General features: G+C 40.5%; 1 protein-coding gene across 5 annotated transcripts; it reads right to left on the bottom strand.

The window, feature by feature from the left end:
- Positions 1-54,910: 54,910 nt before the first annotated feature.
- On the bottom strand, positions 54,911-100,225 carry WDR11 (WD repeat domain 11). Of its 5 annotated transcripts, none has more exons than XM_054206316.1 (29): positions 100,031-100,225; positions 98,579-98,690; positions 95,311-95,464; positions 91,518-91,691; positions 90,163-90,349; positions 88,054-88,219; positions 87,208-87,322; positions 86,019-86,214; positions 84,011-84,111; positions 83,211-83,390; positions 81,312-81,396; positions 75,965-76,071; positions 73,762-73,837; positions 71,859-71,967; positions 71,408-71,532; positions 70,832-70,979; positions 69,807-69,913; positions 69,444-69,558; positions 67,701-67,872; positions 66,056-66,164; positions 65,199-65,261; positions 64,053-64,118; positions 63,128-63,299; positions 62,766-62,861; positions 61,232-61,397; positions 60,212-60,309; positions 59,049-59,194; positions 58,290-58,369; positions 54,911-57,191 (listed from the first exon to the last, which is right to left on the bottom strand). In XM_054206316.1, exons 1-29 carry the CDS (start codon positions 100,114-100,116, stop codon positions 57,034-57,036), a joined length of 3,669 nt encoding a protein of 1,222 aa, XP_054062291.1. In that variant the 5' UTR covers positions 100,117-100,225; the 3' UTR covers positions 54,911-57,033. The 5 variants fall into 5 exon arrangements, with proteins under 5 accessions (XP_054062291.1, XP_054062292.1, XP_054062290.1 ...); XM_054206317.1 differs by having other exon boundaries at positions 83,211-83,387; XM_054206315.1 differs by having other exon boundaries at positions 54,912-57,191; positions 83,211-83,387; positions 84,011-84,114.
- Between the last annotated feature and the right edge of the window lie 43,954 nt (positions 100,226-144,179).

Genomic DNA, 144,179 nt, shown 5'->3' with positions numbered 1-144,179 from the left:
GCGTGAGCTGAGACTGGTTTCACTTGTGCCTGACTCTACCACGCTGCCACACACCCCTCAAAAAGCTGCTCAACCCTGTTCACTTGGTAGACGGCAATATCAGGGAAAACAGGAGGTGGCATTATACCCGGAACCGAATGTCATGCACCAGGCTGCTGTGTCTGTGGTCCCCCATGGCAGGCTCTTCTGCTTTCATCTTCCTGAACACCTGTAGACTCCAGCACTCTCGCTCTTCCATTTCTCTGGCACACACTTGCAGTCATACTCCTCCTCTGTTCAGTATCCTTTCCTCAGAGATCTCACCCTGACGTTGTAGGGCTTCAGGACTGGGGGGGTAAATAAAAAAAAAAAAAAAAAAAAAAGAATAACCAAAGCCAAGATGCCACTATTACATCAAAGAACCTAAGAACCTTCTCCCGTATTTCTTCCTATTGTGGTGTCCTGTTTGACAGCTCTCGTTCAGCCCTTCAGAGACACCAGCTGCGGGAAGGCTCCACAGCCGATTACGTTCTACTTATATCTACATAAGGGATGTATAGATATAGCAAAACAGTAGCACAGTCAAGTTCCTTCTACCCAAATTCTGCTTTTCAGTTTGGGGCTGTGTCTTTCCAGGATCCTTTGTCCACGTCCCCTTTCCAGTGTACAGCACCCTTCCATTTTACCACCTAAGAGCTTGGTTTTTTTTAAAAAAGAACACCTTTAAGAAATACCCACCCCCCGTTTTCACAAAAGATTTCTAGTTTCTTTTTCAGCTGAACACCTTTAATTAGCAGGCCAGTGTGGAATAAAATGGAGCAGAAATCCCTGTTACGCTGCCATAATGACATAGGCCCTAAACACAGCAGGAGGGCACTGATTAAGAACAACCGCTTTTCTAGACTGAATCAAAATCTTGCTATTCTGCTGCTACTGCTGCCACAAATCCAGACTGAATTCAGTCTCCGAAACCTAGAAAAAAGGTTTCTTTAAGTTCTGCTCTCTGGCTGATATTATTTCCAGGAATTAACGAGGCCCATCCACGCTCTGCAGCTGAGAAGTGTGCAGCGAGACCTAAGGTAATGCTCCCACAAGATGTGAAGCCTTAGAAGCCGGACAAAAGGATCCATCTGACTAGTGTCAGCTCAGGTATCTCTGCACTGAAGTCTCTGGCTCTGGGTTGTTAAATTACATCTCTGTGTGTAGGGATACCTGACGTGGTACAAAGCTAGAGCTGGGCTCTCCTGAAGTCTGCCGGTTTGCTCACAAATCGGGATTTATAATTGCTAGAACCTCCTTCGTTAAGCCCTGGACGATCATCAGTCACGCTGATGGATGATTCCATTACACACAGGCATAACACTGGAAAAGCTGAATTGACTGTTATTTCATAAAAGAGGAATCCTGTTTCAAAAAATTAAACTGGGTTAAATGTCATGGATCTTAACGGGCTTCCAAAGTTTTAATATGTTACTTTCTACTTGGTATGGCATATGTTATAACTTATAAGGATTAGCTCATCTAATTTCTGTCCAAAATCTTCATTTAAAAAAGAATTTGGGGGGAACATTTACGTCCACAAAGTTGAACTGCTTTACAAAACCCGCCAGTGGCTGCCTGTGAGAAAGGATCCAAATCCCTTCCATACCACCACTTATGGTGAGCTGGGAGCCTCGGGAAGAACTGTCTTATCACGTCGCTGTGCCACGCACTGCTATGAAATGCTGTATTTGTATCATCCTAGTCAAGAACGAATAGAGCAGTCACTAGGGAATCCCTTGCCGGGCTTTTTTCTGAATGTGTAGAAAAGCTTCTGACAGTTCCACACCATAAGCCCTCACCAGAATATAAAAATATAGAACAGCCATGAGAACATATCAAAATAACTAATAAATCACTCACTTTTGAGACCATATAGCATATTGCAGCTGGAAAGGACAAAACTATACTGGTAAATCAGTATTGTCAAGTGATGCGTTTATTAAGACTTTTCAATTTGAAAGAGTTGTCTTCAGAAGGTTTTCGCAAAGAAAATGCTAAGGACGTGAGTAGTCGCTGTATCATCTGATAACCCAAGCCTTTTGTCTCCAATGGGACATCCCAAAACTCACCAGCCCTGAATCTGTGACTGCTTCCTGAGAATTCTGGCTTAACAGTGGAGTCCCAAGTGCACGTACGTGAGCGTCCTTTGAAGACTAGCATGTCACATTGAGAAGGAAAAGCCTGGTTCATACATTGTTTTAAATTTCTTCTGTGCCTCCTAGAGAACAGACAAACAAAAAGAAAGTAAAAATATACAAATGAATCTCCCAAGAAAATATTGCAATGAAAGAAAACGGCAAAGAATTTCCTTTGTTTGGAATAGTAAATACAAAGAAAATCTCCACAAACAAACTTCTTTCAGTAATGATATGAGTTGAGTTCACAGCGTAGGTCATGAGATCCTGAACCATTACTTCCATTTCGGGAGGAATTCCTGGAAGAAATTCCTCATAACCCTGGTGAAGTCTGTTGTATTTGTCAGTATGGCAAGGCCTCCAGCTGACTATAGGATTAACACACCACCACCGTATCTGCTTATTATAGTTTCTTCAGGAGAAAACAAGCTCAGCATGGAAAGCTGGAACTCTTCACAGATAAACAGGAAGTCTCTGTTATTTTAGATATCGGCCGTGCAACATGGAGACTGCCATCTTCAGGTCACTAGTTAAACTATTATAAGACAAGAGCATCAGCTGGATCTGATGGCCGTTGTGAAATCGACTGAGGGTCATCGCCCTGGGTCTAACGTGTCCAGCAGCCTGCCGCAGCAGGAGGTTCAGCACACAGCTGTGAAGGTCAAGTCCATCTGGCAGCTTGCTTTATGCCCATGGTATTTTTTCCTATGCTTCAATATCCTCTAGTTCACTGATTTAATCTTGGTACTTTATCCAAGAGCACGTAATTATTAAACAGCGTACGCTTGAATTTGTCCCAACAGGATCTTGCACAAACCCAGAGTTTTCTACCAACCTTTTATCTGCGATGAGTAAAGTTGATATCTATATGGATGGCGTATGTGAAAAGGAGCTTCTAGAAGACGCCAGTCACGGCCGCGGTGCCAGTGCCAACACTGTAGGCTCGGTGCTGTGTGAACGCAGCAAACCTATTGAAACGTAGAGGAGATTTTTTTTTTCCCCTGAAATACCCGCAGAGGAAGAATGTCTTCACTTTTACTCTGCATTTATTGGTTTAGCTGAAAAAATGCAAAAAAAGACATTTAAAACCTGAATATAACAAAAAGGACTCAAGCAGTGTCTTTCAGTGCCGTCTGTGTAAACCTCTGGACATTTTCTATACAAAGTGTCTGAAAAATTATTTGTTTTTTTTCACGTATTTACTTGAAAGCTTTGTTTTTTCCAGCCATTTCTTCAAGTCAACTAGCTGTGAGCACACTAATGACCTATTTCTTCTGTATAGCTGGTATTTCACTACAGCGCTCCGAATGGACTGCAAATCCAGGCAGTACGCGGCAAATGTCAAAACAGGGGATTAAACTGTTAAAAATGCCCAGAACGTCTTCCTTTCTTTTTCTTTCTCTCACCTTTTCTCTTTCTTTCTTTTTTTTTTTTTTTTGAAAATCAGAACCAAAAAGCGGCCAGAGCCCATACCCCAACACTATTAAAAGGAACATGCAAAGGGCCCTTTGAATGTGGAGCTTTTAATATCTTCATATTTTGTTATATAAAATGAAATGTTTGAAAGCTTACTTTCTTACCTGGTTTTGTTTGGTTGGTTTTTGTGGGGTTTTTTAACTTTATTTAAAATCACTGTTGTCACTGTGGTTTTTTTCCCTTGATTTTCCATTTGGGTCACTGGTACCACCAGCATTGCGAGCTCTGGCTCCTGAGCAGAAGACATGGGAATAGTGAACTGTATAAAAAGTTGCTTTAGAAACAGTTTCTAACGGTTAGCTTCAAAATCTGTGCCTGCTCGCCAAGAACATGGATGCTTTTTGAATACAGTGGAAATATCTAATTTTAACAGATGAAATAAATGGAACTAAGCATGTAATAAGGGTACTATGCAGTATAAATACAGCGGAGATGGTCCAATAAAGATTACCTAATGAGCATTAGATTGCCTCCTCTGGTTACAAAGTAAAAACAAATAGCTTCTAACATTATGCATTAGTAACAGGCCCTCAGGAAATGCCCAAACCCAAACTTTAAAACATCAATCTCCAGTGTAGAAAATTTAATCTTCTATTTACTAGCAATGATGCTACTAGGTGCTCCTTGACTGAACATCAAGAAATCCTACAGCCTGGTTTTTCACTGTCTTGAAAGCAAGTGAAGACAGCCATGAGAGTACTTCCAGATGTTAAACGAACCCGCCACATTTCACGGATTCAGGCTTTTCTTTTTAAGACCATTTATAGAACTTTGGAAAGAGCACAGGGTATCGTGTTATGAAAAGGTAGGGAGGAGCGTTTTATTTTTACAACAAATTAAAGACATGACTTAGTTTTTTTTTTGCAATCGCTATTAACATCTGTAGTCCAAAAAGGAAATAGCTCTAGGTACCTATAACTAAATAAGTTTCTACCATTATATTAATGGATTTGCACCAAAGAACATGTCCTAGACTTGGATGTAGCAAGTTGTAAGGCATCCAAACATTCAACTGGGTCTGATACTATTGTGAAGTTCACAGAATTTTTAACTGCCATGTTCAGCGCAACAAACTGTGCGTTCCCTTAAGTATTAAATTCCAAACAACGACAAAAATTAGAGAACGACTTCTCAGAAGTATTGCAGAAAAGGGATAGCTCTGTGCAGCTGTAGGGAAACATGCTAAGGTCACAGAACCCGCCTAGAGCAAAGCAGGAGAAGCAACCACTGCATTCTGTTACAGTGCTTCATACAGCATTTACTGTCTCAAGAAGAATGGGAGAGTATACACAAACGATAAGAAGGGAGACAGGAAGATTAGGAATACCCGCACGTTAAAATAGGCGTATCGCCATTTAAAGATGAAGTTGAATTCATTCCTTTACTCTAAAGCTGGGTTTAGTGTGATGAGAACTGGAAAGAATGACCAGCATATTTAACAATTAACGTGGTCTGCATTTTACATTAATGGGCTGTCGCTAAGCCAAGTCAGTTTGGTAGCCTTGAGCTTTCCTAGTTCTGATTAACTTATATCGTTTATGCAAACACTAACTCACTCCTGGCACGTACGGTTCTTGCAAATACTAATCATGGCAGAGATTGGATGAACGTGAGACAGATTCAGCATATCAAGTTCTACCGAAGAGTGTAGGTGTGCAGTCAACAGCAAGGTGCTTGCCAGAGGCAACAAAACAGGGAAAATAATATAGAAAACAAATCTTGGGCTGCTTAGTTACACTGCACCATCGTCCTACTGGGTGACAAAGAACTGTTATGGCACCTGGCAAGTGACCAGGAGTTTTAATGATCGCTCTGTGAGACGTCTCTGTGTAACGACCACGGTTATTCAAAGCAGGTTCTACTTCATGAAGCCAGTGACTATAACAAAGTCCTCCACAGGTCCTAATCTATAAATTATTCTTGTTCGATGATGAAAGTAGCTGCATTGTTTACGCACACATTAGTTCTGCTATACAGGAGCAAAAGTTAGTGCAGGTTCTTACAATGAGATCAGTAAATCACACTCCAGCACTGCCTTTGTGGCAGAGACAAGAGTCCCTCCTGAAACTTTACATAATCTGGGACCTTTTGGAAGCTCTGAAAGAAACCAGAACACCAGGATAGAAATCTACCGCTCTAGTTATTAATAACTCCGAAAAGATTAAATTGTGCTGAAGAAAAATGACAATACCTGTTCTTGCCTTCCAGGTGCTTGAAACAACATCGTTGCTGAGCTTCGGGGATTAAGGGAAGAAACTGTATTTGCCTGCTGCAGTTAGATACGGCTTCTTTAGGGATTCCAAAAACTGCATGAAAACGTGGAGGAGAGAGGAAATAAATAACTTTTACGGAAAGAAAATCAGTCAGACCATCTTTATAGTTTTCCACTCAAACAAGAGCGCACACATGTAAGCCCAGTTGGTTTTTGACAAAGAATATTATTAACAGAGGTGATTTTTCAGCCAAGTATTAGGCTTGGTTTAGGAGACAGAAATCAATATGATTTACAAGATAGAGCCCATGGACCTTTATGGTATAGCTTCTTACCATGGCAGCTGGCTAGGATGGGCACTACAGGACTCAAAGGAATCTATCATTCCGTCTCAAAAGTTGCAAATCAAGCCGTTCCTCCCATATTGATTTTAATGAAAGGAGTTTTATCACCTGTTTTTATCCCATTCACCTGCGAGAGCGGCATCTGATCAGTAACCATTGCCTGTAAATATGTTAATAGTCTCTGTACTGGAAAGTTTTTAGCTAGTGTGAGTGAAATCCTTCAGCTGAGACACAAGAACCCCTTTTGAATGGGAAAGGTTACTTTCTCATCGGCGCGGTGGGAATTTGGCAACCTACTCCCTTAAACAATATGAAAAAAATCCCAACCTGAAACGAACTCAGATATAAATCTAACAGCACCCAAATATATCACATGATGGAAAGCTTTTAAGATCGCAGCATGAACAGTAGCAGATAAAGCAGATGGACCAACAGCATAACCAGTCAATGACATGGGTACGAAAGTCTTGCGTTTATACAGTGCTTTAATCAAGAGAAGTTTTACACCACGAAGTGGTGCACAAAGAAAGGCTGTGTGCTTTCCTTTTGCAAAAAGGGAAAATGGCTCTGGAATTGAATAGATGGGTTTAGGCTTGTTGCCACAGTAAATCTCTCCTAAATCCTTTCACCCCACTCCAAGGGTGGGAGTGGGAGGTGAAGGACACAGTAGGGTTAGCCAAGACTTCCATTTCTCCCAAGAGGACTGGGATTGCTTCAGCTGCTAGGACAAGGAGCATGCATTTATGCAGCATGTTTGGAATAGCACTTGTGTTAAGTAATGTATGTTACTTTTAAATTATAAATATTTTTTTTTCTCTAGCATGTGTGACATGGCTATACTATTTCTGGAGTAAGGCAAAAACCCCACACTTTGACTTGTTTAAGACAAATTCACACAAAATTTCTGTGTGATGCTGCCGCGCTGAAGTCACAGGGAGCTGGTTGTGTCTGAGGATCCCGGCTGATCTCTTGTTTTCCCTTTTGATAATGACGCCAGGTACTCCGAAGGAAAGGAGTCAATAGAGTTTTGCTGATTTGCACCAGCTGTAAATTCATGCAGGCATTTAGTGGCAATACCACAGGCTTCTCGTAGTGGAACAAATAAACTCAGCATTGAAAATGATCTCTGCGTTATTCAGGCAGTCTGTATGTACACAGAGTAACGCGATGTCCCGTTGCTCTTTACAGTTCTAAGAAATTAACAGGTGTCTTCAAGGACAAAAATTCCCCTCTGTCCCTCCAAGAAAAATCACGGGTAGTCAGCTACTATGTTTTTCCCTAGAAACATTTTTAGAATAACGGATGAAGTGACACAGAACCTGTAGGTGAATTCAAGTTATGAAGTTATCGCTGTCTTTATGTATGTCAGGTTATTTATATCAAGTTTAATATAGACACAGTTTCAATCACTGTTATTTTAACTTATTTATTAAAAAATTAAAGAATGCGTTAGCTTGCCTGCCAGCTGCATCACAGCCACACAGGCTATCGTGCAAGAGATCAGTCTTTTAAAATCAGTGCATGACATAGTGTAGGAAAAAGAAATATTCCCACAAATGCAAACATTACGAGGGAAGTGCTTTCTATGTTGTAGGCCACATAGTCAGCTGGCTGTTTTAACTGAGACGTTCACTTCTCTCTCCATGTTTATAAATAGCATTACGAAGGGTGTGTTATATGCTCTCATCTACCCCAAGAACATAATTTTAATATTCCACAATTCATATGTTCATTTACAGATGGTGAGAGAGTGTAATGTTAACATTCGGATTTGGAAGCCTCTAAAACCCATATTGTCCTGATGGAAATAATTATGATGAAAGCAAAGCGACAGCAAAACTGGCTTCCAAAATGCTGGGTGACACAAGAAGCCACTGAGCTCCACCACGCACCAAAGCACAAACGTTCACCTCATTCGCTTAACTTCTTCAGCAAGGTCTCTGGAGTAAAAAATGGGCTCGTGCCTTGGTTTCTGTGACAGGCCCGTTCGGTTTTAGTTTAATACTGCTGGGCAGTTACCTTTCAGGCTGATCAGAAGAGACAGAAAAAATTAGTGAGAGAGAATAACTAGACACAATCCAATTAGTCAGTCGGGAGGTGATGTCAAAGGCAAATTTCAATTACAGCACGATTATTAACTGTGGTCATGTTAGCCTAAGATAAATACACTCAGTCTAACACTAGACATGCTAATTTAAGCCTTTCTTGAGGGGTCACTATAACAAAATGTTAGGCACAAAATGCCCAGAGGAAGCAATCAGAGCCGCTGGCGGTGGCTGACGGGCTCACGGTGAAGATCACGGTGAAGGTCACAGTGAACCCAGCCCAGTATCGTCCTGTTTCAGCAGCCCTGAGGGGATCACACCAGGGATGAGCCAGGACCTGACCAGCCCCTCTGACCCTGGCAATGGTCCCTGCACGTAAGACAGGGGAGGAGCAGACACAAGGTCATGGTCTGCCTAGAAATATCATTGTACCAAGGTGACCAGGCCTGGGGACACCAGCTCAGCCAGGCTTTTCCGGCGCCAACCAGCAGAAGAGGCTTTCTCTTCAGGCCCTGATGTGTTTTTCCATCCGCAGGATAAATCTCTGTTCCAAAGCACAAATTTCTGTTCCTCATGTAAGTGACAGAGATGCAGTGCCCAGGTAAGAGGTCCAAAGCTTTGACCAAATTCAAGTGCAAAGGGAGGTTCACAGATGGAGAACTTTAGGAAAATATGAATGAAGTGGGAAAGGTTTGGGAGTGACACCTCATTTTTAGTGTTAGGAGAGGAAAGAAGGTCCTAATGTGCTCTGGTTGAATGTGGGAAATCTGATAATGAGGAGACAAGAGAAAAATCTACTGGGATCACAGGAAAGGGAAGATTCTTCCAAACAAATGAAGGTGGGTTAATGGGCAGGATAGCTCATGCTGCATGAGTACAGACCTGAGTCTCTGACATCCAAAAGAGCGGCCTCTTATAGAGAACAATGCCATGCACATAAGTCATGCGTGAGGAATTTAGCATCCAAATAACTGGAAAACGTAGTGGATTTCAGGACAGCTGAAGATTTACATTTTTCCAAGTGAGTCAATGGGATCGCACTTTGAGAGTCAGACGCTCTGTCTATCGAGATCTGAGTAGCCCCAGCGGGGGAGGAATCTGCTATCGCTCTCAGAGGAGCTGAAATGGGCTGATTACTGCTAATTGTTCCACTTCCCACCATATTATCTCCATATGTTTTCGACAGAAGGCTGTGTGAGGCTCTTCCACTTGGGGTGTGCAACGGACCTGAAACAGCTGAATCAGGGTCCTGGATTATTTAAATGTGACTTAGAACACGCAAAAGTTTTAAATTCTTTTCTAGGAAAATTCAAGGTAACTAAGCATCCAAAGAAACTTCAGTGCCTGCTTTCATGTGTAATCAATCACATGAAAAAGCGTGTAAAGTTTGGACCCGAGGAATACAGAAAGCAGAAAATGCCAGCCAACAAAACCAGATCCACTAAGACAAACAATGGGCATCTCTTTTTCTAATTACTCCTCAAATTTGTCAAAGTTAAATCACCTCAGCAAACCATCATCAACCAACCATCCGATTATTTTCTGAAGACCCCACGATTCTGCCTTTTTGCTGATCTCTAAAAATTCCATTTCCGCTGCACAGGACTTGAACCTGGAAGTCTGTAATTCTTGATGTTTTCCAGAACTAATTATTACAAATAAGAATGGTCATTTGAGAAATATGAAGCGTTTGAGGATTATTTGAGGAACGCTGAGTTTCTCAAGGCACAAAGAGTTACTTAGAGGAATAAGGTTCCCCTTGTACGTTATGCTGATATTGTTTTACAAGATTACATGTAAAAGCAACTGAACATCTAATGCACTTACAAAACCAGCTTTGGTAAATTGGTGTTGAAAAGGACATTCATGAGACTGAGACACACAAATCATTTTGAGATCGTTCTATTGAAATATGTCACTCACTTACCTTCTGTCAAAAACCTAAAAGTTTTGCTGGTATAATTTTACTCATTAGGAAGACAGAAAAGAAATCCCTGCCTAACCAGCAAAGCTCAGCCGACCAACAACCTAAAATCAGTATAATCATTGCAGCAAACCCCACACTTTTGACAGTTTAATTTATTTCCTTTGAGGATCCTGTACAGAGAGATATTATTTTGCCATTTTAAGTTCCGTTCCTCCCAATAATGTTGCTGCAAAGCTTAATCGATATATCCTTTCTCATTTATTGTTATGTGAAGGCACAACAGTGAACATTCCTTCCAATAAAAAAAATCTCATACAGTGTTAATCTAAATAACATCTCCTTAATCTGAACAGTTACAATAGACTTAGTTGGCAATTATGGTCTAGAAGAGATGTAAGAATTAGCCTGCTTTACAGGGATAAAGTTTTGTAACTCCCATAAAATGACCTTGAGAAATGGCAAATGACAAATCTTACCCACGGCTTCTCCACCAGACTGACTGTAAATCCAGCTGTGGTGACGCCAGGGAGGTGACAAAACAGCTCCTTTGGTCTCATTAACTGACACTGAGTAAGCAAAATTGAATTAATTTCAGGAATGCAGGCACGTTCCTCTACAGCAACCACATGGGGACTGCAAGACAAAGAGCCACCGGTGCAACCAACAACAGCTTGCGTCTGGTAGAGAGGAGGGTCATTTAAATCAGAAGACTAAGCTGGAAGTTCCTACACACCAGCAGAAATCCATTTCATGGCCAAGGTCAACCCTGTTACACCATCTTCCATTGTCACCATTCTGTAATGTTATACTTAAATTAGATCCTGGAGGAGCCCTGCTGGGCCTGTCACAAACTTGGATCACACTACCTGCTATGTAAATGAGCATTTTAGTTTGATCGGCAATGACAGTTAACAAGATTGACCTTTGAGTGAGTTGTCAATGTCCCTTCTGCCATCATCTTCTCAAAAATGGATGCAGCTGCCGATCCTAAGGTTTGCCAGGTTGCAGGGAAATATAGAGAAGATGTTTTTTAAGTGATGTCTTTAATTCAGTTAACGCTGTCATGGGTCGGAGCGTTAAAACGAAGAGATGATTTTTTTGTGTTGTGTGGTCAATAAATGATGCATCTTTTGCTTCTGAAAACATACTTTTTTTAATAAAAAAAAATATTAATGAAATCTAATAGTAGAGGGATGCTTTAGATCATGTCATCTCTTTGTGTGGAGTTTTATGCTTTGTATTTGTGATGTAAAACCAAGCAAAGATACCAAAAACCTTGTTCCTGGGTTCCATTTTCTCTTCAAAAACCAATCTAACACAAAGTGAACCCTTTCCTCTTTATACAGTTCCTTTTCACGAATGTGATCTCCTTGGAGAACACAGAAAGATTACTTGCCAGCTCTTACTAACAGAGGTTCTCTTTGTTTCAGTCATGTCTCCATTTTACTATTTATATCTATTTTAAAGTTCTGAACAAATATCAGCACATCACATAAATTAAGAAGATTAAATAGGGGCAGAACTAAAAGAAGCAAGCCAGGCTTAACCCTGGTGTAAAGGATGAATTAAGCACAATGACATCGAACAGGGACAGGAAACTTTGAAAAGCAGAAGGTGATTACTGTCTCTTAATTTATGAGAAGGATTAGAGAGTAAATGCTTGACGAGAGTACACAGACGAGAATAGGTGCTTTTCACAACAGAGTCATTATGCGGTGTAAGACAAGGACATCCTCTGCCTACTCATCTTACGGCAACGCACTCATCTCTAGCCATAGAGAGCCTAAAAACTTTTAGTGTTTTAAAGACTTTTTCCCCATTACATAGTAATGAGAAATTCAGCCCTCCCAATAAATCACTCCAACCTGCCCCTTTTGTTCAACAGCGCGTTCCCTTGTTCCTCTCTTTATTATTAACTTCAACTCCACGGGGCATTACCGTGTTTAACACCAAGGACTTACAACCTGTACTCCATCACTCGCGGAGCTGACAAAGGTGCGACGAAAGCCGCGCATTGCTGATGTTGTGCCTTAGTGATTTTTCCTCTCTATGGTTAAAGCTGTAACTAGTGATCGATGTGGCCCGGCCTGACCTCTTCCCAACCTGTCTTAGCAGCTCCCCTCTTTGTATGGCCCCTCTGACATTTCTTGATTTAAAAGCATAATGCGCAGCCAGGCTGTTTTCTCTTCCAAAAAGATTAAAGCATGAACAAGGGGAGCGTGAGCGTTTAAAGTCAGGGCATATCTGTGATATTTCGAAACACACCAGAACGTTAGAACATCACCAGGAATTGGAGATTGTCATTATGGAGCTTTCTACATTCAAGAATTTCAAAAGAACTCACCACAAGAACTGCTGCAAGAAGCAGCCACAGCTGTATCATTGAGAAGCATCTTTTTTATCTTTTTTTTTTTTTTAATAAATAAATATCCAACTTGGACACACAAGCCGTCTCCTGAAACTGCCCAAAGGATCTTGTAGGTCCTAAGCTTTCTTGTAACTGCTAGCAGAAAGTCCTATGTCTGACATCTCTGTACGTCTTGACATCTCTGTGGTTGTAGTCGGCTCCAAACTAAAAATAATAATTCACAGGAGAAAATGAAAAGCATCACAGAAGTTCCCTGCCTTGATCAAAAATGACGCTGATCATAAAAAAACTTTACTTTTGTTCTGGCAATTATTACCTTGTATTAAAACCACATTTCTATCCATTAATTGCAAAGTGACATGCTTATTTTCTTTTTTGGATTGGATCGTCCTTATTGAGGCTTCTGGGAGTACTTCAAGAAACAAAGGAATATTGATTTTTCCATTTATTCATATCATTCACATTCAGACCACTAACTGAAATGTTTTGTTTGACCACATCAAATTCACGCATTCTGATAGACTACTGCAAATATCTCACTCTTGTCTCAGCATGCCTGAAACAGTATATCGAAAAGTGTCCTTAAAAAAGGGGAAAATCACAACATGAGGGGGAAAAGAAAAAAAAAGAAAAAAAGAAGGGAAAATAGAAATGACATATTAGTAATGAAAAAAATGCTACTAAGAAGAAATATATTTTTGCTTGGCACAAATAAGCAGCTTATTTTTCATTGCCAAAGTAAAGTCAGATTATTTTTCAGAGTTATGCAAACCTCAAAGTTTTGCCTGGAGGAGATCCTGAAAGAGAATTTGAGGAAGGTTCATTCCAATTCCTGCTATTTGATCCACAAAGGAGAAATACTGCTGGCATTAGCTCAGCGCGCCCTGGGATGCTATTGGCCTGTCAGCCTTGAAAGAAGAGAAGTATTGCTGGTAGGGAAAAAGGCAAGTGGTCTCCACGCGTGACTTCCAACGAGCCCCAGACACGGGTTTTTAGAAAACTAGACCTTCACCAAGCAGGATTCAAAATACGGTCTGAAGGTAGCTGGCTATTTTACATCAGTGCCGCTGTCATCTTCAGTATTTTCTTTTGTATTTCAGCTCGAGTTACAGATCGGGAGCCTTTCATGCATTTGATAAACATAACCAAAACATCAGTTTCTGTGCAAAGAGCTAGAAATGACCTGTCCTTTCATAGTTCCAGCTTTTAGTACCAGTATGGCAGGCTTTTGATACCAACGGAACATGTTTTGTTTGTTTGGCATTCCAGTACTTTACTGTGTGACACCAAGAAAGATGGAAAAGATGCTTTTGGCACTTGCATACTTGTATCATGCTATAACTTGCCAGCAGGAAAGGAACAGATCCTGAGCCTGCAGGGACAGTCTGTCTTAATGGTCCATTAATCCAAACAGAGTCATCAGTAAACTGTCAGACGAAAAGAATTTTGAAAACATTTTAAATAGCTTCTCTGCTTATCAATAGCATAATGAGCACAAATCTGCCGTTTTCTGCAGTCTTCTAAACCAAACTGCTTTTAAAGCAGGAGAGCAGTCATTAAACTTTTGGGATTTTTGTAATAAAACATTAGTGCTCCTTAGGCAAAACAACGCTTTCCCCGAGCAGTGTCCCCTGTAACTCTTTCTTCTCCCCGACAGAGTGGATGGTTATCGTGTCACTGACTACAATTTGAGAACAATCTGCCGAAGGTAAAGAGACGAAGAAATTGTCTAATCCTCTTAGTTCCTTTTCATCCTGCTTTTAGAATTATTATTCTTTTCTGATTTGCCTTTGTTGTGGCGTACAGCTCCAACTGTAACGTTGCCTATGGTCACATCATCCCAGGAGCGAGAGCAAGAAGAGCTCCATTAGTGCGGGGACAGTTAACTCACCGCCGCCATCTGAGAGATTAGTCTCTGGACTGCAAATTCAGCAGTGTTTTACGGGACACAGATGCCTAGCGCTGCACGTCTCTTCTTTCCGCAATACAACAGAAGTGGAGAGGCTACCTGAGATGGAACACTTTGAGAAGAAAAATTCTCCGACTCTTGTAGGACAGTGAAAATATTTGAACTAATCACAATATGTGACTTGAACCCATTTCCTAGCATGGGATACAGGCATACACGCTGTCTTCTCTCTTCTTTCTTACAATGAAATATCAATACAGAGCCATATGTGACTTTTCCCTACGAAAACAACCCATGGAAGAAAACTTCCAATGGTTAGACATTTAATCTCCGTAAAATCCCAGGGTTTGTAAATATCGCCTCAGCCTCAGCTGATCTCTGCAGGTTTTTCAAGTCTGTTTTTTTTTTTTTTTCATATTATTCCAATAAAGGGAGGTGATCTTTCTTTTGCTGAGAAAACATACGTAAAACAGTAGAAGCTCAATGATGTGTGTTACAGTGGGCTTCTGTGAAAAGCAAACTCATAAAAATTGCATCCTGGGGTTCCCTATTTATTACCTTGCAATTATTTCTCGATCAAACCTATCCAGTTTAGCACTGAAAGGATGGGTTTGCTACTGCCTGTCACTGAGAGCTCAACAAAGGTAAAGACTGATATTTTTCTGGGTCATACTCTCCGAAAAGATCTTAGAATGAGAATGTTGAAAAAACTCCCTCATAATACGTGAGCCAGAACCCCGGTTACCTTCCACTTCTATAGGACTGAGAAAAGCCCCTAAAGAGGAGCAATAGGTTATTTAAAGACCAAAGTAAATAGATCTGAGTCTAAGCAGATGCAGGAAAGAGATCAGTGTATCGTGATGGCGAAATCTGTACAGTAACTTTTGACAAGAGGCCCAAGACGGGTCTCATCCAACAAGAGTCTTTCCACCGAGTGTTGGTTTAAGCCTGTAAAGATGTAGATTAGCTTCAGGCAACACAGGACAATCACGTATTTTTGTATACCCTAGAATCTTATTGTTGGGGAGGCGTGACTACAAATATAACCCAATTCAAGCCCTATCCCAGTCTCTCTGTGGTTTTTTTTTCCCCTTAGAATTATTCCCATACCAATCATGGCTACACAACCTCCAGTTTGCTTGGGTTAGGGGGAGAGACAAGCCATGTGCGCCTGTAAAACATGATGCAACTACATGCTAGAGCCTGCAAATAGAGTCCAGGAAAAGGCTTTTGACAAAACAAACACACCATGTGGTCCGAGACCTCTATAGCTCCAAGCCGTGTTACTGCCATCACTTTAGATCACTGCTGTGATGGGTTTTATAGGGACGCAATGACATTAACTAGGATTGTACATAACCATGGTATTTTCCTAAATTGTTACAGATGTAGACAAGTTTAGTCAAACCTCTGCATAGCACAGGGCTTTGTGGGCATGAGGCTCCTTCGGTGTGATCCCATTTATTCTAATCTACCGTACTTTTGGCTGTGTTCATGAGGATCGGGACACCCAGGGGCTCAGGGAGCCCTGTTTTCCTTTAATTTCTCCTTCAACCTGGGGCTGCGGCAGAAGCTGCTCTGCCTTGCTCCTCATGGCAGCTCATCAGCTGGGAAGGCATCAACCTTGTTACAACCAAGGGGCAAGTTTATAAAGCAATGTAGAGAGAATAAGAAATTAAAAGACCTAATCTGGAAGAATTGTGTGTATTCACAGAATTACACAGAATCACAGAATGGCAGGGGTTGGAAGGGACCTCTGGAGATCATCTAGTCCAACCCCTTGCCAGAGCAGGGTCACCCAGAGCAGGTGGCACAGGAACGCGTCCAGGCGGGTTTGGAATGTCTCCAGAGACGGAGACTCCACCACCTCCCTGGGCAGCCGGTGCCAGGGCTCTGCCACCCTCACAGGAAAGAAGTTCCTCCTCATGTTTAGATGGAACTTCCTATGTTCAACTTTGTGCCCGTCACCTCTTGTCCTGTCCCTGGGCACCACTGAAAAGAGCCTGGCCCCATCCTCCTGACACCCACCCTTGAAGTATTTATAAGCGTTGATAAGATCCCCCCTGAGGCGCCCTTTTTTCCGGACTGAAGAGACCCAAATCCTTCAGCCTTTCTTCATCAGAGAGGTGTTCCAGTCCCCTCATCATCTTGGTAGCTCTTTGCTGTACCCACTCCAGGTGCCTCTGTTATGGAAACTCTGGAGACAGGCTAAAAGACAGATAAAAGAATAACACAACATTTGCAAAATCATGAATAATTTTAGAAGCTAGATTTATTTAAAATTCCAAAGATGACCTGCCACTATCTAGACCCCCAATCTAGAGAGAAATGGATTAAAAAAAAGTAATATCTGATATTAAAGGATATTTTTAAAACATGTTAGACAAAGCCATACTAAGATTGAGGGACTGGAAGCTGAAACTACATAAAAGGTGACAATTTTTACTCAATATCAGTCAATCACTGCAAGAACTTCTCATGCATGGTTTCCCCAAAACTTAATTTTTTTTAAACAAAAATGGATATCTTTCTAAAAATATATCCGTTTGTGCAGTAATGTTGTCTGCCCTGTACTATGTAGGACATCAAATATTCCCTTCTGGCCTTAATCTACAAATGATTATAAACTTGCTATATAAATTTACGTGTTCCTATATGCTTGTCTTCTCCCTATTCAAGGTGATGCTATTTTCAAGACATCAAATGAGATGAGCAGAGACATGGTGTGTTTGATGAAAACGTGCTGTTAGCTTGACATCTGTGAATCACAGCTGTACCTCTGGGGATGTTATTAAGTAAATCTTGAGGCTGAGATCCTAAAACACACTAGGTCAACAGCTGGTGCTGTGTCACACAACTGGCTGCAGGTGTGTCATCCTGGGCTGGTCTGGAGGGGACAACAACCCCCTTTGGCCCTTCCTCTACCCCACTAATAAGGGGGCGGAAATTTGCATTCACGTTTAAAGTGACCGTTGTGTGCACCCGTGCTCATTTTCACAAACAAAACGTGCCCGATCAATAGGTGCATTTTTTTCCCCCTGCCTCGCAGATGTTGTTGCAACATCTTTGCGGAGAAGGTCCAGGTGGGTTTTGCGCTCCCATCGGGTCCCGCTGTAGAGAGTCCCATACAACAAAGGCTCGCAGGTGTTTCCCATCTCTTTGTGGTTATTCCTTTTGAAACGCATCTGTTGAAATGCATCTTGCCTACTGCTTACAAAAATATTGCTTGGCAACGCGGGTTGTTTACCTTAGCTTTAACTGCCCACCCACACTGAACCAGAGCGCGTTTTATGTTATTTAGAAAGGCCACGGGTACAATGCGAACCTTTGAAGAGCGAGGCTTCCCTCCAGAGTGGGAGGCTCGGAGGGGAAAGGTGACCCAGAGATGTGGTAACGTTTTTCACCTCGACTTCATTTTCCAGAAGGGCAGCGCTGTAATAGTTGGCACCGGCTGCTTTACCACCTGCCGCCTCCTCAACGTCCCAGCAGAAAACCTCACAAAACCCAGCTTGTCTTTAGGTAATTGCACTTGTAAAGTAGAAGCAGGTCACTTCAGCATTACACATGGCATCTTATTAAGCACCTCCTGATACCTAAAATTAAGGCAAATGAAAGAAAATTTCCTAAAACACTTCTGTGGTCACAGACTGTATAGTTTACTTGAATTTAGTAAGATTTCCTGGGCTATGAGTCCATGCTTCCCTTAACCTTTTGGAAAAAACTTGGATTTAATTTCATTTTGCTTCCATAATAATTACTGATATCCTGTGAAGCAATCAAAATAAAACAAGCGATCAAAGTAGGGCAGAGGAAAACAGACCCAAAAATATATCTAGCCTAATGCAGACGGAGGCTGTACACAATTTGCTTCTGAACTCTTAACATGAGCGAAGTTGGACTTGCAGAGTGGTCTGGAAGGGACCTGGAAGTCAGGAGGTTATATTGGAGAGTAATAATCTACTTTGTTCTGGTAATTTTATTATAAGAGCAGCATAAGATCTTTTTTATTTTTCAAGATACAGTTTAGAAACCACTGGGAGTTATTTGGATGCTGCCTTCCAAACTCAATGCTTTTATTTTTTAATATCGTCATTCACTGGATGGGCCAGAACTTGCCAAATTCTAGCCAGTTCCTTTAGAAGTAGTGCCCAAAACAGGCAGGACCTCACTCGCACCTAATTGCTTTTGGAAAATAAACATTTTACCTCATATTTCCAATGTTCTGCCTAACAACATGGTAGGTCCTCTGCTTCTCAAGCATGAAGAGAGATTAATGAGGACTTTAGTACCCACCTCCTCCTCAGGCAGCCATCCACAAATAGGGAAGAGTTGCTACCTGGTGCCTACACCTTTCCTCTGCTGAAACTAGACGGTTAGTTTGGTATAGGATCCGAACATTTGAACAGTTAATGGCTAGTGCAATAAATCCCATCTCTACTGTGAAGTTGGAAAAGTTTTTTTCTCGGAAAAGTTTTGCACAGAAAACAGCACTTGTAACCGTAGAAGTCTACCAGCATGCTCCTGACCTTGAAGACCAATTCTTTAAAGTTTCCATAGCACTTTGCCTGCTAAAAAAAGGAAACTTTTTATATTCTTGGTACAATAGATTCCTTGAAGTGCACATCTTTGTAGCCAAATGCTCTGTACAGCACATTCCTGCTATTCTGTGCAAAAATTATATTTCTTTGCTTGCAGTTTGGTTAATTCTAAGCAGCAGTAAGGCTTAAGAATGATGACTTTTAACGTACTGCTATGTTGTGCATAGGAGTCCTGAATTCCCTAAGTCTTTTATGATTTCCAGTGTCCTAGCAGTAATAATAGAAGTTTCAGAAGAGTTCCATATGAGCAATTCTAAGCCGAAGAAATTCTTCTGGTTGTACTAAGTTGGTGCAGGCAGCTACCACGGACGAGCGGGTCTAGTCCATATTCCTGAAACTAGGCTGCTAACTCAATGTATTTCTTTACATTACGTGCCTGAAATGCGAACTTTCTTAAGCATTTTAGTACTTTCCGTACCCTCCTATATAACTGCTCTTAAGGAAGCTCAAAACACTTGATGTATGGCAATAGATTAGTGAACGACACTGCACTTTCCAATCTCTCTTATTCATCTTTTCCCCCTAGATACTATGGTCTTCATGCCACAGGGAACCAAGCAGTTTTCATCTTTCTTCTGTTTTCTTACCTTGGACACAGTAAGCGTTTATGTGGTAAGATACACCGTCCCAGTCCCTTATTAGAAGCTTATTTAAATGTCCCTTTCCCCACAAAGTACAGGTCAACTGCATTTGAAATAATTGCTCTTAAACAAATCCAGCATGTTCTATTTGCTTAACAAAGTTGTTCTGCGTCATTGTTAATGAAATTTTGGATGGGCAGGGAGAAATAACGCGCTGCATAAAATTTTGAGCTACAGAACGACATGCTTGATGCCTCCATCTGTAAACACGTTACCTCATTTCCAACAACCGGTGACACAAGGCTGTACCAAGCGCAATGCAGGGCCGTGTGATTACCTATTTAAGCAAATGAAAGGTAGCGTTCATAACCAAAGGCTCTTGACCTGATGATGACCCCCTTGCTCCCTTTCTTAAGGGACTTCTATGAGGAAAGAAAACACTAGAGTGCTTGTTTGGGTAGTTTACTGAGGAGAGGCAGAGGGAATCTCGTTAACCTTGAAAGAGATTTTCCTGAATCTAAGAAAGGCTCCTTCATATTTTTCAGATTCATTATACTGGTCTAGTTAAATTAAGCAGAATAGCTTTCAGATGCCTGTGCAGTCATTTATCAACAATACCGGTCATTCTGTCCTAAGATGCACTGAAAACGTGGAATGGCTTTTTCTTTAGCATGAAAGCAAACGTAATACTGAAGCGGTCTAGACGAACAGAGAAACACGTGGAACAATATAACCCGGGGGTTACCTCACTCATTTTAAACACTGCAAAATCTCTTTTGGATGTCTGTAATTGGAAAAAGAGCAGAAGACAAAGAAACCAAAGAACTATCGGTTCGGAGGCTAACCCAGGTAAAAACAAATCTAATAGGAGAAGATGGAATTGACTTCATTGTAAAGCCAGATGATTTAAATCTTCTGCTTTAAACTCCCCGGATCTCACTGGTGGAACAACAAACAAAAGAGATGAAAAAAATTGAATGGGAAATATATGAGTTAACGCTGTTTGAATACAAAGTGAAATCAGGCGTCCAAAGGTGGCGGTGTCATTGAAAAGGGCACTTTTACAGACATGTCACCTCAGAGGACATCCTATTGTTATTTCTGAGTGACTCACCCAGGACTCATTTCACAGAATGGGCACGTACCTTACAGAAACCATTCCCAGTGAAATGCAATGAAAATAGAGCAACGTGCTCCACCAAAGGAGGGCTGATGGACGCCAGCTGAGGTCCACCCTGCACGAGGCATCTTCAGCTCCAGGCTGCTGCCACCCAGCTCCACCTGCACCCAGTAGCCACCCACACTGATTATTTTTGTCTGGGATTTTGATTGATGGGTGCTAGGAACCAGAGGGCTGCATTAAGGAAAGTGGGAGACAGAAAAGGAATGAAGCAGAAATGTAAGAACATTAGAGGCTTACAGTAAAGATTTAGTAGACAAGGCGGGGGGGGGGGGCAGGAAAACGCAGAAAGACAAGAAAATTCCTCGATATGTTAAAACAAAAGATCTATATAAAGGGATATAGAGCCATCAGATGGTTGAAATCAAACAAAGGTTTGAACCTTTGTTCAAACTTTGGTTAAGAACTGTATCACTTCAACAATCTAGAAAGTAATTGTCTAATGCTGTTGAAATCAGTCCAGCTGAAGCTCCATGCTCAGGGTTGAGAAACCGTGAATATAGTTGTTGACAAATACTGATAGAAAGAAAACCAAAAACTGAAATCTAGGTTGATGTTTGCCATTATTAGAGAGTAACATCACTCAGAGGTCATCAGCATGAAATAAAAATAGTCCACCTAGTGCTACCTCAGACAACTTAGTTCATTTATAATTGGGCTTAAATATCACCTAAGTCTTTGGTATAGACACCAAATTTGGCTCCACAGATGCCAAAAACATAAGTGAAATATTTTCAAAACAATGTTTGAAACAGTTGGGACGGAAGAAGACGATAGTACAAAAGAAGAAGAGATAGTACAAAACCAAATAGAATTGTTTTCACAGGTAGCACCACGCCCCCTTTTCTCAAAGAGTTTTTAATTTGATCTCACTATAGCATTATCGCCTAGTCACCCAACCATCAGCCTTGAAAAGCAAATAATTAATCAGTCCATTGGTCTTTCAAAGCCTTTAACTTTGTGAAGAATACATTAAGTCCTCTGCGGAATGACGTTACACTTATGTTGTATTGGAACTGGAGCAACACTCTGCTTTTTCCCCATTTCCGAGCTTTATGAAAATAATGGCTGGGTCTGCAGGCTCTTACCCTCCCACGAGTGCTGGCCTCTTCAGCAAATTCTTGTCGCTGTCTTGTCTTCAGGGAAAGCCTTAGATGTACAGGCTTATCTTAGTGATTTAAACACGGCTACCTAAGGATGTGATGGATTCCTTTATTTGCAGTCTTCCAGTCAGGACTAGATGGATATCTCAGAGACATGCTATAGCTCAAACAGAGAGAGAGGTGCCTGATGCAGAAATTACAGGGCCAGATTCAAAGGCCTGTGTTATGGGGGAGGTCAGGCACGGTGAGCTTGTACTTCAAACCAGTGCATCTACACAATAAATTTCAAAGATGGCTGTAAAAGCATGAAATGCACGAGGAATTTACTGCAAAGCATTTACCTTTTTCTTTTATCTGAGCTGTAACCCAAGGCTTTGCCTTTCCACCACATCATTTTGCAAGGAAATTAATTTCCCTACTCACTGGTTTTACTGAAATTATTTAAAGCAAATTCGCAGCTACCACTTACTTGAGCATAGAAACTTTCTTAACCCCAAAGCTCTCTCATTTCAACACTTCCCTCCAACAAGACCTCCACCCGAAACAAAAATAATTTCTCTCCCTAACCTTTCAACCCAGAATTCCCTATTCGGTTTTAAATGTAACCCTAGGGAAAAGGATTTTTCTCTCCTTTTTCTTCATGTTGGATATTTACTCACCTGTTTTCATCTAGTCTTTCCTCAGACCCTGGTCCTCAAAGGAGTTGGTTCCCAGGACAGTCTTGGAGCACCACTGAAAGGGAGGAGGGTCTACCTGCGGGAAAGCTCCTTGAAGGGTAGGTCTGCATTTGGGAACTCTTCAAAGAAACGATGGAGTGGATACACACACATATAGCACACTGGCATTATGGAGCTTCTGCCTGTTCAGCGCATCTTGCTGCTATAAGAATATAAATTTTTAAACTTGTTATATAGTGTTTACTACATGGCCATGGGGCAGAAGTCCTCAGTAACTGCTCCGGCTCCCCTAAACTTCTCAGTTCTCTATAGCTTTGTGGCTTTTTCTGCCTCTTTGGGGAGGGGTTGGAGAGAAGAGAAGGGGGCAATATAAAGTGGGTCCACTCAGACTGCACCTGTTCAAAGGTGATAACCAAAGGCTGAATGAACTCGGCTTTTACTGTCCCCACGTAGAACCAAAAGCTGCATTTTGTTACCACTTTCCTCATCTAGAGCCAGTCTTTGCTCCATACCCAAGACTGTCAGCTTAGAGGAAACACTGACCATGTACTATTAAAATCATCATAGAATCACAGAATGGTTTGGGTTGGAAGGGACCTTAAAGATCATCCCGTTCCACCCCCTGCCCTGGGCAGGGACACCTCCCACCAGACCAGGTCGCTCCAAGCCCTGTCCAGCCTGGCCTTGAACCCCTCCAGGGATGGGGCAGCCACAGCTTCTCTGGGCAACCTGGGCCAGGGGCTCACCACCCTCACAGCAAAGAATTTCTTCCTGATACCTAATCTCAATCTCCCCTCCTTCAGTTTGAAACCATTCCCCCTCATCCTATCACTACAGCCCCTGACAGAGTCCCTCCCCATCTTTCCTGTAGGCTTCTTTAAGTACCATAAGGGGCTCTAAGGTCTCCCTGGAGCCTTCTCTCCTCCAGGTTGAACAACCCCAACTCTCTCAGCCTGTCCTCACAGCAGAGGGGCTCCAGCCCGCTGATCACCTTTGTTGCCTCCTCTGGCCCTGCTCCAACAGGTCCATGTCTTTCTTATGTTGGGGGCTCCAGAGCTGGACGCAGTACATTAGTTTCTTAGCTCCTAACATCTCCTGAGGATCAGGCAAGGAGAGCATGTGCCACATTTAACTTCTGTACAACTGAGAAGGAAAAGTAGGCACGCAGCTTACTGGGTCTGCCTGTAGGGTCATTTCTGGAACTTGAGGAAGCACGAAAAGAGAAGGAAATAACACTAAAAAAACCAAGTCTCCTGCTCTGTAACAAAACAGGCTGAGGAAGTGCCAGGTTATCGTGAAACGGAAGCAGCTGAAAAAGAGTAATAGAACTGATATTTGCAGTATCGACAAAAGAGCTCATTCAAAATACAGTGTTAAGGGGGAAACTGGAAACTGAAGTCATGTAGCTCTAAATAGAAATGCGATCATGTTGGCTACCTGCAAAAAAACACAACTGTAATGCAAATCTCGGCAAGCGAGAGCTGCGAGCCGAGCAAGCCTCCGTGGGGGTGGTGGCAGCTGCCCAGATTTCTTCGCACTGGGCCTTTATGAGCTGAGCACTTCACTGAGCATGTTTTCTTTAATATTTATTTTCACAGAGTCAGCCTGATCTCATGTTCCAAGAATGAGACCCTGGCATGGAGGTGGCATATCTGCTAGTTAATGTCAACATTTGATGTGCAATCAGAGAGCAAACACGATTTCATATTGCGGTAAAAACCGAGTTACTATTTGCTTTAATTCTATTTTCTTTGTGTCAGATGCATTAAGAACCTCATAAAATAGTAAAAGAATTTCATTCTTACTTGAAAAAAAAAAAAACAAAACAAAACAGAAAAAAAAAAAGTACCTACTTCTACAAGTTCAAGCAAAATGTAATATGTAGCTAGTAATGAATAGGTTGAAACATCCTTTGCAGAAAATACCATAATAAAAGACTGCAGTGATTTGCACAATACTAAACTATTAAGGAGGGGAAGAGCACACACAACTGTGAATGAACTACCTTGTAGCAAAAGGAAATGCCTCCCTAACTTAAAAAAAGGCAAGACCAGGCTGAGGTATCCCCCGAGCGGGTACAGCTAGCTGTTTGACTCTGACCAGCTGGAGAAACTCTGCCCTGCATGAATAACCCAGTTCATCCATGTGTTTTATTGTCCTCTGCTCTTCTGGACAAAAGATCACAGGAGATCATGTTTCAAACCATGATCTCCCAAGCCCGGGAAGAACTGAGCTATTGGGACTCCCACTTGCTGTAAGGTGGTGGCTCAGAAGCACCAGGATTTAGTCTTGGGATCGCAACTACAGTAATGAATGACAGCCACCACTGGCACAGCACTTCCGTAAGTCTTAGAGCAGAAACACCTGCGGCATATCCCACCCTGGCAGGGAGACGGAGCGGGTGACCTAACAGTCTTTTCCACCTCTAACTGCTGGGGTTTTATGAATTGTCAGTCACACCTAAGTTTGATATTGCTGTAAAATCCCAGCCACGTAAGAAAGCTGGCAGAAGTCTTTGGCTGAGCAGCTCTGTGGTTTCATGCTTAGCTGTGTCCGAAAGACTGAAAGGAGGTAGAAGACTTTAAGGATCAGTGTTGACAGTTGCCTTCATATTAGAAGACTTTAAGGATCAGTGTTGACAGTTGCCTTCATATATTCAAAGACAGAAAACCCAGTTACATAGACAACAAACTCACCTGCAGTTTGGGCTGTAGGACAGATGCAATTTGGAAAAAACAATAAAGGAAAAAGAAAAATAAAGCAAACTCCCTCTAAACACCACCTGTACGGAGGAGAGACTGATACTGCTTTGGTGTTCAAAAGGTTGGCAAGGACTTCTCTGTGTTGCAGGAAGCCCCTAGAGCAAGGCAAAGGGGCTAACACAGACACCGTACCCTCTGCTGGCTCTGCGCTGAGACGTGGCTGCGTAAGTCAATGGCAGTGATTGAACACGGGCTAACCATGACACCTACCCGGCCACCGCTCCCCTAACACTGGGTCAGATCTCATTTTCAGTACATTTTTCTGCATAATATGCTGCAGTAGGAAAGTTTCTTTGTTTCAAGCACGAGGACGGTTTAATAAAGCAGTAAAAATATGCATGGCAAAAAATATGTATGTAAAAATATGAGAGGCGGAACTTATTTCTTCTCCCCCTCAAAAATCCTGTAATGGGAAAAGAAAATGCTGAAAACCAGGACTTCAAATCATACACACCAGTACTCTAAACCTGGGACTGTCCTTCATCTCACTGTATAATCATCGAACAGATTTGGTTGTATATTGTATATATGTATATGGCACCTGTACTTTTCTGGATTTTGGAAGCGGTTGTTCTGTAGTATGATTTAAATCATGCAATAGAAAAGGGTCGCTCAAAATGTAGAGCTGGAAAGCAGAACTACTGAGGCCTCTGAGGTATTTGTAACAAGATTTCGGTCCAGGTCGCTCTCCACTATGTCCTCATGTTGGGAAAGTACATTCAGAGCTGACATGGCTTTCCCAGGTGTTTTCTACTGGGACGGAGCGCAGAGTGTGGCAGTTAATCATGAGTGCATTCAAGTGTCCTAAGGTCTTCGGGTGAAAGCTGTTACAGACACTGAAAAAGTGTTTAATAATCAGAGCCCCATGTCCTGAGCGCAGGCTGGGTTCACGAAAGTTCACACACCTCTTAAGAAGTTTAGGCCAAAAAGTAAGCAGGCCAGAGTCAAGGTGGGATTTCAGATGGCAGCAGGGACTGCACATTGCCGGGACTCCCTCCCCGGAAAAACACAGCAGCTGTGTCCAAACTGCCCTTTGGGGTGACCCACACAATGCACTTGAGAGGGGAGCAGATCCCAGAAGGTGCACAATGCCCTCAACCCAGAGCAACACCCGTTCAAACCACCACCGAGCGATCTCGAGGTTTTCATTTCGTTTTGAAAGGAGGGTGCACGCTGAATTTCCAGGGTCATGACTACATCGTAAGGTGTACGCTGAGTATTGCTGCCATGACAAACTGCAGGCACAAAGTTACTGTGTGCAGTTGCTTATAGTTGACAAAAAATACTTTTTATCGCAACTACCTCACTTTTAAATAAGTTCAGCTGAAAATACATATAACGGCCACCCTCATGAGCAATCAGCATAGCGTCTTAGAACTGGAAATGCCTTGGCTAGTCAAAATACCCCAAATCCTCATTTGCAGTATGCTCTCATAAAAAGAAACTAGACATATGAAGGCACAAGGATGAAGACTTTCTCTCTCTCTCTCTTAAGCTGAGGGTGGAACAGATTCAGCAGGTTCTTCTCACAAATCCAGACAAAAGCAGAGCTCTAGTCCAGTGGGATAGCAACGAAAGGGACACCATATTCCATGCTATTACACTATTTTTGCCAAAATAAAGGAAAAGATTATTTATATTTGTATTTTATGTAAATAGAGGCAATGGGAGAGCTTGCTTCTAATTCTTAGAAGAAGAAAAGGATAAATCACCTTCATTGAAAGTCGCACCCACTGTAACAATTTTCTAGGGTTTTTTTTCCCTAGTTTTGTCTAACGTATGTTAAGCCTGTATTTGCAAAATGTTTTTGTATTATGTAAAAATCTTGGACAGGACTTTTTTACTTCTTATTAGACAGGAATTACCCAAACCACCCTTAGATGGGTGAAGATGGGTTTATTCGCAACTTCTATAGCAGTTAGAGAGAAGACAAACTTCTCGGTTCTCCAGGAAGTAGGCATGAAAAGACACTATTACCTGCTACAAATCAACATACATGCAAGGAGGTATGTGCAATAAGGCTGGCTTACAGACTCATGTTGAAAAAGTATGGAATTCCCATCATACTCTCAAGTTGGAAGTTCCCGACACAGGTAGAGCCTCATGCCACCGGGGAGGGGGCAAAAGCAGGCCTTTTCCTTTCCCAAACGGGTGGCAGCTGCCTGACTGTCCCTATTCTGCCGAGCAGGAGCTCTCCCACGTGTCTGCAGCAGGGCTGGGACAAGCGGGACACTGGCCTTGGGACATGCCGAGGAGGTGGCACGGCCTGGTGCAACCATCTCAGGTGCACAAGGACATCATGGTCCACATCCAGTGCTCTCTGTTGCAGGGTGGAGGCTCGCTGCCGCCCTCCTCATCCTCCTGTTCTAAATGCTCTTGAGTATTGCTGGCATGCGTTTTTTGAAATATTTACTTGTATGTATTTATTTGAATCATATACTCCTGCACACCAGCTGTATGAAGTTTTTGTATCACTTCAGACAGTGCAGCAAACTCCTTAACACAATGGTGAACCAGGCCATGGCACCGGGGTCTTTTTCTACCGTAAACCGATTAAGAGAAGTTAATCATTAGACAGCCAGTTGTACATTAAGACAGACTCCCTTCTTTGTCTTTCGGCGTTATTAAATGCCTTCTTCTTTGAAATGCCACATAAAAGTGATAGATGCCCTTTCTTTATAAAGCCAGGCATCTAGTCGAGTTATGTTTTATATTAGTTCAGCGACAAAGAGCCCTCCTTGTTTAAATATAGAAGCGTACAGCAGATAAGGCTGAGTAATCTGGCTGCTGGGAGCGCGCCGGGGCTGCTCTCTGCGCCGATAAGCGGCTGGAGGGGCTGGGGGGGAGGTTCTCGCTCTGCAAGATTGCGCCCGGCGAGCTCCGGCCTGGAGACAAGGGTACGAGGCGAAAACGAATTAAGCTAAGGCCAAAGATGCCAATGGTCAAATATATTCGTGATGCCACGGTGGAAGGCTGCTGGCGTTTCCTAAGGCCTTCTAAAACCAGCTTTACAAACAGAGCGACCTCTCCCCATGAACACTGAAGGGGGGGGGCGCGCGTATGTGCCTGCTTGCACGGGGCGGGGGGGGGGATTGGATTATCCTTCTAGTTAACTTTTGTTAACCTTTCTAGTTAACTTCTAGTTAACTTTTGTGTTTAGAGAGCGTCAGGAGTGCTTTCAGCAGGAACGCCATCTCCCCAAAAACACACCCCCGCAGTGCCAAACAGGAGACGAACGACCAGGGAGGCAGAAAAGCAGAAGTGAGTGAGAGAGCAAGCAAATCCCCTTCCCGAATCACCAGGAAAAAAAAAAAAAAAAAGCTTTCTCCCTAGAGGAACGATAAACTATATTTTTGCTTACCAGCTTTTACAAGGCAAAACTGTTGAGAATAAACACCTGCTTTGTGTGCCCCCCGTGGAACCATGGGGCAGTCAAGTCAGGGCTCAGCTAATGCATAATCTATATTTACATGTCAAAAAAAGCCCTTATTTAAGTTCTTGATTTACAGTCCCTAGTTTTCATAAAAGTCAGTCATTCCCAGTGAAAGAATGCAGAGTAGATTTATAGGATCTACATTAAGCCTTAAATCTTAATAGCATTTTTAAAGCATTTTTATGAGTCATCCTAAGCAATGTTTTCCCTCTATTTTCAAGACGTTTCTGTGTAAAAACAGATCTAAGCCTTTACCTTAAAAACAAGAGCATTTTAGCCAACCATGCTGGCATCAACCCTACTGCAACGCTAAACTTTGTCAGCAATGTCCTTATAAGCCTCTGTTTTCAAGGGTTCATAGCACGAACGTAGAACGTGCTTTGTGCTAAGGTTTGCCTGATAAGATCTCAACCTGCATGAGCGGTGAATTTGTTTTCACCATCACAGTCAAAATAAAATAAATCTCTGGAGGCTTCTATAAGTGCGATGAAGGTAAAGGGTGCTGTGCCTTCTCCCCCATGCTCTTTTGTTGTTTTTGTTTTGTTTTTTTTTTTTTTGAGAACTCTGCTTAAAAGGTATGTCAGGTCAGGTTCAGTCTAGTTAAGAGTGGAAAAATCCCATGCACATTAATTACACGTATACACACATACGAAAGTGCTGGCTGGGCACTCGTGTTTGCATCCACGCGTGGACGCAGCGATGCAGTGCCGATTGTTAAGCAGCTCTCTCAAGAACTAATGCCCTTTAGACAGAAAGTCAAATACAACTGAAGAAGCAAACAGTTAAGTGAAGTGTTCTGAAATGTATTTGTAGACAATGGGTTTCTTAAACTTTTTTTTAAGAAGCCAAGCAGCAAGTAGCTTGTGCTAATATGCTATTAGAAAATACATATATATATATATATATATTTATGCTATACTCACTAGTAAGATCTTTCAGTGGGACAGCAAGCACATTTAGGAGACACACGTGCAGAAATTAGGTCCTCAGTTAATGATGGATTGCACAGCACGGAGACCTCTGTATCATATCTAAACTGTTGTTGCCAAAATCACCTAACTCACAATGGTTGTATCTTTTGGAAGCGCCCTAAGAGAGTTGACTCCACCTGACAGAAACAACAGTGACGGGGACCAAATGGGCATCCCCCAAATCTCCTCGCCACCCGTCTCACTGCCTCCCCCTTTCCCTTTAGCTCCATGAGGTTTGTATTCCTGGCTGCGCAATCATTCAGCTGCAACAAGAGAGATGGGCGATAGATGATTCATCACCGAATAGTCAAGAGCTTGGAGTGATTTGCACAATTTTGGGAGAACTAGGAACTGTGGAGGCAAGAAAGAGCAGTTCACCTACCTCTGAGCTGATGCAGTGGTCATGAGCAGCCATGGAAAAGGTGACCCTTAGTGACACTGCCCAGAGCTACAGCAGACGCGGTGCCATCCCGGGAGGCGGCAGGAGCTCCACGGAAGCAGCTCGGCCAGGCGCTGGGCACTTCATTTCAAAACCTGGGCAAGACACAAGAGAGAAAAACAAACTGTCCAGGTCACTTGGGATTAGGTCTCTAACCTCTGGTAAAATGCCAAGTATGTATATTTTTCCCCTAGATTTTGCCATAAGTGTCTTCAAATTTTCTTTTCGGAAATACTGATGTAAACATCTCAGAATCCGTTTCATGGGTCAGACTAAACTTCAGTGTTTTTATTTTACTTTTTATCTGTAGATCGTAGCCGTTTCTTCATGATGAAAAAAACTGAAAAGGTTTGGGGTTTGTTTTAATTTTAAAAAAAGGAAAAAAAGAATGTGTTCTAACCTATGGCTACTTAAGCAGAAAGTGTTCAAAATGATTGGAAAATATCTGTTATACACTGGGCTATTACAAGGTAAAGTATACATCAAATACTACCAACAGAGAAAGAAAAATAATTTGGGAACAGCAAACATTTCGAGTAAATTATTAATATGCTTTAAAGTATCCTGAATAACATTTCAAAGCACTCAGAATATTATCAAGTATTTAATCTGGATCCAGTCTTGCAACCTTCAGTCATATGAGTAGTCTCATCCACAGTAACAGGGTTGCGAAGGTAAAGACCACTCACTTGAGTACACACTTTTCAGAGCCTGCTGTTATTGCCTTAAAAGCTTTAAAATTAAAATTTTCCATTTACAATAGCATTTGATATGGAAACCAGTTTTTAAAACATCAGTCTCCACTCAAAGCTGGTCAAACTTTACAGCTAAAATCAGTCGTAAACACAGCTGTTACCTTGGTAAAGATTTAGATTTGTCAATAGCCTTTCTCCAGGTGTCAGAAAACAAAGCAATTAATTTAATTTTTACATGTAGACAATAGTAAAAAATCTGTATCTACTACGAACAGAAAAGAGCATCAAAATATACCATCGCATTACGGCTCTTTAGATGAAACATGTCTCCTCCTCAAAGAATTTATTAATCAGTAGTCACAGAGCCTAATGGCTGGTGGACGTTAAAAAGAAAATCGTATTTTGGATACGTGCATGCCATTTCTAAAGCCACAAAAGAGGTCAGTAGCAACAAGAAAACAAACTCAAAATTCCTACCTCCTACGTTCCCACCGACAAATAAACACGGATATTTGTATACAATCTACTAAGCTAAATTCCAAAAGAAGAATAAATAAATAAATAAATAAATAAAGAATAAAGAAAACCCTGGGGACTTATCAACAGAGCTTAGATTACTTCCAGACACCCAGTATAGACAATACATACATACTTTAAGAGGTATCACCATGAGATGTGATTATACAATAGTCGGAGCTCTTGGCTTTGGTCAGCCGAACAGTTAAATGGATGCTTAAGCTGGAGATTGTGTGGAGTCCTACTGAAACATCCTGGAACTCGTGCCAAACACTTCAGCTCCATGGACTGCTGCTCTTCAGCTATTTTCAGTCTTTGAAGTTAAAACTTAATTTGAGTGCAGTTCCTGTCCTTTGCTGCATCTTTGCAGCCTGGGAAGTGAAACAAACAGCAAAACTCCCCTCTGCCGTCCCTCGTGCAGACCAGAGAGTGAGGACCACAACCTGGCCTGAAGAGTCACAGCTGGCAGCTCACGGAAAGCACAGGCTTGAAGCCTCTGAAACCCTCATCAACTGTTCAGCGATGGTGAAGGCACCTGAAGCCCCTAGGAAAGCTCCTTGGGTCTAGACAATGTGTAGACTCTACATGAGTTTTTGACTCTAGACTGCAAAACCTCCACCTGGCACTATGAATCAGCTTCTCTTTTCTTGGAGTGGGACTCCTCTTGGAGTGCCATCAAGGACCTTGATGACCTTTACAGGTCCTTTCCAACCCAACACATTCTATGATTCTTCCTGCCCTACCTGATGGACTCCATCTAACAGGCGGCAGCAGAGCAGCCCTGCAGGTGAGACTGCGTGGGAAATATAGCAAAGCAAAACATCAGTGAGAATTCCTGTCTCCTCTCTTCAACAAGGGTCCAACCAACAGACTCCTACTTGCTTTACCTCCCAGAAATATCTTATATTAGTTGGAATAGCTCCATCAGGACAGATTGGATAAATACTCTCACAAAACAGATTGTTCTAGTGACAAATCTCTGCCTCCAAAGACCAATGGCGTACATTCCCATCTTCTCACAGAAACAGAAGTCTCTCAGAGGCTACTAATGGTCACGTTTGTCTCATAATTCCAAATATCTCGAGTCAAGCGGCTTCATATGCTGGTAGAAAACTGTTCCTCATAAGGCTGGTGAAGCTGGTTGCTCCAAGAGGCTCTGAGGTCTCCATCCTTAGAGGTTTCCAAGACTGGACTGCAGGAAGCCCTGTACAACTGGGTGTGATCCCTGGAGCTGACCCTGCCCAGAGCAGGAGGTTAGACTAGCGCCCTCCCGAGGCCCCTTCCAGCCTGAATTATCCTGGAGTGCTAAGAATTCATTCTCCCTCCCTCCTTCGTCCTCCCTGGGCCCCCAAAATTAAGCTTTCTCTAGGAATATTTACACTTGTGCCTGAACGTTTTCTTCAGAAAGTCTGCTGACCCCAACGGAAAGGCCAGTTTAAGACAGAATTACACCTTTATGAACACTGTTAGCTATCTCATACATACACTGTTATTTTGCTACTGTCAAAGCCACAACCATTTTCCCCCCCAAAGTGAGAGCTGCCAGCTGCAGCTTCCAAACGACCGTTGTAATGAAACGCTTTATTTTCAAACGTGTCATTTATAGAAGCAGGAAATGTTTTTCACCTCCTGAACTTTCCAATAGCTCAGGAGCACACTTTTTTCCCACTTCACAAAAGCTTTTAATAGTTCAGATGTGTAATCTGTGTGGAGGAGTTATGGCTGAACACACTGGAATACCTGGATAATAATTGAAACTCAAGAAGCAACATCTTTTAGGCTAAACTAGAGAATGTATTTTATATAGACAGCAATATATTTTATGCAGACAGAAAACTAGAGTGTAAGAGACCATAAGAAGCCAGTCATTTAATCTTCTGCCCTTGGACAACGAACCCGTGCTGTTCCTAGCATATATGTGCCTTGGTTTCCTTACAAACAAACCCCCTCTGGTACAGATTCCAAAATCTCCCCTAGCTATTTTTACTTCAAGATGCTAAACGACAAGGATATTATAACATGCTCTGATGTTTTTGGCTGTCATTGTTAAGTGAAACGTGTCTTGTTTTCAGTCTGATTTTTTTTTTTTCTTTGTCATGCATATATCATCCTACTGGAGCTTGTGCACCAAGCGACCTTGTGCTAAATAGACATGTTCAGGTGGTATCTCACTAACCCACACGTGTGAGGAAACCTCTTCTCTGACAGCTTAGGAGTTGTTCATTTAGGCATTGAATCTCTTGACCACTAAGAGGTGAACATTCATTTAGAAGGAGATAATTAGCATTGACAAGTAGGGGCAAGTTATCAGCCACAGACACAAAAATGCATGTAACTTGTTGAAGCATGAGTTACTCTTGCTCTAGGACTGCATTAGCTCATACATTCCTCTCTTGAAAGCCTCCTTTTATTAAGTATACGCTCTGTATGCCTTAAAGCTAGCGCTCCCTTTTTGGCTTCATCCAATTTGGAATATGGATAAACCACTTCAGAGAAAACTTTTCTGGAGATGATGAGGATAATACTGGCTAATGCTGTGTAGTCCCTACCTTAACTTCATGTCCCGCTGCTGGCTCAAAGTCTGTTGATCTGGTTTCCTTGTTGCATGACTATAAGCAGGTGTTGAGAAGGTCTTTGGTGAGATACTGAGTCAGAAAAGATGTAGCAGGGTTTAAGCCTGAGTCTCCACCCCAGATACAGAGATGCTGTTGCAGGAAACTGCAGGGGAGAGAGAGGTCACGGAGAGGGTTTTGAATTAGGAGTGACAAGACAATAGCAATTAGTTCTTCAATAGTTTGTAAAAGCAAAAGGTTGTCCACGGACTTCTGCCCCTAAAAAAGTGCAGTGGGAAAGCAAATACTTCTGGGTATTTAACAGCTTTGTGGCCAGCTACTCACTTCATGGTCAGGTGTTCACAGGTACGTGCGACCTCCAAGCTGCTGACTTGACTCTGATGTCCTCATTTGACCGAGTTCCATCCTAGTCATGACAATACTAGCCATAAGATCTGCTTTTGGAATCAGATGGATTTCTAGAAAAATTTCGGTACAAACAGATTACAGTTTCTAGCAAACGGAAAACCTTTTATTCAGCTTTCACCTTCTGACCTGCTCCAGGTGAAGCCTGGTTACAGGAAAGATGACTTCTTTATGCGGGCCAATGGGTCAAACAAACATCTGTCAACAGAAATGCAGGCTCATGGACTGATCAGAAGTTATGATTACTTTCCAGGGCATAATGTAAGAGGTAATAACTTGTTTTCAGAAAATGGTAAAGAAATATGTGGGACTTTAGCAAACAGAAATGGAAGAGTCCCCTTTTGAAAAACCAGACCTCTACAAAACTCTTAGTGTGCTGTGGGCCAGAAGCTGTCCGAAGGTCACACAACTTCTGTCCTACCTGAACTTAGAAGAGGAAGTATAAAACAGCCCTGTAAATCAAACACCTGTGGATGACAAACATATTGCATTCCTCAGTATTGCAGCTACCATAATCAATGGGAAACCTCAGAGTACAGCATGGACGTCCCTGACAGGAGAGTTTATTTCTTCTTCCTCATGTGATAGGGTAAGATACTGGAGTGAAGGCTTAGTAAAGAGCAGCTCTTACAATTTCTTTCCCTGCTGTCATACAATGAAGTTTCATGGACTTTAGTTGAGATTGCCAAATTCCTGAAATAAGGACAAACTCATCTATTTATGCTGGTTAATTTTTTGATACTGCTTCTGTATATCACAGAATCTCACAGAATCACAGAATGGTTTGGGTTGGAAGGGACCTTAAAGATCATCCAGTTCCACCCCCCTGCCCTGGGCAGGGACACCTCCCACCAGACCAGGCTGCTCCAAGCCCCGTCCAGCCTGGCCTTGAACCCCTCCAGGGATGGGGCAGCCACAGCTTCTCTGGGCAACCTGGGCCAGGGGCTCACCACCCTCACAGCAAAGAATTTTTTCCTGATATCCAATCCGAATCTACCCTGTCTCAACTTGACGCCATTACCCCATGTCCTACCATAACACTCCCTGATCCAGAGTCCCTCCCCACCTCTCCTGTAGGCCCCCTTTAGGTACTGGGAGGCCGCTGTGAGGTCTCCCCGGAGCCTTCTCTTCTCCAGGCTGAACAACCCCAACTCTCTCAGCCTGTATATCCAAATGGACTTATAAGGGAAAAAAATAGTAGCATGGCTTCTTTTTTTTCCCCCTTATTTATATTTTTTTAAAATTGAGATTCTGATTTGTTACCTTTTTAGTGAAAAAATTAAAATGTATGAACAGATTTTCTAAATTAGGCCTGGGTCTTCAGCAGGATCAAAGAAAATCTAAAGCAGTTGTCAAGTAGTTCATGGTTTGGTTTGCGGTTGGTATAAGCAGTAACTCCCGATAAAGTCAAATCTATAAAGATCACCCATGACAATTGTAGTATATTGCACTCACACTTTGTTTGTATGAATAGATTTTCATAGAAAATCTATTTTTCAGAGGAAAAAAAAAAAAAATCACTAACCTGTTGTGCATTTGTGTTCATCAGAATTAATGATGATGAACACAGGTCAACTTCTTGCATTTAAACCAAAGCCTCAAAGGCTTGAGAGGGGTAGATAACCTCTGAACTGTATTCAGCATGATTCAAAATCGTATGCACCAAAAAACTCACCAGGCCCCACTAACTCATCTACCTGAAAGTTGTTACTGGAAAGCTGTCTTGCTGCTTTTACTGCACAGTTAATTTTGGTGAATTTTGTGTATTTTTGTCATCAAAGTTGAGCCAGACAACACTGGAAGAGTCGGCAAGGACAGTTTTATGCGTACAAATTCTTCCAATTACTTAATAATTTGCCTTGCCCTAAGATGATCCCTGTTTATTTTTAGTGAAATTTTCCTGTTTTTCCGGAAGCCAACCTACTTTATGTCTGTTTGGAAGAGCCTGACTGGTCTTCTCAGAAGACCTGTCCTGCTTTGGAAAACTCATCTGAGCAGCTTTGGGCGGTTCAGCCACAAGAACTGACAGATCAGGACCAGCTCGTACGTTTGGAGGCTGTTGACATTGCTTTCTTATGTTACTAGTTTGCTATGGAACCTAAATTTCTTCACTTTGGGATGTTTTAGGTAGCATTCAGGTTTCTGCACCACAACCTGTGGTTTACCTACAGTAAAGGTTCAGTAAATACGGCCACGACGGTATTTTATCATCTCATGATTTTGTAAGAGTAACAACCATTTATACACTAAAGTACAGTACATGGTTTTCCATCTACTTCGTTTGTCTTTTCCGTGCTGAACCTGCCACTAGTCTCCTGTAAAATCACAGTCTGTTACGTAGCATTTTTTTAACCTACCGATTTCAGAGAATTTGCTATAGAAAGACAGAAATCACCCTCACTTTACAGACAGGTAAGCACAAGAGGAAAAAAAAGCAAGTGCTTTGCCCCCAGAGCAGCTGCTCAGGGGCAGCGCAAGGTGTAGAACCCAAACCTCCGCTTCCTCCTGCTCCTCCCAGGAAAGGCTGGGGCATTGCTTTTGAGACTGTGCGGTCAACCGTCCTGAGGAGAAACCTTCCTATGGTGAATAGTTTATTGATATTTACTCAACTTTACCTTACTTAAACTCCTCTCCTGTCACACGTAACCGAGACAAGTTAGCCCAGCCTTTCAGCCGAAACTGCTCTGTGCTGCAGGCAGAAACTACGAGCCACACCAGGAGCGCTCCTCCAGCCTTTTCCTTCAGCTTCGCGTCTGACTGACTTAAAACATTTCTTACAATTTTCCTGGAAACTCAAAGTTTAATTTGGAAGATGGTCACGGTAAAAGGATTCTGCCAGGTACATAATGTGAAAATATGATAGGTAATAAAAGATGCTGATTTACCAGCAAGAAGAGATGACATCTTCTGCTTTAAGGAAAAACCGAAACAACCAACGAAATCCATCAACAAACACTAATGATTCCACAATGTTTCCATTCAATTTGAATTCAAGCTCTGGATTTCACTTGATAGCACGGGATAAAGCCAGCCCTTGCAACGCGCAAGTCATTTGCTGCCCCATAGAAGGGAGCAGTGAAGGTTTCCTGCTTCTGACCATCGTGCCAGGAGACCACGCAGAAATGGGGAGAAACATTATGGACATGAATTTAGCTTTCGTTTTAACCACTGATCTCCTTTAAAAAGAAAGAAAAAAAAAAACCAAAAAAACCCAAACAAACCAAAAAACTCAGATCAAGCTATTATTTAAGTCTAAAAATGTCACCAGAATGTGCAACCAAGGACACATCAGAGCCATCACTCTCTCTCAATTAGCAGCATGGGAAGTATTTTGAGTGTATCCATGCCTGGATTTTTCTGCTTTGGGTAGGTAACTTGCCTGGTATTACAAAAGACTGCTTGATGAAAGTCTTTACTGCAGGAATCCCTACTGCTGGGAAGTTCAGAAATGATTTTCCGAAACCGAAATCCGATCGCAATAAAATCTGCGTTCAGCTCTCAGACAGACAGCGGGAAAAACATTTGGCAAAACTCACAGGCAGCGTTTCAGTGGGGGGTCTTCAAAAGAAACGGGATAACTCCGTTACACAAAAGGCACCAGAAATGCTGAATTTCACTGTGCGCATTGTCTTAGAAAACAGCCCTTTGTATTTGGAGAAGAAGTGTAGCGGACAATGATTAAACTGTGTAAACCGGAGGAGATTGCAGTGAAAACCCTGGGGTACGTGTACATCCAGAACTCCATCCCGCCCCGCGTCGGGCGCTGAGGGACGCTGACAGGGCGACACGACGTCTGAGGAAGGGGGTCGGAGCCGGCCGGCATCCCACCGCTCTCCCGCTTTGACGTACAGAAACGCCCTCTTCGTGATGAATGGCGAGAAGCTGGGGCTAGACTCATTCAATGTGGAAATACAGCACACGGGTATAGTTGGGTTTGTTTTTTTTTAGCAGAAGCTGTAATTTTAAATGAGACTCTAAATCTGGAGTGGGCATCCAAGAGATGACCTCCTCCCTAACCAGCAGCCGTGGGGCAGCTGCAGAATCAGGTGGCACCTTGGGAGACAAGCTGGCTTTTCTACCTTAAGAATTCATGCATTTCAAATACGAACTTCATTTTTATCCTTTCCCACTGTCCAGAGATGTCAGAAACCAGTTTAATTGCATAGACTGTCAAGGCTCCCTGGGATTATGTGTATTTATTCTTTCTCTCTCACACACACAAAATCCATCTTTGCTCTGAATAATTACTGCCAGAGCTGAATCAGAACCTGCCAAAGTTGCAGAAAGGAATCCAACCCTTTTCTACAAGCTTTCAAAGCAAATATAAATTTGCTTTGCCGGTCTTTTTCTTCCCCCCCGCGCCCCCCCCCCCCTTTTTTTTTTTCTATTTTTACATGCACTGTCATTTGCTTCTCTTGAATAACTTAGCATGAATGAACTCAGCGAAGGTGTGGTACGCGAGAACTCTTTGGGCAGACCCTCAGCTGGTATACAATCGGCTTCAGAAAAGCCACACTCCGTTACATCCTGAAGATGCATCACAGTGAATTTGAAAAGCTCTCTTGGACATTATTCACCTCATGTGAATGCAAGCGTTCCCATCGGCTATCTCATTTTAAGGATTCCAGCTTCTGAGTCAGAGGACAGAACAATAGCATGGGATTGAGCCCAAGCAATTAACACTTCACTCGTTTTTATTCCTGAATCCTGAACTGGACTCCCACAGAGAACCTGTAACACTGTTATTGAATGAAAAAAAAAACCAGCAAAGTTTTAAATAATTAAAAGTCTGTAAGGCAAAATTAAACAGCAGCCCAGGATCTGCACGTGGAAAAATTTCAAAAACCATAAAACCAAAAGGACATTAACCAAAAGCTTTAATCGCAACAAAGTACTCATTCTGAGATAATTACTGCCACAAAATCCTCTGCCACAGAGACACTGACAAGAAAACCGTCTTCAGAAGTTACATACGTAAGCAGCATGGAACTTGAGAGAAGAGTTGGCAAGGATGAAACTCTACAGAGCCATGAAAAGAAGGAAAGATTTTGGAGGGAATTGAGCCTTTCGGCATAAGTCATTCCTCTGTGAAAATATGTTATCATTTAGCAGGCTCTGCAACAGGAAAAGCGTGGGGAAGATTTGCTAGCAGAAAGCCAGTTCCTCTGATAAATAAGAAATCAGTGGGTAAAAAGAAATGAATGGCACCAAACTGGGTCTTGAAAAACAGTTGAGTCAACTATCAGCAATACAGGTGATTAAAACGGAAATCGTGCAATTTCTTACTCATGGTGCATGAGGTGCCATAACCTAAAAAAAAAAAAAAAAAAAAAAAAGGAAGGTCTTCTGCTAATTGGATTCCCCCATTCTTTCCAGCTACAATAGTTTCCGCGATGCACGTAACGCCATAACGACTGTCACTGTCCTTTGCTCCAGTCGTGCTTGCTTTGGCACTTACCCAAGGCTGACAGCAACTCTTGGAGCAAAGCGATGTTCATTCCCTGCCACGGCCGCGCTTCATAAACGTTGGGTTGGGTTTGTGCTAGTGGGACAACGACACGTGCTTTTCAATATACACGAGGTTGGCCAATATCTTAAATCACTTGCTCACTCTCTACATAGTGGCTAAGAAGCTTTAGACTGACAAATAAATACGCTTGCAGAGATCTCCAAGGTGCTCTTTTCTTTGCTCTTCTCTCTTTGCTTTGCTCTTTTCTTTGCTCTTCTCTCTTTTCTACATCCCAGTAGCAATGTCGCTACAAGCTCCCGAAGAGCGATGCCCATCGCTACTGCATGTTGTGCCAGCAGCTGCCCCAGGAACACGCTCCAGCCCATGGCTGTGGTTCTTTCCTACCGATCACTTGCTCCTATGCACGTTCAGATAAAGGTGGCTTTGACATCAGTTTTTACTGAAAATTCTATATGCCAAAGGGCTTTACTCATCACGGATAGTTTTGTCAATATGTTTTTTTAAAGTTTTTAACATCTCAATGCTCAAACATCTCTATAAACAAATGTAATTGTTGAAATTTTAAACTCTTGGTCCATATTCCCTTTTTTCCCCATAAAGTTTAATTTTGTATTTTGGAAGACACATATATACTTGATACACAGAGAGGCAGCCCTCTAAAAGTTACATTTTGTTGCTGTGAAAAATGTTCTTGCTCTAGTAAGGCCAAAAAATACATATAGTACATAAAATGTTAGCAGCTGATTTTTATTTTTTTTTTTTTTCATTTATTCATTTTGCCGACTCCCAGTATTCTGAATATTAAGCCAAGTTATATGGGCAGGTCCAGAATTTGGTAGTCATTCCCATGAATTTAATGCAAAGCATGACATAGCTGCACTGCATATTATAGCAAAAAAAAAAAATAATTGCATAGCTCTTACATGCATAGGCCCTTTCAGAAGTCTACCTGGAGAGACAAGATGTTTGGCTACCAGCATTGCTCTGAGTACCCATCACGATTAGGGTTGGAGAACAAAGGCAAAAGTTAATTTGAGCCCTTGAGAAAAATCGCTTCAGCTTCCTCTGCCACAGGCTTAGAGACGCAGAGACTGAGCAGGCAAAGTCAGGAGGAAAACCATTCCCTGATGTTCATTTCTCACTGCTGCTGGTGCCGGGGAATTGCTCTAATTCCCACTCTCCAGACACTCCGGCTTCCGCTACCCGCAGCTCCCCAGGCATTTCTCGGTCCGGGCTGTTCTGCAGAGAGACAAATTGCAGCTCCATTCAACGTGGGCACGTATAGACACAGCGTTCAAGTGTCCGTGCACCAAGCATTACATACAGCGTTCAAGTTTGGTGTAATTATTTTTGTGGAAGTCTGAGTAAACTCCTTTTTAATCACGCTGCTTGTCTTCATGGGCATCCTGGCCTTTCAAGCCGTCAAGGATGAATTGCGACTCTCATACTTAGCTGTGAACGTATCTACCAAATGCCTCTTTAGAAGTTCTCAGCCACAGAGCAAGAAGCTATCAGAAATATATGTTTTAAAAAGAAAATGAAACAGAATCTTTCAGAGCAGATATTTCTGATTCACATGAGGATAAATAACAAAACCCCGGAAACAGCCAGACCTATATTTAAAACCCGGGTAGACGTGGTGCTGAGGGACATGGTTTAGTGGTGGTTTTGCCAGCATTAGGTTGACGGTTGGACTCGATGATCTGAAAGGTCCCTTCCAACCCTAGACGATTCCATAAGCACAGGTCCAGGGAATCGATGGCGCCCTGCCAGCAGCACCCCAACTTTGCTGCTGGGCTGAGAGAGGGAAATGAATTTCTCAGATCACGTTGAAGGGGAGAGCTAAGCACAGGCTGCACCAGCGAGCCCAGAATTGCTTTTGGGAGGGAGTTCCCCTGCCATCGCCAGCGTTTACATCATCTCTATTTATGTAAATAATTTATCACTCTCCTGGGGTGCAACTGCTGTCAGTCTGAGCTAGCTTCCAACTAGACCTGCAAGTGAAAGATTCAGTAACGCTCATTACTCAGAGCATCTCATGACCTCCTCAAACTCCCGGGCGAGCAAGCCCAAATTGCGCACAGCTCCCAAGAGCCAAGAGAAGGCAGCCCCCAAACCCGTGGGGCAAAGGGGGCACCTTCCCTCCCTGCGGTGGGGGCAGCAACAGCCCCCCGCAGAGAAGTGATGCTCCCGCACACTGCCGTTCCCCCCGTCCCTCGGGCAGACACCAAACAGGACCCCAGCGTCAGTTAAGAGCCGGGAAGAGGCCAATTCAATAAGGGCTACAAGCTCTGTCTATATAATCATTTCTTAAATCCCTAGATCCGCGATGCGAGGATGAGCGTGCCTTAAAATAGAATTGCTGCCTTCATAAAATAAATCATCTGTATTCAAAGAAAGCATTAGCCAATACTTACCTTCACATTCACCGCAAACCCTCTTGTCTAAAGACGTTGCACGGTAGGTGTCTTCAGGATTTTTGGTGCATTTCCTTCGTGATAAGCTCTGCTCTTGTCGAAGAAATGGTGTGAATGACACACAAGGTACAAATGTACCTCCCTTGGTCCCAACCCATACAATTCCTGAGCCTGCAATACAAAAAGGACAAGGAAATGAAGGGGATTTGGAGAGGCTGGAGGGTGGCACAAGCTCCTCAGAGATGCTCTCAGGGTAAAGGAGAGTCTTCTCAATATCAGATTCATCGCTGCCCTTGTTTTCCTGCCAGTTTTGACCATGCTACCTGAAGAACTCTATCTAGCAAGTGAGATGCTTTGCTTTAAGCGCAAGAGCAAACCTCCCCGTCCCTGTCATCCAGCTAAAGCTCCAAGGGGATACACACACGGTTCGAACAAAACCATGTCCTTGGTGGAGCTGAGCCTCAAGAATCAACACCAACATGGACTCCCATCACCAGGTATGAATATTATATGCTTCTACCAAGTAATAAACCCATTTCTGTGTCGGTTTTCCAACTGAAAATGCAGGGATTGCTTCCTGCTGAACTAAACCTGCTCTGGGCTCAGAATCATCTCGCGCAGCACCATGACAAGTTTGCACATTGAAAGAGAAATAGTTCGGTTCCGTTTCCCTTCAGAGGGGATGCCGTGAAGCCGACAGGAGTGTTAAGTGCACGATGCAAAAGTTGATAAACTTTAACAACAATAATAAAAGATCATTTCAGCGTATCTGTTGTCCAAAACACACCGGTGCCTCTGGTCGGTTGTGCTCCCAGTACTTTTTAGTTCACTGCAATATGCTAAAATCATACTAAAATTCACAGACAACAATTTGCTGCTCCCCAGAAACACCCATACCGACAAGTGCTGAGGTACGTATCTTCAAAAACCATCAGAGAGAACTTTTCCTGTCGTAAATTTTCTCTGCTCCTTTCTTCTTCCTACACACACGCGCAAAAAATAAGCTACTGTGATCTCTGCTGGTAGGCAGGAACGCTGCCAGCGGTTTACTGTCGTTATTGGCACAAGCATCCTCTGATCCTCCAGGTAAATGCAGAAAGCGTTTACTTTTGTCACTTAAACACAGGATACGCTCGTTGCAATTTCTTTGTGCATCAGATCTGCTCTAAGTATTCTCTAGAAAGCAAATCTCCCCGTTATTGTCAATAATTAGGAGGCGATCCTTCAACACGGAAACAAACTGGACTAGACCTGAGCACAACCAGCCACCCAGTTTGGAAACAAACCCTGCCCTGCCTGCATTAGATGCAAAATAATGTTGTAAATCGCACTTATTAATGCATTTTCAAGCATTTCTTACTTGCCAAATCAAAACAGATTTCAAGCAAGGTGTGGCCCCGTGTTTAATAACAACCCTAGCTCCTACTTCTTATTCTTTATAAGAAAACTGAATAATCTCAATGTCCTTCCTTCCAAACAGCCTGCAGCGATTTCTAAACGACACTAAAAATCCATAACTGAGATTGCTCCTGCTTGGCTGGCGCCTTGGAGCGGCCGCTCTTTAAAACCGAATGCAAGGAAAGAAGAGTCCCCAACCCCGAGGTTCACGCCGTGGCGCCGTGCGGTGACTGTCCCCCAGCCGCCGCATCTCCTGATCTCTGCTGCCCTCTCCTGCAGGAGCTGGGAACTCGCCTCCCAGGATTTTCGTGAAATAACACGTTATTAAGGCAGTTAACAGTGACTTGTTTAAAGCCCGAGGGGAGGGGGCAGGAGTTTTGGGATGAGGGAAAACTGAAGCTGAAAAGGGAAAGTGCTCATGACAACTTACTGAATGGAGTAAGGGGTAAAATAATAATAATAAATAGAATAACAGAATGGTTCGGGTTGGAAGGGACCTTAAAGATCATCTCGTTCCAACCCCCTGCCCTGGTCAGGGACACCTCCCACCAGACCAGGTTGCTCCAAGCCCCGTCCAGCCTGGCCTTGAACCCCTCCAGGGATGGGGCAGCCACAGCTTCTCTGGGCAACCTGGGCCAGGGGCTCACCACCCCCACAGGAAAGAATTTCTTCCTGATATCCAATCTGAATCTCCCCTCTTTCAGTTTGAAACTGTTACCCCTCATCCTATGGCTCCACTCCCTGATCCAGAGTCCCTCCCCATCTCTCCTGTAGGCCCCCTTTAGGTACTGGAAGGCTGCTCTAAGGTCTCCCCGGAGCCTTCTCTTCTCCAGGCTGATCAACCCCAACTCTCTCAGCCTGTTCTCACAGCAGAGGGGCTCCAGCCCTCAATCATCTTTGTGGCCCTCTGCTGCACCCGCTCCAACAGGTCCATGTCCTTCTTGTGCTGAGGCCCCAGAGCTGGAGGCAGCACTCCAGGTGGGGTCTCCCCAGAGTGGAGCAGAGGGGCAGAATCCTCCACTGGCCCTTCTGCCCACGCTGCTTTTGATGCAGCTGAGGATGCAGTTGGTTTTCTGGGCTTTGAAGCACATTGTCAGCTCATGTTGAGTTTCTCATCCACCAGCACCCCCAAGCCCTTCTCCCCAGGGCTGCTCTCAAGCCATTCTCCACCCAGCCTGTATTTGTGCCTGCGATTGCCATGACCCAGGTGCAGGACCCTGCACTTGGCCTGGTTGAACTTCATGAGGTTTGCACGGGCCCACCTCTCAAGCCTGTCAAATATGCAATAATAAGAAGAAATACACCTAGATATTGATGTGTATTTGAAGGGTCTGCTAGGGAGTGATCCAGCAAGAGACTAGAAAATTTAATTATGTGTATATAAGGAGGTGAATGCTCTGTCGCTCACGTGAGAAGCAGAGCAGCTGTTTCTCTGCTTTGACTGTCTCCTGCAGCCACAGAACCAGGCTGAAGCACGCACTGGTGCCGACCCCTGGCCTGCCACAGCAGCCCGGTGCTTTGGGAGTGGGATGCTCCGCTCTGCTGTGCGCCCAGTCCGTCAGCCACCGCCCCCGAGATCCTCCAGCTACGGCTCAAAATGGAGCATCCCAGTCTTCATGCTGCCTTCAGGTGGTGGAACATGAGTTCTGGGGCTCCTTCAGTTTGTAGAAAAAACGTCCACCTTATTCTGCATACAGGATCTGCATACATCTCTCCTCTCCTTTATTTTCCCCCTCTAGTCTCAGCATTTCATCATTCACTGACCTGCACTCTGCATACTGTGGGTTTGGTTTCTTTTTTTTTTTTTTTCTTTTTTTTTTTTTTTTAAAATTTTGTTGCCTTTTCAGTTATTTAACTCGTTCAGCTTTTATTTGAATAAAAGCTGAGGAATACCAAGGATGAGATTGCCCATGGGATCTGCTTGAGATAATAATTTCTAAGGCTCTGATTTCTCACTACCTCTTGGGCTTGAAAGCTGAAGCCACCGAAGATATTACCACAAAGCGCTGGAATTTCACAGGAACACAAATATTTCAAAAGTTCGTCAAAAATGAAAACGCGGTGGAACGGGAAAGAGGTAAAACGTACTTTGCAAATAATTTTGTGGCTGAGGAATTTGCCTGCAAAGCAGTCAGAAAGGACAAACAGATGATTTCAGTTCATTTCAGAGAATGTGTCTTGGCTTTTTGATGCGCCAGTTGCGGCATAAAATAAAAACAAAACCCCCTACGCATTGGCTTTCTCCTACTGGGAGAAAAAGCTGCTACCAGAAAACATCGCATCCAGGACCAGGCGATCACTGACAAATTACCTTCCTGTTCTTTTTTTTTCATGTTACCAAGGCTGCTTTTTCTTGCAACGCATTAATCTGCCTTTCAGCTTGCTTTTAATCAAAACCAGGCTTAACTTCGCAGAGTTGGAAAAGAAAGCAGATGCTGAGGTAAACCACAGAATAGAACTAGAAGAAACAGTCAGAAAGCAAAGTCATTTTGGCTTGATAAGTATGTAAGAGCTATTTTTCTAGAGGGAAGGGAGAAAGAAAATACTCCATTTTGTTCCAGTTTGGAAAAACGTCTACGCCTGCCTTTTTTTCCCAAATATAAGAATGAGCTGGTTCGTACAGTATTTTGCATGCAGCAACTCCTATTTAGTTGTGTAACGTTCAAAAAGCAAAAAACCTATGGGGATAATGTGCAAAACAGTCCTAAGATTGGGGAAATAAAATTTTGAGGTTGTCAGGAGTTAAAAACCAAGCAAACAAGTACTCCAAAGTAGTCGGTTGTTCTTGTGCTAGAGAGGGATTGTGCACAAGAAACCAGAAGTCGTGATACAGTAGTTCAATTACCGCAGGTACCAGTTAAAATTTCAGATGCAAGAAATTACCGAAATAAGAACATGGTAAGGTAAGAGAGACTCAGATATTTCCAACTTCATACCTTTTTTTTTGTTTGTAGGTGGGTTTTTTTTGTCTTTTAACGATTTCCCGCCACTGCTGGTACACACCATGAAGATGTGATGCACGCTGCCTCCGATGCAAATCATTGTGTTGGTAACTTCAAATACAGACGTTGCAAGTCAAATTTTGTAATTCAAACTAAAAACCAAACCTTGTACGTATCTTTCTCTCCCCAGAGGTTTCGAATCAAGAGTTTTCACGTCTGCACAGACAACCCAAGGTCAGGCTGCGCTAACCCCAAACCCTCGCCTTGGCATTCACCTCTTGGGGCCTTAGTAAGAGTACGGTGAACCTGGCCAGGGAACTGATCCAGCTAAATGTTAATCTAAAGAACCCACAGAGACCTTAAAAAAAAACCAAACCGCATTATTTCCCAGGCAGTTCAGCCTTCAGACCTCTCTCGTGACCCGGCCACAGGAGCGCCAGCGCGACGTGAGCGAGAAGACGCGGGGAGGAGTGTGGGTGCGAGGGAAGGGGACACGGGCACCAGAGCACATCGTTCTCTGATCCAGCTCACCAGGGACGGGCTTCGCCCTGTGCTTGTGCGAGTCTGTAGTTCCCAGCCAAGAGGATGGACAGTGCACGCTCCTGTATTCCTGAAAAAGACATTAGGTATGGCCAAAACGCTATATAAAATAAGCCAGATTTTTCAAAGGATTAAGAACAGAAAAGGCGTTTGGGGCAATTCTCCTACCAGTCAAAGGGAAAAGACTAATTAATACCATTTATAGCCAAGCGCACTGGCTTATCTCAACTTGTTCAGGAGAAACTTGCAGAGTAATGACAGGGTGTCCTTGGCTCAGCGGAGACGTGGATGCTCGGAGAAACCTTCCTTCAGCACGTGGCTCCGGCTCCAGGTTGAAACCCTTCCAGCCAAGGCTGCCAAGTCTCTCTCTTTCCAGCCAAAAAGCATGTTCTAACAGCACAGCTCATCCCTCTTTGTCCTCGGCCCCAAACTGGGGAGCACAGCAACAGATACGCAGCAAGAGAAGTGTCAAAAGCCGCTGACCTCTTTAATTAGAAAAACCCTGCCTTGTGATCCTGAAAGGCCAAGAAAAGACTTTCTGATTTTGTTTTCAGTCAGCAAAGGCCAAAAATAATTCAGAAGTTGTAAGGGTGCTTCTGATTACGGGCAAAGATCAAGTTATTCTTAAAATATGAACTTACGTTCATATGACTCTCGACACGCGTAATTCTCTGGTTTCAAAGCGACTTCCTCTGGCGGCAGGAGGAGTGGAAATCCCGCACAAAAGGGAGTGTAAAGCTGCTGTATTCACTCAAATCGTGCGTACCAGTGCCCTGGACGTCCTTATCACCCAGCGATGAATTTGAAACCACTTCCTCACAAGCCTTTTCTCAGGCAAATGGAATTCTATTAAAGTGGACAAATAACTTCTTATTTAATAAACCGTACTTTCCATCCCTAGCTGTTCTCCAAATCTTGTGTTCATTGCTTTAATATGTGTCCTCTTGCTCCCAGGGCCATTTTCTTCAGCAACAGAAAGGTGGCTGGTCACCAAACCACCAAGTAGTACACAAAGAAGAAGTTCATCTAGAAGCCACAGGAGAAGAAATTTGATCAAGGCTGTGTAAAATCTGTTCTGACAAAAAAAAAAAAAAAAAAAAAAAGGGATGAAAAGACTTTCTTTTAGCCCAGATTATGAATTTTATGAAAACTTGCAAACCTACAGTGCAATGGAAGTGTGGAACTTGACTGATGGAGTAAGTCAGTGTGTTTTAAGAAGTCTTTTGTATTTTATAGCTGGAGGATGGAGTCCTGAACCACCCTCTCTTGGATGTACAAAATTAAACACTGTGGTAAGGGCAGAGCAGCTTCGTCACAAGAAACAAGGAAGCCCATGGTGCTCCTGGGCAGATCCAGGTTTGCATCTCCTCCTCCTCTCCCCCTCCATTTCCCCAGCATAAGACTGGAGCTCTTATTGTCATAGCACCGTGCCATGACTCCAACTTGGCTTAGGAGGTGGTTGCTTTGTTCCATTTACTTCTGCCATTTCTGTGCTTCTCTGTTATGGCTTCGTAGCAGGAAAGCAAGGAAAAACGGGAGGGGAGCACAGAGGCAGAGCGAAGACAGACCAGTCAGTTCCCAGAGCCATTCTGCTGCCGTTCATCTGTCCATAACCAAACATAAGAAAACAACATCAAAACCCACGGAAATTGAAACAAGTGTTCAGAGGTGGAGTCCTGAGAACTGCGACTGGAAGATAAGACCAACTTTTTGGCATGGTGGATAAGGAGTACAAGAGCACAGTGACGTGATCAAAGCTGTGGTCTTGGAAAACGACACCTGCAGCAGCAATCATCTTGCTCGTTTTCCACAACACAAGATAACGCTAGGGCTGAAGCGAGAGAAAAGAATTACGCAGTAAATGCAGACGAGATACAGAGCCTGGAGAAGATGCCATTATGTGGAAACCATCAACGAAACTTTCTGACACCGCTTGGATATAAAGACTAGATACTAGTCCTGCAAGTAACATGAAACACTGGATTAATTTACTGCTTATATAAAGCTTTATTACAGACAGAAACCAAAAAGGGTGAAATGAGATGTGTCTAAATAAGTGGCAGATGTACAAACCCAGAGAGAGAGAACACAGGTACTTGAGAATCACTGTTATCTGGCATGTTAAAAAAATAGATCTCAGTTCTAGAAAAACCTGAGTATTTGGAAATGTGCTGAAATGAGTTAACGTTTTATTTCTATCTAAGCATTACGCTTCCAAACCTGCATGTGTTGACATGCACTTTGCAGTGAAAAAACGTTTGGAAACTTATTCTGAGTCCCAGATGATGCAACGATCACGTTATGCAGATTCTCCGAGAGATCCAGTCGATGTGCTGGAGAGACAACTCCCAGCCTCTGTACTGACTGAGGTTTGAGGTGCCATACCAGCATGAAGAAGAGAATCCCAAAGTCTTAATAGCCCAGCGTACTGGGACAACCGTGAAGACAACGGAAAGACACGCTCCGAAGAGACAGGTACACAGAAACCCGGGAACGTTTGCCTTTATGTCAGTGTCCCTGCAATCATCAGTGACGAGGGAGTATCGCTGGGAAAAGGCGAGCAGCTTCACCGAGAGGGGATTATGGATATTATGCATTATACGACCAACACACAGTGAACCGTGAAGACATAACGCTGTGCGCGTTTTATTGAGTCAAGATCTGAGACGGCTTGTTACAAGCTGCTGTAAAATTTCATTCGCAAACAATAAAAAAATATTTTCAAAGGGACATCAAAATAATGTTATCCCTGACTCCGTGGTTGGATTCCAAAAGCAGGCCTCGCAGCAATGAGAGATTGGCTCAATAGGACCACAACTATGAAACGAGTGTTGGAAAAAAACGACCACTCCCAAAACGAGCGCAAAGATGAGCTCCTTGTTGCAACAGAAATACGTTGCCCGTAGCTTTTCATTAGCTACAGCAAGTGAAATAGGAGCCAGACAAGTCTAATATAACTCCATTATCTCCTGCTACTGGAAAGTGAAAAGTACTGACAAAACACTGCCTTTTTTTTTTAAAGCACCTGTTGGCATCTGGTTTGAACAATATATAATGCTCTCACTCCATAACCCTCTGGAAAGCAGTCACCGAGATGGAGTTTGTCGGTGGGAACCACACGGAACTACAGTCATCGTTTGCCAAACGAAGTAGGGGCGACAATGACATGGCGGGGGCGGGGGGAAGTATTTTCAACTTATGGACCTGAATCCCAGGAAGAAAACCATGAAATTGGGCCAATATAGGCACTCTGAAGAAGTATTTCAATGTCCTTGCCTTTCCCACCTGCGGGGTTTGCAGCCTAACAGACAGCCCTTGCTTTACCTCCGGCACCTGCCGCCCGGCTCAGGAGCCGCTCGTACCGCGGGGGGTTGCACTCCCCTCCCGTCCCCCACCGTTCCTCCTCCTGCTCCTGCCTTAACAGGTACGGGGGAGAAATTAGGAAGGTGGAGGGGGAAGTTTAACCTATGAAAGGGGACAAAAAAATTTCAATGCCTACCATGGAAATAAACCTAGTATCATGTAATGGCTTATCTAAGATTTTCAAGCCTGAAACCAAATGTAAGCTTCCCTTTCTCCCGCAGGCATAGGGGGGCACCACTTACCTTCTGCAATTGCATTCTGAATACGTTAGTTCCCTTCTCGGAGCATACGCGTTTTTCCTTTTCTTCCAGAATTCTTATGTCCAACCTAGAAAACCATTTAAATCTTTAAAAAAACCCAAATAAGTTAAGAGTAAGTTAAACAAAAAGAAAGTCTAGATTTTTTGTAAAAATTGAAAAGTTTAGATGCTCTAATTCAGACACTTTTGCATGTTTTCTATTATCGTTCTGCCAGAGCTGACAGCATCAGATGGATTATGAGTTGTAATCCCTCATAAGGCGTAACAACAACCTACGCCAATGCGTTAAATTTTACCCTCTTCAGTATTTCACGTTTTACCCTTTTCAGTATTTCACATTCTAGTTGTCTGGTCGTTCCGCTCCCAACTCATTACACCTTCATGTGTTCAGATGGACCAAGGAGACAGCAAAGTAACCGAGAGCTCCGAAAAGGCCACTGTTCTCTAGTAGAGGAGGTTGGAAGCCTCGTGATTCTCTAAAACTGACCATTATCTCTGCATTTATAGTCTCTCTTCATTGTTTGTTATTGTTAAAATCTGCAGGAAGCAAATGAGTGTCTTCCATGTCATTTGTCAGCACGTACTTTTGTAGGATCCCTTAATTCACCACAAATAATAAATACTTGTTGGGAGCCAGGCTTTTTTAAAAAGGTCGACCTTGTCTTTTGAGCAAAGGACAAAAATACAATATTTTGCACATGGAGAGCAAAGTTTAACTGTATGTACTGCCAACCCCTGCCCATCCTTCAGGGGAGGCAGCTTTCAGACTTGCAAAGAAAGTTTGTACACGGGTTCCACAGAAAATAACTTCAGTCTGCACCAATCCACCCGTCTGCTTAAAATAAAAAAAATAATTTCAGATCTTCTCGTGGTCCCTCTTCTCCCTTTGAACCAACAGGTGTGGACAAAACACACATTGCCCGTGCAGTAACTTAACAATTTCTACAAATACAGATTTCTACGCCTACCCAAAGCAACACAGGACGTGCCAGCAACTCCTGCAAGTGGGCATGACGTCGGAAAAAGATTCTGAATTATTTTTGCAGCTTCCTTTGGTAAATGAGTACATACTGATTTGCTATTTATTTTTTTTAGTACTGCAACCTTTGGAGAGGCGAGCACACAACCCCCACCAAAACCCTTTATGAATAATCCTGTATTAAACTTGTCACTTTTAAGCAAAATGTTTATGCCTTGCATATCTGCAAATCCATCGTCGGTGTCCATCCCCCGATTTTGTTTTGCCATTCTCCTATTCCTACGTTTTAATAGAAGACTTTTAACACAGTCTTTTCCCCAGCCATTAAGCAAAAGGATTTTCAAAGACTTTTCCTCTCCAGTTCAATTTAAGAACTGTCAAGTTCTCCTCCCTTCCCAGTTTCTGTTACTTTTTCTCATTGGTCTTGGAAACTTACGCTGAGTTTTGACATCTGTCGCCACCTGCCTTTATTGAACAAGGAGGCAGAGACTGTTCTTCCGTCTCTGCGCACTAAATCGCAGCGATACTCTCTCACTTACGAATACAGCTCAGTATGTGAAAAATTTTGATAAGGCCCAAGCACAACCAATTCAAGCCTATTTCTTTTTCTCCTCTCTGATTTTTCTGACTTAATACAGAAATTTTAAGTGCCAGCTTTCCCTACCCCTCATACAGTAAGCCGTGGCACCTGAAGGAAACTACATTACCCGTCAACACTTTCTAATCTTAGCTCTTGCCTTTTTAATTCTGCTTAACATTGCTGCCTTCCGACAGAACCAGACGGGAGACTTGGAAACAAGCACAGATTTGTCTCATATCTTCAGTGTTTAAGTAGAAACTGAACAACTTACCATCAAGAAGTACCAATTCAAAAATAGTAATGGGTCAGTATCAGCCTCATAAAGCTCATAAAGGCTCATTTATGCCGCTACTTAGATCTATGGCTACAAAGTTTTCACCCTGAACGCCTTAATTAATTCTTTTACCAGGTTCACATTAACATCAGAGTTGTGCTGAATTCTTCTGAGAAAGTAACGAATAAAATAATTGCTAAAGAAAGAAAGAAAAAAGCCCTTACTCTTTGCCAAGCTGTTGTTACTCCGCTGCTCACCAGCAATTAAATTTTTAGTGGAGCTTTTAGAATACAATTTTGGGCAGCTAACGATCACCCAAACCAAACCCATTTCCCATTAAAGAATCTGTGATCGTCCTTGTTTTCTGTCTCTAGGGCCAACTGCTGCAAAACATCATCTCTGATTATTTACTCAGACACTGAGCACATCAACATTCCGGACCAGGTTTCCTTGATGTATAATATATTCCTCTCTCTGGCTGCAAAGTCTCCACGTTGGCAGACTGTTTGCATTTTAATGAAAGTAAGTGATAAATAATTTGCAATATAGTACTAATCATTTTTACAGCGCAATAAAATACTTCATTTTGTCATTTTCCATAGATTATTCCCCCTGAATCAAATATACGTATATGGGTATACATACACGTAATGTGTGTGTGTATACACACACACACACACACAATATATAACTAAATTTTTGGAGAAGTACTTCAGAAACTGACCGAAATTAGGCAATTTTATACACTGTCAATCAATATGACTGATTTACAGAGACTGTCTTTATTGTGAGGCACACCATGCTCTAATTAAAACTCTAATCAGGGTTTTCTTACACTGAAACTAAGCCGCTAGACTATTTTCTAGACTTTACTTACAGCTAGAAAAAGTACATCCATTATCATAAAACTGAAATAATTTGGACTTACTTTAAGAATCTCACCAGGAATTGAAAAAAGTAACCCCATTTTTACAGTTGAGCACTACCGCAAGAGTCCCATGATAGTATTTCCCATAAGCTTCTCCCAGGTTGTAAAACCACGAGTTGAGGGCACAGATCTGCAGGACCGAATGAGCTTCACACGGCAAATGTACAAATTTCAGAATGCTGCACTGAAACAGAGACAACTTATACATCCCTGTAGACTCAGTCTACCCATGGCTTTCTGTTCGTCAGACAAGTCCAAAATGATACAGATGTCACGACAGGGGTAACCGCCACTAGCCATGCTGTAAGGTGTTCTCCATCTAGAAGTTCTCCATCTAGACAAGCCAAATGTCCAAAACCCACCTTATTTATGGACAAAGGTCCTGGCCTTTTGCAAATGAATCTTAAAATACTGAATAATCTCCTCTGATAATCAAACATCACGCTTAATATAAGACACCTGTTCAAAGACAGATGAATAAAGAACGTCTATACATTGGGTGGCGAACCCAAATCCTCTACCGGTTCTTCATTGCCAAGAATGGACAAACACAGGCTCCAGAATTACGGCTGCGTTACAGACTTCACTGTTGACAGAAGCCTCAAAATGCCAAACCTGGAAAATACAGATTATACACTTCAGCTGCTACTTGAACTATTCATAATGGTTTGAGGAAGGAATTCTCAAAGGGATTTAAAGGAGTTAAAATCATATTTATCGGAAACTTCTAAAAATTCATTCTGTTCACCTTCTTTGTATGTTCCAAACTCTCAGGCTTGCCCTTCAAACATACAAGTGAGAAACTTCTCACGTTTCATTCTGTATGAGCCAATTATCCATCAGATGTTTATCTGTATTTCCTTAAACAACTTCTAAGCCAACGTAGGAGAAGCATCCTACGAGCCAAGAGGAAAGGTATGTGAACTAGGAAGGAGAAAACAAGACTTCACTGACATGGGTCTCAGCACAGCTGAACGCATTTCATATTTTGAGAAGTTGATTATCCACATTGACGTAAGTGTACCTGCCTCCTAGACAAATCCCAGACGCACAATGCTTGTTGGCAGCAGCTGAGAAGCAAGGAAGAGTCAAAAAGTTTTCTATCAGCAGTCTGCGGGGTAGCACGACAACAGAAAGGAAGTGGTTTTCTTTCACCACTTATTTCCATGCTTTTAAAAAATCATAAAGCGCAGGCAACGTCCCGCTCTAATTTAACCTGTGCAAATTTTATGTTTGCTAGTAAAGGCTGGGAATTAATATTACTCAAAGCCAACACTTCATTAGTAATAATACGGAAGACGTGACTAATCTGTACAAAGGATAACCTCTACTAAAACCAGCCCTAAGCATCGTGCCAGCCCAGAATAAAAAACAACAACAAATACACCATCAGCGTTCAACCCCAGTGCTACAGATGACATCTTTGTATTAAATAAAGACACACAGAGATTTTTAAAAGTTTGGTTTTATTATTGTAGTGTGACTGCATTCTTATCTAAATAAACTTTTCAATCACTTTTACAGTGTATTTTCATCATAAAGGTTTCAACACGGAACGCCACACAGTGTTCTCCAACCTTCACACTTCGAAGTATATAGAAACATTCAGTATTAAAAGGCCTTTGCAATGCGTTTCTTTTAAAAACATCAGGTTTATAAATCCAAGTGTATATTAAAGCAGATTTTTTTTCCAGACACCCATTGACAAACAATTCTATGTGATCTGTCAAAGCACAAGTTTGCGTGTGCTTACATTAACTCTGTAGCAACCTTGTCCGCGAGTACCGCGACCAAAACCAGGAGTGTTGAGGAGTGTTGTAGTCGTCAACGCGAGCCAGAATTTACCCCACCGGTAATGACCATTAATTTTGCTCAACTCTGTTGCTCACCAGTTAATACTTAAGGCAAATGCCATTGTATACTTATTTTCCCAAGCTCAAGTAACTATATAAGCATTGTTTGTAATACAACGAACAGAAAGTATTTTATGGTGCATGTAAAATCTGGCAAGAAGAAATAAGCTACTTTGCAGTTAAACACTTCTATTCAGAGCACTGAAACTCACATTTTCAATTTGTATAAAAAAACATCATTACTGAAAAGACTAACCTTTCAAATTTAATCATAAATGCTATTTTAGATTTGAACTAAAAGTTTTATGGAGTTAAAGAGATGTCTGGAAGCTGGTGCTCCTTTAGGAAGGAGTGTAGAAGACTTATCGACAAATACTTGAACATAAGGAGAATCCAATGCACTATTATTTGAAGTAAACAAGCCATGACTTACATTCAAATAAGAGACCTTTTACAGAATACGATTCTTTTCACAACTGCGTACTAAACTTCAGTAGCTCCAACAACTTGGTAAAAAGAAGAATTTATTTTTTAGCCTAAACTGATTTTCACATGCCACAGTCTTCAATTTGCAAGGGTAATTTAACATCAGTATCCACTCTCAGCTGTGGAATTTCTCAATCAGTAATAAATAGAAAAGATACATCTGACATAAGAAACAATAATGCAAAAAAGGACTTAAATACTGAAATACTGGCACAAAAATGAGAAAAGATGTTATTGGTGGCATCCTTTATTATCTGGCCCATAAGATGTGTTAGCGCAAAAACTATCTAATTAAAAAGCCAGCATTTTGGCTTTGCACAATGCTTTTTTTTTTAACCTGTTGTTAATCACACATACAAATAACAAAGAAAACAATAACTGGAGACAGCGTTAGCAGTCTCCTGAGCATTCTGCAGGAGCCTACCTTGCTGCTTTTGAGGTAGGATCTTCTCCCCTCCTTTGATCCCACGAACCAGCCAACACAAGGCAGAATTTAGTCCCTAAAGTGTCCACTCCCTGCTCACCTGAGAATAACACGGAGCATAACAATACCTTAATTGAAAAAAAGGGACGTTTTGTGGATTTTTGGAATGTCAGGAGACTTTTGTAAGTAAACCTGTTAAAGATTGTGTTCCAGACAGTTATGAAAATAACAATACAGAAAACCGATTTAAAATAACAGTAATTTTAAAGAGAAAAACTGGATTGAGAAAACATGATGTTCCAGGAAAGAACTGTATGTTTTGACATCTATATTTATTCTTTAAATATATTTATATTTTTATAGTACAGATTGAATCATTTATACATATAAATACAACAGTAGTGAAGAACTATAAAGATCTGATTTTTAGAAGTAAATGGAGTAGACTTTTACACAGGTACAGAACTCTTTCAGCACATTTTTAAACTTGATTTCTGCTGTAGTCGAAAAGGTTGGAAATATTCTTGTATAATTTTACCATAGGCTTCTTTCCCCTCTTGTGAAAGCGAAGACAATTTTAACATAAAAACAAACACAAAACAGGTCTTAATCTTGCCTCCACACACACGTTTAACATTTGCTCAAATCACACATATCCGCTATTACAGTGATTCAAGAGAAAAATGTGTTTTCACACAGTGGAATCTCAGTCTGAAAGACAACCCAAATCTCCTCATAAACCCAAAATTCTTACTCTTGGGTCACTTCCTCTTTAGGCTGTTTGAGCTCCATCAGTAACTCTTTACCAGTTTCTCCTGCTTTTGAGGCAAAGAGAATAGCTCCCTGTTTAAAGCCCAGCAGCTTCAAGCTTCTGGCATAATCTGCATATACAGCGTGGATCAGTTTATGTAAACGAAGCATTAAGGAAAACACAAATGAATAGCAAACTGGAAAAACTCAGACTTTTGGGTTTTTTTTCTCTCCTCGCTTCTTAGCTCTCCCAAGCTGAAAACGCTGAACATTGCTGTCAATTGTGCTAATCCAGTATTTTTCAGCACAAATAAAGATAAAAAAGTTGCTTTAAATTCTACTACTGAATGCGCATTAGCATTTCTCATGCAATATGCAGAGTTCTAGAAACTAAACCAGACAGATTTCAGATAAGCATAAGTACCTACCATAATACCACATCATAACTGGCAAAAGAAATTAAGAAACTGTAAAGTCATACTACAGGATTTGGTTGTTAATTAAATGTATCTGGAGTTGTCTATATGACTTATTAGTGGCTTTTTATAATTTACAAACCGACATCAGTAATGACTCCATAAAAAACAAGCAGGGATTATTTAAATATGCATTATTGCTTATTGCAGATACCTAAATGTAAATGTTAGAGCAACTATTCAGAGTTTCCAGAACAGCAGGTCAGATGTGCAGTCCGTACCGTCCAATACTTTAGACACCTTTTAAAACACTTACTGCATTTTCAGCTCATCTGATCTTGACCTTTAATTTTCTCTGTTTCCACTGTCTCAGAAGTGACTCCTTCATAAAGCACTTCAATCACTAAAACAGTATGTTGGTGGACAGAAGGGTTCAACGCGGGGATTTTTCTTCCTGAGATACAGTGTTTAAAAGACAGAACCACAGATTTCGTTACACAGTCTGCGGTAATAATTTCCAAGTTCTGCAAAGAATATTTTATCATCTGTTATTTTCTCTCCTATGTTTTTTGGGGGTTTTTTTTGGTTTTTTTGGTTTTTTTTTTTCCCCCACTTTTAGTTTGTTTTCCAGTTCCACTGGCCTCACAGAGATCAGGAGGAGGTAATGTTATGGATTTATGCAAATGGCTCCCTTTCACTTGTTTCCTCATACTTCCTTCAAACTATACAACCTGGAAAATGAAAATAGGAACTCTATTCCTGCGCAGACTAGTTCATCTAACATTGGCTCACTGTATATGAGCACACAGATGCAAAACCAGGATTTCAGGAAAAGGATATTTGTGTCATCATTAACTTCAAATGCCCCATACTTCAGACAAGCTTCAACAAATAAAGCCGCTCTATCGAAGTACCTCATACTGTTAAATGGGAAAAAAAAAAAAACAAAATTAGAATAATTTGTTAGGACAGGAAAACAGCAAAGTACGGCAGGACATTGCACCAAAACACTTGCAGATAAGCCTTCTAAGATTTTGCACCTAGGTCTGGAGGGGCAAATCTCTTCTGCGCGGAGGGCTGAACAAGGCTTCTGATCACCGCCAAGGTTAAACAGTGCCACCATGGCACATATTTGCAGCCCCAAATCACACACTGCTCTCCGTTTCCAACGTTGCTCTGCCTTGCTCTCTGCGCCTTCATGCTTTGTAGGCCTTGAGGATTCACTAATCAGGACAGGGCAGCTTTCCGGATGGCAGTGAACGCCGTATCCTGCTCCCAGGCAGGACAGAGAACAGGTCATACCCTTCCCACGTACCGCCTCCTGCTCCTCCGGCACCCGTTACAATGGGTGCTAACAATCTTAAAGCCTGCAGTAAATTTAAATGCCAATATACTTTCTGAAATTGCAACAAAAACACCAATTCCAGCACACAGAAATGACGCGTTGTTGAGGTCAATTAAAGAAAAAATGCTAAAATAGAAACAAGTGTCAGAAATCAAACTGCAGGCCCCCTCCCACCCCCTTGAATTCTGAGTCACAAATGCTTAAATAACATTTTTGGACAAGATAAAATACGGATTGTGCTGTTTCTTCTTTACCTGTGCAACATCTCTGCAACTTTCGTAAAGCATCCAAGTGACAAGAGGACAAGAATGGCTTTGGACTTCTGGTTGACTTGTGGCGAGCAAAGGTGATCTACCCAACGCTTTAACACATCAGCACACTCCTCTGAGTTCAAGCGAACCTTTAAGAGAGGGGAAAGTCAGTTATGAATTCTCAGCTGCTAACTAAAGACAGCACTCTGCCTATGGTTCATTCTTTTCAGTGAAACACTTTGGGCAGAAGTAAAAGCATCTCAAATTACCAATTTCTTTATAAAAAGTACACCAACCCCTTGAATGAATACAATATGAATGTATGAATACAATACATACAGAAGAAATCTATAGACGTTAAAAACTCCACTCTGGACACTTGATATTTACATCTGATTAACATTATTTTTACCATATGGCTTTGTTAAAACCTAAAGTATCAAGAGGCTAGAAATCTTTATCCTTTACTGAAAACTTAAGAACAAAACAACTTCATTTTTCTTATGAGTGGGATTCACTCATTTAGAAAATCTGAGCATGACTTTTTCCACACTTTCTGCAGGAAGCACAACAGAAACTTTACTCGGAGACACTGAAAGATCACCCTGACTGACTCCTGTCCATTATAAATTTGGAGAATGACTGCTTTGCTTTGTCTAGGCTAATGCTTTGCTTTTACTGGAATTACGTCTGCATACCAAACCAGAAGTTGATGCAACTTTATGTGGTTGGTGATAACTTTAAAATCAGCATGCATGCTACGTGGAGCTCAGCAAAGTCACTGCCTAATTATTTATCCACTTCCAGGAGTGGGTTTTTGTAGTTTATGATGAACTCTGTACCGCTGCAGCTACATGCAACTTTACAAACCACTGCTCAAAAATTAAAAAATTGATGATTCCAACCATTTTTAGGCCGCAGTCTTGTCTTTTGATGACCAGAGCAGACTTTTGTAATTCAAAAGGCTGAAGAAGAACCTGTCAACACTGATTGAATGGATTGGCTTGTTATAGCTGAACACATGGAAAGAACTGATGATGATATTTCAAACCGATGTTTCAGTTTTTTAAACTTTGGAGAACTTCAGCACCCGCATCGGCCTTCATACCTACATATACTAAGTAGGTAACTTATGCTAGGAAACTGAAAACCGAGAAATTACATACCTTTGCAAGCCATGCTGCACGATTCCATTCGCCATAGGTTTGCAAGTAGCGACAGGCATCAGCAGCCTTATCGATCAGACACAGTAACTGTACACCCTCTGGAAAATAAAACCCACACAATATAATAAGTTAAGGGAAAAAAAAAGAGTTGCTACATAAGTGCGCCCAGGACCTTCAATCCCAGAAAAAGGATCTCTCTCATATCCTTCTTAGCATATTAAGATGTTGAAACACCCTAATTTCTACCACCTGGCTCTCCACATAACCAGGGTGTCAGTTACCATATCTTTTTCTTGGGCTACAGAGCTTAGAAGGACCTAACACAGCTCTCATTTATCATTGTCCTAAATATAAATGACAAGGAGTTCACTTGACTTCTCGTCATAAAGAGAGAGTGATCTTTCTAGGTCAAATAAACAGATTTCAAAAATAAGCCTTTATTTTAATTTAATGCTATCCGTAGTGTAATTATTAACAGTGAAGTGTTAATTCTCCACAGAGTGGAAAGTATCTTTTTTTCAGGCAATTACAGACATTTGTACTTTCTCTGCATGCCATTGAATACTTCAGTCAATCATATCGTGACTATCTATCTCTTGCATTAAGCAAAATTAACCTGTACGTGTAAGAAAACACACTTTTAGAAACAAGCTATGAAATGAAAAGGAAAGTCCATATTTCAGCTTGAGTTATAAGAAACCATTTTTTAATTAATTCTGTAGTTAGAAAAGTGGGAAATACATAGCTTTATGTGCTTAGCCTCTTTTCATGCAAACAATGGCTAGAGAATTGCTCCAGAAATACATTTTCCAATGAAAGTTAGTCTAAACAAGTTAAACTTTATAACTGAGTTACTGATAATTTTTGTGTTAACTACACTAGGTAGTGCACACTATAACATATGCAACATGTAAGATCTGTTACAAGAGGACTTTCTCCTCTCCTATCTCCATCAGCAGCCTTAATAATGATTAGAATTACTAGTTTACAAGCAAACGGAAAATTCAAGTCACATTGTACCTGCGAGCTTTCCATTGGCTATCATGTTGGTTGCTACCAGTTTAATGGTACTTTGAGACGGACCTGATGAGGTGACAGTTGTGACCAAGCAAGCTTTGAGGGAATCGCAGTAATAATGGGCGTTCTCTGAACTTGTTTCTAACAATAGCTGCACTGCTCTGTCAGTCTGGCAAGAGACAAAAAACCAGCACAACTTTGACCACAACATACTCACTTTTAAACAAAAGTCTTTATATTTTTACCCTTTTTAAGACATGGAACAAATAACAATGAAAGTTATGCTAAAACAGACCACAATGATATTTACCAGCATAGTAATAATTAAGATTCTATTTCAATAAAACATCCTTAGTAAGGCTGGCATTTCAACGCACATCATGATTATAATGTTTAATCACAGACTAACATTCTAGAAGAGGCCAATGAAAAATTTAATTCAGAATATTCATTTCCTTGTTTACACAATCTTTTGCGGAGTTATAAAATGAAGAGAAGCATTTTTATGATTCTATGCTAATTTAAAATAAGCAGAGAAGAAACAAAATTGTGAAGATGCAGAAACTGGCCAGGATGTCAAGGACTGATTTAATACTTGATATTTTAAAACAAAGGTAGAATTCACCCATTTAAAATGTTAGCTACAGCTGAGCACCTAACCAGTGGGGCTCATTACACCGGCTGCAGACACCTGTCTCCGAATTGAATGAATGACTGCAGGCACGTCATCGCTGCCTCTTACTAAAATGAGGTGCCTAACTTTTAGAGAGGTCAACGTAGTGTGGTCGATCAAGCTGATGGCTTAGATAATTACTGAAAATAATGAAAAGCCACATTAAATACATATTAAAATACAGCAATTCAATAAACTAGTATCTTTTAACTTCTATAAACTGGCATTTTACTCAGACCATCTTAAGAATAAACATTTCTGGCATCTTTTACTGATAACATTTGTTGACATGCCCAAATGCACGGTAGCATAGAAATCACCGAAGTTCGAGCTAGTAACACCAAAGCTATTTTTGGAAATGCAGCACAACCGCATTGGTATGGAACTGCTCGTGATATGTACCATACAAATGCAACAATATTCTTATCAGGGTCTCAGTGAGCAGCTCTGTACAGTGTCTCACTGCTCAGAACAGATCTGCCAGAAGCTTAGGTACATCCTTTGTTACCTAAAATGAGAGCACTAGGTGCAGACTGAGTTATCCCAAAGATGTTAAGTTTTAGTTATTTCTGTGAAACTCAAAATGTAATTTTTCTTTTCTAATCACAAGATAGAAAGAAAGGTTTTTATAGGGTTCCTACGAAAATGAAATAGTCTGAAGCAGGTAATACCAAACATTACCATATACCATGTCATTACACGGAGCCTGCAGTGTAATAACATACAAACACAGCAAAAACTATCCCCTGGCTGAACAAAAGTATGAAACAACACGTATGAGTTAAGCAAAACTTTACTTGACTAGGATATATACATAAAACGGACAGGGAAGAAGAATAAAAAATTCAAATATTACCCACAAACCTGGCCCAAGAGAAGAAGCTGATCAGCACATTTCCTGGTATGATCATACGTTGATCTCTTCACTTCCTGGAGATTTACCCTTTCAAGTTGGAATTTCTGCACGAAGAAGGAAAAATATTTTAAATGTAAGATGAACCATAAGAAATAAACCAAAGCCTTTAAAAGATATGGAAGTATTTTGAGAGTTTTTGGAACACCCCCTATTTTTAAGCAATAGGGAGTGATTTAATCCAGAGTGGTGTATTACTAATAAAAGTGAAATAAGTCTAGTGAAAAGCTATAAGATAATAAGGTTACAATGCTGAGCGTTTATTGTGCTGAGGACATTCTTATTAAATATATTTTTGAACTCCTTGAAATACCTGGAAGTAATAATTTTCACACAGTATGTCATAGCATATATCCAAGGGATTAACCAACTGTTCTTGAAGGATAGCCGTGTCTGTTGGTTTTGCAGGCTTTTCCTGGGATAAGCTGTGCAAATAGTGGGCAGCAATAGTCCAGAAATGCAGTTCTGATTCATCCCCATACAGTCTGAGAAGACACAAAGCAGGATGTGAAATATGTTTGTATTTTTTCACGTCACATGAAAATAGCGCACATTTAAAATATCTTTTTACAAAGACCACACATTATTGTGGGCACCACAAGTACTTTCAGTTATCAGTGGGACAAACTACAAGAAAAGATCAAGGAATGGCAATAAGCAAGCTAAACAAATTGGCCAGAAGATTGTAACAACAGCAATTAAACTCAGTAACTGTTCAACATATAAATATGTGGAAATTGATTTCATTATTATTTTACACTTAATCACTAATATCCTCTTTCAACTACAAGAAAGTTACTAAGTTGAAAAGCACCTCTGAATATAGAGAGACTAAAATTAGCTAGAGTTTAAGTAGACTACCACCCCAGAACAAATACGTTTGAAATAAAAAACAAGCCCTCCCTTGTTTGCATGTAATCTATTGTGTGCTTGAAGTTCTGAATTACGTTTTTGGGCACTGGGCAACCAAATACAATGTAGTTAGCAGAACTGCATTTATGCAGGTACCACCAAGACTGAAGAAAGTTCTCTATACCCACCAAACAAACAAAACTGTTTCAGTAAGGTAACATTTCCATTCTCAGTCCTGAAAACACTCTGATAACAAAGTACCTTAGGAATTGTGCTGAGTTAAAGGACAATTAGTTGAGTACTTAAAATTCAACACATTCGAATGCATTAACAGGATCAAGATTTTATTAGGAAACCTTTGATATAGTTATCTGAATCTCTACTACCTGGCAACCAGGAGACATCTTTGCAAGAGAGTAAAATCCGGATCAAGCAAAAGTTTCTTTATGTCACTGCAAAAAGAGAAAGCCATAAATAATTTGTAAAATACTGTGCAAATTTTTTTGGTTTGTTTTTGAACACAAATAGGATATGTCACCTACAAATTAAAAACAATCAAAACAAGAAATACACAGTTTCTCTTCTGAACTGAAAAAAAATGCATCTATCAAAACAATTACAACAGGAAGTATATATAATTTCAAATATAATTGATCTCAAGGAGCATGTCACCCTACCAGTTTAAATACAAGCAGCGCGTCTGTCAAGAACTCCTTCTTCTTGTAATAAAGGCAACAACCACAAGGGTGTAGACCAAGCTATAAATTAGTCTGTAGTGATTCTACAAATTACAAGATTAATTCAATTACAAATAATTTTGCAACTACGTAGTGTCATAGCAAAGAGGTCTACATGCATAAATTTAGGTTTTCTACATATGTTTCAGACTGGATAAAAATACTCTGTTATCTCTTCCATCCTACTAAATGAAAGATGGAAAATGGAAAAACTTCTGTTTACTAGCTTCAAATATAATTTTCATAGTTTAAATGGAACATCAAAATCTGGATGAACATGAAAGAACCATACATCACTGACAAGTATTGCCCAAAAAAATTATGAATGCTCACTGCTCCATTACAAATTATATACTAACCTAATCACTATCTTTAAATCTCTAGTTGTTAGTCGCTATTAAGTCAACGTTAAAAATTCAATACTGACTTCCATCAGACTTTATATGGTCAGAACAGTACATTTTGACTGAAGAGTCAGTATTTAACCAACTACTTTGAGATAGTTTGCTTATTTAAAAACGTATTTTTGAGATTGCATCATGGTTAATTTTTAATTTGAAAAAATAGAAATAAAGATGTAAAATCTTCAATAAAATGAATAAAGCATCACCCTTAGGAACTGCATAAAAATAAAAATTAACTGTGTTTAAAATAAAAGCTGTCACTACTCAAGCCTATCTTTAGAGAGGCAAAAAGAATTCTTTCTTCATTAAGTTGTGAACTGACACAAATTTCAGGATTTTTGCTTTCTCTGAATTCATTAGCTTACTCAAATATCAGTAGGAAAACTCTTACTTGGACAATGAATTCAACTGCTCTTGAAGAAGGTTTTTAATATTTTCATTCTCTGGATAATCACTGGATTTAAAAAAAAAAAGAAAAAAAAAAGGAAACTGTTTTGTATATTAGCAAAATGACAGAATTCCCTGAAATGGAAGAGTATTACTGGTAGTAGAAAAACTCAACAACATATATAGAAACAATCTTTCCTATGGTAAGCCATTCATACAAAATTCTTTGTCCAGTTACTAGTTCCGAAATAGTAATGAAAGACTGGTTCTGCTTTCTCTCAACCTCAGTCATTGCCACCAATCCTTCTTATCGCATTTTTCTTTTATTCATTAACCTTGAAATGAATAAAAAATGACAATGCCTAGCCCATTATCACGTGATCACCAACAGTATGCAAACACAATAAAGGATACAGAAAGGTGCTCCCAGTGTGATGTGAAGTATGGCTCACTAGAAGTAAAGACATACCCATTAGGCTATCATTAGAAGATCAATTTCAATTAAAATTTAGGAATCAACTCTGACTATTCTTACTTTAACTTCTTGAACAAAGAGAACACACAGAGTTGTCCTCTGAAGTAATATAACCTGTAAATGACATAAAAATATATTGCCAGTACCTTAAAGTAAACAGGGGTTTTCAATAGCCAAGAGCTACAGAAAGTCAAAAGAAATAAAATACTTCACCTTAAAGCTTTTTCTATTTGTTACTTTTAGTAATAAATAGTGAAGCTATTATCTTTTTGGCTGTCCCAAAGACTGAGGAAACCTATATATCTAACAGTTACTTGCACAGACTAATAAAAGGCGTAGGAATTAAAAAAAAATAATTTTATATAAAGATATATATTTCTCCTTACGTGTTTATAATATCTAGAGAATATTTCTCATTCCACGGCTGATGCAACAAGAATGCTTTTAAAGCTAATGAAGCCCTTGGAGCAAGCAGATAGGGACACCATGCAGGTTCTGAAACAAAAGGAAGAGATTCATTGTGAGTAGCTAATGTGCAATAATGCTCTGTTCAGTAACCATAAAATGTATCACCTTGTTTGCAAGCACCAGAAGAAAAATCATAAATCACAGTCTTTTCATATACACAGCATGGGTTACTCGACATAAAAGCTTATCTTTACACTCAAGCAAAAACATTTCATAGAAGGTACAGGGTTATCAACCATGCCCAAATGAGAATTTCAGGACATTCTATATTGAATTTAGCCATAGGCTCCTGGAATACACTACAGTGGCATTAAGTAGAGCTGATTATTGCTACTACAAGGACATAGTGGGAAATAGGTACAGCTATACCAAAATGTACCACAACGGATGTTTTAGTTTTCCTTTGCAATCATAGTTTCTACAGTATAATACAAGGATTAATATCCCTCACCCCAAAAGGATGTTGTCAAGTTTAATACACGCCTACATCTGCAAAGAAATAAGATGAAAATTATAGTACTACCTGTTGTCATACAAATTTACAAGTCAGTAAGTCTGCATTCAGTACAAGGTTTGGATGACAGGCTACCCAGTGGCTTAGGGGCAAAACAAGCACCAGCCAGCTACATCATTAAATATCCAGCAGTTCCCTGCACTGAATGATGTAGGAATCTTGTAAACGTGATTTTGTAATTCCAAGATTATCACAGCGTAGAGGCAGAAGGACACCTAAATCACAGCCACCTTAACCCTGGCGTATCCTAATTTCAGTCTGCTTGGCTTTGGAACATTCATTTGATAGTAAAAATAGCTGCAATAAAATATGTTTTTCCTTAAACAGCCCACACCACAGCTCCTGACATCCCCATGTTGTTTATTAAATATGTCTTAGTCAGAATCTACATTTTTAAGGGAACTGTATGAGTAAAGGGAGGATTGACCAAAGAGATCAAAACAAAAGTAGCTACATTGGGAACACTTGTAATGAAATAAAAATAATAAAAAAAAAAGCTTAGTTAACTATTGAAATAGTTAAATATTTAAATTCCCTTCTTAAACATACAGCAAAAAAAAGTCAAAGAACATCAACACTGCTATTTTAGCGTTCAGTGGGAAATCTACTTTCAAGAGCAATGAATTGGTCTACAAACTGCCTTTGATATCTGGAAATACCAGAAAAGACATTTTCATCCATTTATAATAAACGTTTCAAAATCATGTAATGAATTTCAGTGGTATAGGTACTGATACCCAACTGATGTGCTGACGCTTTTTAGGCCAACTCGCTAGACATCTGTACAAAAAGCTCTTATTTTGCTAATTTATATTCCAATTAAGATAGTAAAAAGTATAGTTTCTTTATAAGGTTAAGCTTGTATAAAAAAAACCTACCCATATGCCCTAAGCCTAGAAAATTTATCTGCATCTATGAAAATCACTCTAGGGACACCAAATCCCCTACATAGGACAATCCTCTGTTCTAATAGAAGTGCTGAACATTTTTATGGTCCGCTGTCAAAATGAAATATCTAGCAGTCAATCGCAAAAAGGAAAACAACGTACCTATTAAGTCCTGTTCATCCATTCTAAAACACGATGGTTTCATGGACAACTCTAGAACTCTAATGCACCCATCATCTGACGCCAAGACCACTTTGTCTGAAGTGCACCAGTCCACATCCAGGATTCGGAAGTTGACGTTTCTTCCACTTCTTAAACTGCTCACCATTTGTACCTTGAAAAGTTGAGTTATTTTTCATTTTTAGTAGGCTCTCCATCACACGGTGTAAGACTCTGTCACACGCCCATGAGGCATACCAGAAAATTTGCAATAAAAGGTGAAGTAAGTTAATCATAAATCATTTTAATGATGGTCTTTTCTGGAGAGTAGGGAATTTAGAAACCTTGGAGTAGGGCACATGGTTGCTCTGAAACAATACTTTTTCCCCATTGAGAGCTGAGAAAAGATCCTTCTGAGCACAGCTGTACAGCTGTCTTTTTGTTACCTTTTCTGACATAAAATTTCCATGGTAAACTGGTGGAAATTTACATTCCCTCTTTAATTCCAATCCCTGATCTATCATACGAGCCTCAAGGCAGAAGTGAGGTTCTCATTAATTAACTCATGCTCTTCATCAACACATACTATCTTGATAAATACTGAACTTGTCTAGAAATACATTTAGACACACTATTACCGTAACATTATGGGACACACAGATAAACAAACCCTTCTAAACCGCACATTTAACCACAGGTCAGTAGTTAGACATTTCGTAACCCTTCTGTAGCATCACAGAACATTACAATTGTTAATATAAGGAAATATTAACAAAACCTCCACTGCAATCAACATTCCGCTGTCTCCTTTCACTTGTTCTAGAGCAAAGCATGGAGTTAGAGAGATGTAAGATGCAACAGCTCGAGAGCACGATTACTCTTAGCACTGGGAGAGTTAGAGAAAAATGTGGAGATACTGGATAACTGGTTGTAGGCAAAGGTGAAGTTCTAAGGAATGGATTATACAGATAACAGGATTCATGGTATAATATTCTACTCTGCCTACATAATTCATGGTTGTTGGTCGTATCTGCTGTCCAACTCTTACCATCAATGGAGAGTTTCACGTTGCTCAAATTAACCGTCTGAGTTTAGAACCGGTGCTCACTACAAACTACACAGGAAAAAAAAATAAAATTCTTGTTCCATACCCTCATAACCTGAACTTCCTCTGGGGGCTAAGTTAAACCAGTACAATTATCTTTCCTTCCCCATGGTACTATAATCCCCTGAAAGACCTGTGAAGCAAGCCCCAGATGATTTGTGAACATTACTACAGAATTTTTGAATAAGATGAGAAGCTAGACAACGTTAATTAACAAGTGTCTAGATTTTGGGTATTCCCTAACAAATTAAATCCATGCACTGAAGAATACACGCTCTTGAATATGCACAGATGTTAAGAAACTTGTAGTAAAAATATTCTCTTGTCCACAGATTAAATTCCAAGATTGAAGATTCCCCCTTAAATTTTCAACATCTGCCTCAAAAACATTACAAGAGAATGACAAAGAGCATCTCAGAGACACTGTCAGCTTTATGAGCGAAAGGTACTTTTCATTGACGACAGCTTAAAAATGCTTTATAGGAACTAAAAGCCTTCTGAAAAAAGACATATAATGTTATTATACAACTGTCAGAAAGAAATCATGACTGAATAAAACTTAATGCCTGACTCGTCCTGATTTTCAGAAGTAATATGTGTATTTTGCAAAGAAGCACAATATCAAAACAACAGACACTGACCTCTTTTGAATCCCAAATTTCTGCTCCATCATTGTACATTGCAAGAAGTTTTTGATTTCCTTTCCCTGGGGCAAAACGTATCTTTTTCACCCAGCTTCGGTGTGTAGGAATCCCCCTAAGAAAAGTACAAGATTAATATCAATCCTTCTATATCTAATACTGTGGGTAGTTAAATTCTTTCCATGAACATTGCAGAAACACAAAAAATGAAACGTAGAGGACTGTAATACAGTAGGCATTTTCTTAAGTTTTACTTCAACATACATCCATTTTTCTCCCCAAACTCCTACAAAGATGAACAAAAATGAAGGCGGGGAAAAACATTCTAACACTTGTTATCTCTGACTTCATTTGCGTTCATACCTGGATACTCTAGCTTTCAAATCCCAGAAGTTTAAATTTCCATCAACATCTCCAAGAACCAGGATATCCCCTTTCCAGGCAATACATGTAATGCTACCCATACTTCCCTGGAAATATGTAAGAAGCGGAATAAAATTTTGTGATTAATAGAGCCAAACACAGGAACAAACATTTCACCATTAGTATTTAATTTAACTATTGTATGAGACGATAGACCAAATTCTGCTCAGTCAAAACAAAACCAATTCTATTGAATATAAGCATTTATCAAGTCAGTCATATTTGCTTCAAGACGCTTCAAAAGAAATCTCCTTGTAAGAAATTTTGGGTTTAAGGCAACGGAAATCACTTCTCTGTCTCTTGTTGCAAGGAAAATACCAACATGCCACACCTCGTTAAACACAATGCTAGCATATACTAACGTAGGAAACAAAAAAAATAGAAGAATTCCTCTTTGTAAGTTCAATTTATCAAAGCCTTCAAGAATAACTAAAAAAAGAAAGATTGCTCTTCCGAGTAACTGGAAAAAACCCAAACTTAAAACTGACAAAAGAGTGCTCTGGCCCACTCAAGTCCTCCTTATGATAAGATAAAATCCATTAACAGCGCATAAACTTGTTTCAATAGCACCCTCTCTGTCGTTCAAGCTTTTTGTATACTCTTTACTAAAATTCTTAAAAGTATTTCATGTAATTTGTTCAGAAAGCAAGTCAGGGCCCATGAAGATTCTAACTTGTAAAAAGATAATTTATTTCAACACTGTTTTCAGTATAAAAACTATAAGAATGTGAAAAGAAAATTGCTACCGTTTTTGAAGTTGGAACTTTTATTTCGAATTTCAAACTACTGCGTTAATGACCACTTGCCACTACAATGCATATCCCTGATTTTCTTTTCTGGCAATCGTAGCTTAGAAAAAAAACTAAAGCTTTAATGACCCTGCTCTGGCAGGGTGGTTGGACTAGATGATCTCCAGAGGTTCCTTCCAACCCTATGATTCTATGATATAGAAAACTGGAACTCACATCAGGAGGAATTCTTGCACTGTCTTTTACTGTGTTTCCTTCTACTGTGAGATGATAAACCTGCCCATCAGCACCTGTAAACACAAAGTGCTCTCTGGCAGAAATGTTCTGGCTCAGCTCCGATTTGCTTTCGGCTTCCTGTAACAAGCTTTAAAGAGAACACAGTGAGACACAAGTATTTCTTTCTTGAAATTAGAATCGTGAGGCTAATTTTCCCTAACTAATGCACAGAGGCAGCACAAAAATGTGTACTTCCTTCAAAACAATTTACCAGAAACAACGTTTAAATCATTTATATACTTGTGGAATCGTTCGGGGGCAAATAAGTTTTACTTCAAGAAGCAGGTAACTAATGGACTGCTACAGACACACCTGAGAGAAAGAGGTATACTGCGTCTTTCCTTCAGCAGTCAATCAAAGATCCACACCTAAAACCTAAAGGGAGGCCCAGAAAGTTGTTTTCCTGGTATATACTCAAGAATCAGGTCCAAAATACCCTGTTCTATAGAACAAAATGGTGCATGGTGGAAAAACATCAGCTGATGCAGAACAGCATTAAATCAGAATGAGAAATACCTGATAACAGAAGACTCTACGCTGCTGACTTCAGTATCTGACGCAACCGTCTGTCGGGCCATGGCCTCCCGGGCTGCCAACTGCTTCTTCCTCAGGCTTTTTAAGTTATGAGAAGGTGACCACTCCTGTGAAAAATTGTCCAGGAAAAATGGAAGAGACAAATGTTTGCTCCCCGAATTTACTGGGGACTTTTCTGTTAGTTATAATGATTTCAATGAAGATTGCTTTCTACGACGCCTCCCTCCATCACCCAAGGAGCCAACCAGATCTTTACACCGCTACCTCCTTTTTACTTGCTTCTATTTGATGACAGATGAAAACAGAAGAGCGAAAGCACTTATCTGTACCCTACAGATTCAGTAACGTTTTGCCACAAAATTGTTCATAGATTTTTATACTGTCTCAACATATTACATTTAATAAACAGTAAGTAATAGATTTTATTCCTTACCAAAGCTGTTGCTGTAGGGAAGTTTTTAGACATTTCTCTGAGCAGAGTGCATGTTCTGACATCCCAGATCTCCAGTGGTTTGTCTTTAAATACTACAGCTAGATACTGCCTAAAACAAATAAGAATTTCCTACATCAAAAGTAATCACTCAATTTTAATTTGAGCATTTTAATTCACATGTGTTGTTCATATCAGCGCTCTGGAAACCGTCAAAAACTAAGAGGAAGTGGAGTAAATTGATTTGGCTCAAATCCCACTCTGAAGCTTGTGATTTCCTTGAGTCGTTGAGGTACAAAAGAGAGCCTGAAAAAGAGTCCTCCTTCAAAGCTAAAAGAATTAGAAATTTCTGTCAGGTGGTACTGCTCAATTACTGTAAAGGAGACAAGGGAAGGAGTTCAGCGAAAGCAGCAGTACCTCTAATTTAGCCATATGCAGCCCATGTCGATGACTGCACAAGATAGCAGAAAGACACACCAAGACTGTAGGTTGGATAGATTTTTTCTTTATTTACTCCAGACGCATGCCACTTCCCTAATCCAGTGATAAATGAACATAAAATCCTCTTACGCTAAAGCACTTGTCACTCATGTCTTCAGACCTTTCATCTGTGGAGCTAGAGGAATAAAATACCTTCAGTCCCTCACTTTTCACAGGTTACTTGCAAATCCAGAGAGGCTCTGCAGCTCTATGCGCTCTTCACCTGCATTAATCTCTATTCAAATGAACTATCCATTCTCGTTCTCACGTAACATTCTAGTCTCTTCATCTAAGCCTACGGCTGTTCTTAATTTTTAATGTATTAATAAGACCATTACGTGCTTGAACTCTTCCAAATTCTCTGGAACACATACATACTTCCGAAAATATTCCTATGCGAGCTAGAGAACATTAACTTTTATCCTCCACTGTAAAGAAAAAAACTTTTAAAATTTAGAGACAATGCCTTATTAAGTTCAACACTACGTTAATTTCATTTACCCAGGAAAGCAAAGTGATCTCACACAGTACTACTGTTATTATTCTTGACACTATGAAGACCAGGGTTTCCTGTCACAGGCCTGATCTCAAAATAAGCAGGATTTGATGGTAAAACAATTTCATCGTTTATCAGCCGACTTCTTATAGCTCCTTCCAATACTCAATGGGAGCCTACAGGAAAGATGGGGAGGGACTCTCTACTGGGGAGTGGAGCAACGAGGGGTAACAGTTTTAAACTGAAAGAGGGGAGATTTAGATTAGATATTAGCAAGAAATTCTTTACTCTGAGGGTGTTCAAGGCCAGGCTGGATGAGGCTTCGGGCAACCTGGTCCAGTGGGAGGTGTCTCCTGCCCATGGCAGGGGTCTGGAACTAGATGACTTTTAAGGTCCCTTCCAGTCCAAACCATCCTACAATTCTAAGATTCTCAAACTATACCTCACATCTGGTCTTCCAGTAGATAATTATTATAAAGGTGTGAAATACATACTTAGAAAAAGTAATAAACGTGAAAAATCATCCCACCTTTAATGCCCATCCTCTAGTTTTAAATGAGGTTTAAGTTTCAGAACAGGGATTAACTCATAACAAAATCAAAGTTGAAAAAAATTGTTCAGCACTTTTATTCTCCCTAATATTATCAAAATGTCCAATCAGTGAACACAATCCTTAAAAGAACTGAAATATTAATGACTGACCTTGCAATGTGTTTGGATCCTGAAGTGACAAAGTCAACGACAGAAACATCCACAGCTTTTGTACTCTGAACTAATATTCTAGAGTATTTTTTTCCCCTGTTGCTGTTGCACATTTTTCTATACTCTCTGGAGTGTTTTTGCCTGCAATTTCTATTATTTTTATTAAGTCATGAGGATCTTCACACAGTACAGTAAAATTTATACACTTCCCAAGGCTAATCTACTCACTTCAAATGAGACACCTTTATCATTTCAATAGCTGGCTCGTCATTGCCTCGCTCCCCACGAAATGCGATGCTCCTGCCTGGAACACAAAAACGACATGGGCGAAAACAGAAATAGTTACTATACTAAGTACAAAGATAGAAACAAACAGTTTAGTTTACAAACTAAAATAGAACATTTCCAAGTAATCTGGCCTATCGTACATAACTCTTGTCACTGTCGCAGTTTTAATGCGTTTCAAGGGACTAAATATAATGTAAACTTGTCTAATGTAATACCTGACTGGCTTCCAGAGCACAACTACTGAAACTGATGCATAATCAGCATTATGTAAATATATAGAGAGAGTTCAAAGAGTTATTATTTTCCACTGAAAGCCAATGAGATATACTCAATTCCCCAAGGAAGAAATCAATGAGTAGATTTCAGGTTTTGTAAGATAAATTAACTCTGCCATAAACTGAAAGCATTTCCATGCTGAAGGACTAACTCATTCTGCATTTCGCAGAGCCATTCTTTCTCTCTGTCTAAAAGAATGGACACTGCTGAAAAGTCCTAAGAATTTATAATCTTATCCCCAACAAAATTTTGACTCACCTGTAGGAAGTGTTGCAGAATTAAAGGCATTATACATATCACTAAAATAAATAATAAAAAACATCAGGGTATCATACCATCTCCCATGCAAATTTCACTCTCCTTACCTTTCAAGGAAAATTCAAAGTTTTCAGACTTCTAAATTACTCATCTTATGCCAATTATGTGAATAAATCTAGTTATCAACAATACTATTTAGAGCTCTCATGTCAGAGGCCACCCTGCAGGAAACCTTCCAGCTCTATTTTCTTCACTAGTGATCAAACACCACCGGAATTTTCTTTCTTCTTGTTGTTCAGAAACATAAATGAGAATTCTGTCAAAGTGTTCATGAAGTAAATACAAATCAGCACAGCCTTCCTAAAACTAAGATAGAAAGTTGGGCTAATTAGCGATGGAAGACCCAACGATCAGTGCAGTAGCTGTGCCTTTCTTGTAAGTTTTAGAAGGGGAAAAGTAACTTTTTTTTAAGCAAAACATATGCTAAGGTGTCAGGTATTCACATTTACTTGGAACGCAGTTGGCTGCAGAAATACTAAACCTTTTATCACTTACATTTATAAATGTTTCACTGCTGATTTACAAGCTGAACGAAAAATCAAAATACCACTTTACATGAAATTAATTTTACAAAGCATGTATCTTCTGTTTTGATTTTAAACAAACGAACAAAAGACATTATCAGAAAAAAAATTAAGATATTTTTATGTTAAAAGAATAGCCTCTTTATGCAGCACCTGTAAATACAAAAATTGAATCTTTTCCATAAGCTTAATAAAAATAACTAAAAAAAAATAAATCACTTTATGCTCCATAAAGCAATTCAGAATTAGCCACGTGTTAAGAGACCTAGGCTCTTCAATTAGAAACTAAATAGCTCCAGGTTTTCCCATTCTAAAATAGTTTAGAATTATTGAAGTGCTTCCTATTTTGGGCTGTCTAGTCTTCCAAATTGTACCTCCTGGTATTGTGCAAATATAGAACTCTATCACAAATATATTTGTCATCCATTATAAGGCTTGTGGTTGAAAAAGACAATCTGACTGTTTTGCTATCAACTGTATATTTTTAAAAGTTATTTATTTTTTTACCCTTCCAATTCTTCATAAAAATATCCTTTTTTTATTAAAGTATGCTTTTTACATTCATACACTCAAATTCCGGCCACGCGCCTGGCCTACCTTGAAATATTACCTGCTGCTGATAGAAACCACAATAAATGGTTCAACACTGTTTCAGGTGCACATGGAACTATAGGCTATGACAAAACACATTTGGAAATATATTCATTTTTTGACCAAAATACAGCACTACTACCCATGCTGCGTGAATGCTTCTAAACCTCCTGCTGACACATATTCACTCTTTTAAGAAGTCCAAGCCACAGACACCTTTGCAAAGGCGGTGTTTCAAGTCTGTAGAGCACCAGATGGAAAACATGCGGCTTCACAAGGACGGAAGAACAGAACCAGTTAAAATTCCTACTTATTATTTTACTTTATCATGACAACAGAAGGAAAAAAAAGTAGTAGTAAGAACTTGAACTTATGTCTGTCGCTCCCCAGCAAATCTGTCAGCCGCTCGTAGAAGTTTCCCAGGAAATACTAACCTGTTGGTAGGTCCACCAGCTGCAGCTCATTCCTCACCAGCCCCAGATTGTTAGGCGTTGATGTGGCAAAGGAAATAAACCCAGTCAAGCTTATCCATTCAATTCCCCTGGCATCGGAAGGGAGGACATGGAGCACATTAGGCTGAAATATTCAAATGGCTAGAAAATAGCCTGGACTGAAGCACAATAATTTTTTTTCATGCATATTCTTCAATTTGAAAAAAGCACAGAAGTAATTTTCTACATCTCATGGAAACACTATATTTAAGCATAAAAAAAAAGCTACGCATTTACAACTATAATGTAAATATAAAGTTACCAAATTAAATTAAAGAACAGCTTTCTTTTCAGACTGCACCAGTTCTTGTTTGGTTAAAACAAAAATTTCAATTAGAAACGCTGGTAACTTCTGCAAAAATCCCTCACGGATATTCAGCACTACAGTGGACTAAAATCACTGCTCTCATTAAATCAGTGATTTACCGGATGGGAAGAGCAATCAAATAACTCAAATTTGCCAGCATAAAGAAAGAGAAAAATATTTGTATGGATAGCAAGGTGGGGAGACATGATTCTTTCAGTCCAGAGAGATGAGAAACAAAGATGATAAAATAAGAGAGGCCCTGAAGAGATTTCAAAACCTACGATAAAAGAACCAAAAAACCAATTTATTTATTTTTTGCTCTTTTGGATCACGCCAAGGCAGCCACAAACCACATCTTGAAACATTGCAAGGATGGAAAGTTACAGTATATATAACATACAGTCAGCACCCATGGATTCTAAGCAAACTCCTGAGCTATACCACAGGCCACAAGAGGACAGAAAGCAGCACTAGGTGGTACTGTTCCAAAATGAGATAGTCCTCCCCGGCCCCATTTCCCACACAGACTTTGTGCCAGCAAAAATAGCGGTGTGCTTTATCTGTGAAATAAATCTAAGAACTAATCTAAAAGAAAATTGAGACTGTTCTAATACATACATACGCCCAAGTTCATTTTAACACAGATAAAAGGATTTAGATTTTCCTCAAATCCTTCAAACACAGATTAATTAAGAACTATTCCCAGCACAACTAAGTCTCCTGTTACATCAACTGTAAAATCATGGCCTGTCTTGCAAGGACATATGCGAAATACGAGAAAGACAAATAACAGCATTTATGATTTACTGTCAGTAAATCCAACTCACGTTGTATCAAGTACAAGTTTCCTAAATGCAACGTAGATGGCTGAAAGCAAAAAGCACTCCCATAATGTTCTGCACATGCAAGTTACTACCAGCTTTATTTTTTAGTTCAACCTTTAAAAAGAATGGGAAACTTTATTCTTATGTCCTCAAGTAAAGTTAAAAATTCAGGACCCAGAGCTTTTCCCACCAGGACCTATGAAAGTTCAACCAATAACTTCAATCAAAATGCATAGTATTCAATTATTAATCGAAACATTACAGGAATGATTGAATAGAAACCTACAATTGTAATAACGTGCAACATTGCAAGTCTCCGAAGGGTCATAAATGCAGGGAGCTTTCTGAAATGGAAGAAATACGAGTTCTGACACCTTTCTAATTTTTATCTATTATTCTACTGTGTTTTTTGGAAAAAGTCCAGAATTTTCATAATGCATTGTTATTGCCAGCAGTTATTCACCATTCTCGTCCAAAGACCTGAGGCATTTCCTATACTTCTTTCATCAGCTCAGATTTAACAGGACAAGCCCTTTTACTTCGCTGCCGGCTGGCCGTCTGTCAATACCAATAAAAATCTACAGAATCCCAAGACACTCATAATCAAAAGGGAACCTTAGCTTACTAACTGCTTGCACCTGAAACAATATATTTTTTTGTTATTGTCATACATGGAAATTGAGAATCTGAAGACAGTGGTTCAAGATTTAATGAAGGAAACAAGTAATGTCTTCCCTACTGAAATACCTCCATTTGCACAATTTCCTAATAAAAGACAACTTTGTCTACTAGAATTAAGGGTTCCATTCAGCTGTAAACTATTTGTTAGACTACATCCATTCTTTTAAAATATGAAATTCAGGGATCCTATACATCCAACTTGTCTCAGGGGTAAGATTCAGTTGTTTTGATTAATGTTTCCAATGCAAACAAATTACAGAGAGTACTGAAGTGGAAAAAAACCACAAATTACTTTTCCAGTTGGGAATGGATTGTTGTGACTTTATGACAAGGCAGCTGCTACTAAAACTAATTATAAGAATTATAAGAAAAGGAGAGATTGGAAATAAAACCATACCTTAAAGAAGACTATTAAAGTCTCAACCATATTATCAAAACACAATCTCAGCTTTAAATTTTAATATTTAAAAAGAATTTTCCTTGTACTTCAAAAGTATTTGTATGGTCTACATGTCCAAAGTGAACGTTAGTAACGGAACAAGTTTTTTCTTTTTAAGAAGGGGAAGGTTAAGGAAAAGAAATTAGAATTGAGTGCCGAACATGGGACATCCAAGATAATTGTACATCCTATAATGGAGACTTCAGAATTCAATTCCATAGACACAGGATTTCATTGCAAGACTGCTTACGCTTGTCAGACAACGCGTATTTACTAACGCACAGAAATAAATCTAGCACACCAACACCTGCATGACAGAAGCAGAAGGTATTTTTCATTCATCTTCCTCTACGCGAGGAAAGTTTTTTTGAAGGAGGTGATGAATGTTTGCAAAGCAGCTTCCCAAAGGGGAGTCAGCTTAAATTCAGCTGCTAAAACTTGGATGTAATGCAGTAATTTCCCAGTTTTGCCTGCAGGCCATACACATTCTTGTTACAGTCAGTGAGATTTTAATTTTAAAAATTAAAGCTGTTGCAACCTTGAACTTGCTAAACTTCAGCAAAAACGAATGAGAAGCAGAGCTCTAGCCACACTTATCTATCACAATAAGCAACAGTAGCAGCGAAAGGCATCGCGCCACTTTCACTGAACTAGAAGTTACATCACAGGCATTTTATTTACATGCCTTGAATACATTCTCTTCTGCCTTGAAGATGTATTATCATTTCCTACCTTACCAGCTTAGATTGCTCCGCTTAGAAGATGGAACAGGTATCAGGCTTAGTTATTTCTTAGCACTAAGAAGTAATTTTATTTCTCTGTACCCTGAAGGAAGGAAGTCTGACTTCCCGCTCACAGGTGCTTTCAGCCAGCACACACGCTCTGCTCTCCCGCTGTTTTTTCCCTCACTTACGCTCCTACCAGTAGCCTGATTGACTTTTCCTTTCTGTGCTCTGAAGCATTTCTGCTGCTTCTTGCCTTGGTCTCCTAACAAACACCAAACTCAAAGGAAAGGTATTTACTCACATAATTCTAAACAAATAGTGAAACAGCTAAGTAATAATCATGGAAAAAATGAATATTCAAGGTTGCTCAGGAGTATGAACTACCTTAAACGGAGGACAGAAAAACAATTCACCCTACTTATCACAATACAGAACTGCAAAGTTTAACAATAATATTTAAAAAAAAAAATAAATCAGCATGTGACTACATATGCAGCTTCTATAAAACGACACTTTAATCTCAAAAAAAAAAAAGAAGTCAGTTGCTAGCACCTAGACAACTCAGTGGCCGTTATTTTAGCACAGCTGATTGTAAAGGACGGTTGCCATTCCAAAGACAATAGTTTTATTACATTTGCTTCTCAAACTGGCACTGAAAACTCTGCTCGCCTTGAGTTACAATTTCAGAGTATCTCAATTACGTACTTAAATAATGGTGTTCCCTGAAGGTGTATTTTCAGATAAAACTGAAATAGGGGCATTATCCAATCTACCTACATTTTAGAGGTAAAGCAAGAACTCCCACCGAAAGAAAAACTGTTACATTCCATCAACATTAATTAACAAAAAAAAATATCCCTGTGGCTTATTCTACATTGCTTAAAGCATTCCCTTGAACTTCTAAAAATTATGTAGAAAGTCACTCAGACCATTAAGAGTGGGACTGAGGAAATTAAAACAAATATTTAAAAGACTTACCTAGAGAACAGCTCATGACTAAACAAAATTCACAATCATTTTTTGTTCTAAAAATACCATTTGTGCAAGGACAGTTCCTAGCAAAGCAATGTATTCTTGAAGTTTTTAAAAAGTGTCAAAACCTTTGCAAAGTGAAAAGCCCAAAGTAACAGTACTTCTGATAACACATGAAGCCTGAATAAAAGCTAAAGAAATATTTTTTTTCAAAAGCGTATTTCCTCCTGTCTACCCACCTTCATTTTTCTAGTTTCTTTAATTTGTGAAATGTTAGCAGTGGTTTGTATTTTGAATTCTATAATCACCTTAATAAGAAAAAAACCACATTATTTTCTTGTGCTGCATAACAGAACATAAAATGAAAATAATTTTGTAAGTAGTTAATGGTATGAAATAAAAAGCTCAAATAGTTTAGAACAGAAAGGGGAATTCTAATCTTATAATGCCTACTAATCATAGCACAAATGTAAATATACTTATGTGATTTTGGTGTTAGATTCAAAGCAGGTTTACATAATGAATTCTTAGAGCTACCTATTCTCAGCCACCTGTACTTTTCTTACCTTTTTTTGCATGAACAGTAAGACTAAGATCTTAGCCTGGGGCTTCATGCCACAACTCTGATATAAATTTTCACTACTATTACTGCTAAAAGGAAATGTTTCATTTTCCATGCTTTATTTTCCATCTGTCTGGAATATCCAGCAAGCACCATCTTGAGTATCTTTGCCATTAGTTACGCAAAAAGTTATGCCATTGTGGACACACAAACACACAGTAACAACTTTAAAACTTACTCTGTTCCTTACTTAGGATGGATAAATACTGAGTCCTCTATTCAGTCTATAAAATCTTTTAAAGATAAAATTAAAAATTTTGACTTCACTGAAGTCTAGAACTGTCTCATTAGCAATTTCAGCCCCAAGGGAGCAAAGGAAATACAACCTGGCATACAAAACAGAACTATTTCAAAGGATAAAATCTGCGAGTCACAACAGTTATATAAATAAGGCACCGTAATAAAGATTTTTGTACTAGAAAGACTTCTTCGTACTATAATACACTAAAAAACCTGGAAGTAGTTGATACATATCCTATATTAGCAGGCATGGATAAAATTCAAATATTTAGTTCAATAGAAGTTTCATTCTAATTTTGTCAGTGCGCTACTGCTTCTACGTAGCAAAAACATGGTTAGGGTAGACTGCTCAGCAGGCAATTTTCTTGAGTGTCATTAACAATGAAACAAGACACCCACACTGCTGGTACAACGTTAGTTAGATGTTTTGGTATTTATCTCCCAGAAGGCTTATAGTAGGAATTAAAATTAAAATCTTACTTGACTTCACAGGAATGGATGCTTAACTCTTTGTGTAAGAGTCCACTTGTAAGATGAAACACCAGGACAGAGCCATTACTTGTACCTATAAAAAGTGATTAAAAAAAAAAATACATAGATCAGTTTTATTCTTCTCTTCCACACTTTAGGGAAATTCAGGATTTATTTCTCTCTTTTTTTTTTCCCTTTTTTCCATCTGTAACTATTGTATTTTATAATTTTAGAAAAGGTATTTTGATTTCTAGTGCTTAAATCCTGAATATTAAACCCTCCAAGGTTCTCTGCAACCAGTGAAATCCATCTGGATCAAGACATTTTCCTGAACCTATTTGCAGACCCTGCAGAAAATCGGTTCATTCTTCTTGCATTTCCACAACATACCCAGTTGCAGGAGAAAGGAATGTTTCTTTTTGTTTTGATTACTCAAGATGAGTAAATGCCTCAAGGAAGAGTATTAACTGTTACCCACTAACCCCATGGGAGAATCATGGGTAGATTTTACCAAATCATTAAAGCAATTCTGCTTTCTCATCCCTGAAATAATGACCTCTTTCAAACTACAAATCAATAACTTAGTGGCTATTAGCTTCAATTAGATCAAACACCTTCTGAAACACTGAAAGTTACAATTTTCTATTAGACACTGGGAAGACTTACTTTTTCTTCTCTTTTTCCTTTATACTTTATCAAATACAACAATGGATACCTAAACAGCCATTCAGGTAGCTTAAGCCTCGAACGCTGCAGACCTTGCTGTAAATGCACTTTGTACCTACCTATTGGTTTCCTAATTTTGACATTTCACCTATTTAACAGCTACAGATTATATAAAATCAAAAGTTACATTTAGTAGCATCACATCATGTAATGACAGCTCGCCTACATTTTAGAGCAGAACTATTGATGGTACTTTTAGCTCAGTAATAATAGGAGTACCAAGAGAACTGCACACATACATACATGTGTTATTATGGTGTTTTCATTACTAGAGCGAGATTCTCTTTGTAGGCTCCTCCTGCGTAACATTCACCATCCACCTGACGAGGGACAATAGTCCCTCGTCCCATCCAAAAACCTAAGATGGCTCTACAGCACAGGCAACCTTAAGAATAACAAAAATCTCCCAAGTCTGACTTGCGACAGGCCCAGCCTTGACAGAGCAGCCCACAATCAACTGCTATCTTAAATATATCAAGAGCACGTTTGAACAACCCAAATTAGGAGGTCTAATTTTACAACCTACTACAATCTTTGAATTACAGCATCTCTGTGTCTACTGTTCCAGTCCGTTGGCTGCAGAGAAAGAGAGCAGCCTGTCTGGGTACGCTGTGAAATCCCTGATGTGGTCTGAAAAAGCATGCCAGAAAAATCAGACTTAAACCGGGAGAACTCGGAGTTAATAATTCAGGTGCTCACTGGCAACTATTCTAATATCTAGATGAGTTTAACCACATTTGTAATAAGACAGAATAGATTCTGGAAAAATAATGTGCTTCAGTGTATTTTTTAGGTGCTTACGTGAGAACAAAAGTACAATCTCTGTTAAGTTCGTTTACTTATTTTAGAAATGTGGTTGCTGCAGAAGTTCATATTTATTGATACTTAGAAGAACAGCATGTAAAATGCTGAGTGTATCAATGGACCAACATCATAGGAAATGAAAGGATAAATATAAACTTGCCAATACATGGCAATTTTTCAGGTAGAATGACTTAAACCCAAAGCAGGAAAAAAAGAATCCAAACAGTATTATGGATGCAAACTAATACAAGGGTCGCTATTTGTGATTAGTAACACAGGATCAAAAAATAGAATTTTTTCTCTATTAGTAACTATATTTGTATTTAATCTAGAACATATTCTTTTCAGAGCAACCAATAAACTATTCAAGATACTTACCAACAGCAAGGATTGGCTCATACTGATTAATATTTTTTGTTGTAAGAGGTGGGCACATGCGGATAACAAATGGAGGCAAAGGAAGTCCTGAAAGAAGTCCAGTCAGCAGAAATTTGAGGTGCACTTCTTGCAGGAAAGAACCTTTTAATTGCTCTTCTCCAGCAACTGTGCCTTGTCCTGCTAAAAATTAAAGCTCTTGTTTGCTTGAGATGTTACAGAAAGTTATCAGACACAGGAGTTTATAAAATAAAAATCAGAAATAAACTATCACACGTATTAGCAATGTGTATTTAAAGAGGCATTGCTTCCTGCTGAACTCTGTATGATAAAACTTTTTAGAAGACTGCACTGGTTTACCAGAAAACTGGTAATTTGTCCAATACTAGCTTTTTTTTCCTAATGCTAAGAAGGAAAAAAAAAAAAGGAGGGGAAGAAATAGGGGAAAAAAAGTAAGTGCAACCATTTCAGTCTTCTTCCAGAATTCAAGGTAGTTTAAATTGTCTCCATCTGCTTAAGACTACTTTTAAAAAATGGAGGGGTTTTGGCCAAATTCTATTTTAAATTTTTTTTTTTTCCTCAGTGACAATGGACTTTGAACATTGGTCCTCAACATAAAATCCTAGAAAAGATTAATTTGATAATTTCTTTAGCAAATAAAATTATTTTCTTTCAGAATTACTAATTGAATTGCCTAGAAAATAATTCTAACACATGTAGTTCTCAAATAAGCTAAGATGTACGATGATTCAAAAATTCTAGAAATGAGTAGCAGTAATAATACTAGTGAAAGAAATTCTTACCAATCATGTTGTCTAATGAGAGGTCTGGAAGTTTATTTTGGAATGCTCCTACTGGAATTCCACAGAACGAGACTGGGGAATACAAAGGTGATGCACTTGAACTGCTGTAAAAGAAATGAAAACAAGTTCTTAATACAAACTGGCTCACCTGTTGACTTAGGTCCTTGATTTTGCTTTTTCCCCAGGTTGCTTTTTCAGTATTCCTACCACGTATTACTTGCAGAATATTTTGAGATTATTCCCGACATCGACTTCCATGAACAACGGTACCGGGAGATAATGCACAGAAAAATGTACAAAATTTAAAATAACCTTTAGCTTCCTTACAAAGATGTTTGTATATAACAGAAAAAGTGACAAATGCATCCCTTGTTCTGAAGTCTACCTCAGCATCGAATGGAAGCTTTTAAATACATTGTGTATTAATATGTAGAGCTGTGTTAATGAATACAGCTAAGGATCAGTTGTAAATATTTTGACATTTAAGAACGGATTCCCAAACTTGGGAATATAAACTTCTTATATAGCTTCCAGATGACAAAACCCGTAACCGAAGCACAAACATATGAAACAGGATCGCTTCTGCGTATACAAAGCTACAACAGAAACTCAGAGCAATACCTACGTTTACAGTCTTGGGAGGTATCTCTGCATCAGGTTTTGGTGTTATTTTTTCCCCAACGACTGTTACTGGGCACCAGAGCAACCTCCATCTAAAAGGGACCCTGCGGCCTGAGCAATTGTTTCTGGCTGTGCCGAGGACAGGTCTATGTCATAAGCAAAGACCAATGACTACTGGATGCACTTAGCTGTATGCAAAAACGTGATTTAAGGCACGTACAAAGCCTTTTTTCTTTAAAAATCTCACTTTAACAGACTTCGAATTCAAATTTTAATTAAGACCATAAAATCCAGCAAGATCAAGAGCTAATGGAGGAAGACTCCTTCAAAATCCATTAAAGACTCTGTGCCAACTAGAAATATGCTTTAGTTTCCAGAACAATCCAACCCTGTCCAGAATCCTCCACGCTCAGTGGTTCTAATATTATTATTACGTATTATTATTACATTTTTTCCTGGTTATAAAATCATGACAAAAATCAATGTTTTAGAAATGACCCTAAGAATCCAAGAAGTAAAACCCAGCAACATGCGGATCCTAAACAGCTCTCTTGGATATGCATCACAAAAAATACACCTAACGGTATTTTTGAGATCCCAAAGAATAAAAACATTAAATCATTGATAAGCAACAAAAGGATCTATGTTGAAAATCTGGTACTTTCAACATCTAAAAGTGTACTAAGAATTCTGAATTTCTTTCATAGCAGTAAGTTATTTATTTCATTCAATAGCACTTCAAAGGTTTATTGCAGCAGAACGACCTTAATACACTGAATGTTTAAAGAACTATACTACTTCATACAGTATTTTTAGAGACTGCTCAAAATCTAAAACTCTAAAGGCTTTGTACATAAAAATATTATTTATACCACCATATTCCAGCCACCTGCTGTGCAGCCTCATATTGCTCTGTGTCAAATTCACACTAATGCAGCAGAAAAAAAAACCAAAAAACCTTTCCCCTACTAAAAATGTAGTCCTTTCCGGACTCATTTTGCAGTCCTTTCAGGTGATCGAAAGAGAAACTCATTCCTGAAGGAAATTATATAGTCTGAAGAAAGCCAAATGAGAATAAAATGTTCCCCCAAAATAATGTGAATATTCATTCTTATCTTTTGTTTCCTTATTCCAACCACTTAGTATGGAATTATTTTTTTAAAGAAAGAAGGGTAAATAGAGTTCCTTCACTTCCCCAAAGCCAGGGAACTAACCTAGGTGGATGATATATTTTGTTCCTCTTCCTTTCATCCATACACACGTACCGCACGTAACACTACCATACACACAAGGACATCACTGTTGCTTTTAGAATATAATTAAATACTACACGCCACTTGTAAATGTAACAGATCGAAACTTCAATAAGAAAAATAAATCCTATTACCTGTTACGCACATTTCTGCCAGAAATACTGGATTTTAATTCCCAGATCATTACCCTGCCATCACTGACTATGAGAGCTGCAGAATTCTCATTTACTGGGCAACACACCATACTGAAGGGTCGAACTGTTTTTGTTACCCTGATTGCATCGCACTGACTTCTTAAATCATAAATCAGCTCCTGAACTGGGTCTGGATCTGCAACATCAATGTCCCACAGAGGACAAACAATTAGAACAGAAAAAACATGATACGATCAATCAACAGAGGTAAATTTAGGAATGGCTGAGCTCTTTGGTTAAAATCCACACACTTCCTGTGCAGCAATTAGGAAAAATGATCCAAAACTATATACCATTGATCTTGCTGTATACAACACAGCACTGAACAGTTCTCCAAAATGTAACTTTGTCTTTAAAACATCTTATTCTACTTGAATCTTGCAAAATCTAAAAAATTACAGTTTCATATCTGAGGAGAAAGCGCATCTGCTCTCCACAATCCAAAACTCATTTCATTTATTGGTAAACCTGGAAGCAAGTAATGTAGCTCACTAGAAATTACTAGCTCACTAGGAATTACCAAACTGCCAGAATGAAACCAACCAACCAAAAATCCAAGAAAATAAATAATATATAAATCACTTATATACATTTACAGAACTGTTTTCCCTTCTTTTTTTCCAGTCTCCTCCATTACGTTTAAAAAGCCATTCTTAGTAATGTTTCATAAAAGAGATAAAGGTTTAATAATTTAGATTTTAATGTAAATTTAAGCCCATGTCTTAGCTTTAAAATCAATTCTTCCAAGTGGCCAAATGGCTTCCAAAACCTTGTGTTTGCCTGAAAAATATGTTTTTTCTTAAAGATAAAAAGAACAAACTAATCATCTTTTATTTAAAACTTTCTTGTATATGTGACTGTTAAGCCACTTCATAAATAAAGTGTTATTTAGTCATAAGAGGATTTCCAGGATATCTTATTTTACACTAAATTTCAGCAAAGTCAAGAACAATTCTGGGAGAATGCAGCATAAAATTAAATTTAAATTTAATGTATAAGAAAAAAAAAACAACACTAGAAGGCCTGTAATTCACCACCCTGTATGAGGCATGATGGTTAATATTGGTGTTAAAGTAATAATTAAAATGCCTCAAAGTTTATTTCTGGACATTTTTGACACAAAACTTACCTGGCTCTTCATTTGGAGTTCCAGTGATGCTGCAGTTAGGTCTGCGAACTCTTAAAGTTATACAGCCATTTTCATGCAGGCAAAATAACCCATCACGTTGAAAACAAGGAATTACCTAGGTAAAGACATACCACGTTACATTGGGTTGTCAAAATTTTATCCTTTGCAAAGTACACTGATGTATCCTGATGTATAAGCGAGTCACTATAAATGTTACCATTAATGGGATGAATTTCTTCATGAATTTCTTTCACGAAGAAACTTCAAGAAATTCTTTCCAATGACTTTCTTCAGCTACAGTACCTTTGACTAAGGAAGTCAATTAATTTGGGAAATTCATTGAAGGTTGTTTGAATTGTTTGCTGGTTTGGGGTTTTTCTTTTTTAAACATGAATGCACTCATATATATTCTTTTTAGCTACCACTTTTTTTAAAAACAAAAAAGCTTTCTTTTTTGGTATTGGAATTCACCATTCCAAGAGAATAAAGATACTTTAATAAGACCTCTAACTAGACTTAGCTGCCTAATTAAGCAAAGGCAGATGCTCAGAGAACTGGTATTAAGATGTGTGTGAGCAGCTTAACCATCAGAGACTGAAGTGTCCTTTTTCCACAGCACTGTTTCCATACTGGTAACTTTTCTAACACCACAAAATGAGGTGGGTTTGCTACAGACTTCAGAAAACTAAATTAAACAAGGTTTGTTTCAGAGGACATTTCTCCCCCCTGGTGAGCTAACTTCTTTTCATCCTCTAGAACCAAAACACAGCTATCGCTGAGTAATGAACTTATATATGACCTTAATAAACTATTACAATGTTCGAAACCAATCAATGTTTTCATTACCTGTAGGAAAGGCACGCCTGTTCTTTCAATTGCAATCACACCCACTGTTTGACTCACTTCCAAGTCAAGAATCAAAATTTCTCTGGGATACAATAACAGCATGTAGTTTCTTTTGGAAGGCAAATATGACAACTGAAGACAATCGTTGAGCGTTACAGATTCAGCACTGTAAAACATCAGATACGAACAAGTTCAGTATCAACAAATACTTCAAGTTCAAACTAAAATTAGCAGTATAAATTTTCCTGCAGCTGCATTTTTTCCATTATTCCCTGTTTTCATCACTAGGGAACCGCAGATTTCCTTTTAATTGCTACAGCAGTGCAAAGCATCACTGACCTTTAAAAGACACACACGCTGTTGACTTTTGTCTAAATAAGATTATAGAGTAATTTTTAAAATAGTATGTAATCCAAATGGAACAAGTGTAATTCTTGCACATCTGAAATACAAAGCAATTCAATTACAATCAGTGCTAGCTGCCATGACATTTAGTGGTATTCATGGGAAATTACCCTTAAACATACTGCTTACTTCAATTTTTATATTATTATGCATATTACTTTATTTTGAAATGAACAGAACTAGCCTATCAAGAATACCAGTCTACAGACTCAAAGAAAGTAGCAAAGAGCAGGACTGTTCGTCATTTTGTTGATTGCCAACAGGAGACTGGCTGCAAAGTAGAGAGGTTCATTAGGCACATGCAACCCAATGAACTCTAAGTCACATTGAAGAAAAAGATCCTCATACTGGGCCTAGGTTTGAAGGTCTCTTAACTGATCTAATGTATCATCCCTTTGCGGGGGTTTATTTTATTTTAATCTCCTCATTCTACCACGCGCTAAACCCTCCTTACACTCTTCTTGCATCTCATTCCTTGCTTCAGGAGCATTATTCACCTTTTGTCTGCAATCACTTTGCTGACAGTCTCCTGCTCCTCCTTCCTCAAAGTTTTCCCTAAACTAATATAACACCAGATAAACCATCGCTGCTACAATTTTTTTCTCCCTCTTTTCCAATTCTATTCTTTTCAGGTGTTCTGGATGGAAAAGGAGGGAGAAAAGAGATGACCGTCATATCCTTAGCAATATTCATATAAAAATTAAAATACAATCAGGAGAAGAAAAAAAAAAAATGGTATCTTTGCTGATTTTCTGTTATTACAGAGGATACATAAGACAGCCGCAGCATAAGTACTGTCTCAGTATTTGCAAACCAAGTATTCTGTCCAATGCAGCGCAAATTAGGCATTACAGAACACAAAATGACAACACCATGCCCTTTAACTTCATACAAAAATTACAGTTTCTTAAATGATTACCTGAGGGAGCATCATCAAGTTTTCAATTTAAACACCTTATCAAAACAGAGTATAGATTTCATATCTGCATTAAATTTTGGTGTCAAGTGCTATCTGAAAATAGTCTGATTAGTTTGTTCTCAAATTCGCTGGATGCTCAAGAAATACTTTTATTACTCAAATGGAAAGTACAAAATGAAAAAAGAATTACACCAAAGAAAAGAAAATGCTCTAGAGAATTTCTAACAAAAAAAACCCCCCACATCAAAATGCAACAACTTTAGGTTTAAAAGGTCAGAAAACAGACAAATGTATAAAATCTAATTTTATTTATACACTATTAACTTAAAAAATGCCTCCTACTGCAGTATCATGTATAACATCAGAATGACAACTCTTCTCAGGTATTTTTATTCTCACAGAATTTTTATTCTCTTATTATACCCCTTCTCATTCCGCAATTGAAATGAATTCCGTTAACCCATTTTCACTTTTTCCCCCCCCCTTAAGAAAGATGTTTCTGAATTTACACTTGCATGCAAATCTCTTAGTGAAGGGAGAACATTATGTCATTAACTTATGTAAAACATGCTGGGATGATACGGCTTTTTATGGACAGAACGGGATGAATGACTGTCAATGTTATATCCTTACACAATGTCCTCAACACAGGACATCCAACAATCTGCCTACCCCAGTAAATTTTCTCTTTTAAAATTAATTATCTTACAGACTTTAATGTAATTCCATCTATAAAACATACAGGTATACAAAACCTTATCTGAGAATAAATACTTGCAACCTACCTTGGCTTTTCATTACTGATTAAGATTTTTACTTTGTCAAGGGCTTTTTTGGCCCCCGTGGCAGCAGCCAGCTTGTTATGCGAAGGGCTGGAATGGGGACTAGAGATGTAAACTTTCTTCCCGGAGCTGGCAGGAGCTTTGGAAGGAGAGAAGTCGGAGATGAACACTATTCCTTCACTGGTAAGCACTGTACCAAGAAAAACAATTTTTAGTATAGCAAAATACAACCTGCAATTTGATTCTTGTGTTCCATTTTAATGAAATTTTGGTGGGGAGAAATGCTAATAACTTTAATAGTACTGTATTAGGCAGAAAACTCATAATTCTAGACAACATGCAGCTTCTACCGAAAGAACTGCAGATCATAGAATCACAGAATTGCCTAGGTTGGAAGGGACCTTTCAGATCACCTAGTGCAACAATTAATTAGGTCCACAAAACTCAGTTTTTCAAAACTAAGTCTATACTAAAAAATTACTGTGCAGATTACTGGCGGAAATCTCGTTTCTTCCTTACGGTTATTCTCTCTCAACTATTTTTCTTTAAGCTTCTCAATGCAAATAGAAGGCAGGGTTGCCTACATTGGCTATATCCCCAGTTTTTATTCTCATGCAGAGCACGGCTCAAAGAATTGTTAACTCACATTATTTATGTTGCAGCATAAAGATTCAGCTAAGCTGTAAAGATGTAGCTAAGATTTTACTACATGTTTATACAATTGTAGGTTGAATAGTATGGCAGATAAAAAAAAGACAACTAAAAAGACTGGAAACTGCACTGTCTCATTATAGAACAGGAATGATCAAGCTAAATTAAAGAATAAAATATTAACTCTCTTATTTCTCTTAGTTTCTTTCTGCTAAAATGTCAATAAATCTGCACTAGGTCCCCTTTGACACCTGAGTTGCTTCAAAACTGAAGCTCACACTCCATTCCTTTAAAAAAAAAAACCTTTCTGTTGAAAGTACCATTTATTCTTGGTCTATTCATCTCACTGGATTCTCCCTCAGCATCCATCCTTTTGTAGCTTTTTATGTCAGTTTAACAGGGCTTTCTATACTTGGCTTCCTCTGGCTCCCTATCTACATGCTCTCCACCTTCTTTATAGTCTCAAACGTTTATTTTCACATCTCTAACTTCCCATGCGTACTTTTCCCCTCCTCTCACTGAATAGCATCTTATTTTAGAATATTCCACATTGGCCAAAGACTCCCCTGTCTTTTTGAGACTTCTTCTTGGCATTAATGACATTATTCTCTCCAATTCATTACTTTAATCTCAATATTAACATTTTACTTAAACATTTTGCTTGGTCACACATATTCACAACACTCATTTCATACATGCAAACTTACAAGCTAAGTGTGATGGATCAAAGGGGTCAAATGAAAAAGACAGAATATTTTCCGCGTAACTTTTCTTCCAAAGTTTGGTGCCTGTGTCTGCATTCCACAGTACGATATAGTTAGGTGGATGAACAGCAAGCAGTAAATCTCTAGAGGCATCTTGATTCCACAACCACTGCATGTCTGTCAAAAGAAAGAAGAAACAACAGTGAAATTAACTTTTTTTTTAAAAAGTCTGTTCTATTTAAAAACTATTTTTCTTCTGCAATACCTCATCTTTAAAGAAATGTGTAGTGACTTGTTAGTAACAAGATGTTTCTATTTCACAATTCTAAAAAATAAGTCCCTTTTACAATCTGAATTTATGGTTTTAACAAGCAGCAATACACTGGGTTACACATGTCCACGCACATGCACACAACACACATCTGATCTGAAGAAGTCATAACTTTTCATCCGTGAATTCCTACCTGAAACAACATACTGTGTTGTACAGAATCCCTGCAGAGTCAAAATGAAAAGAATCATAGAGCATCCCACTTAATATTTGGGATGACACCATGAACCATACACCCTCCCAAATTAATATTTGAGCTGGTATCAGTATTGGACCAGTATTTGGAAACAAACGTCTTCTCCACTTCAAATACCTTTTAACAGCCAGTCTTAAGTTTAAGAGGAAAATGAAACTGAGTGTAACACACAATCAAGAATACAAGTACAATGCCTAAATGCTAGGGTCAGTCTGAAGAGGTATGGGTGCCAATCATCATGGCTGGGCATCATTTAAACATTCAAGATAAACAGGCATAAAAGACTATGTTTTCTGCAAATGAGAACAGAGAGACACTTCAGTTACTTGACAGCAGCTGTGTTAGAGCTACCAACATGCTCCATGGGGCAGTGTTTTAGACAACAGAACGGGTCACACAGGCAGTGGACAAAATCACCCTCAAGTCCAGCTCCTACCGCTCACTGCATGGCCCCACCGAGGCAGAGCTTCTCTACAGCATGGTCACATGTATTAAGATGTCAAAAAAACTCCCTTCCTCAGCCATTCTTATGTTTTATCAATTCAGCTTTTTCAGCGCTAGTAAGCGCTCCCCACTGAATTTCAGGGAAAAAAATAATAATCCAGCCACGTGTGTCATAATCAGTTACACTGTAAGTATACAAAAGGTTAACTCCTTCTCAGCTGAATGCAGAGTTTGGATTAAATAAAGAAGAGTGCCTTACACTGATGCACTGCTTTTCTCCTCATTGAAACAGTGAGGCTCCAGCTGTTATCCTTCAAAGCTCTCGCAGATAACACACAGAGAACCGGCAGATCACCCTGGTGCTCAATCTCTCTGTTTGCACCATTTTCTACAGTCTCATAATAACAGCCAGAGGCCTCAGAAACAGATGGAAAGGAAAAGAAGCTGCTTTTGTTAGAGGCTACTACTATATCAAACCAGGGACTTAGGAAAGAACAGAATTTTAATTCTGTTGCTTATTTTTTTCTCACCCAGAAGATTGGAAAGCCTTCACTGGGGCTGAAAACCTGGAGAAATCTTCAAATGGCATGGTCAAAACTCCATCAAACATTCAGTGAATAGGTGTCGGGAGTAAATGAAACGTAACTTATAACATACAAAAAAAAAATAAAACTAATAAAATCAACCGCAGTCAATAGAATAAATTTTCAATGTCCCACTATCAGACTTATGATATTGCATTTACTTGCACAGGCTTTATAAAAACAGAAATATAACAAAAACCCACCCTAAACCTAATTTCAAAAGTGGGTTTTCAAATAATAGAATTCAAAATAAAAAGCAAGTGCCACGCAAGCATCATGACAAGTTTTTAAAATAGTCCAAATAAACTATAAGTTATTCTTGGGGCGGGGCGGGGGGGGAAGTGTTCTCAATTTAGCTTTAGAAATAATTTGTAAACATATTGCTAGTGTGGACTGCAGTAGCAATAAAGAGAAATCCAGAGCACACAGCAGAGCACGTAGATGTTGTGTACTTGCCGAGTTATCCCTCCCAGCTAACTGCGTAAGAGCCAGGCTGATGCTGGAAGCAGCCTGCTCCCAGCACCAGCTCAGGGACTGGACGCAGACCAGCCACAGTAGCGCAGCCACAAAGCTAAGCAGATTCCAGCGCTCCAGCCAGCTCCTGGTCAGCTCTGTTAAGAGCGGTGCCAATAGAAAGAAAAGTGCCTAACACGAGCAATTAGAACCAAAAAACTAAGTTTTACAACAGTAGGAGAGTACTACTATCAACTACAAACTGCACCAATCAAAGCAACAGTAAAAATGATATTGAGTGCGTGATGCAACAAGGAATGAAGTCTAGATCTTTTGATTCCCTTTTCTGAGTTCTAACCGCTACCTTAACTTTTTCATTGATGAAGTACAAGATGCTACCTAATGAAAGGGAGCATTTGACTGATGACACCTTACTAATAGATGAGCACAAAAAGAACCAAGGAGAAAGACACTTAATTATTCCTTTCCAATATATTCTCTTAATTGTCTTATACCTGGCCAGTGGCTACATTTTCTGTTCTCTATCCTTCATCAGACCAATTAAGATAGTACTGACCTCCAGGCCAGGCTTCTAGATATTTCTGCCTCTAGCATAAGCAAACATAAGTCTTCTATAACTTATATCATCATAAATGCATAGCTCCTTTCTCCAGGCTTTTTTTTTTCCTTTGGATTTTTTTGAGGGATTTTGGTTGCGTGGTTGGGTTTTGCTTTTGTTTTTTACTTCCCCCAGAGACTTGTGAGATCCCTGAACAAGACGATTTTTTTTTTTTTTTTTCTGGTAATGGGATAAGGAATCTTGAAACATCCAGCTGCCCAGAACTGTTCGGGTAGAGTTTATCAGGTATTTTTCAGACCTGCCCAGCTGCACTGAGCTACTACCCACAGAACAGAATCAAAAGCAGCAAATACCACCACTAAACTGTCTGCTCAAATGAAAGCCACAACCAGTTATTTATACGATCTCAAAATTTTCTCTTTCTCTTGACTGTTTGTGTTGTTACCATTATGTCCACCGAATTACACTTGAAATCTAATTAAAATGTGGCATACTCAGTTTCAAGACTTCCCACCGCTAACTCCAACTTTATGCGAAACCTGCCTTATTTACAACTGTCTTCTATGCTAAAATTTACACAATAACTTGTCCTTTCTTCATTTCACTTTCTATTTTTAATATTGCTATCTATGCATAAAAAAGCCTCCCTGTTCCTATGAATCAGACAACACCATAGGTGCTCAAAAAAACCTTCGCTCTCCAGTTGCACTGCAAATATATATTACCATGCTAGTATATTTGACCAGAAGTAGCTACATAACAAACTAACTAAATAATTGTCAAAGTATATGTGCACAATCAAAACTCTTAACTTACAGCAATGTAACACTGTTAAAAGTACTACACCATTATAGATGACATCAACATTCAGGTGCAATGCAAACTGCACTACATCCCCAATTCAAAAGCAGGAACTTGACACCGTAAATGTTATTATTTCAATCAATAACATTAATAGACTGTAACTTTTTTTCAGATCTTGGAAAATATTACCATAATGAATTAAATCTCACAGCATCCCTCTGGAAGACAGTAAGTCTTTACTTACTGTTTACACAGAAAATCAGCAGACAAACATAGAAAGGCTAGTAATCCCAACAGTAAAATCCAACAGCAGAACTGAGCATAGGTTGTTAAACCTAGGCGATGGATTTGTACACAATGCTCCATAAAATAAGTTCCATACAAACATCATGCAGTATCATTACCTTGAATTGGTTTTGCATGTTCTTGTATTTCACAACGAGCTGTTCCTGTTGCCACGTCCCATACAATTATTTTTCCAGAAACATCAGCAGAAGCTAAACGTAAAGAATATGGAGAACCAATATTGTGATGGTAATTTTCTTTAGCCCACTTAACCTGAAGATACAGATGAAAATTGGTCAAAGGAGGCAAACATACATATAACAAAGACACTATACTTCATATTTTTCATATGGATAAACAAATAATAAACTACTTAACAAAAAAGCATAGTAATAGTTAACATTAATAACATCTGCATAACCATACTTTTAAGCTACCATCAGTCATGCAATTTTAAGGTATGTGGCAACTGTGCTGCATGACTGCATGGTTGGTACTTTCAAACTACATAAATCAACAACCCTTGTCCTGAAGGCAATTACAACAATCCATAAGTATATGCTATGAATATAAAAAGTTTACTCAAATATTCAAAAGAAACTAAATGGCAATATTTAAGGTTCTGCGGGCATCTGCAACGTTATACCCACTGATTTCCAAACAAATGAAAGTTGAGAATTCACCATCCAACTTTTATACACATCCTAAAACATGTTCTTTTCCTCATCTGTCAAATACAAGTATATTATGGTATTGGGGAGGAAGGAAGTTTAGTCTTTCATCTATATGTTGTCTCATGTCAAGCTATTGCTGACATTTGCTATCTTTTAGGTTCTTTTCACCATATTGTCACGATTGATTTCCACATACTTCTTTCTGGTTTGGGATTTCAAGCTGCATGGGCTTGCAAGTCGGCAATACTTATGAAAACTATGTGTCTTGAAATGTGAAACATTCTGCCTACAAGTCTCCCAAGATTATAAGGAGATAATACTGACTCCTTCCTTATCTATTCAACATAGACTTGTTTTACTATCTGCTTTAAAAGTGAACTTCTGCCCCTACAAGAGACGGAAGACACTAACAGAATAAAGAAATCTTAATGCTAAACTATTAGGAGTTTACCTACTACAAAAATGACGCTGTATCTAGCTGGCTGTGTGCTGTCACAGTACCTGACGGAGAAAGTACCTGAGGCCAAACACAACACTTTTTGCAGATATTGAAAGCGTGACATTAAAAAAATAGAAACAGAATTATCATTAGGCACCGCTAATTTTGCAACATGAATTAGATTTATAACGGCATTCAGAGCACTGTAGCCACCTTTGTGCTACCCCTCTCAGAGGTGTGACCAGGATGCTTCTCAAAAGCCTAGCTGAATAAATTAAACAAACATTGCACATGCACAGCAAGCAATCTTCAAAGAGCTCTAGCTATAAAGCCAAAGTGTGTTTCTACCAGAATAACAAAGAATTCTTAGAAGAATCTCCTCTACCTGCAAATTCCAGTTTTGCAATTCCCGATTCCCTGCTGTTACAAAAAAATTACCCATGAGATTACCTGCATGTAGCTATGTAGCTATTAAAAAAAGTAATTATAGAAATCTGCAAAGCTATTTCTTCCTCAGGTAAATATATGTTACTTTGAAGCAAATTTCAAGTCTGAAAAACATCACTTCCCACAGGAGGAGTTGTCACCAAGCTATGACCAACAAAAAGGAGATCTTTAACGCGATCAGTCTCACCCAGAGCTCATGCAGCTCTATCACCATAAGCCCTCTTTTCTCATTGTAGTCACACTGCTCCAACAAAACAAAATCAGACATAATCCAATCCGTGCTAAGCTATCAGTATCCCACAAACACCATATCGACCTACGGACCACTGACATGGATCCATTTTCACTGAAACCATTACCTGACACAGTTATGAGAGCCAAAGGCCAGGAAGCATTTAAAGGAAAACAGTTAAACAGACTGCAGAAGGATTATGAAACAACTGCATTTCTCTTTGCTTTTTTGTTGCAGATAATGGTGCATTTTGAAAATTTTCAAATCTGAAACATGGGGTTTGGGGGAGAAGATACCCTGTAGGCTGAGTTTGCTGCTGTGAACCTCTACTACAAAGAGTTTAAGTCAGACGTACAGTAGATTTCTTACAGATCCCCTCCAGCTTATTTACACTTTCAGCATTTACAAAAAAAAAAAAAAAGAAATCAGTTAGGGATCAAAGGAAATGTCATACAAATGTACATAAAGGTATCATGGTCTCACAATAATTTCTCATATAAAGCCTACTTCTCTTCGTTCTTCCTCCTCATAAGTAAGTCATTTTCTTACAGTCTATTTCTGTTAATAAAGCACTAGATAGTAGTTTTGAAAAATCATCTTATAAATTATATAAAAACCATTTGGACTTCAGCATTTGGTTTCCTATTGAAATAACGTTACTTCTCAAAGCTAGTGAATGTCACCAAAGTGCACTGAAATGTTATCATTACATGGATCAAAAACTAATTTTGCTACAACTTATTATCTAAGCTAAGTGTAAATTTTAAAGCAGAGTCATCGTTATAGCTGCTACTTCCACACCACTTACATTTTCTATTTTTTACACAATTATAGACAATGGAATAGATTTGGTCATGTTAAAGGGCAGCGTGAAGTCAACTGAGGCTGAGGGTACGCTTACCCACAAATAAGTTGCCAAAAGGCAAGCAAAGGTATTGACTCACAGAGTGCTGCTTACTCCGTGGTTGCTGTCGTGGACACACCTCTGCTCTGAGATAACTGAGAAATAACCCTCCTTACTGAGAGTCACCTAAGTTGCCTCGCAGCTGTCACCAGAGAGACTACTCATAACAGCGGCACAAGTTCTAAGTTGACAGCAATGCCTGGGCAACCCTGAGAATGCTCAAAATTCACTGAAAGATTTGGGCAAATATACAAACATGCTGGAAAAAATCAGTTTTTGGTCCTTTGTGACATTTTAACACTATTATTTTTAACACATCACAGCACACAGTCTCAAAAAACAATGTAAAGTATCTCTTTTGAAACCTAACCCTTCCACCTTCCTTTTTTCCAGTCAGTTTCAAAATTCTCTCTAATCAAGCAAAACTAATTCCTAAACCTTACAAACATTTTTAAAAGCTACAACGTCATTATCTGTAAGGCTCTTGACAAAGATCTTGTAGGGATCTGTATTGGTTTTGCCCTACCCAATGTTTTCACCCAGGATTTGAACAATTTATTTATTATTATTAAAAAAAGTGCACTTAATTGGGCTCTGTAGCAGAGAAATAACATCAAGTATTTACAGTTATTTAGAAAAATAATATATACACCAGAATCAAGTAATATACCTTAAAACATGTATGTCTCACCTTGACAACACTAGCTTTGTGTCTTTCCAAAACCTGTAAAGTCTGAGCAGTATTGGCATCAACTATCAGCACAAGAGAATGACATCCATATGCAATCAAACCTTGCCAGCCCCTAGAAAAGCACACATCATCATCAAACAAGAAAAAAAGAACAAAAAGAACTTCCCATCAAGAATAAGGCTTTTTTTTTTTTTTTGTAAGTTGAGTGCATGCTACTAGACACAATCATCAAAGAGTAAAAACTATTTAATAACATAAAACTCAAAAGCATTCTAAAACGCCATTGCTGCCCTGTCTGCTAAAGCATTCGCTGATGGAACCCTAAGCCACCGCAAAGCGCCTCATTGTGTCCACCCATAACAATCCCCTTCTGTAAATTTAAGACATCACATAGGAATTCACAAAGAGCATTCCCAAATTTTATATATAAGCACACAGGTAAGCAATATATTTGCAATTATATAATTAATTGCATTTTATTTATTTATTTATTTAGACAAAAAAAGGAGCATGTGAACAATGATTACAGTTATAGTGCAAATCTGCTGAGGCTTGTCTGAGTTTAGGAGGGGTTAATGCAGCCACCGATGACAATTATAGAGCTGTGGTGAACACCAAGCAAGCGGGAACAGTCAAAGGAGAAAAACAAAGTTTCAAACTAAGAACTCCAGAGAACTGCAATGGTCACTGCTCTGTGAGCTGACAGATGTAAACACCACGGTTTTCAAAAATTACTTGGTTCAGCAGCTATTTTGTTTTATTTCTGTCCCTAAGATTCAGCAGTATTAGGTTAAAGCTTCTCAGCACAGCTGGGTGAAGTCACTGCTCAGAAAAATTAATACAAAAAGCAATATGCTTGCTGGCTTGGTACATCACCTCTCAAACTATAACAGGAAAAGAAACCAGAAGAAGCTGCTCTGATCTCAGCAGCTTGTTGCACCAACGAGACCTCTGCCCGCAGAAGCCAATGCCATTGCTAGAAGGGACCGGCCCTCACTCATCCATGGCCATGGCTTTGTTCTGGCTGGACAGATGGATAGTGGCACCTCCACCGGGCTCCCTGCCCGCCTCCCCGCCCAGGAACGGGGCCCGGCAGGAGGAGGCTCGCCTGGGACACACCAGCACTACCGCTTCCAGGGACAAAAAAAGGGCCCGCGTATTTGCGGTGACGGCAGGGCACGGCACCCCGGCAGGCGGGCACAGCCGACCCTCCGCAGGGATCCACCTGCCGCCGCGGGCTGAGCCTCGGCACCTGGACACGTACGAACGTCCCGCTTAAACCCGCGTGCCTGCGGGGGAGCGGGAGGAGGCACACCGGGGGCAGGCAGCGGGGAGCCGGGCCCACTCCGCGGCTCCTTCCCCTCAGCCCGGGGGGCTCCGCGGGGAGAGGCTCGCGACCCCCCAGCCGCCCCTCTCCCTCCCCCAGAGCCCGCCCGCGGCCCGGCCCCTCACCAGTCCGCCGCCCCCCTGTTCGGGGCGCTGAGGGCGCCCGTCAGCGTCCGCGCCGGCAGATTGATGTTCACCGTGAAGCGCTGCATGGCGAGGCCGGGGATCGCCGGGACCGGCGGGGCGGCCCGAGCCCGGGGAGCCGGTAGCCGAGCGCTCCGCGGCCCTGCCCAGGAAGCGCTGCCTCGGCGGTGCCGCCGGTCCGTGCCGCCGGGGTCCGCCGGGGCCCCGCGGCTCGGGAACAGCAGTTCCGCCGCCGGCCGCCCACCGCCCCTCCCGCTCGGAAGGGCTGCGCCGGGCCCGTCAGCGCGGCGGCTGATCGCCTCCCGCCATCTCGGGTTTCCAGCCCGCCCCGCGGTGCCTCCGGGTAACCCCAGAGCAGCCACCCGGGCCTGGGGACACGGTGCTTCCTCGCTGGCTTGAAATGATATAGCCTGGGAGGAAAACGCGCCGCGGGGTCGCCAGAGGCCCCGTCTGCCTCGGCTGAAGGGCTCCAGAGAAACCTGAGCTTGTTGTCAGTCTGGGACTTGATAGCATGAGGGGTAACGGCTTCAAACTGCAAGAGGGGAATTTTAGATTAGATATCAGGAAGAAATTCTTTCCTGTGGGGGTGGTGAGCCCCTGGCCCAGGTTGCCCAGAGAAGCTGTGGCTGCCCCATCCCTGGAGGGGTTCAAGGCCAGGCTGGACGGGGCTTGGAGCAGCCTGGTCTGGTGGGAGGTGTCCCTGCCCAGGGCAGAGGGTTGGAACCAGGTGATCTTTAAGGTCCCTTCCAACCCAAACCATGATTCTGTGGTGACTGGGCTGCCTGAAGTTACCTCATCATGCAAAGGGCTCCCTGCCAGATCTCCGTGTGCCCGCGTGCCGCAGGACTAAATCCAGCAAATTTCTTTCACCATAGTCATTCACCGTTTCTTGGTGCCATACCTAATGCAACCAGTCTTCCAACCTGTCCCCAAGCTGCCGCTCGTGCTGGGCAAAGCCACAGAGGCTGACACATCTGCGGGCAAGGACGCTGCACGTTTGCACTGGAGCACACCAGGCTGCAGAGCTTTGAAACATCCAGAGCTTTTTTTCTCTGCCACAACATCAATAAGGTGGCCAGAATCACGTGGCTCCAGGCACATTTCCTGACATACGGCCACTGTTTGGGGGTTTGTTTCTCTTCGAAATAGAGATGGCTTGTAATGGTTTATTTGTTATTTTTTGTCGTGAAAAAGATGCCACTAGATGGCCAAAGTTGGCAAGATCATAATGCCAGACACGTTTTTGCAGTGCCGCAGTGTCACTTTGTCACAAAAGATGCAATAAGTGCTGCTCCTCTTGTTTCTTTTTCTTTTCTTTTTAATCACAATTGAATTTGTGCAAGTGGGAACTCAAGAAACAAACTGCAGCTGATGTCCTTCCATCTCTCTTCTAAAGAAATCTGCTCATGAAACAGAGTACATTGCTCCATACCATTTTTGGGTCACTTTAATATTAGAACTAATTTCTCAAAACCTCCTTCTCCCAAAATTTCTCTCCTTACCCTTAAAAGCCGAAAAATATTTTTTTCAAGAACTGCAGCAATATTTTTTTCCTTTGTTACCATTTGAGGATGACGTGATCTACACCTCCAGAAATCAATTTTGTGGGTGCCTAAGTAGCCACTAGCCTCGTTAATTTTAGCTACTTTTTGCTAATTCTGGGTTTTTCCTCTGTGTCCTTGGACATCCTGCTGGTGCTCATGTTTTGAGAGGGCTTTGGCAGGTTTCTTGGTTTGTTGGATTACGGTTTTGTGAGAAAGCTTTGGAACTTCTTTTGCACATCAGACAGAGGCTCTTCTTGAGAATTTTCCATCCATTTTCTTGACATCAGAAAACCAAGGGATAAATGAAATGCTTAAAAGAAATAGGTACTTTAAGGCAGTTGAAAATAAGGACAAAGGTACCAGAAGAATGGGGAAAAAGGAGGAAGTGAGGGCTGTGTCACCAAATGATAGGTTGAAAAATTAAGAATGGTTTTCAGGGTCAGTGGGGTGAAAACCAGGGTGCATCAGTCAGAGGAATACATACTGAAGATTTGTCAGAGGGATAGAGAGGAGTAGAGGAAGAGGTTTGTGAACAATGATAAGGATCACTGGAAGAGCTGCAAGGAATAAGAATGTTGTGAGATGTTAGAGGGGAAGAAGTGGCGTGCACTGGATGAACTACGTGTGGCTCCTGGGATCCATCCTCTTTAATATCTTCTTTGTCATTTAAACCGTTGCTAAGCCAGAATGCAAAATACTCACGTCAAGGCACTGAGTCCTTTCATTCATCTGTACAGACAACGATGCGCTTTTGATTGCTGTACAAACAATAAATATCAAACTTTAAGCTGTTTAACTGCATCATCAGTTATTATCATTGGATCATTGGATCTGATAAAACCTATGGGACTAGCAAATGTCCAAGATGTGATACCCAGAGGGAGAGACTTCATTCCAGAGGGCTTCAGCTCCAGTTGTCCTCACAAAGTGTGTATGGAGAATGAGGTTGTGGGTGATCATAAAAACCGACAGAGAAAAAAACCTTCCAGTTAAATAAATAATGAGAACTATGATTTTATGTAGCTTTCGGCTCATGATTCTGAATAATTCTTCTGTGAGTTTGAACATGAAGAAGTGGGACCAAGGTAAAGACATGTGCACAGAAACCTTTTAGGTTTCTCTTTTATATTATAATAATTACTGCAGGAATAATCCTGTGAAAGCTTCTGGGACTTCTTTAATTTCCATGTCCTTAAGGTAGAGCTCCAGGAGCTCCTAGGATCCACCACTGAACCACCATGGTTAGAGACTGCGCTGTTGCATGCCATTATACAAAACCCAGTTTGAAATCAGGCTATGTAACTAATTCATATATGCTATGGGGCAGGGTTATATTTGCCTTACAAACTATGTTGCTGTTGCCTTAGTGTTATCATTTCTACTCCATGCATTTAAGGCTTCTTAAGTTCTCTCCTAATTAAGTGTCCCTTGTTAAATGGGAGCCAACAGTGAAGACTGTACACAGAACTGATGCTATTCTATTGGGGCTCATCCAAAAAGCACAAGATTTGCACAGTTGTCCTTTGCCTTATGCAGCTCCACAGCTGTGTGGACACCTCACCTAGCTCCAGTATTGTGCCATGTCCTGTGCACCCATGACTGGAACCTCCTCAAACGGTCATCAGACATAAGCTGCCCCTCTGCACCTCGAGGTCACCGAGTGTAAAGGCAGGTATGGTACAGCCGCATCACATCACAGACTCTGCGTTCAAGAAAGCCATGCAGGAAGGTAGTTCCCTTGAGAAGACATGCTCTCCATCACTCGACCTGACATGACACCGTCTTTTCTCAAGAAGGCAACTGAGAGGTCTGCCTTCAGAGTCAGCGGAGAATGAGGTCCTCTTTCAGCAAAGCACTCCTCTCCAACAAAGAAGCCTGAGCAATCACATCCTTATGCAGCAAAGCACGCGGTACGACGAAACACTTCAGGTATTTCTAAAGCTGCACTAAAGAAAGGGGATGTAAGCATCTCAAGGCATCCCTAAACACCGGTGGAATTCAATGTGTCCTGCCTTGTTTTGAGTGTTAACGTGGATAACTAAACTATTATTTAAAATCAAGCAAGTGGAGTTTTTTTGCAAAGGGAATGTAACAAGTTGAGATTCATTTAATCACAGCCTAACTTTTTAATCTTAAATAGAGATATTTGTCTTTCATGTTAACTGATGAAAGATATTCTATTTCTGGGACTTCAGAGTCATGCTAAGATTAACATAAAAATAAAATCAATATATAAGTTTCAGAGTGTGAAATAATTGGCACCTAGAACCCTATCAGCTTTATGCAAAACCAGATGTTTTTGAGCAAAGGCTCAAATACTTGTTTCCCTTCCCAAATGCTTTCAACTCAAAAGCTCCAAAATTATCCAGAAGCTCTCCTCCAAGTGAGCACGTGTGGTTTAATCCAGTTCCACTGAACTTGCTGGGCATGTAAGTGTAAATTTTCAAAGGAGCAAACTACGAAGAGAACTCTAATGACTGCCTGCAGTCTCGCTTTGTTTTGACTAGGTGTCATCAAAGGAAAAACCGACCAAGTGGTCAACTGCTTTTCCCCAAAAATATTTTCCTTAGCCTTAAGCATTTCTCTTTTTCTAAGGGTCCAAAAAGATGAGGACATGTAGAACAAATGATTATTTTATTTACAAATTAAACTTCATTTTTATATGCTGGTTTTGTTCCATTTCTTTCTGATTCCATCCTAGCCTCAAGTATCTGTGACTGCTCTAACGCAGTCACTGAGCGCTCTGGCCCTTCTGTTTCCTTTTGTGTCCTTTCTTTGAATGCTTCTGCTGATGAACATTTGCCCACCTCCCTGAAATATATTGCTGTAACTGAGTTCACAGCTGGGGTAGATTTGCAATTTGTTGTTAAGGAGAATTTTCATTAAATTTCACTGTTTGGGTTTCAGGTGTGATTTCAGGAAATCTCATTTAGGGACAACTATTAAGAGAATAGTCCAGTGATAGACCAGTGATGCTCCTCTTGTGCCTGGTAAGAGTGATGCTGGCAGCCTCTGCCAAGGCTGTTTAGCTCTTTTGCGGGCAGAAATCTCACCTCGCTGGTGTCTGTTCTTAGTGTGCAGCTCGGTATGTGTCTGGGGAGACCTGGAACAAGAGCCAGAATGTAGTCAACATGAGAAGAGCATGAGGACATGAGAAGAGCAGAGGACAGGATGAGCTTCCTACTGCGGTATTGCTGGTGGTTCTGCGTGACTCACGCTGCCTGTAGTTGCTGGAGATCCTGTGTGTAAGAAACAAATTGTGTCCTCTGTCTCTTTTAAATGCGGACGTGTGAATTTTCCTCTTCTCTCTGCCTTTGGCAGACTTCTGTGAAGGGAACTCAAGAACTATTTAGGAGTTGGAACCATTCAGCGTAATGATGCTGGGCCACGATATTGGGATGGCTTGATCCTCTGAATGAGGGGTGAAATGAATCACAGAAGATTTCAAGCTTTTGTAAAAAGAAGAGAGGATTATTGTGTTACGCAGGCAACACCTCTTCCAAGTGTTGGTGCCATGAAATAATTAACTGAAATACTCTTGAACAGGTAAATTACTGCTGCGTCAACCTTGACTGTCAAAATAGTTTGTTAAATACTTTGAAACACAGCATCAGAGAAGTCGTAAATAAAACAAAGAGAGGGCTAATGAATAGGACAGAGAGCTCAGTCTAGTTCTACCACGAACTTGCCGATCTCTACATCACGCCACCTTATCTAATGCTGACCAATGCAGTCCTATGCATTGAACGGTACCCAGGGAGAGAGAGTTTATCAGAATCTACGTTTCTCTGTCTCATTTCCCACCCAGTACAAGATAAGGAAGCACTTTTTTTCTTCTGCTTTCCTCTTATGTGTTTGGTTTATGAGGCCTTGAGACAGGGTTTCCCTGTCACTCCGCATTTGTACAGCGCCTCGTGTGCTTGGAACTCATGGAAAGTTCCAAGTTAAATTGCAACGTAGAGGCCCTACGTGAAAATAGTAAGGCAAAGAACAATGGTGTTCCCATCAGTCCTGTAATATCCTGTACACTGACAACGTGAAAAATCTCCTGAGAAATACGTCAGGTAAAGAGTCATATATCTGAAATATGGGTGTAATCACTCACAGACACAATGAGGGAATGAGGATTCTAATCCTAGATATCCACACTCAATGCCCATTTGATTGATTTAAACTTCAAAAATTAGGTTTTTTTCCTAAGAAGGGAAATCAAAGTTTCCACTAACATAAACCTGAGCTTTTTTAGTGGTGACTGTTGCTAAAGTTCAGACACTGGCTCTTGTCCCCACATATCTGCGGTGAGTAAGATTGGGAGTTTTGTGCCTAAGATGCTAGGCACTGTGCAGTGGATATCCACGCCACTAAATGATCCAGCAAGTGGGTAAAAGGAGAGAAGCTTAGAGTATATCAGAGCTTTGGAAATATCCTAGCAATCTGAGAAAGCGTTTGTTTACTATTTTATTAGGTTTGTACATAAAGTAGTATTTTTTGTAGCTAATAAGCAATTTATCAGCACCAGTGCATTATACTCTTAGAGGATAAGAGTGACAGATGCCTAGCGATGGGAAGCTGGGATTTGAAATCTATGCGAAACAATGCAGTATACTCCAGACTGATAAATCAATCAGTATTTCTGACAAACCGATGTTCCATGACATAAATGTTTAAGGAAGAAGAAATCTCGAAGACGTGCTTCATGAAAAAATCATGGAAAATGAAGTAAAGACTGATTTTAAGAGCCATCTGCAACTCTATGACTACAGCTAATGAAAATGTGAATGTAGTAATTTACTGAATTTGACAAAGTGTATATTGAGAAATAAAAGTGTCCTCATGTATATTGCATATTAAACGGATGGAATTTTAATTCATGTTATTAATGTTTTGGGTTGTGTGGGTTTTTTTAAACTAAATTCAGAAATTCATATGTCCAGAAACCATGGTAACGGTGTATATCCTCTAAAGCGTTATTAATTGCTGCGTGTAATATATCCTACATATCAGTATTTCCATTAGATACAGCCCACAAATGATTCTTAAGGGAGCATAAAGCTTCAGTTATTCTTATTTCATAATGTATAACATTTTCATTAAATGGTCTTCACGTTCTTTGGAAAATTATATGTTAGGACTTGTCCAATTCCAATGTCCAGTGAAGTTTGGCAGTTAACGTCAAAGTATGGCCCTGCTTCAAGGGTTTAGATGGAGGACATCCATGGAAAATCTCAATGTGGTACAAAGCGACTGTGGATGATTCAAGCTGCAGCAGTGCAATCTGCATGGGGCAAGGAAACAAACAGCCACTTGAACCGTGATGATCCCTGCAGCCCCGTCGCTCCTGCACAAACCGGGATGTGAATTCGGTGGTCTGGCCTGGTTTATGACTAAGTCATGCTGTGGAGTCTGAGCCTCTCAACACTTAGAAGCTCAAAGGGTGTTTAAAGCTTGGTAAGAGAATATAATAGAATCAAATAAAAGGCTAAGATGGCCTGTGAAAGATAACGTCCCTGTTTAAACGGAAATAGCATTAGCAAGCAGACAGTGACATTATTTAAGGTAAGATTTTGCTCACCACATCTGATGGGCCTCCAGTCCTCGTGGCAATTACTCAGCTGTCAGCTGATACCATGGATGACTATTACAGGTTACGGATGTATTCCCACTGGTTCCTCTGAGAGGTACCAGCAGCTTTAGGTACTAGTTTCTGATAAGGCATTAAATATTCAATCTCATTTTTTTCTAATCAAATAGCTTTTAAGAGTGTTACACAATGTTGTGCTGTGAGATCGGGGTTCTTTGTTGAACCTTACTGCTCTTTTTTGAAAAAATGTCCTGAAAATTGCTCTGATCTCTTTGGTATACTGATATGTATTAGGTGGAGGACCCAAGCCTTACAGGTAAGCAGAAGTAAAAAAATAGAAGTTCCAGGGAAATTCTGGAAATATGATGCACAAAGCTTGTTTTCCTTCTTACTCAGCACAGTGCTGACCTGTGACTTCTCTCTGGCTGTGCCATGATTTCTTTTTCCTCTGGAGTAATTATAAATTCATCACAGGCAGAAAGAAAATGTGCCGGGTTTGGAACACAAGGTGTAAGCGCACCAGAGTTCCTGGTCAACTTGATTCGGGATTTGTCACTTTTTCAGCTTAAGTAGAGCAAAGAATGATCACCTAGGAACCAGTCTGTAAGAATCAGAAAATCTGGCAGAACAAAGTTATATTCTATGCAATCCGTGTATTGGCAGCAGAAAAAACATACCCAGATTTGTGACAGTCAGAGAGTGATTCTACACAGCTGCTGGAATCCAAATATTAAATAAATATGTTTTTAAAAAAATCAGCTCATGAAGTTGGTTCTGATGACGCTTTACAGGCGACTTCGCAGGTTGTGGCTCTCGGTCGTGCAGGGGAAGGACAGTGATGGGTCCTGGAGGAAGGAATAGGAAATGCCCTTTGAGGTTTGCTTTAAGGATGAAAGAGGACTCCGGAAAAGGCTCTGAAAGCCAAGCAGGGCGGTGAACAGCCTGGAAACGCAGGTTGCCGGTGATGGGACGCTGTGGGTTTGGATGGCCTTCACCTCATCAGAGGGGAACGCGGCGGTCTGTGGGACAGACTGGCCAGAGCAGGTAGAAGGCAGCTCTGCAGGATCATCACACGTCTGAGAGGTGGAAAGAACTGGAAGTCGATGGCAATTAATTTAGATTAGAGCCTGGGAACCATGGGAAAGGGAAAAATACATGGTAGAGGAGGGAAGGCAGGTCACAAGGGCTTTTTCTTCAATAAGGCTGACTCCGGCCACGGCTGTTTTTCACACTTTAAACTGCTTTCTCCTGTGCCATTATGTTAATGAAAGAAATCGATTGATTCTTAGTGCTTTTTCTGTGGTGGTGGGTTACTGTTCAGATTTCAGATTTTAAAGAACTTATGTAAATGTTTCCCATAAGTACAATAATTATTTGATCTGACTTTGAAATACTGCTGAAAAAGCAAGTTTTATGATCGCTGATAAAGGTAATGTAGAGGTAAAAATCCTCACAAGACCCATCACATTTGACATATAAAGTGTCCTGATCTTATAAATGTCTGCCGGGTAGGAAATGACTTGGCTGAAATACTGCATCTATTCATAGACAAATATTGAGTATCCACACATGAAAATCATCCTCTGAAGAGTCCATTTAAAAAAATACTGACACTGGAGTAGAGACCAGACCCCTGCCTCACCAGCTATGAATAAAATATATTCCTTCCATCCTGTTTAAGCGATATACGTTGGTTTATATTCTGCAGCATCAGCAGTATTCATCTATTTTTCCCTCTCAGCGAAAGTAAGAGAGTTGTGTCTTTGCTTTATTGGTGTTTTTTTTTAAAACGGTCACATCCTCTTCTTTAAAGGAGATTATTTAAAATGTAAAATTCTTCTCCCAACATGCAGTGGATGTCAGAGAAATAATAATAGCTGTTGGTTTAGTTCATTCTCCTATATGCAAGACACAGTTTCGACTGGCTTCAGCCGTGTGATAAATTGACTTTAAGGCCTTCCGTCCTGTAGCGATATTCCCATACCTAATTTCATTTACTTTTCCATTTCTGACTTTTCTCTCTTCAGCACAGAAGAAAAACAAAGGCAGATTAAAAAAAAAAACAAAACAAACAAAAAAACCACAAAACCAAACACACACAAAAAAACCCAAAACCACACACCAAAAAAAACCAAACCAAACCAAAACAAAAAACCCCAGGCCTTCAGAGGTTGGCATGAAATTCTTTTTAGGAGTTTTATCAGTTAAAGATATCTCATGCCTCAGAAGTATGATCTCTGTTCAAGTGGGAATTGGGATGAAATGCAGGACTAAGAAATCTCTCAAATCTAGGACTTCTACAAGGATACACAGTGTTCTTCCGTGCCTCATTAAGCTTGCCTGAAACGACCCAATCAGTGTTGAAAAAGTTCAGAACGGATAAACTACTTGAGAATTTTTATTTTTGTTTAACTTGACTCATTGTAGGGTCATAAAGCAGAGCTATAAGAAATGCACGTGGGAACTAAATTTACAGGGCAATTTATATAGGAATGCACAAATGTGTAGTGATTTTTTCACACGAGTAACATTTGGAAGCATCTGACAACTGCTTTTTCAAGACAAACTTACGTGGAAATAACCTTTAAAAGCAGCACTGCATAAGGTAATTTAAGGAGTCAGATTTTTCCAGAGTGGGAGGTGGTTGAGGAATTTAAAGTCTACGGCATTAAGTGAGATTTTGTTACTTGTGAAAATGTACCTCTATCTCTCTCTTGCAAAAGATTTTCAGATTGTTGCCCTGAAACTCTGCCATAAAGGAGTCACTGTATTCCTCTACTGCAAATACCAGGGATGATTTCAGTTTTCTGTTGTTTCTCCTCTCCAAAGTAGGACTCCCATGAGATCAGAAAGGAAGGAAGGAATATATTCAGTTTGAAGCCAGTTCTCTCAGGCCGTATTTACAATAATATACTTGATGACTGGCATTCTTAATGGGACATAAATTGTGAGAGTAAGAAAGCTTTATTTCCAAATATGTAACTATTTCTTTTCTTCCCCCCCATAAAACAATAAACCAAATTTCGCTCTAAGGCAAGTCATCAATTCTGACAGTGCTGAGTGTTACAGAAAGTACTCTTTTCGCTTAAAATTACAGGTGAACTTCTGCTGCTGCATTGATCATTTCTGTAGCTACGTCCTGGAGAAAGTGCTCTTTGTGCTGCGTGCGTGGGCTGGCACAAAGGGGCATCCCTCCTGAGGTGCCTGCCACTGGAGCCTGCCCATCCAGCTTCCAGTTTGTTTTCCTAAATTGTGGAAGTGCTAACGGTAGGTTGAATACAAAGCAAAACTGTTTCTCTTCCTTGGATTAATGGGATACTTTCCCTCATTTAACCAACAGGCAGTTCACTTATGCCCTTGTCATCTCATTTTGAGATGCGTTTGTCTGCAAACTTTACCAGACCTGGCAAGTTTAGATAAAATATTTCTGTACTTCATTATGCTAAAACCCCCTGGATCCCTTATAATAGGATTTTCACAGTATCTCCAATATGGGAAGCAAGAATATCCTTTTCCTAGGCCAATGACTTGTATTCATCTCCCCTTGAGAAGGAAGTAATTGAAAAAATTACTACTGCCAAAATTTGCGTAGTTTAAGGACTATCTATTCCTTAATTCTTACTGTGTATCATTTGATAAGTATCTGTACTGATGACCACGTGGCATCAGTATACTTGAGGCTTTCAGTATGGGAGAAATGATTTTTCTAAGATTGTTAGCGCTCGCGGTGGTTGTTGGAAGACGAATATTTTATGAGCTCACTTTGGGAAAAAACAGTGAGTTTCAAGGCTTATATGTCTGTACTAAAAGCACAGTATTTAATGTCACGTAATTCCCAGCTTCAAGAATTTAACGTGCAGCCAATGTAAACAACAGGTGGCTGCTTGTGGTAGCAATGGAGAGAGTTACGTTTCTGCATGCTGCCTGGGATGCAATGCTCAACACATCAAGCACTTCTCGCATACTTTTAAGAAGCAGAGACCATCTCAATCCCTTCTCCTCTCTGTCAATGTGTACAAAGCATGAAAGAAAGGAAGCTCAATGGATTTGAGAAGCCCCAATCTGCAGAGCAGTCAAATGAAAAAAAAAAAAAAAGTGCTCATATTATCACACTTTAACAATTAAAGCAATATTTGATAAATTGTAGTAAATACCATGCATATCAGAATGTTAGTGCCTCCTACATACCGTGGGAAGATGATCAGTTCTCTCCAGTCCTGGGATGAGGTTTGTTCACACAATAATGTTTGGGATTCATGGAGTGCCCTAACTCTTCCAAGTCAAAGGCCTGCATCCCTCTTGGAATGTACTCCTGGACACACAAATGGCATCAACCCTGTTTTAAGCAAAGATGATCAGTTGTATGGTTTTGGATTTTTGGGGGGTTTGGTTGGGTTTTGGTTGGGTTTTGGGGTTTTTTTTTGTTTGGTTTTTTTTTGGTTTTTTTTACAAAGGAAAAAGATTATTGCAGTATCAGAATGAGGATATGTTTCCTGAGTCTGGAGAAACGCTCATGCCCTCTCTCTCCCAAGGAAGCCATCATTCTCATTTCAAGAGGCAGCTAGTTCCCTAGAGCTCAATATTTCCCTTCGATCATCATTTCATCACCCAAAGAGGCTGACATCATGGTCCATGGTTAGAATTTTGCACTTGGAACTCAACAAGCCAAGCTCCACAACCCAGGCGCCTGAGAAGCTACAGAAGTATCAGACCAGGGACAGCAGGGAAATTCAAAAGGTGAAGGACTACAAGAAGACAATGAATCGATGCTGATCAATGTGACTAAGAGCTCAGCTGCTATCAAACCGGTGGAAACATGGGTCTGTGGTAAATATAATTTTCACAGGCTAAGTCTTCAGCTACTCTTGAAAGGCTTCCTTCATTTTGTTTCCTGTTCCCCTGCAAGCTGTTTCTTCCAGCAATTTTGGAATTTCTGCAATGAGAAGAGATCTGATATTCAGTTTTAATACAAATTAAACAGCCAGTTTTTCACTGACGAGATCAATAGATTTAAAACTGTGAGCCCAAAGCACCTTTTCCCTGCTTATCGATTCTGTTCCATCTTCATCCTTGTATTTTCATGTTCATTCTCTTTGTCCCTCTTTGCTACATTTTGCACGTACTGAGGAATATAGATTTTTTCATATAGTGGCTTATTGTAGATGAGTTTTCCATAATAAAACAGTTCTCTAGCTCCCTACTCTCCACAGAATTTTAAATAAAATATCCCTGATTTGAAGACGGGATGATCAATCTGAATCACATCCCAGATGTGCAATCTTCAGAGCAGAAAAATATTTTAAAAAATAATAAATATTTAGCATGAGTTATACAATATTAAAACCAAAGGAGATTTGAAGTCAGAGTGGTGATATTTACGAAGCTTTCTCGATTTTTATACCAAAAAATGTTTAACCTGTTAACAAATAATTTCTCAAATAAAACCAGAAATTCCTATATCTAACTTTCTAACTTTTTGTAGAAAGCCTCTCTGAGATTTTAATATGTACCACTCAAAAGTTCTGACTTGCATTTGGACAGGTGAAAAGGACATCTTACATTTAAATTTCTTTTGCTTCATAGATATGAGTATTCTGACTTTTTAAGGCTTTCTAATAATAAACCTTTTTTTTTTTATTATATCAAATATAATACTGATAGCCCTTGCAGGGCCATTGTCAGCCTAGTGGGAGTCCAAATCCTCCTGTCTCTAGTAATAAACCCCTCGGTGCTTACCCAACTGAGGTTTCCCTTCAGAGAGCTCGGGTGCGAAGACCTTTTTCTCCATTCTGTCTTCAGTAGAGCAAGAATTGCTTTCTCTCTGCAAGAGGAAAGGCAGCCAAGGTAAGTTGCATTCCAGCTCCAGAAAAGGAGGAGAAACCTTCCAGAAAGAGAGAACGCGCTACCACAAGTTAAATCTTTCTCTTACTTGAATATAAGAACCTTTCGTGCACACTCTACGTGCAATATTATTGAGCACTCAAAGCGTGCTATAGAAATTAGGCAGACATAGATCGATAAAGTTTTGCATCTTTCAAAATTGCTTTAAGTATGAAGTCTTAAATTCCAGAAGATTTTAAGTCCCCTGACTTTCCAGGGTGTCAAAATGCTGATTGGCATGTAAAAGTCAACAAATTGGATAGATGTAGGTGATTTGCGTGGCCAACAGTCATGACTTCTTGCACAATTTGAAGGAAGAAAACCAGTTTTGAAACATAATCTTGTATTTTGTAGTCCTTTGTAAAGTAATTTAAACACAAGTAATGTCAAGGGCTTGATTTTTACATGGTATCGACAAGCATGTCTAATCCATTATGCTACAATTTACTAAGGGATAATTGCTCATTTACAGAGAAAAAAAGAAAAAACACAAAAAACCTCATCCATTTTTTTCCCCTCTGAATGATATCACTTTTCTCCAATTTTTGCTTTATTTTCCATGTTTTTAAAACTTGGAAGAACTAGTTACGCGACTCAAGGAAGTATTTTTGCAACAGATGAGACTAATTATGCTGCCACTGCAAATATTTCCAGTGTTCTAGCGCTCTTCATATCCGTATTTCTGCATTAAATGTTGGGCAGCAATTTGACAATTATTTTGGCAAGATTAGAAATTACACAAGGATGGTGGCAGGGAAGAATAAGAAGAGAACCAAATAGAAACCTGATTATTTCAGATATTACCGTTGGGATCGTATAATTAAGTGCATTCCTCATTTCATTACAAAGTTCAGTGAAAAGTATAACTGCATCATCATTTTAACAATCAGCAACCTTTTTCTTTTTTTTTTCCCCCCTCCAATTTTCATGTTGATCTCCTCAATCCTCAGAAGGGCTACTGGGCAAAATGAGTTCTTGCATCTTTGATTAGGTTGAAAACAATCTGATTTGCAATTTTTCAATATCCGTTCTATTCAGTTGGGTGAGTCACTGTCTGAGACACCTTAGCGTACAACAAGATTTAGTAATAAGCCATACCGCCAGATTGCAGAGAGGTCACAAAATACTGGTAAATGGAGGAGGGGGGCGAATGATGGGATTTTTTTGTAAGTAGGTCTGAAGCAGGAATAGAAAAACTGTGCTACCCATATATTGTGTTTTCCAGTTACATAAAGGAAGCCTTTACGGATCTAAACTCAGCAGTAACCCAGACAGAAGTCTGCTTTTGGTTAATCGTGATTCCTCGCATGACGTGAAGAGGTATCTGCAGTGGCAATTAGTCCTGTTGACTGTTTGCTGCTGATTTCCTCGGTGTTCGTGGCCTGGCAAAGGCATTCACAGGGAGGGATCAACAATGGACATCTGCTTTAAAAAGAAAAGGTTTATTTACCTTCTTACAATTGAAATAAGAATATTTACGTGTCGTACTGCACTTAACATTCCTCACCATACCCCTACTAACAGAAAGAAGTATCACCATGCTTATTTTGCCGTAGGAGAAGCTGTCTCACCAGAAGATGAAGAGGGTCATCCAGGTCATACAACAAACTGGTGGCACAGCTAGGCAAAACGCGTCTTGTGTCCCAGTCTGATGCCCTATCCGTGTTCCCTGAAATAAAAGGATTCACAAACAGCAGGAGGCTGCATAGCAAAACCTCCTCATTAACTGATGCATTGTGGATTTCTCATCAGCTCTTCTTTGAAAATCACTGTTTAGCTGCAAGTAACCCAGGCGTTACCCATAGAAGTACCTTCTCACGCTGAAGCCACTTGCAGCTACTGGGATACAAAGCACATCTGTCAAAAGAAGATCCTCATTAATAAAGTACAAGAATTCTGGCTCTTTTACAAAGCCTTAATGTGACACAAACCCCCTTCTCACTGCTTGTGATGATTTTGCCTTTGAAAAGGATGAAGTTTTCTAATGTGAGCTCACATCAGCGGATTTACTGCAAGGGTGGATTTGATCCATTCTTTTCTTTTCTCTCTTAATGGCAACGAAGAAAGCAGGTGCGATGAGAAGAAAGAGTTGCAAAAGACACGTGAAAGCAAACAAGCTGTTTGAGCTCTAGTGGTTTGTTGCACAGACCCTGGAAGAGGAGCCGATGCTGTGCCCAGACTGGGATGGGAACGCTCTTGCCATGCACGTTTGGCCAGTCGCTCTCCCGGCAAAAGGGATGTTGCCTGGAAACGGTATTTGATCCGTTTGCTCCTGGCTTACCGAAATGCAGCCTACACCTTAATATTCCTCATAGTAACTAACCTCAGCCTTGGTATGCTGCTGAAAAAGCACAACAGCAGCAAATTAATTGTTTCAGTGAAAAAAATTCTGCCTTTTCAACAAAGCTTCCAACAGCAATTCGTATGAAACTTGAGGCATTTACATTTTTAATTTTCCCGGGTCATGACTAGTTTTAATTAACAAAAGTGACGGTGGCAGTGACTGGCACACATAGATGGTGGAACTAATTACTAAGATGGCATGCGTTAAGATTTAAAATGTAGATTTAATTTTGGAAAAGAACAATGTAAAATAAAAATCAACCCTACCGCCGTCATAAAGATAACTGATTGCACCAGTGAGATGACCTGTCTCTAACAGGAAAGCGGATTTTGTCAGCATATTTGCATGCAATAAATACTCTGCCATATTTACTGTAGCCTTTCCCAAAGGAAATTGCTCGTACATTTGCAATTCCTATCCATCTCTTTGATTAAACAATTGAACCCCCTCGTAGCTTTTCTATTTTTACATATTTTGATCCATCGGGTCACTGTAGGGATACGTTTTCAAAGCTGTCTAAAAGTACGCAAAGACTTTTGGAATTTTGATTGTATCACCTGGAGTCCTCAAAGGTAATGACATCTAATTAACAAACGGCTCCGAGCATATTAAAATGTATTCCCTCAAGTTCATGGTAGAGAAAAAAAAAAACCAGATTTAGAAATTAGCTTGACTTCGTTTTTGTTGTGCTTTATTGCTCTCGTGTTGTTATATAGCAGGTATTTTCCAAAAGTCAAAGAATAAGGAAAGACAGACCAGAAATTGGAAGCAAAGTAGAAATGGAAAGAAAAAGAACAAAGAAAGGCCTAGAGAATGAGATTTCAGTCACATCTAGTAGCGATAAATCAAAGGTTTCTAAAAAGCTGGGTCGAATATGGCTGTTGTTTTCCCCTGCTGTATTTTACCCATGAAGTCAGCAAGTAGCTGACTATTTTTCGGTGTAATCAGTGTAAATCGTTTGGGTAACAGTCCTATTTTGTGGATTAGCCATCTGTTACTATGTCTTAACACCTTAGAGTTAAAAAGTTTGGATATTAGAAGTCTCTTCTTTTTGTTGAGTTTAAATATATATTCTACTTATCTATTTGGTAACACATGCTGCAAAATGTTAATTTTCTATTCATAATTTTTAATTCGTCTTCTGTGTTCCATAGGTAACTCTTTCGGTAACGTCCTTTTTAACCTGCTTTTTGAAACAGTTGCTTTTTTAAAGGGCAAGTAGCAGATCCCCCAAATTTCTCCTGTTTCTAGCTCATGTTTAAGGTCCATTAGGGGCAAGAGAATCTGCTTTGTCACAGTCTCAAGCCACGGGACTTTTTAGCCCTAAAGCTAAAGTCTGGATAGTCACAAGTCAGGACGATGGAGACTCCAGACTTTGTTTTGAATGCAGGCTAAACATCTCCTTTCTTAGCACCTCAGAAGAGACCCGTCTTTGAAATGATGGAAAAGTAGCCAGGAAAGCCTCAAGGCACAAACTATTTTAGAAAGTCTTATTCTAATATTGCCCAAAGCACTAACAGTAAAGGCTCCCCTCTGGATTAAAGTGTATCTTTGATTAATTTTAACAAATTTTTCCATTTCATTACACTGAAAAATATAACCTTTAGATTGGCACCTAGCATTATCGTTAGTTTCCCAGAAGTCAAAAACTGTGCCAGTAATTTCAAACTTCTGACAATTAACTTGATATCTGAGAGAGATGCAAAAGCGCTAGGTTTAATAAAAATTTCTAGTCCTGCTGTAAAAGAAGGATGCAATCAGCATGAAGCGGGACTTTATGTTCTTTTGCCTTAGCATGATTTCATGTATTTAGTTGGTTGCACGAAAGATAATAACCAAAGCGTGACCTACTAATTTCTAATGGAATGTAATCAATGACTTAATGGCAGGTCTCGGGCAGTTCTCAAAATGTCTCCGTGGGCTTCAGGGCCAGAGGAGCTCAGGCTCCTCGTCCATAGTGCGGCAAACGTGCATTCCTTTCTTGGCCCATCCATATACATCTCCTATTGCCTAATAGTGGGGTAGTATTTCCAGAAGCAGGTCATGGGAATGAATCAATCAATGATACAGTGATATCAAACAGTGATACTGTGGGGATGGCACATGCATCTAAACTGATCAACGGTATAAAGCTATAACTGATAGGATTAAGCAATCAGAGGGCAATCCGTCTTTCAGATCATAGACAGCACATTTAGTAATGGATTGCAGATTCCAGAGGTTTACTGAGTAGTTTGGTTCTCTGTCAGTTTGGACTAATAGAACCAATTGGCTTTTAAGGAGAGTGAGGAAAACATATTACTTATTATAATACTACCTATTATGAGAAAGATACAGAACATACTTATTCTCACTGTCAGTAAGAGAAAATGCCTTAGTTCTACAGACCCGAAAGGGTGCACGAAATGAAATTGTAGGAAGAAATTACTGTCTTCTCACCGAAATGATGAGGCAGAGGAAACAACCTGCAGCTCACTGTGGCAGTACCCTGCAATTTCGTTATTAATATTACTGTTGTAATAATAACATACAATAAATCTTCTCAGCCAGAGAGAATTTGATGAACTGATGCTTACACAGTGTAAAATGATGCTCCTCTACTGAAATGAATGCAGCTATGCTGACTCATATGTGAAGTGTGAATTAACTGATTCTTGTGAAAGCGGGAAAGAGAAATGACAGTGGCATTTTGGGCAGACGGAAATTGCTCAGATTTTAGGGATGCTAAATTTAAGATTCCAGCACATGCCAAAAAGCGAAACCCAATCTTTCTTAACCACAGCCCCCGCCCCGTGAACTTGACTGATGCCTGCCACAAATGAAGGCACTTGCTAAATCAGGTTAAAACATTCCCTCAGAGAGAGGAGAGGGAAGGGTGCTGCCCCAGAGCTGACCCCAGGATTAATTACAGTGTATTTCCCCAGAAGTCACACATCCCATTTTCACTTCAGAAAGTGGCTGCAAATGCCTCACTCTGCCAGGCAAACAGCACTTTTGGGGTTGAAACCGTCTTTAAGTAGGAATGTTTATAGCCTTCTCAGTCAGGGGTCACTGGGCACTACTGGAGACCTGTAAGAAATACAAGCTTAGGAAGCTCAGGATGTCTTTAAAAAACACATTTTTTTGCCTAGAAAGCAAAGCCCTTTCAAGGACATTTGCTCAGTGAGACATCATCTCTGCTTGCATCCTCTTCTCCTCTGCAGGCAGAGCTCATGGTGCTAATGAGGGCTACAGCCAACCCTCTAACCCCTGTGGGAAAATACCTGAATTTCCCACTGTTGTGAGATCCAGAATCACCGAATAGTGTCTTATAAACCAGAAACTTGCATCGTTCCCCCCTTGAGTGGAACAGAATGGAAATTTTCCTTTTGCTTTCCAAGTGTCCCCAAACTTCCTTATTTGCCTTAAAGAATCCCCTGTGAAAGAGCAGCCTTGGCACTCGTGTTTGTATTTGGCATTTCTTAAACACCTGTAACGAGGATAGACGTCAATTGGAGTTTCTTTTTAGATAAGCCTTACCTAAATCCCGATGTTTACTCCAAGTTATAAATTAGCTTATTAAAATGTCCTTCCTTACTGGCTCTCTTCGGGCGTACGAGTATGCTCACCAGTGCAACACTGCCGTTATCTCACTTACGTTGTCCAAATATTTTAACTTTCACCACCGAGCCGAAAAACAACTCAACATGTCTCTCTGGCAAATCCAGTTAAAACATCCCGGTTTCCTTCCAAGAACTTCTCTGCTCAGACTGCTGAGACTGTATTACGTTGAGGAATAAATTATAGGAAGTGCTAAGAACTGCCAACAACCAGCACCAAAACCTCACAAGCTTCTCTTACAGCTGAAGATCTGAAACTCCTCCAAAACAATAAATAAAAACAAGAATCCTGCTACAGATTTTAATCATCTCAGAAAACTACCTCATTTCAAGATTCTTGGAGACGTTTTGTGCTGCATTTGCATCTACTACTATTCCTGAGGAGTAGTTGCTCCCCAGTTGCAATCCCTCAATAAAAATCCACTTGGAGAATACAGAATTTCGGTTAAGAAAGTAAGCTGACCTAAATTAGGTCATTGTTCTATTTCATCAAGTTTGTTTTGATATGCCAGTAGAAATTCAGCTGGGGCACAGTCCTTTTTTGTTGTTGTGATTTTCAAACAAGCTCAAGCATAAACTTCCTAACAGCATATTAGTTCCTCGTCCATGTAATTTGCAGAATTTAAAATTTGGAGGAAGAAACCGTGTTCAGAACTGCTGCTTTTCATTTCAGGAAAGGTCTCCTGTAAAACCTCCATAATTTTGTACAGCTCAGGACTGTCAGCCCCGACACCCGTTGCAGCCTGAGCCAACCTCGCAGACGGGGATGACCGCGGTCCCACTGACCCGGGTGATTTTGTTCCTGTGTTTAGCTTTTCCTCTGCCCTTCGCTACCACCTGAAACAGCGGCTGGTCAGGCTGGCTTGCCTAGTTAAGTGCTCAAATCCAGACCTGATTCCCAGCTTCAAATGACCTGATTATTTCCCACGCGTTAAAAAGATACCGAGTTTGCTTAGTGCCTTTGGAAAACACACCGTCCTGACATGGTGTGTATTTATAGGTCTGCGATACACAAGTCTGAGAAATGCTGGCTTCCTTCTTTGGCTGAGAACTGGGTTAGTTGTGAGAAGCATCTGCCAATCCTGAGAGCACAATTCTGTAGTCCTGGCCATGTGGCACTGAAGACATAAAATCCGACAATTTTAATTAGGAAGAACGAGTTATTTAATTATAACAAGGATTTCAAGAAAAATCCTCTCTTTTTCTTTCTGAGACGAGCTGCCTATTTGTGAGACACAGAAGGTAATTCAGGTGAGCTGGCTGAGATTTCCTCTCTCTGTCACTACCAGACGGCAGATTCCCAGCCGGCAGGGAGGATGAATGACAGCCACTCCCGGCTGTCTGCCTCTGCAGTTCGTCTTCTACCACTTGTGATGATCAAAGCAATCCGTGGCCTCGCTCTCCAGGACCCCACTTCTGCGCTGGGGGCAGGAGATACTGAAAAGGCAATGGCAGAGGGAACAGCGACAGCCTGCAGTTTCCCCTGACTCAAGGTCTGTGCGAACAGGGAACGCAGGAGGAAGAGATGATGCTGATCAATTATCTGTGAACAGTAACGCACGCTCTGCATAGGGGTGGGTGTATGAAGGCCCCATCTCTCTCCGTTTCCTCTCCTGCAAATAGATGGCAGAGTTCACCTCCAGCTCTCTAAACCGACAGCTCCATAGCCCAGCATTTTGTTTTAGAATAGATCAGTAACAATGTGCAAAATCAATCTTTAAATTCTCTAGAAACGCTTCATAACCTTTCCACAGAAGAACAGTTGTACCTCCCTAAGCAGCACAGGCTTCTTTATTAAATTTTTTGGTTGATTTTTCAAAAAAAATCAATTTATTCCTTGTAAAGGTGCTGCACCAACAATCTGGCTGGTGACCTTGTGAGTTCCCATGCTCTGCCCTGTCTCAGCTTTGTGCTGGAAGCACTAGCTGGGATGGGAGAGGTCTTCCGTTTAATCTCAACAAGCTGAAGACAACACATACTTGGAGCGCTTAGCGCTAGTTTTTTTGCTAAACAATGATCAAGGATTCGGTTTTAAAATGGTGACTCAGAATAATTTACGTATAAGGAGTATGAATTTGAACATCAAATTTCATTCCATGATATCCAGTCCTAAATGGTCTCCAGGAAATTTTCTGAAAACATTTGCAAATGCTTTTAAAAGGTAGAATGACCTATTTGTAGGATATCATCCACCAACGTGAATGCGTAATCATGAACTTCCTTGCAGAAGGGACAACATCAGGAAAAAGATTAACAGGTGAAAATACCATTCAAAAACCAGGCTAAAACTCACGGGTGATGTACAGATATCTTGAACTTGTATCCACTGTAATTTCATGTCAGTCTGAGCATTCAAGATGAATCCATTTTGAAAGCCAAATGGCAGGTTTAGATTTCTGAAGCAATTCAGATTGTAACCGAGTTGCAACTTTTTTTATGCTTAAGCATTTTTTTTCTTCTACTAGCTAGGCAGGGATCCATGGGGTGGGCAGGAAGGCAGGGGCGGCGGGGGGATTTACTACAGCTACCATTTCTTTCTACATTTCTTCCCCCTCAGGAGACTTCATGGTGGCTGAAGTGGTAGCAGATATCTAGAAGCTGCAGGTAATGTACGGTGTTTTCCAGGTGCGCCGTAACAATGCCATACTGGGCTATTAACAAGGAGAGTATATGTTAACCGGTTCAATGGGATTACCCTTTAAATAATGAAAGGAGCTCTTTTATATCTACTGAAGCAATCCCAAGGAGCAAATACAGACAGCTCTGCTTAATTAATTTGTATCTTTTCCACTGTGAGTTTTAACCTCCCTATAATAAAGTGTAATAAGATTAAACCATGCCTTAATTCTTTGCTAAAAACATATAGCGTTGGTAGAAAAATGCTAAACCTGATACAGCTGCTGTTGAAACAAGTTGTCGTCCCAGGAGGTTACAAAGTGAAAAAAAAAAAATAAATTAAAAATGAGCATGATAATTTTGCTAGAGGGCTATCATCATTTGGATGCTTATTCCTTTTCCAACTGTTTCATTTCCTCCTTATGAGTGACATGCGTTAAACACACACCTTCCTGCGTGGTGTTGCAAGAACAGCAAATCTTCTATAACAGAAAACTTCCTACCTTGCTATAGGCAAAATTAGGGTTAGTGGGAAACAAACATCCGGATGGGGAAAATTAAAACTATTTTTCATGACCAAACAAACATGCTGTTGGAACACTAATAGGCACTTACAAAGCTTTGTCGCAAAGATGATGACTTTGGCAGCATTTCAATTGCAGCTGTTATCCATGGGTGTGTGTGGCTTAACAAACCGTATGCGATGGCTGCATGAATGTTTCTCGAAAGTCTTCATTAACTGATGACATTAAGCTAATGATAAAATAATGATCTGTGCAGGGCTAATGCTTTTACTGTAATTTAATAACCCAAGAGGAGCATATTTTGGATCACTTTGTTATTTCCTTTAAATAATTTCAAAAACTCTTTGATTTTTGCTAGGCTATTTCCCTCTCTCAGAATGCCCAGGGAAAGTGGATACCGTAGCGTGTTGCCTTTCCGGTGTGCGCTGCACTGCGCTTTGATAAATAGCTGCTTGCGGTGACATTTATGGTAGTAAACCTCATCCGTTTTTCAGAAGCCTGAGGCTTGAAGGGACCTTCCCACGCCACTTACGTGCGGACTTTACAAGCTGCAGTAGAACTGGACCCTGTGAGCTGCTGAGGGTCACCAGTTTCCTGAGCCATTAGAGACAAGGTGACACGAAGCTTTTGCAGCATCCTGGGACCATGGATAGGGATGGAAAAATCCTAGTGCACTCCAGAAACGTGAGAAATTAACCCTACCGTCATCCTTACCTTTCCTCAGCCCTTCCAGAAGCTGGATGTGCTCCACTGACGCTAAGCCTAAGTCTTTCCTGACACCCTCTGAAGTAAAGGAGAGCCCAGGAGAGAAGCAACCTGAGCTGCAGGGACTGAGACAGGGCACGTTCTCTAAATCTCCACCAAGCCTCCAGCTGGGCAAGGAGTAACCGACCTCACCTTCGGTTTCTGCAAGTCTCCCAACTACCAGCCTCGTAATACTCTCTGCCAGTGCTTCCATTCAGCTTTTCTGCTCTTCAACAATCCTCTACCCATCCCTTCCTTATCAAACCAGACAAAACGTAGACAGACAGTGTCACTATAACTCCCTCCCATCATTTTCCCATCCCCGCTTAGTGGAATGGCCTGGCCCAGGCTGAAGCTTTTCACATACCCAAGTCTGACTGGCTTCAGGCTTGGCTTGCTTCAGGGCAGTTTTCTGTCAAATACTTCATTCACAGACTTAGGTAAAGATCCTTCCCTTGGATGTCCTGACTCTGAGCTGCAGGTAACAGTTATTAGAGCTAGATAGAGTAAAACAAGTAAACTTTTTCCATGATTCAAAGCATATGCAACAATGACTTATTCTTACACCCTTCACAAAGGTCACAGGACACTGAACATAACAAATAATTAAGTAAACTTAAAAATAGCAGCTGCATTTTTTTTTTTTTAGGTAGGCTGAGTACTTTGAGTGCATTCCCCGTTTGAAAAGAGTCCTTAATTGCACGAACTAACTTAGATTTTAAAAAGTAACTGAGTAATCCAGACATGAAAGTTCTGGGATGGATCAGGGAGAGAATGAACATCAATATGAACAGTTTAAGGCAGTCAAAGTCGTTCATGCAATGTGAGCCAATTTTAGCTCTTACTCAGCTTTTTTTGACTCGGTGCGTTCAATGAGCCAAAGGACGCTCTCAGCTGCCACGTGGCAAAATTGTTTGACTCCACATTTCCAGCAAAGCAAAACAGGTTATTGCCATTGACTCCTCTGGGTAGTTTCTCTAATTATATGTCAGAAAAAGATGCAATTATGACCTAGAATTTGGTAGCAGATATTTATTCCTCTTCCATAGCCTGTACAAAAGCTAACTAAATTCAGCAGGGAAGATTTCCGTTAAGTAATAGGCTCCGTATTATAATTTTCATATGCTCATTATCTAAATGTACTATTTGGAAAGATGATTTATTGCAGGTGAGCATTTGCTTATTATGTATTTGCAGCATGGTTTTTTACTTCCATACTGAAGTGAAACATATGATCATGCAACTACTGATTTCTTACAGAAATATTACATTTTCTTAGCAGAGCCTGAACATATCGGAAAAAGAAGCTCATTCCCTATGCTTCAAATCACAGGGGTGAGTGAAGAACATGAACTATTTTACATTTTGTCTCAAGAGAGTTATAAATAATGAATCCTCTAACATAGGGTCACTGCTATTTCTGCTTTTCACTCTAGGATGATGGAAAAAAACATTTTTCTTCCTATGTCTTCTCTCTCTCTCTTACACCACCATCAGAAATTCAGCTTTTGCCTAAATAACAGAAATCATCCATCCTCATATAATTCTTTTTTTCACAGAGAAGATTTTTCTCCACACTTTGGTGGTGAGACTGACTGGGTCTTTGGTGCCTTCTCCTCAATACCCCTTGTTAATCCCTAAAGGCATTCTCCAGTTTCCTTTCATCTGCTACCACCTCTTTGATCTTGGGGAATCTTTAGCTGTCTTGAAGCTCAGAAGCCAATTTTTCAGAATTAAGGCTGAAAATGCAAAGGACAGAATGGAATAAAGATGTATATTGTTAGCTCTGACCATGCTGGAGTATGAAATAAAATATAACATCTCAACCAAACAAAAATACACTGCAGAATAGGAAAACAGAAAATAACCTAAGTAGCTGAAATCACACATTACTCTAAACACTGGGTTTTCTCTGCTGTGAGCCACACTAAATACGAGCCCTTGCTGCCTGGATGTTTTTTCTAAATAGCCCCTCTTTGATGGTATCCACCTATGACGGGAAGCTGAGTCCAACAAAAATGCATCTTAAATATTAATATCTATCTGTAGAGTAAATAAGAGGTGCTAAGAATTTTGCTTGGCAAGGAGTTTTTAAAGTTAGCCGCAGTTCGTCGTACGATTCAGAGCCTGCCCTGGGATGTCTTTGGCGTTGGAAACGTGGACGCTGTTGAAGTGTGATCCAGTTAATGAAAAGTTCCGCACTCCTTGTTGTTGATCAGGAGACATAACGAAGCGAAGAGCAGAGGTGCGGAGGAAATGAAGTACCACAGGTAAGAGTCATGCGGAAGAGTTGCAGAAAGACTTGGAGGGGCAGGAGAACCCCCTGGAGCAGCAGCAGCTGCAGGAGGAGAGCTGTAGGGCTGGCAAAGCGCAGGAGACTTACATCTTTGTGAGGTGCACTGGGACGCGACTGCTTTTCCCTTTCCAGCCCAGAAAAAGCCAGAACACAGATCTGTTCATTTACAACTGTAAGGACTCAGGGCAGGGCTGTACCCAAGTCCTCCAAATTGCCGAAGACATTTCTGGTTATCCAGCCTGAAGTTACTTGAAAAGCCTGATTTGCAGAGATTGACTTTTCTGCATCTTCAGGCCCTTTTAATATCTCTCTGTCTGCAAAAAGCCAAGGCATCCAAACCAGCTGATGTACTCTTGGTCAGTTGTCTTTGCTGTTGCTTGCGACAAAAGGGCAGGGAACTCAAGTCTAAAGAGATGCCAGGACAAACGGCAGCAAATCCAGCAGCTGGGGAGAACAGAGACCTTGTTAGAGCCCCACGGAGATAAGGAAGGTGGAGCTCAGCCCTTGTGTCCCAAGAGGCAGGGAGGCAGCTGGGCAAAGACGAAGCTCTAAACCAGCCAAGCAAGGGAGGGAACCAGGGATACTGGGGAGCAGGGAAAGGAGATGTTGGAAGAAGGCGGAATCTTTCCTGCCGCGCAATCTAAAAGGACAGTGAATAGCGTGAAGAAAATTTGAGACAGCTTTTGGAAAAGAGGAAGCTGGTGAGCTTTGTTCCCTATTTTAGTGGGAAATCCATATGCATATCTGTATGCTTTGTTAGTCTGTCCTCTCCCCGTTTACAGAAATCGGCTGGATGTCTCTTCTCTGTTGAGGAGGAAAGTCCTATGCAGAGAGAAACCCACTGCAGAACAGCACGGCGAAGCTGAACCTGGTGCCTACGTGACCTCCTGGGCGCCTCTTGATGCATGCCCTTTGCTCCCTAGTTTTTTTAATGTTTCCAAACTGGCTGCCTTTTTACACAGTCTGAAAAATCTATATTTATAGCTACTCACAGAGAAGTCAGTTACTTCTTAGACTCTGTAATAAATTGCCTTAGTTAATAGCTTTTTTCACAAGAATTATAGCCTCCAATTTAATAGTGTTATAAAAGTGTAACTTGAACTCTGTTGATTTCATTGTGAAGCAGAGAGGTTTGGAAAGATTTAATAATTGATAAGACTTTTTGGACTGTAATAAACAAGATTTTTTAAATCAACTGCTTATGCTTGGCCGATTAAAAGAATATAAGCGTTCTTCAGACATATATTTCTAAGTATGCAGGGACTGCGAAACAGCAATATAAAAACATTATAAAGAATGGCAAACTAGACAAAGACAGTGAAAAATATAGGTTAAGGGATTCTGATAAGCAGAGTATTACATTTTGTAATATGATGAACAATCTAAAATGAGATGTTATGGCAAAATCAATGCTCACTGCTCAGTATGCAAGTGTTTAATATGGAGAAGTAAAAGCTTGTGAAGTTCCTGACCAGTTCTTAGCAATATCCATGTGACTATAATAAATTACACAAAGTTATTCACGCAGGAGATATTACTCAGAGATTGTAATAGGTCTCAGTTCTCCAGAATGTCTCTTGTATTAGGAAGTAACTACACAGAGGTATCACTAGTAAAAGGCACTGGACTGTGAGTTTTGAAGTAAGAACTTGGTAGCCATGAGACAAGTACAGAACAGCCACTAATAGTGAAACCCATCCCTTTTTCCGTCTGATACGCTTCAGCTATCGTGTAAAGGGACTACGTAAAATTCTGCTTCCAGTGCTGGAAGTTCTCTGTGGTGATTTCTCCAGAGTGCTGCTGATTTATTTTACCTGTGTCTGTGCGCGTGTCTAATAACGAGGGGTCAGAAGCTGAGCGTTGGTTAGCTAGCACAGCTCAAGCCCACGAAAGGTCTGCTTTACTTTATCCCCGTAACAGTGGCGTCGTTAATTTTGCTACACGTCACTTTGGTGAAGGTAAGAAGTGGTCTGTGGCAGGTTTTGATGAAATGGTGGGTACAATCTCAGCTATCGATCTGTGCTTTCTCACCAGTGACATTTCCCAAGTCATAACCGGTTATGGTTCTCCATGAACAAGCAGGACCTCTCTGGAAGCTCACTAACCCTGAAGCTATCCCCCTGCACGGCATCTTGCTCTGGACTAGACACTGCCGTGTTCAGCCCTAGTTTCTCCTTAGAGATTGGAGGCTGAGGATGGCCTGCTGTGTGGTGGCCTTTCTGGCATGAGGACCACGCTGCAGCACGAGACATCTTTGGAGAATTCGGCAGGAGAACGAACACTGGGCGAGTGCAGGTCATGCAGTAGACAGACCTGTGTGCGAGCTGGATGATCTGCACAACTTCAGTTTTACATCAGGACAAGGCCTGCAGGGATAAAGCCATGATACTGGGGCAGAACTGTTTTTATGGTAGGAGTCGTACTAACTACTGGTAGTCTATGGTAACCTGGGAAAATTATCTACCGCCTTCACTTGTAGTCATATAAGTAATTTTAACTAAAATTTGTATTTAAAAACTTCACTGATGTGAGTTACAGCCATAGCTAGTTAAAGAAAAGGAAGAGAATATCCGTGACAGCGTTGGGATTTCCTGACGTGCCTTCCCGACCTGTCTGTTTGGACAAAATTTGGTATTTAAAACTAAAGCGATCAGAATATTCCAAAATATTTTCATGTTTCAATCAGACAGGGACATTTTCTGTTACCTAGGAACCATCCCCACTGCCTGCTTTGGTCAGACTTTTTCCTCAAAGGCTTGCTTTCCTTGCTGTCATTTTTACAGGGCCAACACCAGTGCGATTCTCTGTGTATCAACACTGATCTTTCTTTTCCTCTCTCAAGCCAATTATTCAAATCATTAACTGTTAGTACTTAGTGAAATTTCTTGCTTCCAACAACATTAGAAGTCGATATCATTTGTCACCCAGGTCAACATTTAATGCATTTTCTAATTAACACAGCTCGCGCCAATAATATCTTTGTTGGAATTCTGCTTAACAGAATATTGAGTATGTAGCCACTGCGGAGGTAAACGCTGATCAACACATTTCTTTTGACCGAGAGAGGGAAGAAATTCTGACACTTTCAACACAATCAAACTTGGAAGACATGCATGTAAAAATGTTTGCATTCAGGATTACTACAGACAGCAAGGACTCAACATATGACATCTGAGAACTGGCAGAAATTAAGTATTGAATTATGTAGCAGAATGGGAGAAAACACGTATATTCCCACCTCTCCTCTGTCCGTTTTAATATCTATTAGCATGACGCTTCACTGAAATGATTAACCTTGCCCGTGCAGCTATACCTTTTCACAAAAGTACTTTCACGTCTGCTGGGTGGTGGATGCCAATGACACTGTACTGATGAGTGGGCTTTAAAATGCTCCGCAGTTCATCTGCGTCCTCACTGCAGGGCTGATTTTTCACGCGTCTTTGACAGCGCTGGCAAACTAGCTGTAGGTGTAGTTGTGCCCAGTATCTAAAAGCCTATTAAGTTCTTGATGTATGAGCACTTGGAAGCCCAGACTGTATGTGAGAACAGCCATCGGCCATGCCTGGACTCAGCCTTGCTGGCCGTATGGACCTTGCGGTTGCCCTCCTCAAACAATGTAAGCGTATAGTTTTGGATTTTCAAATCTCAGTTGAGAGTTAAGCAGTTTTTAAGTGGTGTTTTAAAGAAGGCTGATTTCCCAAATCTGGCTTGTAGAGTAAGCCCCACTTAGAATCAAACACAAAAAAGTATTAGACTTTCCATCCCCAAAAGGTATTAGCTGAGGATCCATCTCCAGTCTCATCTGATGCCTACTGAATACTTCCATTGACTCTAGAGTGTTTTAGGTCAGCTTGTAAATATACATAAAAGGGCTGAGAAATCCTTATTTAGTAAACAGGAAAAAAATTAAAAATAGACATCTGCATCCAGAAACGAGGACCCACCCAACAGAATGCTGGCTACAAGCATCCTTACTCTATCAGTCTCAAGCTTTGTGATTGTTGTAATATTTTAGCATGCTACAGCTCTCTTACATACATTTAATATAAATACCACCAGTTATTCATAAATTATATATTTTTGTCATTTCCTCCAGGGCAATTTCCTCAAAACAAGGTGTTCTTTCAAACTTAAAACATTGTCTTGCTCTGCAGGTTGATGTATTACCTTGTAATTTCAGATATACATGACCTTTATAGAATCATTTAGGTTGGAAAAGACCTTTAAGATCATCAAGTGCAGCTATTAACCTAATACTGACAAGTCCACCACTAAACCATGTCCCTCGGCACCATGTCTACCCATCTTTTAAATACCTCCAGGGATGGTGACTCCACCACTTCCCTGGGCAGCCTGTTCCAATGCTTGATAACACTTTTGTGAAGAAATTTTTCCTAACACCCAATCTAAACCTCCCCTGGTGCAACTTGAGGCTGTTTCCTCTTGTCCTATCACCTGTTACCTGGGAGAAGAGACCGATCCCGCCTTTCTACACCCTCCTTTCAGAGAGTTGTAGATAGCGAGAAGGTCTCCCCTCAGCCTCCTTTTCTCCAGGCTAAACACCCCCAGCTCCCTCAGCTGCTCCTCACAAGACTTGTGCTCCAGACCCCTCACTAGCTCCGTTGCCTTTCTCTGGACACGCTCCAGCACCTCAATGTCTTTTTTGTGGTGAGGGACCCAAAAACTGGACACTTGAAGTGGGGCCTCACCAGTGCCGAGTACAGGGGGACAATCACTTCTCTAGTCCTGCTGGCTGCGCTATTCCTGGTACGTGCCAGGATGCTGTTGGCCGCCTTGGCCCCCTGGGCACACTGCTGGCTCATATTCAGCTGACCATTGACCAACACCCCCAGGTCCTTTTCCACCAGGCAGCTTTCCAGCCACTCTTCCCCAAGCCTGTAGTGCTGCATGGGGTTGTTGTGACCCAAGTGCAGGACCTGGCACTTGGCCTTGTAGAACCTCATACCAATGGTGTCGGCCCATTGATCCAGCCTCTCCAGATCCCTCTGTAGAGCCTTCCTGCCCTCAGGCAGGTTGACACTCCCACCCAACTTGGTGTCATCTGCAAACTGGCTGAGGGTGCACTTTACTACTACAGTATCCTTTAATCCCTATTATTGCTATTATTTATGCAGTTCCCAATAGCACCCAAGACATTTTTTAATATTCTGTGCTTTGAAGTACTGAATGTAAAACAGGTTACCCATAGGAATTTAGTACTTAAGCTTTCTACTTTATCAGATCATTATGAAATCTAGTATTTTTGTAATACAGTTCCCTGAAGTACAGATTCATGGGGGATTATGTGGCTGTAAAGCAGTTTCCAGATAGAATGGCTTTTTCAGGTAATAACTCTTAAAACTCCAGATGATGAGAACTTAAAGTTACCAACCGGCTCACAACCTCAATGCCCTGTATGTGTTGTTATTTCAGTCAGGACTGCAAAGCTGTGGCTAATTCCTGATGGCCAGATGACCTTCCTGGCAGCAGGGTTCAGAGACAGAAGAGCCCCAGTAGGGAGGTTTGTTGTAGTTTGCTGCGAAAGGGCAAGCAGATGGCCCCACCAGTCCTTCTCGCCTAACTCTTATAGATATGTCAGGTTAGTTTTTCAAAGATATAGCCCAAAGGGTGAATAATGATTTATAGAAGTGTCACAATAATACTTGCAGGCTCCTCTATTTCTGTCTTAGAATCATAGAATCTTCATGGTTGGAAAGGACCTTTGAGATCATCGAGTCCAACCATACACACACAAAAAACCCCTACAATCTCTGCCACTAGAGCATGCCCTGAAGTGCCACATCTAGACATTTCTTAAACACCTCTAGGGATGGTGACTCCACCACCTCCCTGGGCAGGCTGTTCCAGTGCCTGACCACTCTTTCAGTAAAGTCATTCTTCCTAATATCTAATCTAAACCTCCCCTGCTGCAACTTCAGACCATTCCCTCTGGTCCTGTCATTATTCACCTGGGAGAAGAGGCCAACACCCACCTCTCTACACCCTCCTTTCAGGTAGTTGTAGAGGGCAATGAGGTCTCCCCTCAGCCTTCTCTTCTCCAAACTAAACATGCCCAGCTCCCTCAGCCTCTCCTCATATGGATCTCCTCTTCTTTGGATCAAAACATTCCTGCATTCCAACTTTACTTAATGCCTTCACTAGAGAGTGTTTAATAAGAGAATGTCTGCAATCATTTAAATGGAAGTTTAAGCCCTTTCTTGAGGCAAATACTACTCGTTACCTGCATCAGATATAGTAAATACACAAGACAGACTGAGCCTTCAAGCTTAGAATCACAGAATCATAGAATTGCCTGGGTTAGAAGGGACCTTTCAGATCATCTAGTCCAACCATCGACCTAACTGACAAAAACCATCACTAAACTATATCTCTAAGCACTATGTCTACCCATCTTTTAAACACCTCCTACCTTCTAGCTTACTAGAAGGGAAATGTTTGCAGTCTCTTGGGGCAGCTGCACACTCTCATACAACCTGGACAGGCCAGATAATGGATAGGTGCAAAGCCTTGAATCTAATAGACATCCTGAGCTGGCTTCTCCTTAACAGTTTGGAGACTTCAAGGCCAGCCTATGAGGGTTTGCAGCCACTATTTTGTACAGAAAAATGTGTTGCTAAGAAAATCACTTCTGCTGGAAACTGCTCTATCCATGGAGCCCAACAATCTGTGTAAGACATTGACGATGTTCAAATTCAGATCAGACTGAAGCAGGAAGCTCGAGGAACACCATTCACCTGTAAACTCAAAATCTGATTCAGGTCAGGTGTTTTCTTTTTGCATAAAGTCTGTGTTTTCACAGAATCACAGAATGGTTCAGGTTGGAAGGGACCTTAAAGATCATCTGGTTCCACCCCCCTGCCCTGGGCAGGGACATCTCCCACCAGACCAGGTTGCTCCAAGCCCCGTCCAGCCTGGCCTTGAACCCCTCCAGGGATGGGGCAGCCACAGCTTCTCTGGGCAACCTGGGCCAGGGGCTCACCACCCTCACAGGAAAGAACTTCTTCCTGAATATCCAATCTAAATCTATCCTCTTTCAGCTTGAGGCTGTTACCCTGTGTCCTATCATTACACTCCATGATCAAGAGTCCCTCCCCATCCTTCCTGTAGTCTCCCTTTAAATACTGGAAGGCCGCTGTGAGGTCTCCTCGGAGCCTTCTCTTCTCCAGGCTGAACAACCCCAACTCATTAGTGTTCATTTCATTAGCGAAGAGCGTATAATGAAGTGGGAAATGGTCACCAGAGCAGAATGTTTGGTCTGAGGATCTGACGTTCTCACTCTACATACTTCATTATAGGCTTTGGACTGGTCTGGTCCAGCAGACCGGACACCCGTTAGTGGTAGGAATGCATCTTCTGATTTTTCTTCTTCAAAAAGGATCCATCTGTGAACTCCAAGACCACTCCACAACACAAACATAAAAGCGGTGAGGGGAGATAAGTCTGACTTGCCCCCAAAGCCCACTCCTGGCCTGAACCAAAATGATAATGTTGGCCTGCCTGTAAAAAAATTGAGCAGCAACTATAGAACATTCTCCTTTTGCTAGTGGAGATTCTTCCACTTCTTCTAATTTTCTGGACTATTTACTCTACATCAACCTCTCTGAAATGGGAAATGTTGATGCATTACGGACCAAGTCAGGGAGAATTGGTTTAACAAAAGGTCAGCCTCAAAGGGTAACTGCCAGCTTTCAGTGAGTGATGCCATTAGTGGCCTTTTTCATACGGGCACAATGGTTTGAGCAATGCTGCAGATTTGTAATTTTACCAGGACAATCTAACTCCAGCTGTAGTGATTTTTTATTTTTTTTTAAATCTCTTAAATACTTCCCCACCCCCCATACACTCACTTTCTCCCTGACCTTGGAGAAAACAATGCTAACTGTATCTTTATTTTCTCTTCTTTTAAGAAAGTGGTAATAATACTTATCTAACTACAGCCTTTGCTTTCTGCTAAAAGCCTTCACAAGCAGATATCACAGGGATAGGAATATTAAAGAAGAATCACAAGGTAATATAAAAGCTACACTTTCACCATTGGCACAGAAGAGTAATTACCAAAAGTGCTGAAATTGTTGCTATATAGCAAACAATAATCAAAGAAGAAATTGCGGTTTGGAAGAGCTTCATAGCAGATTGGGATGGAGGACTTTCAGATCCCAGCACATTTCATTGACAGAATCAGACAATTTTAATGTTCCTGCAAGTTAAATCCTCAAGATGTTTTCAGTAATTTTTACTGAAGTAGTGGGGGAAAAAAAAAAAAAGCTGCATAATAGGGCACCTTCATGTTTACCTGATTGTAAATGGACTTTTACGCAAAAAATATACTCAATCCTCATTTCAGTCCCATTACATTCAACACGGCATTGAACCTCCTAACGGGAAGTACAACTCTGCATTGTTCAGCTCTGACTCAAATCAAGAATCTTGTGCTCCAACTATACAGTGATGAGAACTGCCGTACTTGCTCTCCTTGACAAATCCTTGACTCCTGTACAGTGCACAACAAGCCAACACAGATTGCCTGCCTGCCAGCAGACGAGAATCCTTCTTCCTTTACTGGTAACTAAAGTCAAAAGTGTGGGTGTTGCCCTTCCCATGTAAAAAAAAAAAGTTGGAGCTATTTCTGTGACAGCCTTCCCCCAGCATCAAACCTTTCAGAAGGGGGTACTTCCCATACGGACAACATATGGGTGGTTCTTCAGTAGGGAGCAGCATAGCCACTTTATCATCATTTTTCCTTTGATCATAAAAAACAATCATGAGGAATACACTTGAAAGAGGTATTTTTTTTGTCACAAGAAATCCCCACAGAAAACAACCTGATGATGCTTGTGATAGTGTGGCTTAATTTGGACTTGCAGAAGGCGTCAAGATGCTTGAGGATAAAGTTTGTCACACAGACAGCCATAAGCTTCGGATCTCATCAACCTCTGTAGGTTTAAGATGTGGGTTCACCTGTGGACTAAGCAGGGAATATCCATGGCATTTTGTCAAACACCACAGACCAGCCACATCAAAGATGACAACCACGTCAAATTTCAAATACCGCAGTGAAGGACAGGCTGACTGATGCCCAAATTACATATATTAAAGAGAAAGAACAAGCTGGAATGGCTTTTCTCATCTCACAGGAATATCCACACAAAGTAACTAAGGAAAATTGATCACCACAGATGTCTCTCGGCCTAAGATGGCATTTATAAAGCAGCTAGAGCACTCCAAAGGAAGAATCTGATGGTGACATTTTCAGAGGGGAAAAAAAAAAACAACAAAACAACCAAACCCAAAACACAAATCAAACAAAAAACCACCACACACCACAAACTGGCATCTACTAGATGTACTCACATCACCGACTCATGCCATATCACAAGGAACCAGTCCTGAGATGCTCCATCTTGGAAACTTGCTCAGAGGCACTTTTCCATTGTTTTCAGTAAAGCCAAGATCAGAACTTTGATCAGATATTGATACGTTGAACGAAAACCAAAATAATCCTGTCATCACTTCTTAGAGATCAGACCAAAACTGCTTCTTTGATTTTACGGTATCAAGTCTGCATTTTGTTATATATCAAACTCTCCCTTTGTTATATATCAAACCACCCTCGTTCATCTGCCCCGTTTTACAGCATCCAGGAGAAATCTGGATTTAGCTCTAAGACAGACACACCGTTCTTTTTACAATTAAGGCCACCACATTGAATGCAAGAGATTTCTTCTCCAACACTCTGCACCTGCAACATTACGCTTCAGGCTGTTGGCTGACCAATCCTTCACTGGTTTACAAAAAACCAGACAATTCTCATTTGTCTACGGTTTCCACAGTTTGTTTTTCCCTTTCCTTTTCTTTTTTTTCCCCACCCTCCAGGATAATTTAGATTCTCAAAGGCCTTGGTATCACAAGTGACCTGAAATAGGTCTGGATCAAGCACTGGCTGGATGGGCAGTCCCAAAGAGTGGTGGTTAATGGAGTTAAATCCAGCTGGTGGCCGGTCACAACTGGTGTACCTCAGGGCTCATTGTTGGGGCCATTTCTGTTCAACATCTTTATTGATGACCTTGATAAGGACATAGAGTGTATCATCAGCAAGTTTGCAGATGACACGAAGCTAAGTGGGAGTGTTGATCTACATGAGGATAGGGAGGCTCTACAGAGAGACTTGGATAGATTGGATCGATGGGCCAACGCTAATGGAATGAGCTTCAACAAGGCCAAGTGCCAGGTCCTGCACTTGGGCCACAACAACCCCACGCATCGCTACAGGCTTGGGGAAGAGTGGCTGGAGAGCTGCCTGGCAGAAAAGGACCTGGGGGTTCTAACTGACAAGCGGCTGAACATGAGCCAGCAGTGTGCCCAGGTGGCCAAGAGGGCCAATGGCATCCTGGCTTGTATTAGAAATAGTGTGACCAGCAGAAGGAGGGAGGTGATTGTCCCCCTGTACTCAGCGCAGGTGAGGCCACACCTTGAGTATTGTGTCCAGTTCTGGGCACCTCAATACGAGAGAGATATCGAGGTGCTGGAGCGAGTGCAGAGGAGGGCAACGAAGCTGGTGAAGGGCCTGGAGAATAAATCTTATGAGGAGCGATTGAAGGAGCTGGGACTGTTTAGTCTGAGGAAGAGGAGGCTGAGGGGAGACCTCATCGCTCTCTACAACTACTTGAAAGGACATTGTAGAGAGGTTGGTGCTGGTCTCTTCTCACAGGTAATTAGCGATAGAACAAGAGGGAATGGCTTCAAGCTGCAACAGGGTAGGTTTAGGCTGGACATAAGGAAAAAATTCTTCACAGAAAGAGTGGTCAGACACTGGAACAGGCTGCCCAGGGAGGTGGTGGAGTCGCCATCCCTGGATGTGTTTAAGACTTGTTTAGATGTGGTGTCAAGGGATATGGTGTAGGGGAGAACTTTGTAGAGTGGAGTTGATGGTTGGACTCAATGATCCCAAGGGTCTTTTCCAACCTAAATTATTCTATGATTCTAGGTGCTACACGACCCGTGGTTGGGTTTGAGGCTGAGAGAGACAGAGATGAAGCATACTTTAGATTATAAGGATACTTTGGTATCCTTTAGCTAGAAAATAGTTATCTTCCTTGTTAGTCATAGCACAGGATAAATATAAGGACAGAGAATAGAAAGGGGAGGTGGAATCCAAAATAACTTTTAGGTTCTTGAATGCAATTTCCATCTAAGATGACCATGACGCATAATGAAAGAACATGGGAGTTACCTGGGTGCAGCGAAAGGAGATAAATTAGGTGTAGACAAAACAAAATTAATCATATGGCGGGGCGTTGAAGAGAAGGACAAAAGGGAGATGCTAGAGTTAGAGGGTGAGAGAAATATACGTTACGTGGACAAAAGCATGCTTAGTAGAGCGCAGAGGGGAAAAGGGAAGGGATCTAGACTGGAAGCCTAAAAGTGACCTTTAAAAAAAAAAAATACTTATTAAAGAAGGAAGAGGAAATACATGAAAGGAAAAATAGCTGCTAAAAGGAGATGAAAATCACAAGAGAAATCATATGTTCTTGAAAGATTGTGAAAAGAGATGATGAAATAACAGAATGCACATAAGACCAAAAATAGCCTGAGGGGGAAATTAGACTGAAAAAGAGAACTGGAAAGTAAAACAACAGAAAGTGTTCAAGCAGAGAAAAAAAGATCAAAAACACAGACGGGGAGAACAGAGTGTGTTGTGCTGTATTTTATGAAAGGATGGAGCACACTTACCACTTTCAAGGTTTCCCACTTCCTTAGTCTGAAAAAGATTTAAACCAAACTCAATACAAGCAGTTCCCTGGAGTCTGATCATGGACTCCTGTTTTACAAGGATGTTACTTCTCCCATTTGTCTTTCTGTTTTCAGATATTCCCTCTTTCCATTACGTGAAAACCAGCTCCCTGATAATCCCAAAGCAGCTGACTTCCTAACATCTGCTCCTGTTCACAGCATCTTTCTTTGTGAGCAACAGCAAAGATGAAATATAGCCAAAATAGCGTTGTTAGAAGAGTATCTATTTCTTGCCTGAATCCCAGCACCACTTGCCGCAGATCTCTTCTTTTCAATTAGGTTTCTGCCCTTTAAGCAATAAAGCGTACGCATGATTTTATTTTAAAATTAATGCGTGGAGTCACTGTAATTAAGCAATAAATAAAATTAAAACCCCTCAAGTTTCAGCCTTCACTGGTGCTACTAAGAATGAGGTGTAGCTGCAGTGCTGTTATTCCAACATTAGATAGTAATTGGAAGCAAAAATCACAACGCAATTTGTTCTTGACTACCACACACAGTGCCAAGGACATGTGAAAATAATTTGCCTTCAGGTTTTAAAAAGGTACTTTATTTATTTTTAAAGGAATGTCTTTGCTTATTTCAAATATTCTTTTTCACTGTTTACTTCTATTCTTCAAGAAAATAGAAAGAGCAGCCTGTTCTTTCACGGAGCGATAAAGTGCAGAGATGTTAACCCTGAGGTGATCAAATAGTAGGACAGTCATAGAAGTACCAAGACAAGGAAGAAGCTGTGTTTTAATTAGCAATCATTGGTCATTAGCAGTTTAACATTTGTATTTCCTCGAATAGAGAAGATTTTCAGCATATCTTGAATTTAACCATGCTGAAGTCTGACGGAAGCCAAAATTGACACAAGCAGGTATAGGAGTGCTCTGCTGAGGGATTTTATAATCTGGTGTACATAACTCAGAACTGAAATATAAGTATTTCATAACTCATTTACTTGTTAAAATTGATACCAAAAGAACGCACGAGTTGCTTTATGGCTGCAACACGCAACGGATCCAATAAGGGATATAAGCCAGAGCCATATTTTATGTTCAAGTTCGCATAGCATCTTGTGTCAAAGAAGTTGTTTGCCATCTTCACAGTCCTGAGACACACACACACACAGCTGCAAGGAGATAGTTTGGACTACTGGATAAGTGGAATCGTTAGCAACACATACAAAAGTAACCCACAGATTATTGTAGGCTCATTATGAATAGGGTTTCTGTGTTTGTTTTTTATTTTTTTTTGTTAACTTAGTCGAAATCCATCGAAGCCAATAAACTGATGAATGTGCCTAAAACATTGCTCATAGGAAATATGATTTACTTGATTATTTATCAGGAAAAAAAAATAAGTAAAAAAGGGGCGTCATAGCTGGGTTTAATGGTACAGTTCAAGCTTTTAGTCTCTCCTGAACCTCCTGCAGCCATCCATTTTTTTAAAAATTATTATTTAAGATGTGTGGTTAGGGCTTTAGTTTGTTTATTCTCTAGGTATCACAGCTTTTCCTGTGATGGTTAATTTGCTCTAGGAGGATTCTCTCCCGGACTTCACAGATTCCAACCCAACGTTCACAGCTCTTGGTGGGGAACACGGGAAGGAATTCAACAGTAAAGTGGTTTTAGTGGTGCGTGGTTCTGTAGTCTTAACTACTTCTACAATTTAAAATGGATAAGAAGCAGCATTTTCTCCATACTGTAACCCCACTTTTCCAGGGAGACAGAACGGACTAGCAAATATCCCCTCCCTGGCCTTTGGGCATCATTTTTCCATCATCATGGAAATATCGGGGGTGGGAGCACAAGGGTTGCCTCTGGCTTTTGCTTCGCTCTCAGGTAGCCCCACGAGAAGGATGCCACCACAGACATTTTTTCCAAAATTCGTGTAAAGCTACTTTCTCTGAGTTAGCTGCCAGTGTCTTACTATCCTGCACTCTTCATTGCCCCCCCTCTGCTTCAAACAGCCACACTTCCCCAATTTAGATGCAACACAATAAAGTTTAAACCTACCCCTGCCCTGCCGTCCCCTAGTTACTTGTCTCCGGAAAGCTGTAAACTCACTCTAAGTAACTTTGATATTTTAATTGCATTTGGAAGATTTCCCTTCCAGCGCGCTCTGACTGTGGCAGTGAAGCCATTCCAATGGCTAATTAATGCATTTACTTGCCCCTTGTCATTATGCAGTAAAATATGCTTTTCAGAAAAAGGCACGTTCGTCTGGATCACTGGGAATCGCTGACAAAGAGCTTTTCCCTTTTTGAACAGCAGCAAACAAGCCAAATTCAGTGTTTCATAGATAGCGCTCATAACCACCTCGGAGATTTTCAGCACGTTGTTTGATTGCTCCTCATCAGAGTATGTATTTCTATGGTTCTTTTTCTCCCAGCTATAGCTTTTGTTAATGATGATGGGCTTGCACTTTAAACAAAGTGAGAGCTTCAGCTCTCAGGTACCAATGCAATTCGTTAGCGGCAGCCTGCCACAGAAAGCTAACGCTGAGGCGGCTCGTGGATGAAGTCCAACAGCACACACCCACCTACTGCAAAAAGAAAAATGCTTGAGGCAGAAAGCCCCATCTCATCGTATCAGTCTGTGTGCGTTTGAAAAACCGTTCACATATCCCTGCCAGGGGCTCTTGTGCCGTCATTTTGTAACCCTCTGACAGGGACCATTTGGATTTTTAATGTCTTCCCTATGGAAAGTAATTAAGGCAGATGAAAAACTTTGCGCTGCAGCGGCTTGGGGCTTTTCTTTTGCTACTAATGATTTTGATTGAAAAGGAAACCTTTGTTGCAGCCCTTGGTACAGTCGGGTATTTTATAGCTTTTCCTCTACAGCTGCTCTGAACCTTCAGATTTGCTGGACCAAGTCCCACAGCTCGCGATTGCCGTCATGTTGCAGGAGAAGCACTTCAGCGGGGAAGGAAAGCTGCCCTGCCATTCCCTTCTTTCGTCTTGCCCACCTATATCTCCCACCACAGCTCACGTCTATTTTAAGCAATGTTATTGGAAAAGTTAATATAAGGAATATAAGGAACCTTTCGGCCAGGTGAAGAGGTCAAAAAACAGAATAGAATATAATCTTGCTCCCTTTTTTTATACTTCATTGCACTTTCCATTCGCCTGGTTGTCCTCGATATATTCATATCTAAATATTAAGTTTTCTTATCAGGGTCTTTCTGTACAGATATCAGGCTGCTGTTTCCATCCAGCAGCCAATTAGAATCAGGTGTTTTGCCTGACAAAAAAATAAAAATGCTTTCCAGAAGGTACTGGAAGGAAACAATTAACAGATGATCTTCCATGACTGCTCTTGACAACAGAATACATTTCATTATTGTTCGTCATCTCTTGTCTTCGGCACATAAGCAGACAAAGATTTTCCCAGGGGTACATCTATGTCGACATGTGGTGCTGTACTGACAGGTTCAAATTAGTAGTTGACATGAATTACCATAAAACTTGGCATCTTTCCTCATCATCACTGAAAATGAAATTTAATTGAGGAAAGCGGCAGCAGGTGGAATTAAAGCTTGTCCTTTTAGAGCTCTAGTGGTAAATACCGGAGATTTAGAAAATTAATACTGAGTTTAGGGAAGAGCTGGTGTGGGAGAAGAAAAGATCGGAACAGCAATTGGAGAACTTGGATAACAGAAGAGTCCAGTGTTTTAACTGTAGAGATGGGTACGAGACAACAGCCAAGTGCTCCACTGAAAGCTAAAGATGACTTTTGGGCATGGTGAAAAAGGACGGAAGAAAGATTCCACGTTAAAATGGAGAAGAATAAGATAGGGTAAAATGGTTTAGACAAAAAATAGCTGGTGAAAAACACTCACCAAAACTTGGCTGGCAGCTGAAAGGCTGTGAATAGTTTGGATACAAACCATTCATTTTTATTTCCAGAAGGGAAGGATTCTCTGTCCGAAAAGCAGGAGGCAAAGTGCTTGGAAATCTGTACTCATTTCCCTCTTCTGCCATGAGCTTTCCATGTGCCCTTGAGCCCGCCACTTGTGCCAACATTTTCAAATGCAGTTGTCCTAATTAGACCATGACTTTTAGATGGTCTAATTGAGCATCTACAACATCTACAGCAATAGAGAGACACTTGTAGCAAGGAAAAGAAAACTCATTAAACCCAGAAAACCACTGAAGAAATTTAATTTTCTGAGCTATCTGTTAATTAAGAAGATTAGACATAGAGCTGTAAACAAAAATAAACTCTGCGTCTTTCTTTTTCAGGATTGTTTTAGTTTGTGTGGATGTTAAAACCCTGAAATTTTCCCAAACTTATGCAAGTGAACCGAACAATAAGACTTCAAAAGAAGTTCAAATAGGATTACCCAGGCTAAGTCTCATTCTTTAATACTCAGTTCTTTCTTGATGCGTGTAGAACACTGCCTGTTGATAATAGCTGGGCAGATGGTACACAAACCCTTAGTCTCCAAAAAATCGTGTTAGCACAGCTTCATTTAAGAGGCTAGAAGTGTTTGGTCTGCATTTTCATACGCTAAAACTTAATCTCTTTAACATGGCTAGAAGAACAATATTTTCCCCCTTTGTATTCAGAGTAGCTTCCCATGACAAACACTGCCCAAAACATTTAAATAAGTTATGAAGACCTGTTTCCTCCCCAACTTGTTCTATTTTCAGATTCCACCTCTGCTATTCCACCTGGGTTCCCAGGTTAAGCTGGGCAAATCACACACACATTTTCACTGCCCACTCCTCATTTTGTCGGTTCTCAGCTTGGGAGCAAAATTTGCGGAGATGTCATCGCTCATTCCATACAAAGTTTCCTGGAGGATTTGTGGGAACCCAACCTGAGTCACAGCCAGGGCTCCTTCAACCTGCCCTATTGAGAAGCAACAGCTGCTGGAAAAGGAACATGCAACAGTAAAGCTTTTCTTGTATTTCTTGTAAAGGTATAAAGGTTATCATGCAGTAAATGTACTTACTGTCTTGTGTGCTTAATACTATCAATTAAACAAACATCCTGGTCATTCTTTCTCACGTGTACTTCAGACAGCGACATTGAGCTGTAATGGCACATGTCTGTGATCCCCCAGTTTTGGCTGGGAATTTCTTTAGTAAATTCTTTCTCATCATTTTCACAGGAGGACTGAAACACTGTGGCCTATCTGCCGGATCTTCCTCCTTATGATAAAACATAAGCCACTTTTCTTTACCTTTATGTTTGGTTTGTATCAAGAAAAAGCAGCCAAGGCCATTATTTATGAAGATATCAAAGTGCAACCTAGGTACTCACAGGTTTTCAGTTTATTGCTTTGCACGGCAAAGTCCTTCATATCACTTAACGCGTTTAACCCATGACAGTATTATTAAGGTGGTTCTATTTTCTGTGTCCAGGAGCAAGCTGTTAAGGTGCCATGGCATTCCAGTGGCAGAGCAAGGATTCAGATCTGCAGTTCCTGTATGGCATTCCCCGGTCTCTCTGACGTGCCCCAGGGACACTGGTAGGACAATCAGGTGACTCCGTCCCCTGTCACACAGGCACGCGGGCTTCCTGCTCCTTGGACCCAGCTGTCCCTTGGGTTCCACCGTCATTACATTAGACAATCCTCAGCAGAAAGGGCACACCGGTTGAACTTTCCGTGCAACGCAGTGCAAGCGTTGCAGCCACGTGCTGCCCGCTACAACTGAAGCAAGGTAAATTGTGTAATTCCCTCGTATTGCATCCAAAAATCTCCTCCTTAAGCATCGAATTTCCGTATGCTCATCTCAGAGGTGGCTGGTGAGAATTCGGTAGCTGCCAGTGGTGGCTCAGTTGATAAATCTGTTCCCATCTGGGGCACTACACCATGAGATCAGGTGGCCTCAGACTGGCATGGCACTCCTCCTAATCAGCCTGGCAGATTAGCTGGATTAGATAGTCAGCGTGCACAGGAAAGAAAGAAACTTTCCAATGAGAAAGGAAACGGAAGCGTCTGGTAGGACAATACTGAAAATGAGCACGAGAAGGAAACTGGTGAGAATGTCTCCTGAACCAGTAGGCAGGCCCAAAAGTAAGCCACGGGAAGCAGAGGCATGAGGGCATGGAGTGTTTGCTTTCCATCCTTCATTCCAGTATTTTACCTGAACTGGTCTGCTTGCTGTTACAAAGATTTGAGATACTTCTGTTGGTAAAACAGCTCTATGTGCTGAGTTTTACCCTTCCAAAAGGGAACGCGATGTCAAAACAGAATGGATCCTTTTTGTAGCTCAGTTGTGTTATTTTATTTTCCTTCCAAGCGGTGGCTAATCCAGCCATCATCTGCTGCCTTCCAGGTACGGAGCTCCCCAGCTCTCCCGTGCCAGTGGCTCTAAGCCAGATCATTAACAGCAGAGCTGTCTGTGTGCTCCTCTAACTGATGCTTGGCTTTACACCAGAGGAATCCTTATGCCCAATCAGGAGTAGCACAGATAATGTTAGACAGCTTTAACTTTATTTTGTTTCTAATAAGATATGTTAGCCATTAAGTCCAATGATGGAAGCCAACTGTGTTGTCTCAGCCCACCATTTCTCCTTCAGTTTTTCATTTCATCTGTGCTAATATTTTGATTGGAGTCAAAACAACTATGTAATAGCTATTATTGCATTTTCTACTATAATTATTGCTGACTGCCACAGCCAGGATTCAGGATTTTGGTGTCCAAGACAGTGAGCTGTACTCAGATGGTGAGATTTCTGTACAAGCCTCTGCACCTACAGTTTTATATGAGGTAGGAAACACTGAAGAGCTGGGGCCAGCCAATAGGGCGAGAGATCATAGGGTCAAATTTTCAGAATCCTGTAAGACAAGTCTAGACAGGGTAGAGAGAAAAGAAAGAAAAGAAAATGAATTGAAGTCATTAAACGTGAGCCCCTTCCTGACCAGCCCGAGTTAGCTGATGGTTTTGCAAGATGTTGGGATCTCTGCCTATTCCCCCTGCCGTAGTACTGTCGGACTACTTGTTGATTCATCACAGCCAAATCTGCAGCAGATAGAGAGTCACATATTTCCACTGAGGTGAGCACAACGATCCTTTGGACCTGGCCAGTTTCTTGGCTCTATTACTTTGCCTGCACTCAACTGCTACCGTAACAGCATACACAATAATGAATAACGGGGCTTGGCTTGTTTTTTTTAATCGAATAAGGCTGTCCCCATTATGCTGAATTGTTTGCATTTCAGTGTAATGGTTTCATTTTACTTTAAGATT

Source organism: Rissa tridactyla, chromosome 6, assembly GCF_028500815.1.
Source record: "Rissa tridactyla isolate bRisTri1 chromosome 6, bRisTri1.patW.cur.20221130, whole genome shotgun sequence".
NCBI lineage: Eukaryota > Metazoa > Chordata > Aves > Charadriiformes > Laridae > Rissa > Rissa tridactyla.
Note: the sequence above shows the minus strand (reverse complement) of the source record. Positions and strands in the feature narration are given on the sequence as shown.

Coding starts and splice junctions, on each gene's coding strand:
- WDR11 (XM_054206314.1), bottom strand. CDS start 100,116: ATGCAGCGCTTCACGGTGAACATCAATCTGCCGGCGCGGACGCTGACG. Junction 67,873..69,443: donor AAATTTGGGATTCAAAAGAG/GTCAGTGTCTGT, acceptor CAACTTTTCAAG/GTACAAATGGTGAGCAGTTT. Junction 62,862..63,127: donor GTGAAAATTATTACTTCCAG/GTATTTCAAGGA, acceptor TTCTTCGTGCAG/AAATTCCAACTTGAAAGGGT.